The sequence below is a fragment of the Perca fluviatilis genome, chromosome 7 (assembly GCF_010015445.1).
Source record: "Perca fluviatilis chromosome 7, GENO_Pfluv_1.0, whole genome shotgun sequence".
Lineage (NCBI taxonomy): Eukaryota > Metazoa > Chordata > Actinopteri > Perciformes > Percidae > Perca > Perca fluviatilis.
Window position 1 is genome coordinate 8,047,995 of NC_053118.1, and position 138,245 is coordinate 8,186,239.

Here is a 138,245-nt window from a genome sequence, read left to right on the forward strand (position 1 = left end):
CACAGGTTCAAACTACCATTGAGGACTACACACACACACACAACAGCTGGAGGAATGCTGGGACTGCAGTTACACAGGAAGACATCTGTACAGAAACAGGAACATGTAGGTCTAGGAGAGCTGAGGGAAGAGATCACCTCATACAGGATTAAACCAATCTCTCCAAACTGGACAGTGAACACACCATAATGAACCAGACTAAGCCAGATAACTGCCAAGCATGTATCGATGGATGCATGATGAGGAAAGAAGGGAATTATTATTAATAATTGATGAAGGACACGGTGTTAAACACTGGGAGTGGCTTCGTGCAAAGTGCACAAGCTTCCAAAGAATTACTTTACAGTAACAGGAATAATAGAGAAAACTAGTTCTTTTGTCTTGCTGCTGTCCAGCAGGTGGCGCCAATGCAGCTGTGCTACCGCAACACAGCCATTAAAACCCAAAGAAGAAGAAGGAGGAGGAAGAGGAGGAGGAGGAGGAGGAGGAGGAAAACAACAGCAGCTGACAGTGACAGTGAAATAAAGCTGGCGGGGCATCGGTGAGGGCAGACAGGCTCCGTTACCGGGCTGTTTGTTGGCAGGGGCCAGGTTGACTAACACACAGCTAACACACACACACACGCACACACAGCTAACCCTTTCTATATGTGGAGCAGCTAGCAGGAGCCATGTTGTGTGTCTGTCATTGAGAAGCTGTAAGCTGATCAGTAACACTGATGAGTGTCTAACGGTTCCTGCTGGTTGGCTGGGTGGAACTGCTGGGTGCTGTGACGACACTGTGTGAGGACACTGTGTGAGGACACTGTGTGAGGACACTTTGTGAGGACACTTTGTGAGGACACTTCGGGGACTTGCTGCTTTGCTCTGACAGCCAGTCTGCTGCTGCTGCTGGCCCGGCTGCAGAGACCAGGATGTGACGCTCCTCTGCTGACCAACAATCAGCAGCACAATGTCTGTCAGCTGCCTGCTGAGAAACACCTTCAGGTACCATCAGGCTGTGGGACAGGGGTGGGGGGGGGTGTGTGTGTGTGTGTGGGGGGGGGGGGGGGGGGGGGGGGGGGGTGGGTGGGGCGGGGGGGGGGGGGGGTGTGTGTGTGTGTGTGTGTGTGTGTGGGGGGGGGGGCTGTGGCAGTTTTTGTGTAGTTCAGGTACCAGCAGGCTGTGGGACAGGGCTGTGTGTGTGTGTGTGTGTGTTGTTTAGGTACCAGCAGGCTGTGGGACAGGGCTGTGCATGTGTAGTTCAGGTACCAGCAGGCTGTGGGACAGGGCTGTGTGTGTGTGTGTGTGTTGTTTAGGTACCAGCAGGCTGTGGGACAGGGCTGTGCATGTGTAGTTCAGGTACCAGCAGGCTGTGCGACAGGGCTGTGCGAAAGGGCTGTGCATGTGTAGTTCAGGTACCAGCAGGCTGTGCGACAGGGCTGTGCGTGTGTAGTTCAGGTACCAGCAGGCTGTGGGACAGGGCTGTGCGTGTGTGGTAGTGTAGATCAAAGTTGAAGGTCTAACACCAGAACGTTGGCAGCCATTAAAATGATCTTTGCCAGGTAGACAGTGTGCAAGAGTTTGTTTTGCAGATTCAGGGAGCAGTACAGTGCTTTTTTATTTTAAAGCTTTTTATTGCATATAGAAGATCATAACGTCATTGTATTCTGGATTTTAAGGTTACTCATCTTATATTGTTGCTTATATTTATTAGTGTTAAACATGTTAATATCTGTCAAATATACATCCGCTGTATATGCTGCCATATCCACCTGCCTCAGATATATAAGCAACCTGTTATATTTGTAACTATTATACTATGATAACTATATAACTATAATAATCTGCATGTTGTTCAGGTAAAAACCCAGTTAGGTGATCGCTGTGGGGCGTTAAGAGGTTTAATAGAGCAAAGAATTGTCTGAAAACCAAGTGATTTGATCGATTAATCAACAATCGAAATATTGAACATGAGTTGAGAACTACTCAGACACTCAGTGTCCACCCCTGACTGTAGTTTGTATGCTTCATCCCTGTCTTCTCTCCCTGGAGCAGGCTGGAGAGGAAACACGTGGCCGCACATTTGGTCCAGCAGAGAGCGCTGTCCGGGGCCGACGCCGTCAACGCACTCAGACCCTTCTACTTTGCAGTCCATCCTGACTTCTTCGGTCAATACCCCAGGGAACGGGTACGTCTCATACATACCCGGCGACTGTTTGGAGTCCAAAGAAATATTGTGTTGTAGAAACAACTCTGAAGTGATCTATTAAAGGAATACGCCACCGTTTGTTGAAATAGGGCTTATCGCGGTCTACCCTGGCTGTAGATAGGTGGGCCAACGCATTTTTGTGTCTCAGTGCAAGTAATTAGGTTGTTTTTTTTGTCTTTTGTTGGCTCACTTTTACTCACAACATGCTAACCGGCAACATAGGATTCCATTCACTACGCTAAGCTAACTAGCGGCGGCGCTGCCGGGAAGCTACGATACCCATTAGCAGCATTAGCAGCACCTGTGAGTTTATCATGTGACAGCGAAAACGCCAAAGGCGGAGCAGTACGTCCTGTATGTCCCTTACCGGCTAACGTATTTCAAGATGGCGCATGAATATGGAGCTTCTACCCCAGTTCATGCAAATGTAACATTTCAAGCCAAAAGGAATACTTGGAATTGATGGTGGTGGTAAATATTCATGAAAAAGGACACGTTTGTGAACGGGCAATACAGATTTTGATAATGAACAACTAAACACGTTACACACTGGACCTTTAACACCCACTGTTGTGTTTTACAGGAAGTGAATGAGAATTCATTAAAGAGGCTGAATGGATATCTGGACAACCTGCAGAAGCCCGGCTCGCGCTCGGTGCAGCCAGTGAAGCTCACCTTTTACGTCAGGGACACAAAGGACGGCAGCGATGTGCAGCCAGAGCTCCTCGCCTCGGGTACAGCTTTTCATCAGTATGGCTCATAATATTTGTGAGATCTGTCTTTACAAATCTAAAAGCTCCCGGCTGGTTCTCAGGGTTCCGGCCAGTGAGTTTCACTCTGCAGACAAACGACGTCCTGAGCACGGTGAAGAATGTCCTCAAGTCCTGCAGCCTGCCCACGGGGCACATGGAGGGACTGGCAGCAAGTGCAGAGCCATCCAAAAGTCCAGCGGAGGCGGGGCTGCCCTTCTACAGACCTATCAGATGGGACAAGAGCTACTACACCTTCACTGGGTTCCGAGACCCTGAGCAGGAGCTGCAGCAGGCCCAGAGAATGGAGCCCACTCTGATGTTAGTAACACTGGAAGCGCAGCGCTCGGTCTGCACTCCCACTTACAACTGACCTACACACAGAGAGAATCCCACAGGCTCAAATATCTTAAACAGTTCAGACCACTGTACGTTTCTGTTGGTCCATAGGTTAGGGGAACTCCACCCATTCTTAAAGGAATACGCCACCCTTTGTTGAAATAGGGCTTATCGTGGTCTACCCTGGCTGTAGATAGGTGGGCCAACGCATTTTTTTGTCTCAGTGCAAGTAATTAGGTTGTTTTTTTTTGTCTTTTGTTGGCTCACTTTTACTCACAACATCCTAACCGGCAACACAGGATTCCATTCACTACGCTAAGCTAACTAGCGGCGGCGCTGCCGGTGTTGCACCGGACTAAAACAATTCATGCACAAAAAATGTGTTGGCCCACCAGCTAGGGAAGACCGTGATAAGCCCTATTTCAACAAATGGTGGCGTATCCCTTTAAAGTGCCAATATTGTGCAAATTTTCAGGTCCATAATTGTATTTTGAGGTTGTACCAGAATAGGTTTACATGGTTTAATTTTCAAAAAGCACCATATTTTTGTTGTACTGCACATTGCTGCAGCTCCTCTTTTCACCCTGTGTGTTCAGGTCTCTGTTTTAGCTAGTGTGGAGGCATCTCAACTTCTGTAACATCTTTGTTGTCAGTAGCTAGGTAAGGACTACATGAGCTAGCTAGCTGTTTCTCCAACTTCAGTCAGTACAAGGCAGGATTAGCCGGGAGACTTCTTCTAAACGAGGGCGCACTTCCATATCATATCCGTGGAATACCTGCAGAACAGGGACATGGAAGTAGTTCTATGCAATTTTTATTTTGTAGATTAGGGTGAATTGGTGTGTGTTGTAGCAGTTTCAGATAGATAGATAGATAGATAGATAGATAGATAGATAGATAGATAGATAGATTCAGAAAGAGCTAGCATGCTACGGTTAGCCCCCTCGTCTCGGCTACTGACGTAGAAAGCTGTGCAGATTTTGAACAGCTCACCAGGAGACTGAAGGCAGGACACGTTCAGAAACCGTATCTCACTCAGAACAGCATGGATCGTTTTTTTTTCCAAAGTTTGTATGCGTGTGGAAGCACCAGAGACACAAAATAACTCAATTTTTAAAAACAATCCCAGAAAAAGTGTTTCTTTTTTCATAATATGGGCACTTTAAAATCCATACATGTTAAAGACAGATGTTGTAGAGGACGCTGAGAGCAGCAGGGGAGTGCTGTGAGGGTTTCACACCTGAGAGCTCTTCAACAGAATCAAGACACCAGATTACAGTCCACGGAGCAGCTCCACACTTTCTAAAAAGTTTGAGACTACACTCTGGTTTCTGGCTCTTTGAGAGAGAGAGAGAGAGAGAGAGAGAGAGAGAGCAGCACTAACGCTGACTCGTCCGTGGATATAACCCATTCTTCAATTAGGTGGCGTTCCCCTCTAAGCAAACCAGAATCCAAAATGTTGATCAGCGAGCTTCGCAGGACTTTGGCCAGTTTGTGTTTTTGAGCTTTGGACGGAGCCAGGCCAACTGTTTCCCCACTGCTTCCAGCCTGTATGCTAAGCTAGGCTAACCAGCTCCTGACTCCAGCTCTGTACTGAACAACTCCGTTCCATTTTATTCACAGTGTCAAATCCTCAAACCCAATTAATCTCAGGACACTTTACAGCTAGAGCAGGTCTGGACCACACTCTAGAATTCTAATGAAGAACATATGACTGATATCCATCTGCTCATCTCACTCTCGGAAAGATGGTGAAAGATTTATAGTGAAAGAGCAAGTTTGAACTCTTAACGGGGCATTTATTAATATTGAGAAGTGGGGTTAGACCTTTGGAGAAATATGTGACATTTAGGGATCGACCAATATTTTTAGATTTTTTTTTTTTAGTGCCGATGCCAATTTTTTTTTTATTTTTTTTTCCATCAGCCTTGGCCGATGACCGATAACGGGCTGCCGATATTTGGAGCCGATACTGCTTTTGCTCCCTCAAATTACATCACAAAAATGTAAAACCCCGCCACACGGGATTTTGTTTTCGGAATCTGCTCTGCCATTTATTTCAAAATAATAAACAAAAAAAAAGATCAGTGTCACTTCTGCAATCATCTTACATTCATATTGCCCAAATTATGTCATGTTATTATGAAAAAAACTATCGGCGAACGCAGCAGCCGCGTATCGGCTGGGTCTATCACTAGTGACAGTGGGCTGGCATTCAGGTGTTTACTATTCTGTTAGCAGACTATTTGACCTGTTTCGGTGTTCTGCACACCGGGGCAGGGCTGTTCATTCTTGTGATAGTCTGAGTGGTTCCGTGTTGCCTTCTCTTTGTCAGCTCATGGCTGAGAAACAACGAGCCCGAGGCCACCAAGAAGTACAATGCTAGTCTTCCTCGGAGAGAAGAGCTGAACAGACTGAAGAAGGAACTGTGTCACAACTTCCATCTGGCTGATATCAGGTACACTCGACTCTACCCTAACACTTAGGAAGTGCTGCTGGCCGTGGCCTGTCTATTATATATATATATATATATATATATATATATATGGGGTGAAATTTTGAGCATCAACGACTTCATTCCCTGCATTCTGACACACTTTTATTGACCAATTTACGGTGGAAATACCTTCATTTAGCCTATGTGAAGAAGAAAAACATGACATTTCAAAAGCTATCAAAATGATAATGGAAAGTATGTTGTTACGTGTCATTGCACATTTTTAAGTGGGTATGTAGAAATCCTGGATCTTTCTTAGTAGGTATACTGCGTATAGCTGCATATCACATAGACTACACCACTGCCCTGAATCTTTTTAAGTCACTGCACATTATGATTTAAATGACCGAACGGTAATGTGTTTTTTTCTGGGGACAGGGACGTGAACTGTAGCTGAAGCTGTGTGCATATTCCCGTGCCGATGACGGTGTGTGTGTGTGTGTGTGTGTGTGTGTGTGTGTGTGTGTGTGTGCGTGCAGGTGGCAGCGCAGCTGGGGAGTGGCCCACCGCTGCTCTCAGCTTCAGAGTCTGAGCCGGCTGTCCCAGCAGAACCCCGAGGCCCTGATCAACCTGCAAGGTAAAGAGTCTCCCTGAGGACAGGACGTCCTGTCTGCACTCCCAGCGCACAGTCGTCACAGTCCGTCTGTCTGTCTCTTCCTATCTATATGCAGAAATATACACGTTCTGTACCATATTAAACAGACCAAAATAAAATAGAAACCACCCTGGTTTATTCTCACTTTTCTTGCAAGACGTCCAGACGCCAGGTGGCTGGGCTGTTACGTGACAAAACCAGCGCTGTGTTTCAGTCTGCGTGGACTAGGGCTGTCCCCTGACCGAAGAAGTTCTTAGTCGGACGACTTTAGTTTTAATCGACGAATTGATCTGTGCGCTTTGATCCGTCGTTAAGATAGAAAAGTGCGATACAAATGCAGTCAATTTACAGACGTAAAAGGCAGTTTCTCCACAAAGAATCACGCAAAAGCAGCGCTTTCAATCTCGTGTTTACCAGAGATGTGCTCAGAAGTTCTTATTTCCACAAGCCATCTCCACACACACACACACACACACACACACACACACACACACACACACACACACACACACACACACACACACACACACACACACACCTTCACATACGAACCATATGCAATAACTAGTACTTTTAGTGTGTATATTTCTCTTTGTGTATGTCATTCTTTCTAATTTTGTGTGTATATTTCTTTCTAATTTGTTGTTTTAATATTGATGTCTTGTCTTTTACATTTAGATTTACATTACTGGGTGAACTGCTGCTGAAAATTTCGTCGTTCATTTTGTACAACGACAAATAAATCTTCTGATTCTGAAGTTTCTTGGAAATAAACCATTCAGCATGAGAAGTATAACAAGCGACTGATCAACTAAAGAAAGTCTTAGTTGACTAAGACCCAAAACGACCGATCAGTCGACTAATGGACGAGCCCCCGTGTGAGAGAGAGGTCGTTATTAGTTAGGTAGAGATGTCACCTGGTGTAGAGCTCTAATTTCCCAGCTCTGGTTGGTTTTGCGTCCAGCTCCGCACACACGTCGGCTCTCCTCTGGGGCTGCCTGCCACTTAGAGCTGGGCAATATATCGATATTATATCGCTATCGTGATATGAGACTAGATATCGTCTTAGATTTTGGATATCGTAATACGACATAAGTGTTGTCTTTTCCTGGTTTTAAAGGCTGCATTACAGTAAAGCGATGTCATTTCTGAACTTACCAGACTGTTGTAACTGTTCTATTATTTGCCTTTACCCACTTAGTCATAATATCTACATTACTGATGATTATTCATCAAAAATCTCATTGTGTAAATATTTTGTGAAAGCACCAATAGTCAACACTACAATATCGTTGCGGTATGGAAAATATTGTGATATTTGATTTTCTCCATATCGCCCCGCCCTACTGCCACTGAAGCTGGGAAAATAGTTCTGGTTAAAAAAAAAAAAAATAGAATCTCCCAAAAGATTTTCATTTGCGTCAATCCCGCATGAGCAAACGGAGCAGTAGTTTCTATTATTTTTAGAACAATATTCTGACGAAGCCCTTTACTCTTTTACTCCCCGCAGGACACACCGTGGTGTTTGCCGACCAGTCGGGGATGAACGCCTCGGGACACATCATGCTGGGAACCATGGACGTTCATCATCAGTGGACCAAAGTAATGCAGCTCGCAGTGCTTCTGCTGTCACATCCTCTCTGTGCTCCTCTCTGTGTCCTAACCCCCCATATCACCCCCCCCCCCCGCCCCCAATCCTTACCTGTGTGTCTCCAGCTGTTTGAGCAGCTGCCCGGCTACCGCAGCCTGCAGCAGCAGACGGACTGGCTAAAGGAGAGGATCAGCCTCCTGCTGGGTGGCACTCAGGTGGTCCACGTGGAGAGGCTGGGCCCGGTCCAGCCCATCGCCGAGCACTACAGCACCCTCAGCACCTTCCACAAGACCCTGATGTCCCGCCGGCTCCGCCTGCACCCCCGCAGCCTGCAGGGCCTCACCATGCTGTTGGAGAAGTACGCCACGTCGCATTTGAACGCCTCACGTTGACGCGCTTGCTGTGCGCTTTTCATTCAGACGCCGTTTGTTTGTCTGTTTGTGTCGATCGCAGCGACCGCTCTAACCCCAGTCTACACGAGATGGGCCACTTCATCATCCCCGCCAACTGTGACCCCCCCAAGCTGCAGGTCTTCCTCCAGAGCCAGGCGCGCGAGGCCAGACAGCGCACGCAACGCAAAAACCAGTGAGTCAAACAGACCGCTTTGCTCTAAAAGTCACTGATTCCAGAAATCACGGGGTCATGGTACACGGCTGGCAGCCCCTCCGAGTCCAGGGCGCAGTCTACATGATGACGTCATTCGAAGATTACATTTCCATCGCTACGTTATGGTTTAAAAATGAATATCTTCTGCTACGTTTCCCCCTCTCTTTCCCCCTGCTCCTTCTCATTCCCCCTGCTCTGGTGTTTCCCCTCCCATTCCCCTGCTCCTGGTGTTTCCCCTCTCATTTCCCCTGCTCTGGTGTTTCCCCTCTCTCTTCCCCCTGCTCTGGTGTTTCCCCTCTCATTCCCCTGCTCTGGTGTTTCCCCTCTCATTCCCCCTGCTCTGGTGTTTCCCCTTCTCATTCCCCCTGCTCTGGTGTTTCCCTTCTCATTCCCCCTGCTCTGGTGTTTCCCCTTCTCATTCCCCCTGCTCTGGTGTTTCCCCTCTCATTCCCCCTGCTCTGGTGTTTCCCCTTCTCATTCCCCCTGCTCTGGTGTTTCCCCTCTCATTCCCCCTGCTCTGGTGTTTCCCCTCTCATTCCCCCTGCTCTGGTGTTTCCCCCTTCTCATTCCCCCTGCTCTGGTGTTTCCCCTTCTCATTCCCCTGATCTGGTGTTTCCTCCCTCATTTCCCCCTGCTCTGGTGTTTCCCCTCTTCTTCCCCCTGCTCTGGTGTTTCCCCTTCTCATTCCCCCTGATCTGGTGTTTCCCCTCTCATTCCCCCTGATCTGGTGTTTCCCTCTCATTTCCCCCTGATCTGGTGTTTCCCCCCTCATTCCCCCTGATCTGGTGTTTCCCCTTCTCTTTCCCTTGCTCTGGCGTTTTCCTCTCTCTTTCCCCTGCTCTGGTGTTTCCCCTTCTCATTCCCCCTGCTCTGGCGTTTCCCTCTCTCATTCCCCTGCTCTGGTGTTTCCCCCTCTCATTCCCCCTGCTCTGGTGTTTCCCCCCCTCATTCCCCCTGCTCTGGCGTCTGTTTGTGTCCAGTCTGCAGTGGAGTTCATACACTTCACTGATCTATCTGAGAATTATACAGAGAAACAAGCACACTATCCGATGTATACGTCTTTGAACTAAACGGACCAATCATTTAAATATCAGATGATTTTAGCCAAGAACCTCTGATTTTTCTCAAATGTTTTCAGTGTTTGTTCGCTAATAAAATATATGTGTGTGTTTGTCCAGGCTGCAGGCGGAGGAGGAGGCTGCGGTGAAGCTGTGTCTCCACAGTCTGTCTCTGAGGAGTCTGTCCAAGGAGCCCAGCGTCAGCTCCAGCCAGATGATCCGCTGCTGCAAACGGCTGGTGGAGCAGCGCTCCCCCCTCACGCAGGGCCTCCACTTCTGTGTCTCTCACTTCTACTCGGTCATGCAGGACGGGGACCTGTGTGTCCCCTGGGACTGGAAGAGCTGAGCTTGCAGTTGACACACACTCAATCCGGGCGTTGGAGAGCCACGCTTGTAGCCGTTAAATGTCGTTCAGGCAGTAAATAGAAGTCGGTTCAATTCCAATGGAATCCTTTATTTAGTTGTTAATTCAAGCGGTGGGGGCTTGTCCAATAAGAAGCACTTTATCCTCTTGCTAGAAATATGCAAAATTATTGACAAAAAAGGAAGAAGAAGAAACACATTTCTGCTGCATAAAATTCAAATGTTTTCTCCCAAAATACTTGAGACATTGACCTCTTCAAGAATCAGGAAGTCTGAGAACCAAACAGTGTTTGGTTGAACTGGGATGAGGGCTGTGGGACCAGCCCAAAAAGGTTGGGCACTAACTGGCAGTGGGACCGACCCAAAAAGGTTGGGAACTAACTGGCAGAGGTGCAATACGACTCCTGCTTTAAGACGAGGGGGGTTGAGGCCTTGACATATGCACAAAGTTGACAAAGTTTTGTTGTTGTGTGAGAAAGCATGGAATAATAAATCTGGTAATGGCACAACGTGCTCTAAACGTAGTAAAATACGGGGGGGGGGGGGTTATTACTCTGATTGACAGACTTGACACCAGACAGCCGGAACGAGTCAGAACAGCGAACCATTTGGTAGTGGAGTCTGACTACATTGAGTCCCCCCCTGTTCTTTCAGTTCTTTTATGGCATTCACATGAAAAGTGACAGAAGTAGTTGTGTGAAGAACTTTTGACTACTCCACACACCTGACCAATCGCTGCGTGAAGTGGGTGTGAGGCTCAGACACAGCTAGGAAAAGATGGCGTGGAGAAATGATCCAACAGCACCTTGTTTGAAGCACACTGGTGCCCTTTAGTGATCTGTGGCAGCATCGAAGGCTGATTTGTTCACGTTGAAGTCAAACTGTAAATAAATACATAGATCACATCACCAGACAATCCAGGAACACTAACGAGACTTTATAAAGAGAGTGTGTGTGTGTTTGCAGCTGTTTTGGATATAATGGACTTTACATAAGCTGGAGTCCAGAGTTCTCAGTTATTTGACACACACACAGCTTGTGATCTAGATTTGATACCATTTCTGTGAAAACAGGGGGCGGGCCCCGTTGGGGCCCCCCTTAGTTCCAGTCAACCCCATTTTTCCCCCACTAATCTGGCTTTTCCTAACTGATAGTTTTTTTTTTTTTTTAAGTTCTGAATTTCATTATCTGATCTCTCATCTGAAATGTTGTTTGTTGTAAAAGCACTTAAACTTTTATTTGATAAGTGCCATTACATAAATAAGTTATTCTCATCAAATATGCTTAGTACTAACCTCCTGTACATTTAGATCAAGTATTTCAAATAATTGTCAAAATGTGCTTATTACATTCACTGTGATTCTATGTCCACTGTAGTATTCAAGAGCCACACGTGTCATACAGTAAATAAAATTTATTTCATTGTTCAGACAACACCGATTCCTCAGCTGGTCTCAGTCCACAGATACTGCTGCAGTCTCCTCTCCTCATCAGTCGGCAGCCAAACCTGCATTTCATTGCCTCCTGATGCTGAGGCTTTATAAATATCAAGGCTCTTCGGGGTGTGTGGTGTGTTGAGTTGGAGTTGGGGTTGGGGGTGGGGGGGGGGGCAGGGGTGTCAGAGGTTGCTGTTGAGGCTCATTTGCGTTGAACTTGTGTGAAGGATGAGGGCAGCTGGATGGGCTGCTGGACAGACTGGAAGGGCTGGACAGACTGGACGGGTTTCTTGCGTGATTCTGGGGAAACCCTCTGGACCACCACAGGCAGCAGCTGGTTCCGTTTGATGATCTGCAGGGCCAGCTGGGTGTTTCCTGAGGACGCCCGACACACATCCAGGCCGTTAGCTCCTGGTTCTAACCCCTCACTCACATACTCAAAGGAAATAAAACTAATCGTAATAAACCCAGCCCCACAAATAATTGTACAGGCTGCCAGAAACCCCACCAGGCCAGAAAAATCAGCATTTACCAACTAACTTATTAAAAAGGTGCGCCAAGTGATGTTGGGTGACGTCACTTCTTGTTCCAAGTATTATCAAACAAAACGGAGGTTAGCTCGCCCCTCCCTCCTCCTCCTGTCCCCCTTTCCCCCAAATCCTTCTTGTCGGTTATTGGCTGGCAGGGCTTGCATGATTTCATAATCCCTGCATTGTCGTTGCAAAAAAAGTCACATATCTTAGCAGAAAGTAGAAACTTTAGTAGTAGACACAAGAGCAGCCATTTTCCCCTGTTGCCATGGGAACGTTATGGAGTGACATAATTACGTGACGTGACCGTAATTGAAAAGCAGCGTGTTGGGGGAATCACTTTTTTTCCCTCTTTTTCATCAAACCGCAGTTTTTGTAAGTTCCCTCAATTTTTGCAAGCTCCCGCAATTTCATTGCATAAAACTGCATAAATATCCCGCATATTCCATCGCATTTTTTAAGAAAACGTGCCGCATAATCAAGGATTTTTGCCCGCAACAATCACAAAAAACTTTGACGCCTTTGACTGGTTCTATGTGAATAAAAAAAGACAGCATAATGGCAGGACATTGTGGAATCTGTGTATGGATTGTTGATCAGGGAGTCGGAGGATCGTTTTCCTCCAGTGTTGTAATGTATAGTTGCTACAATATAAACAGCATGCATGCACGCGTGTGTGTGTGTGTGTGTGTGTGTGTGTGTGTGTGTGTGTGTGTGTGTGTGTGTGTGTGTGTGTGTGTGTGTGTGTGTGTTTTGGAGGTCTGACCGTTCTGTAGCTCCAAGTAGACTCCCAGCAGGATGGCTTCAGGTGGAATCTCCTTGGTGTTCACCATAGATGCAGCCTGATGAAGACAACACACACATCACAGCTGGTTGAACGCTAAATTATCACTTCACTGTGAAAAGGTTTTCAACTTTAATGCTTAAGAGAAGCTTTGTTTTCAGTGGATGGGAAAGCAGTTTTCACACAGACGGTTATATAATGTATAATACCATTAAAAACAAATATAACCACACTTTAGTTCAGTCCTTGAACATATCACAGGGCCTGGAAAGTCATCACGGCAGCAAATAATGTTCTACTGCGTCTTGAAGCTTGGAGGTAAACAGCAGTAATAAGCGCATTTAAAACAATCTAAAAATATGTCCATCATGTCTGCATGTTCTTATCTTAAGAACCATAATCTCACTGCTGACCGTGGTGATAAGCAGCCCAACCACAAAAACTAGTACTGGTGTTTCCTCGTGGACCACACGCGATTTAGAAACCATTCCCCGATGTCTGCGTTTCCTGCGGCGTAGTCACACAGGATAAGTGAAGTCTGTATTTTGCTGACATTATCCCCCGCATATGATGTCAAGGCTCCGTCAAAACTCATTTATAATCACCAACGCAGCCAAAACGACCCCGAATCAGAGATGCAGATTCACACAGGACTAATGGTACCACATGATCTCTGCGTTTGGTGAAATATAGAAGGTCATTTGCGGTGGAATTTTTACTTGACAAATTCCAGACGTGCAGATCCACGCGGGATTAAGATCACAGACGACCTCCGTAATTATTCCTACAGGTCCCCAGGTAATACTAGGCCTGTGTGAATAGGGCTTATGTCTCATTGGTGTGTGAGAGCCATCCACCGCAGGGACCATGTCTGCATTGGAAGATTCTGCAGCTTACAACTTCCATAACGTGGATCATAACAGAGTTGCCATATGGAGAGAAATCAATGTTGGCATTGGAGGTTAATAAGAGTGCTTCAGGCTTTTGCGGTGTTTAGGGCTGGGCGATATGGAGAAAATCAAATATCACGATATTTTTGACCAAATACGTCGATATCGATACAGCAACGATATTGTAGTGTTAACTAATGGGGCTTTCACAAAATATTTACACAATGAGATTTTTGATAAATAATCAACAGTAATGTAGATATAATGACTAAGTGGGTAAAGGCAAATAATAGAACAGTTACAACAGTCTGGTAAGTTCTAGTAAAACTAGTCCCGTGTGAAAAGGGCTTAACTTGCCTTTGTTTTCAGACCACCAGCACTTTACCTGAACCTTTCACCTCACGCAGAGATTGAGTCCCACCCCTTGGAAGCACTTCTCCTGTTTATGGAGTAGATATGGTGTCACCCCTGTCTATTACTGGGCACAGCCCTAACCTCTCATACCAACCTTATTGAAATGTTCTGTGTCTGTTAGGCGTTGTCTTTTGACCCTGATGAAGGCCACAAGGCTCTCACAATAAACCTGTTCTCTGTAAATGACAAGTGTTGCGTGCCCCCCCCATGCTCAGTAGGGGAAGTTGTGCCAGAAAGTGTGCTCTGCTTCTACAACACAAGGCCCTGCCAGATGCTGCTGAGGCTCTGCGGCACAGTAGGGCTTATCCCAATCTCAACTAGATAGAGATATATGTATATAGATAGATAGATAGATCTCTACACATATACATATACACATACATACATACATACATACATAGATAGATAATCTATATATATCTATAGATAGATAGATATCTATCCAAAAAGAAGATGGATATCTATCTATAGAGAGAGATATCTATAGATCTAGATCTATCTATCTATCTATCTATCTATCTAGATATAGATACACACACACACACACACACACACACACACACACACACACACACACACACACACACACACACACACACACACACACACACACACACACACACACACACACACACACACACACACACACACACACACAACTTCAGACATTTGCAGGACTTGCTGAAGTCATGTAGCTGTCGTCATGGTTACCTGATGCAGGCACTTGCGAGCCTTGTCGTACTCGCTCCTCAAACAGTAGGCGCTGCCCAGGTTGAAGAGCATCATGGCCCGAGCTGATGTCACACTGCTGGGGTAACACAGGGGAGTCTGCTTCCCTGCTACACACACAAACACACACACACACACACACACAGTTACTCTTACGGTTTTACTTTTTGTTCCGTTTTGACTCGGATGCATTTTGTCATTTTAATGTCCATTATTCCTGTCTAAATATCCTGTAGATGGGAATCAAGCATTAAGGTTTAAAGTAGGTGGACTCACGGGACTCGACAGGCTCGTCTCCTTTGTCAGACCCTGTTGACAAAAACAAGCCCCAACATTAAAGCAACATTGCCATTATAAATTGTGCGTTTTGTTCAGTAGTGCATCGTGATATCATGACTTCGCAAAAACATACACGCCACTTTCCTAAAGCCAAGTGGCGTGTTATCAGTACGCATTCTGAGCTATCTGCGTGTATGTCTACGCTCTATACAGCGGACGGCAGTCTGCAACGTCACAACGTAAACATAAACGCCACGTGGCACTTTCTAAAGCCACGTGGCGTTTAGGAACGTCACACGCGGTTTGGGTTTAGGAAAAGAAGAACGAGGTTGGGTTAAGGAAAACAACAAACGTGGAAAGGAAACATCACACGCGGGGCCCGAAGTCACACGCGGGACGCGATCCCCACTCTCCTGGGTGAAAGTCCTGTGTTTTACCCATCCTCCCCCCCGACCAACATCCCTACGTGGATTTTCGCCCTTTCATACTACTCGCTACGGCGTCCCTTCACACGCAATCGCAAGGTAATGTAAGTCAATGGAGGCCAAACGGCGTTGATAAACACGCTAAAAAAACGAGTAGTGTGTAGAAGCCACAGACCTTGGTCCTGCTCGCTGGTCAGCACTCCCATTGACACGTCGCTGACATTCTCTGGGTTGAGGTGAGCGATGGCGTCAGAGATCCTGTCCAATGAGATGAGGGCTTCAGCAGCATAGAGGTGACCCAGGAACCTGATCGGCCAGAGCAGGGAAGGATAGCTGAGTGAGTCAAAGCGTGGAAGTAGAGCTGGGCGATATGGAGAAAATCAAATATCACGATATTTTTGACCAAATACCTCGATATCGATACCGCAACGATATTGTAGTGTGTACAATTGGTGCTTTCACAAAATGTATACACAATGAGATTTTTGATAAATTATCATCAGTAATGTAGATATAATGACTAAGTGGGTAAAGGCAAATAATAGAACAGTTACATCAGTCTGGTAAGTTCAGAAAATGATATAACTTTACTGTAATGCAGCCTTTAACACCAGGAAAAGACAACACTTATGCCATATCACGATATTAAGATTTTCAAAATCTAAGACGATATCTAGTCTCATATCACGATATCGATATAATATCGATATATTGCCCAGCTCTACGTGGAAGGCCACGCGGCACAAAAACGCAGAGCTGGCGAGCCAGCAGCTGGCTGGGAGAAACCGAGCCAGCACTTACTTGAGGGATCCTGACACCTTGGTTTGATGCAGCAGTTTCTCCGCGTGGTTTAGAGCAATCAGGTTGTCTCCCAGCGCTAACGCCACATAGGCACTGCAGGCCAGGATGGAGCACCTGCACACCAAACAGTTGACATTACGGACATCTGTGCAGCTCATTCAGTGCTGCTGAATAATGGCAGGAGGAGGAGAGAAGTGGGATTATTACCTGAGATTTTCCACCTCCTGTTTCCTGAGAGGAGACGATGGAGCTGCAGACAGGAACTTATCAGCCTCCGGACCTTTCCCACTGCAACACATCATCACAACACATGTCCATCAAACCTCCAGCAGGGTGCAATAAGTCATCCAAATTATTGACAGATGATCAGACGGCACACACAGGAACTATCACAAAATAGTTATGTCGAGCCCATTAATTGAGTCTAATTGTTTAATATTTGCTCAGCAATAAAACCATGTATGCTATAGGGCTGCAACTACCGATTCTTTTCATAGGTGATTCATTGGATTATTTTCTTCTTTTTTTTTGCACATATGTGGATATATTATAAGACGAGCATGATCCGATACCTCTCCTACAGTTTAATGCTACCAGAACACATCACATACTACGTGACGTTTTAAAAACAATCCCATAAGACTTTATATTTTCTGCCTTAGTTGGAGTTCTTTAATGCTCTAAAGGGTGAAAAGGTTATCACACAGTAAAACAGTGCTGACTGCTGGTCAACTGTACGCAAACTCATTATCATACACTTTAGGAGTTATATATACTGTAATGTATTACACCCTGATGCAGAAGTGCTTTGAAACCCACATTCACTCCTACTGCATCTACAACTTTGAAGCACTGTCACCCAGGAACTGCTGACATTTCAGCGGATATCATATGCTGCCCTTTCCTCTGCAATACTACATTATCTGCTGGTTTTTTTTCGCCATTTGGTTGAGCTGTACTGAACTGTGTCTTATGGGAACGTGGATGCTGGAGGGTTAGGGTGGAGGCTGGAGGCAAAGTTAACCAGGTGCAAGATTTCATGGAGAACAGGAGTATAAACGGTTGTCTGAAAAAAAGCCTCTCCATCCCAACAGAAACTTGAAATCAGAGGGCTTTGAAAAGCTGCTTAGGGCTTTAGAAGATGCAAAGGCTCTTGTTTGTTGCTTTTCTAAAGACTTGAATGATTTCTGTTGAGAGTCTCACACAGATCAAATCACTTCAGAAGAGAAGAACAGGAGTCATGTGTGTGTCCGACTGACCTGCAGGCATCACTGTTCTCGCTGCCGCTCTCGGTGCTTCCTGACTGGCTGGAGCTCTTGGAGCCGTTCTCTGTCTTGGTGTCCTGCTGCTGATGTTCAGGCAGGAGGAGCAGAGCGTTCCTCAGGCAGATGGCTGCAAACTCCATGCTGGCTACTGGGATAGCTGCTGACTGGCCCTCACTGCGCGCACGCACACACACACACGCACACACACACACACACACACACACACAATTATCAGGTCGATATGAGCAAGAGGACTACCAATTAGTTATCGGTCAGTGGTACAGTAAATATAATCTAGTTTGACTGGAGAAATGAACTATGTACAAGAAACAAAAAAAGGTATATTTGATAAAATAGTGCAACACCAAATAGCTTCAGTGGAAAGTTGAAAACCAAGATAACAGCCCCTTTTTACAGTTGTTAGTGTCAGCACTGCTGCCCTCTGCTGGACTGCTGGACCGTAGGGGTGGGGAAATCCCAGGCACCTCATCAATATATGGCTAGACTATCCTATAATGAGCCATCACGATATCGGTCTAACTATGAAAACAAATGCCTGTGAAACGTTTAAGTGCAGGTCTTCTCTCTTTAGTCACTGCAACGGTTAGAAAACAGCACAATTCGGCAGCACAAGTTTTTCAGCCTGGAAATTCAAATTACACAGCTATGAGGAAACTCTAAGGAGGACACGGATATATTGCCGTATGGATATTCTGTCCCACCCCTACTGGACAGGACATGTAAATGTCTAAATCTGTAGTTTCACTTGAGGCGTTCAGGGCTGGAGGAGGGACAGAGACACTGACCTGTAGATAGTGTTCTGTGTAGACTGGGATGCCAGGACGATCTTGCGATGGTAGCCTTGCCCGACAATAGACTGAACTATTCCTTTTTTACAAGGTAAACCTTTGCTCTCCTGCTCCGACCCCTGGAAACAAACACAGAGACCGTGAAGTAACTGGATGCGGTTTTCTAGTCACCGTTGTACAGCTGTACTGGAAGGTACCGTGAATGAAAAGGTCAATACATGTTCACTAACTAACATCGCAGTTGCTGGAACTGGCATTAAAAAAAAAAATAAATAAAATAAAAAATAAAAAAAATCACTTGAGAGAAATAGGTTGATAGTTTCTGAATAATTACTGAAGCAAAACCATTACTGTTATTACATCATATTCAAGGGACATAACAAATATTTAACATTCAATTGAAGGAGTGCAAGGTCGTCCGCTTTAACAACACTGATAAATAAAATGTAAAAAAAATACAAGTCCTCTTTAAAATCAGCTAAAAAGGAAAATCCAAAATCAAAGCTAAACTCAATTGAGGCTCTCTATCAGTGAAGTCCTACCCCTTTGTTGGCAGAGATGCAGCACTCTGCCAGTCGCAGCCACAGTCTAGGGTTGGAGTGGTAAACCTGCACGGCCTCCATCAGACACTCAAAGGCTGCCAGAGGCCTGCCGATGTGCAGCAGCTGAATACCACAGTTATACAGCAGCTCATAACGCTTGTTGGCTAGTAGAGCACACATGGGGATACCTGTGAATTTCTTAGCTGGAGAACAAAAACACAACAGAGAGACTTGTTACCATAAGGGACCCACATATAACGGTGCAATTCTCCTAATTTGCTTAGTTCAAATTGAAGCGTACACTTTCCACAATAGGAGTTGTGAGCAAAAAAAGTATTACAAAAAAACTATAGATAGCTAGGCTGATCAAAAACCAGTCCTGTGAGTTTTAAACAAGACCCCTGTAGACTTTAAGAGTCACTTTCTCACAGTGGCATCTCTCCATGCACAGAGTTTGGATGGTTTGTGTCCAGGTTTGGAGATTTCTGCCCACTGTCGGATACAAAAAGTAAATGCTGCTCACAGCATTGGAAGATGATTTAGAACAAAAATAAACAGCAACATCTTTTCCCAGAAACGGTGATTATTTTGGATAGTCCACAGAGATCACCATCCACAGTTCTCATGGGGACGATTTATTTGGATTTCAGAGAAAATGCCGACGGTGAGTGCTGCTTAACGCCACATTCCTCTGAGACAAATAAACCAAAACTCTCAGCATGGAGAGGTACCACTAGAGAGAAGTGTGATCATGTGAAAATGTGTTTTTGTTGCTGTATAAAAGCAGCTTGTTCCTATGTGATCAGTTATAACAGTGAAAAACGCTAATCTTAGGCCGACTACACACTGGCTGCGTGGCGCGTCTGTTTTTATTTCGGCTCCCGTGTTAACAGGTCAGAGCTTGCACACTGCCTGCGTGACACGCACGTCTCAGGCGCGGCTCGAGCTGCGCCGAAAACGAGCGCCTGCTAGAAATAGAACCGACGCCTATTTTTCACGTGACGTACAAGCAGGCAAAATAGAATAGGAAAAGATGTTTATATGTCATTTTGACACGAATACATATTAATAAATTACATGTTGATGTTTGAAAGTCTCGAGGTTTTGACATAAATGCAGATATAAATGTAATTTAAAAAAATTATCGATTTTCAAATATTGCACCAGTCAATACAGAACGAAATATTCTGTAGCCTATTTTGCCGTCAATACTGCCAACGTTGTCTTTGCTGTAATCAAATCAGTATATATTTATGTTTAACATGAAGTATACTACTGCTTGAGTGCAGTAAATCAATGGGAAACATACATGTGTCCAGACAAGGCTAGCAGCAGCAGCGCCGCGTCAGACACGTTTCTGGTGTGAAAAGACAGAAAAATCCACGTAGCTGACACGCAACAGAAACGCCACGCTCACGCCACGCAGCCAGTGTGTAGCCGGCCTTATTTAGCCACATTTTGTGTGGGAATTTCCAAACATTGTGGAAAACCAGTGACTTAACGAGATATTGAGCAGAGACTTATGGGGGTTATATGCTGCAGTGGTAGATTGAGAGGTTTCTTTGGATATTTTGATGTGAAGTTAGAATCAACTGTTAACCCAGGACTAGCAGATCCTCTGTGAAGGAGCAAGCTACACACATTTTACATGCAGCCCCCCCACCCTACAGGAGGGGAGTGCTTGATAAGATGAGTGTTTGTCAGTCAGGAGACAAGTGTTAGCTTTGACCCACATTGCCCGCTGCTGCCGTCTCCCAGCTGAGCGCAGGTGTGGTCGTTCTCTTGCAGCGCCTTCTTGAAGTAGAAAATGCCGAGGTTGTGTTTCCCCATTGCAAAGTGAATGCAGCCCAGATTGTTCCAGAACATACACCGAACACATTCACCTGAATGAAACAAGGACAGGAGACATGCGCAATCCATCAACAAGCACATAGAGAAATCAAACGTGGCCGCTACAGCAGGTGACATCTCCAATGAAGACAACGGGTGGGGGCAACGTAGAGCCGATAATGACAAAAGGAACAGTCTGAACCAAAGCTAGCTGTGTGGCTTTTTAACACCAGGTTTTAATCAGAGAAAGCCATCAATCTTAAAAAAAAAAAAAATGTTCAGTAGTTGTCACCCGTCTTGATGGGTCCAGGATGCTCTGCGATGTTGGAGCTGTTCAATAGCTTCACTGCTTTCCGGTAGTTTCCTCTCAGGTACTCGAAATTACTCTTGAGGAAGAGTGAGGGTGCAGACTGATGGAGGAGACGGGGAAACACAGGTTAGAGAGAGACACCCTTCCACTATTATCATGGCCCTAACATCGGGCAGCACTGTAATGGACAAGTGATGTGGAGGTCAGCGTACACAGAGACAAAGTTTAGTTCCACTGGATAAACTTTAGCACGGCTGACGCAACCGCTTTCTCCACTGGAGATAACGGCCTCGCTCTCCGCTATGTCCGACATACGCTTTCAGTAGGAAAGCTCACGTAAAATGCTTTACAAAGTATCACTTCACTTTGCTATTCTTCTTTTCATCCTTTGCGGTTTATAAAACCTTGATCCTGAGTAGAGCTAGACAAATATACCGGCTGGCTGAGTTTTGGCCTATCACAGACATATCGGCATCTATCGGTATTGGTGTATACGTTTTCAGATATCACAGAACATATACTGCTAGATTAAAAACTGCCATTGGATTAGGAAAGCGGCCTTCTGAGTATCTTGGCATTGTCATATCGGTGCTAAGTCAGTACACAATCCACATAGAAATGGTCTATTTTCATTCCAGCTCAACTTCACTGTTAACAGTATCCATATCGGTAAATGTGAATCATTCCCCTGTAAAACTGGTATCCGTCTCAAAAAGCCCATATTGGTGGGGCCCCATTCCTTTTAGATGTCGGTGACTGTGTTGGCATGTTATTTGCCACTCAGGAGAGAGGGACCATCCAGACACAATAGCCTCTTTCCGACCAGGTAGTTACAGGAACGTAGATATAGGAAGAGTCCACTTCTAAACAGTTCTACTAACTATTTTCCCCATAGGGACTGGTAGGAGGGGTAAGGGAGTGACGCCAGCACTGCAACGGTCTGTATAGCGTCGCCACTTGACTTTAGCGCCACATACAACGCCAAACCAGCATGGAGGAGGCCATCGGAATGTTGTGCCTTGCCGGGATCCTCATAACGGAGTTCGAACGGCGACGTTTAAAGACTGGGCTGGAGTACTTCACAGAGAAACACAGAAGACCAAGGCTCCAGCGTAATATGATCCTAATTAATATGATGGAAGAAGATAGCAGAGCAGAGCGCAACAGGCAAACTGGTTGAATGCGTGATGTTTGTCTTATGAGTTAGCGTACATAGGTGAATTGCAACAGACAGTGAAGAATATGTATTGTTTGTGTTTCAGACGTTGCTAGGTCACTAAGGGTTCCTATGTGGGCAAAGGGAAAATACCTTGCCCTGAAGTAGGAGCTGGAAGAGTTACAGGAACTGCGGCCAGAGGAACTTAATAATCCCCCCCACATCCTATCCATATCCTATATATTACACCCCTCCCCCCTCACTGTTTAAACACTGTGATGATGTAGCACCAACACTTCAGCAACTGAACGTTATCTAGGCATTCCGCGGAGGAGCTGTGTGTTTGAAACGCAAATGTGTGAATCGGTTGGAGCGGACATTAACCCATCTTTACCCTGCCAGCTTCCGAGTCTGTGTAATGTCTGTTTCTATCATTAGACTCGCGCCAAACCGAAAGAAGACAAACATCCGAGGGTGAAGAAGGGTGAGCTACACGAAGACGTCAAGGAAAATGTCTTACTGGACAGACAAATTCAAGGAACGGCAACAGACTCGGTTGTTTCCGACCAAATTAGAAAGTGTAATCTGCCTCCTGCATGCCCTACCCAGGCGCCACCCCTCTCCTAGACTAGGAGGAGGATTTCCAGGACGTGAAAAAAAAAAAAAAAAAAAAGGGCCTGACACGGACAATCCGCTCTTGTGTGCTAAATGGGAGACGAGGAAACTCTGGACGATGTCAGCACCTGATTCGACGGACTTTGTCCAGAGTTCATATGAGAGAAAACAACTCACGTTCCCCGCTGTGTTCATCACTGATTTGATCTCCCTTTTACAGGCCTTGGAGGACTTCATCTGGATGTAGGCTCTCACTTTGTACTGTAAAGGAAACGACAGTCAGTCACAGTCGACTGGGTCGAGACTGAAACAGAGAAACGGGGGATGTTAAAATCTTGCCTGGTGCATCTTTGATTTGGCCGCCTCAATCATGGCTGTGAACTCTGCCTTGTGGTTTGCGGCATCTTTGATTGAACTGTTGCTCTGGAATCAAGCACAGCACTCAGACAGTAAACGGCATGCTTTTACATCTGCTTATTTAGTTACGAACCTAATTAGACAATGACACACAACTAAATACAATTCTTCCCATTTGTAGCCATTCCAAGTAGCACAGCTCAGACATTTAGTTTGTTTAGTTAGTCTGAAGACAGATCAGTTGTTTCTGTGGTAAAAAGTAGCGTGAGTGAGGTCTGTGGGTTATTATGCAGTGAAACAGGGACACGGTTTCTCAAAAGACATACTTGTTTTGTTTTTGTTTTTTTTAAATAAATTCCAAACAAAATTCCATTCACCTCCATTATACTGGGGAGGGGCAGACATTTCAAAATATCTTAATAAAGTAGCTACGATAAATGGGTCAAACTGAAGATGTGAGATCCACTGATCACTTGTGTTAACCCTTCAATTGTCCTCTGGGTCAAATTGGACCAGTTATCAAAATTAAAAAAAATTAAAATATGAGTTTCTTTTTTCAACCAAATTACCGAGAAAATACAATGGATGGTTCCAGGTTCGCAAGTACAGTTAATGATCACTACTTTCATTGAATTTTGAGTAGTTTTAAAAAAACAGTATTCTGACTCAACTTTGACATACAAGAGTCTTTGATTATCCATCAACATACATTCCTCTAATATTAGTCAAAATAATTCATAGTTTCAGCTTTGACTAAAACATTTGGTATAAATTTTAAAAACCAAAGCGGTTTATTGACCATGAATTCCAAAAAATAAGTGTAATAACACTAGTGGTAATAAGTTGTCCGTGGCGTGTATACAGTACAGGTGGTAGTGGAAAAAAAGCGGCAACAGTAACAAAAAGCGACAAAAACATTGAAGAGAGAAGAAAAAAAAATTTAAAAAAAAGGACAAAAATGTCAGAAAAAGTGTCAAAATCACAGACAAAAAAAAATAAGCGTCACAAAAGTGTTAATTTCCTATTTTGACCCGAGAGGACAACAAGCGCATGGTCGACGGGGGAAATCAACACGAGGGTTAAGCTTTCTGCTGGACCACAACCACAGATCTCAGCAACAGGGTTCTTAGTAAAACGTTATTATAAGCCATATGGAAATAAGAGCAGGTTGTGTAAAACTAAGGTGGTGCGGTGGGGTACCTCTCCTTTGCCGTTCTTGCTGCTTCCTTGTACAGAGAGCTTGTCCAGCACAGCGAGCAGATGGAGGGCCTTCTCCGGCTGGAAGGTGAGCAGGTACAGATCCACCAGCAGGAAGCACACCGCCTGAGCAAACTTCTCTTCTAGGACAAATAACACAATGACTCCATGGCAAATGGACACATGGCCACATGTAGAACATCAACGCACCACAGTCAGATTAACTGGAATACTGTGGTTAAGACAATATTTTTGGTAATACTAGCCCTTTTCTAAATCACAAATTTCCCATAAACCCCTGTTACTTTACACATTTAGACAGTTCCATGGCGGAAACCCCTGCACAGGAAATGTAGCCGTTCTTTTGGGCCAGGACCAAGGCAAGTCTCAGGACTTGAAATCTGTTCATGAGTCACGGGAACTTTGGCTGGTACATCCATGGTAATGATATCTACTATTAATACCAGTTAGGCAGAGCTTCAAAAAGGCAAAACGACACAGTCATTTTCAACAAGTCAAGTCTCCTCAGCTTGTAATCTTGAAGCATTCAAGTCTCAAGGTTGATTTATACTTCTATACTATGTAAAATCTACGCCGTTGCTACGCGCGTAGGTACGTGGAGACACAAACCAATGCCGGACCCTACGCAGTAGCCTGACGTGCACCTCTCGAAAAATTTAACTACACGTCGCGGCGACACACGTCTCTTGGCCGTGGCTTGGTAGCGTATATAACATATAAACATCAGGCCAATTACGTAGGCTACGGCGAAAGCACTGCGTGGAGCCTCCGCAGAACCATAAATCAGCCTTCAGGCAGATGAGTCAAAGCCTCAGATCTACGACTCAGTTTTTTTTTATATTCTATGTCATATATTACATTAAAACATTGTTTAACTTCATATTAATAAACATTCATTTTCAAATATGTTCTGATAACACTGGGGGTGTGACAAGAAAGGGCAGAAACTGAGCACAAAATATTTTGTATTATTTGTCCTTGATAAATGATTTAAAAAGCCAATCAAAGCAGCAATGGACCGACTGACTGCTGATCATCTTATTATCACATCAGCAGGACACTTCAGTAAACCCACGTAAGGCACCACTACATACCAAATGGTTCCAGAAACTGGTAGAGCCTCTCCCCTATGGCGATCGCTTCAGAGTACTGTCGCATGTGATAGTGGACGATGGCTTGATTATAGTACAGCAAGCTATTTTCAACATCATCCAAGCCGTCAATGTCCTCTGCGGACGTGTGAACCTGGAACATAAAAGATGGGACGTCTGATGAAATCACGGAAATCACGGAGAAGCAAAGCCCTGTTTGTTCGACATCATCCACTGAGAACAGATTCCACGTGAACGGAAAAGCATGAGAAAAATATGACCCACTTTTCAGCAGTTACCTGGTTCTTCATTGCCATTAGTGTCTGCTTCAGAGTCCCTGTGGTAGTTTGACTGCTTTTGTAAAACTCTACGACGGCTTTATTTAGGGCGATCTTGTAGTCCTCTTTGTTGAGCTCCTGCAGGGCTTCCAGGTGTTTTAGAGACTCGTCGTACTTCGCAGCCTGTGAGGAAACACGCAGACACGTTCGTTAGCAATGTCTTCCGCCATTAGTTTTGAAACTCATCACTAATTGAAGAAAGCTCCATACTTGCCGTCCATGCACGCCAAAGCCCTGTTACACTTGCAAATGTATCTAATAATGCTTTTATCTTAAGTAGACTTAACTATTGTAACTGTCTTTACAGGTCTCCCTAAAAAGATTAAAAAAAAAAAAAACACTCCGCTTGCTGGTTTCTAAATCACTACTACTAATCGCAACGGTTTAGGGCCAAAATACATTTCTGATCTGCTACTGCACTATGAACCACCCAGACCTCTCAGGTGGTCTGGGACAGGTCTGCTTTAGTCAGAACTAAACAGGGGGAAGCAGCGTTCAGTTTTTATGCTCCACATATCTGGAACAAGCTCCCAGAAAACTGCAGGTCTGCTGCAACTCTCAGTTCTTTAAAATCAAGGCTGAAGACCTTTATTTTTGATGTTGCCTTTCTTAAAATAATTGTTCATTTCTTATACTGAAGTTGCATTGTTGAAACTGTATGACAATCTATATAAGCATATAAAGAGAATTAAAAAGGTAACGGCAAGGATTGCGGCTTATACGTTGTCCCATACTAGCAGCCTAAAATCTCGTATTTTATCTGCTTTTATTTATTTTTTTAACTGCTCTTTAATGTTTAATTTATTATACTGCAATGTAACTTTTATTCTCGTTTTTTTATCGGTTTTACATTTTTGTTATTGTTTTTATGTAAAGCACTTTGAATCGCCCCGTTGCTGAAATGCGCTATACGAATAAAGCCGCCTTGCCGTAGAATAGTGTTTCCAGCTGTTACTGCAGAGAACAGCCAAAACTGGATTTCTGAGTAGTTTAGGAAAGAAGGAGATTTACCGTAAATGCTTCATATGCTCTGGCTGCCATTTCTTTCTCCTGGTCCGTCATTCCAGGGGACGTTGAGTTGTCATGCTTTGCCTCGTTTTGTTCTGATCAAAATGACAGAGAAAACAGTCAAACTCGCACAAAATTGGTTAAATGTACTAAATGTAAATGTGCTATTATTTGTACTGCATCTATGAATGTAACCACCTTTAAAACATGAACCTAAAAGTTGAAAATAAAAAAATGTTTAGTTACAAAAACTTACAAAACACTGCTCTCCAACCAAGACTAAATATGATGGGATGAGCAGGGTTGCCAGCCTGTATAGACTGAAGCTACACTAGTTGCCACTTTATTATTAGGTACACCTTTCTAATAATGGGGACCCAGAGCAGTCCAATTTCTTCGTGGCATGGATTCAACAAGTTGCTGCTAGCCTCCTTTTCCTTTTTGTATGTATAGATTTGTTTACTGCATTTATTGTTTAATTCATATTAATGCTTAATATGTTTGTACCATTCACCGAGGCAAATTCCACATGAATGCACTTATTGTGGCAATTAACCTTTTTTCAGATTCTGAAACATTCCTTAGTGATTCGGCTCCACGTTGACATGATAGCATCACACAGTTACTGCAGATTTGTCGGCTCCACGTTCATGCTGTGACTTTCCCGTTCTAGCACATTCCAAACAAAAGGTTCTCTATTGGACTGAGGTTAGGGTATGATTTCATGCGTCACGTGGTGCTAGAAGCCCTTAGAAGATGGGTAGACTGTAGCCATGAAGGGATGCACCTGGTCAGCAACAATACTTATGTAGGATTGGCGTTTAAACATTGCCATCGTGTTCCACTGACAGAGTTGGGTGGGGATTCGGCCATGCAGTTTATACTGTGGTACCTCTCGCCCGATTCAGACGGTACCATCTGCATGTGGCACTATAAAAAAAAATAGATTGGTCAGACCAGGTGGCAGTTTCTCTTCTACTGTCCAGTTTAGGCAAGCCTGCCTGCACCCACTGTCGCCCCAAGCAGTTTCCTGTTCCTAGCTGACAGGAGTGGGACCTCCTGTAGTAAGGACGGTTAAAAGAAGCTCTGTTGTCACGCCAGTTGAGGTGGTTTGGGCATCTGATAAGGATGCCCCCTGGGCGCCTCCCTAGGGAGGTGTTCCAGGCCCGTCCAGCTGGGAGGAGGCCTCGGGGAAGACCCAGGACTAGGTGGAGGGATTATATCTCCAACCTGGCCTGGGAACGCCTCGGGATCCCCCAGTCGGAGCTGGTTAATGTTGCTCGGGAAAGGGAAGTTTGGGGTCCCCTGCTCGAGCTGCTGCCCCCGCGACCCGACACCGGATAAGCGGACAAAGATGGATGGATGGATGGATGGATGGATGTTGTCACGCATGGCCTGGACGGCCAGTCTCCTCTGTTCCCTCTTATTAACAGAACTGCGGCTCACTGGAAGTTTTCTGTTTTTCACACCGTTCTCTGTGAACTCTTGAGGCTGTTGTGGTCAAGATCAGCAGATACTCAAACCACCAACAATCACTACACATTCAAAGTCACTTGGATCACATTCTGATGTTTGGTCTGAACAACGACTGCATGCAATGACTTGTTTCCGCACGACTGGCTCATTTGGTATTTGCATAAACAAGCAGATGTGCCGGTGTAAGACTCTTCTTCCTCCACAGGGCTGAGGAGGTTCAACATGGACTCCAGGATACTCTGCAGATTCTACAGGAGCACCATCGAGGGTTTCCTGACGGGCTGCATCATCACGGCTTGGTCCTGCAGCTGCAAAGCCCTCAACCGTAGGGCTCTACAGAGGGGGAAGGAAGCGGCTCAGCACATCACTGGGACCGAGCTGCCCTTCATAGAGGACTACTACACCCAGCAGTGCAAGAAGGAAGCCAACAGGATCATCAGAGAGCCAAAGCACCCCTGCCACAGTTGCCCGGCAGACACTCAAGCAGAACCAGGTCCAGGGACCGCTTCATCCCACAGACTGTAAGACTCCCAGGCTCTGGGATCATCACTATCTTTGTATCCTTTATATATTACTCCTCATTGCGCATATTCATTTACTACATTACTGTTTATAGTCAGCTTATTCATTTGCAATTACTGTCTTTTATCCCTATACATTATGTCTAAGTTTTTTTACTTTTTTTTATTATTATTATTTTTTTTTACAAACCAGTTAAGTTGGAGGGAGTCTGAGAGCCTTTAAGACCACCCTTAACTCAGAATGAAGTAATCCCTCTGAAACCAGTAGCTAGCTAGCTATGTTTTGAGCAACGTTAACACCTGATTTAACGCTTGTAACTGTTAGCATAGCTGTGGGAGTAGGCTAAATATTCGCACTACTTGGTGAATTATATATACGCCGAATGTACCAAAAGACGCTATCGACGTTAGCGCTCGGGGTCTTGAGGCTATTTAGGAAAGTTGTGTTTTACGAAACACTTGAATGCGACATTTGTGAATGAAGTGTTGCCTGAACGTGTCTTCATGTGCCTCGGCTAGGCTAACGTTACCTGCTGCTCTAAGGGCTCACGCTGGTGGCTAGGATACAGAGCATACGATATAATGACCCTTCGCAGTTTATTGCCAGTTATTAAATGTAAATAATAAATTAATATAAAACCCGAAGTCTGTTCAATGAGTTACAGCTAGCTCAAACTGACCATAAATAACTAGCTACCTAGCTAGCATTAGCTGGCACACTCACCTGCATGTTCTGCCATTTCTTGGCCTTTTCAAGGACAGTTAGAAACCCTTTATTTGTAGTTAATATTAGATACGATTAAATTCCGTTGACTGGCGGAGGAAACGTTACAATTGTACGTGAATACTTAATGTCCAGTGTTGCACACATAAGATGGCTATAACGTTAGCTGAAATCTGTCCGCTCCGCTCTAAACAGATTCTTCTTCTAGTCGTCTGTGTCAGTGTGCAACCAACGCGTTATTTCACAACGCCGCCCCCTGCTGCCATGGACACGCCAGGAAATACAAGACGGGTTTAATCAGTTACTGGAAAAGAGCTTTTTGGATCATCACATCACATCACATCACATATCATCACAACACATTAAACACGGTTCAATAACAGTTTTTCCCTGCCAGTCAGACTGATGGCAAAAACAAAATAAAACACTGAACAATTCACTGTGATTAAATGTGCAATAATCCTCACTACTAAACTCTACTGTGAAAAACCACTGTGCAATATTTGCAATATTTATTCTAATGACAAATGCAATATCCCCCATAGTTGTCACAGACCCATTACCCTTAGGACAGTGTTTATAACCTGTATTTATTATTTCTACTCTAACAGTCAGATTTTTTCTTCTTTTTGGTATGTTTACAAGCTCCTGGTTTACAGTAGTACTGACACTCCACTTAAGTATTCATAATTTATTATATTTTTTGCAGTTTTTTGTATAGTATCTAAGCTTATTTTATTTTATTTTCAATTTGTGACGGGGCGCATGGCTGCCGTCACGGTAGCGATGCGCTACCTGTTTTAATCTCAAAGACTGAGTGAAGAATGTTGCTTGTACATGTTTGTTTGACGGTCTATGTCCGGTTATTTATACTGGTTTTATATTGTCTGTCATTTATCGAATTCCCTGTATTAATCCCGTAGTCAGCTATTGCTGCGGTGATTTACTATTTGATAGGCCTAGCTAAATGTATTTATCATAGTTTATTGTTTAAAAGCTATAGATTGTCACAAACATGACTTGTGGTGTATTATATTTTACAGCCAACAAGATACCTTGTGGCTGTGGTTAATGGTAATACTTATTGTATAAATTATATGTTGTATCTATTTAGATTGTTGTATATTTATGTGTGCTGTATGAAGCCATTACGGCCTAATCACCTGAGCCACCCCTGAGTTTTACAAGTTGGTATGTTCCAATTTGAGGGGTGGCGTCAGGCTATATAGGGTGGCCATGTGTTTGCTCAGGGGGACAGAGCTGGAGTATACGTGAAGGTAGTAGGCCATAAGTCTGCTGGAGGATCTCCACGTTAAACCTGATTTAAGGTCTACTAGCGAATAGTGGTGTATTTATACTTTTGATTGTTTTGACTTAAGTCAATTTGAATTTTATCTTTTTTTGAAAGTGCTTTTTAGTTACTTTCCTTAATTTTGTTAATTCTTTCTATTGTCATTTTTTCTTATGGGCCTTAATTGGGTCATTGATAATAAAACCCATAATTTTTTCACATCACCTTTGCCTCACCCTGAGTGTTAATACCTGCTCAAGGCTACTCTCCGCATCTACCCTCAACACAATTCAATTCAATTTTATTTATAGTATCAAATCATAACAAGAGTTATCTCAGGCAGTGTCTGCCTCCAGAACCCAGACCGGGAGCTGGTTCCACAGGAGAGGAGGAGAGCCTGATAGCTAAAGGCTCCCATTCTACTTTTAGAGACTCTAGGAACCACAAGTAACTCTGCATTCTGGGAGCGCAGTGCTCTAATGGGACAATAAGGTACTAGGAGCTCTTAAAAATATGATGGTGCTACCATTTAGAGCTTTGTAGGTCAGGAGAAGGATTTTAAATTCAATCCTGGATTTTACAGGAAGCCAATGCCGAGAAGCTAATACAGGAGAAATATGATCTCTTTTCTTAGTTCTTGATCAGATCAGATCTGATCTTGGATCAGCTGGAGAGTCTTAAGGGACTTCTTTGAGCAACCTGATAGTAAGGAATTACAATAGTCCAGCCTGAAAGTAACAAAGGCATGGTCTAGCTTTTCAGCATTATTTTGAGACAGGATGTGCCTAATTTTGCCTAAAAAAGGTTGTTCTTGAGGTTTGTTTTAAGTGGGCGTTAAAGGATATATCCTAATCAACAAAATTACTCCTAGATTTCTGACAATAGTGCTGGAGGCTAGGGCAATGCCATCCAGAGTAGCTATATCTTGAGATGTATGAGGTTCGGAGGTGTTTAGGGCCCAGCACAATAACCTTGGTTTTGTCTGAGTTTAACATCAGAAAATTAAAGGTCATCCATGATTTTATATCTTTAATGTATGCTTGAAGTTTGGCTAACTGACTGGTTTCGTCTGTCTTGATTGATAGGTATAATTGGGTGTCATCCGCGTAACAGTGAAAGTTAATTGAGTGTTTCCTAATGATATTGCCTAGAGGAAGCATACAGTACAGGCCAAAAGTTTGGACACACCTTCTCATTCAATGTGTTTTCTTCATAGTTTTGATGCCTTCAGTGAGAATCTACAATGTAAATAGTCATGAAAATAAAAAGGAAACGCATTGAATGAGAAGGTATGTCCAAACTTTTGGCCTGTACTGTATATAAGGTGAATTGAATTGGTCCAAGCACTGAGCCTTGTGGAATGCTATGGCTAACTTTAGTGTGCCTGGAGGATTCATCGTTAACCTTAACAAATTGAGATTGATCAGATAAATAGGATTTAAACCAGCTTAGTGCGATTCCTTTAATGCCAACTAAATGTTCCAGTCTCTGTAACAGGATGGTATGGTCAATTAGTGTCGAATAAGCACTAAGATTTAGTAAGACACGTACGGAGACAAGTCCTTTGTCTGAAGCAGTTAGAAGGTCGTTAGTCATTTTCACCAGTGCCGTCTCTGCGCTATGATACATTCTAAATCCTGACTGAAAGTCCTCAAATAAACTATTGCTATGTAGAAACTCACATAACCGATTAGCGACTACCTTCTCAAGGATCTTGGAGAGAAAGGTTAGATATAGGTCTACAGTTGGCTAAGACCTCAGGATCGAGGGTGGGTTTTCTTAGAAGAGTTTTATCACAGCTACTTTAAGACTGCATTACACAACCTGTTAATAGACATATTGATCATATCTAGTGTTAACCACAGGTAACACTTCTTTATGTAGCCTCATTGGGATGGGGTCTAAGAGACAGGTAGATGGCTTAGCTGAAGAGACCTTTAACATTAATTGTTGAAGGTCTATAGGATAAAAGCAGTCTAAGTATATGTCAGGTCTTGTCGTTCTTTCTAGTGGTCCTGCGTTTAAAGGTAAACCGTTAGAAGTTGAGGGCATGAGGTGATGCATTTTATCTCTAATGGTTATAATTTTATCATTAAAAAAGCTCATGAAGTCGTCACTAGTCAGAGCCATAGGAATACGTGGCTCAATAGAGCTGTGACTCTCTGTCAGCCTGGATACAGTGCTGAAAAGAAACCTTGGGTTTCTCTTATTTTCTTCTATTAGTGATGAGTAATACAGTCTGATCTGGCATTTCTTAGGGCCTTCCTATAGGTTTTCAGACTGTCTTGCCAATCTAAACGAGATTCTTCCAGATTGGTGGAACGCCATTTACTTTCAAGTTTTCGCAAGGTTTGTTTTAATTTGCGAGTTTGGGAGTTATACCAAGGTGCTAGTTTCCTTTGCTTCATCATCTTCTTTTTGAGAGGAGCAACAGAGTCTAAAGTCGTCCGTAGTGAGGCCGTAGCACCGTCTACAAAATTATCAATTTGGGAGGGACTAAAGTTAACATAAGAATCTTCTGTTATATTAAGGCACGGCATTGAGTTAAATGCTGTTGGAATATCTTCCTTAAATTTAGCTATAGCACTGTCAGATAGGCATCTAGTGTAGAAGCTTTTATCTAATTTCATATAATCGGGTAGGAATTCGGAAGTTATTAAAGAATGGTCTGATAATAAAAGATTCTGTGGAAATACTATTAGATCTTCAATTTCGATGCTATATGCCAGCACAAGGTCGAGGGTGTGGACTTATGCACACTCTGACTGAAACCAATTGAATCTAGTAGTGAGTTGAAAGCAATACTAAGGCTATTGCTGTCAACGTCCACATGGGCATTAAAATCACCTACAACAAGTACTTTGTCTGATTTAAGGACTACGCATGATAAAAACTCAGAGAATTCAGATAAAAATTCAGAATACGGACCTGGAGCTCGGTAAACAACAGCAAATATAATTGGCTGTAATGTTTTCCATGTTGGATGTTGAAGATTAAGAGCAAGACTTTTAAACAACGTATAATTTAGTTTAGATTTAGGATTAATTAACAGGCATGAATCAAAGGTGGCTGCAACTCCCCCTCCTTGGCCTGAGCCTCTAGGAATTTGAGTATTAATATGACTGGGAGGAGTGGCTTTATTTAGACTAACATTCTTCATGGCCCAGCCAGGTTTCAGTAAGACAGAATAGATCAATTTGATTATCTGATATCAAATAGTTTACTAGTACTGCTTTAGAAGACAGAGATCTAATATTTAATAGTCCACATCTAATTTTCCTATTATGTTCTATCATTGCAGTGGTAGTTTTAATTCCAATTAGGTTGTTAAGTATAGCTCTTCTTTTGTTTACCTTTGATTTAACTGATTTGAGTCGGGGGACAGACACCGTGGTTATGGGACTATGAGTGGGCGACTGCTCCAACGGAAGCACAGAAGCGCGTAGCACTGCACCTCTGATTAGGCTACTGATTTCAACCTTGTGTTAGTTTATGACCGATAATAGACTCGGTCACATTTCTTGATATGAGAGCGGCTCCGTTTAAATTGTGTAAATACATCTTTTTCTATTTTTGTTTGTGTGCTTTTCTTTGCCCTTAACTATTTTTTACTTGACTCAAAGAGCCTGCACAATAGGCTAATTCCTATGTTTGGTTTATGCACAAATGGCAAATACAAATCTTGAATAGGACTATGCATTTTTTCAATTGACAATTTAATATGCAAAGTGACAATGCAATCTTCAATTCAATTTAAATAAAAAAAATAAAAACACCTTTGATGGTAAACCCATCAATCAAGCACTGTAAAAGGCAACAGGTGAACAAAAATGGAAGTCAATGGCCCTCATTTATCAACCTAACGTAGAAACCAGCGCAGATATGAGCGCAGAAATCATCTGACGACAGGCTTCACGTGTGATTCATGAAACGCTCGTATCACACCAATCAGGCTGTAGAAAGAATGCGGAATGAAAAGAGATCACTGATGCGGTCAACAGTGTTGCCGTAGTAAATCGGACTCCAGCTGAAGTTTATTTAATTTATACCCCCTTGACATATGTATGCTATAGTCCTAATAGTAATATACAGGCTTATATTGTAATCTCTTAGGCCTACATGGTGTACCTATATTTAAATAAACACACAGTAGCGGAGTTTATGCAGTGTCTTTTATTTTAGCCTACTCGTGTTTTTTTTCATGAGTCAGAACGAGGCAACGGCTGAGGGACAGTGCGTGTTTTTCTGGCATGTATAGTAGGGTCCCCCCCCCCCCCGCTGATGCAAGACAGAGCCATCTGCCCTTAATCAATCCGCTGGAGCGCTCCACCGTGGCCCGTGCGCGTACGTGTGCACTGTTGTACCGGCTCATAGAGGTCTTCTAAAAGAGCCAGATCTACCATTGCTGATAAGTGATCAACAGATGACTTCTCCTTCTCCTGTTAAACTGAGTATATGCTGCACCGCAAGGCCACGCTGACTCGGAAACTTACGTACACGAGTTCAGACCAGACGTGAGATTTTATCGCAGCCTACGCTCACGTTCAAATTGATAAATGCCGAGCTTTGCGGAGGAATCTGCGCACGCCCGTCCTACGCCTGTTTTAGGTCGTAGGCCTACGCACGTTTCATAAATGAGAGCGTGTCTTCACAAGTGTTTTTGCTGTGCTTATGTAGGTTACTATAGGCCTATATTTACAGAGAAGGGAATTACATTTTATAAATTAGATTAAATGCATAGCGCCAGCATTGTCCTGTCTTATCCTGTAGCTAGACTAGGTTAGTGACGGTTTATAACTGGACCATACTCATCATTTACATTTAGAGGTCCTGATCTCATAATTAACATAATACATAATTATGAGATAATGTGTCTCATTTATTGTGTAGGAATGCAATGCGCTTCCATACACTTACAGGTGTGTCCTCTATCTATTGAGCGTAACTAGGCTACAGCCTGCATAAATACATCTTGGTGAGCAGGTTAGGTTTTGGGTTACACCTGTGGGGGCTGGTTTGGGGTTTCGAGGGGGCAGGCTCGTGACGACAGACAGACACAAAAAGGTGGAAGTGAAAGTGTAAGTGTCAGTCGCTCTCTCACACAGTAGTTAGAGAAGATGGAGAAGTTTAAGATGGTTCTGGACATCGCTACCAAGCAGAACAGCCTCGGGTTCGGGGCGGTCGCCCTGGTGACAGCGGGCGGGGAGCAGTTCTTCTCCGTGGCGATGTTCTCTTGTCCCTGCAATGACCTGAACTTCGTCTACGGCATGGTGTTCCTGCTGGTGCCCGCCCTGGCTCTCCTGCTGCTGGGTTACATCCTGAGTAAGAAGACGTGGAAGACGCTGACGGGTGTGTGCCAGCGCCGGGCCGCGCTGTGCCGCTGGAGGAGACTGACCGTCATCTGCACGGCCCTCTTCCAGGTGAGCAGCACCGCGCTGGTGGCGCCTGCCAGCTGGATCGCTGTGGCTCTGATCAACGGGAAATTCTATGAGTGTGCGATGACCGGGACCAATGTGACCGCTTACAACAAGTACCTGTGTGGAGAGAAGGGCTCCCGGCTCCAGTGTCAGCAGGAGCTGTACAGGCTGCCCTGCGGGACAGGCATCAGTGTCCCGCAGCTGGACAGGCAGGATGTCCTGCTCACCCTGAAAGCTCAGTCTCAGGTCAGTGCTGCTTAACCCGTTTAACTAACAAAGTAGTTCAAACCATTGGACCGTTCTCACCTGGATCAATAGAAACACAACCTAGTCTTCCTTGGCTGAAGAGGTGCCAGTGGGCAAATGACAATAACGAAAAGAATAGCCTACAGTAGCATAAATATAATCCGTCAGAATTTATTATCAAAACTCCGTCCATGCCACGGTCTGTTATAATAATTCTGTTGTAGAGCAGACCGCAGGTGATTGACCAATCAGAATCAAGTATTCAACAAGGCCGTGTAATAACTTGCTGTTGTAGTAGACTATTTCATTTTGGTTAAATGTTGTGTTCTGTTAAGAAAGAGTGGTCCCCTTAGGATGCAAGACACATTTCAGAAAAATAATTTTCATAAAGTCAAATCAATACCAAATCAAGTTGTGTTAAAGATGCAGTAGGTAAGACTTCTAAAACTAACTTTCTGTCACATTTGCTGAAACTGACCCTATGTTCCAGTAGAACTACATGAAGCAGGTCATTTGAAAAAAAAACTGGCAAAAATCCACAGCTCCCTGTTCAGATGCACCAATAACTGCGTGTCAGTCACTGCTCATGCACACACATTCATTCTCCCTTGTGGGGGGAGGGGCTTAGGAGACAGTTTTGGGCTTTAGCGGAAAGGGGGGAGGGACTGAGAAGTTGGCGATGTAAATTTTTTTTGGCTAAGTCCTGGATCTTTGCAGCAGCTTTAAGAGTGTGACAGCATCACATGCATCATCCTTTTACAGTCTGGTATCATGCATAAAAAAGTCTGTTTGATCCGGAAATAGCATGAGAAAAAAACAGATGGGTTCATTTTTTTATTTAACTCAGAGGAAGTTGCTGGCCCCAGATCACATATTTGAAGAAAAAAACTAATAGTACAGGAACTGATTCAAAGACTAATTCAGAGCCATCTTTTATAATAACCACCCATTGTTTATTTAAACTTGAAGATCTCTTTATGCAATTTCTGTCAAATGAATATCTTTAATGTTATCAAATCACTGAGTGAGGTGGCTTTTGTGTGCAAAAGTCATGTTTCAGATTCAGATCTGAGAGAAAAAAAAAACACTTGCTGTAGTCAGGGACATTGACCACAGGACAGAGACCTGGGGCCTCATTTATAAAACCTGTTACGCAAGACAAAGTTGCGTGAAGCAGGGTGAAATTTGTCGTTGCAATATTCCTCGCAATAGTCGGGATTTATAAAAAATTTCCATGCGTAAAAATGTTCCCTGTTTTCCGCAACCTTTTGACCACACGTGTGATCATGCGTAATGCTCCCAAGGTTTTGTAGACTGCGTTTTAGTGAACTCCGATGGTATTCCCGTTTTCCGAACCTAGAACCTAAGAAATAAGCACCAATAATGATCCAAAATCTTGTTTCTATTTTTTACCTTTTTAATAATTGAATTTCCTTGTTTTCTCACAAAAAAACCAAAATGATCATATGATAAATGTGATCTCTAAATGGCAAATATGAACCATAAATGATGTATGTATCATTGGTAATTGAGCGAAATCTGTTACTTTACATTATTAAGTTTGTGTAAAAAAAATATGAACACCACACAAGGGTTAAGGCTTCCAAACAGGATTTTGTTTCGACGTTCTATAGGAGCACATCGATCTCACAATCACTGAATCGGGTTTTTTTCCCCATTTTTACGTTTCGTGACTGGTGATCAAGGGCTCCTTTCAAGGCTGGAATATTCATTGATTGATCAACATGGACCTTATTAGGACAAATATGGGACAACCTTGGGAGGAGCGTGAGGCTCGTGCAGGACCGCATAAGGTAACGCACGTCCGTATTTATAACGAGAAGAGTGCGTACCGTTGTGCGCTGCAAGGTGTTATAAATCAGAATATTGTTTTTGCGTACGGAATTCTGACTTTTTTGCACACGAAATCTTTCAGAATAGAATCTACGCTAGTTTTATAAATGAGGCCCCTGGGGTCTCATTTATAAACGTGGCGTACGCACAAAACGGGGCTGAAAATGTGCGTACGCCACTTCCCATGCAAAGGTTGTGATTTACTGTATAAAAAACAAACTTGACGGGAGAATGTGCGGTCCTCCACGCAAATTCTGACCCATGCGTACGCACATTTTGGAGACAAAATAGGAATTGGCGATGCAGATGTTGAGGTGGTGAACTGAAGTCAGACTGCAGAAAGTAAATTATTTTTAAGATTACTCGTAACATTTTCTAGTATTGATGCCTCACGCACATTCTTTCACTCCATATCATCCACGTTACCATGAAGATGAAATCCAGCAGTGTTATTTGCGCTTGTACGGAGTGATACTTGTTCCATAAACACCTCCAACTCAAATCTTAAATAAAAATGTGTTCTTAATATTTAGTCGGCGCTGTCTCGCCGTCACATTGTCCGCTACGGAGCGCAGGAGGAGGAGATGGCCCGACTGCATGGAATACAGGATAGCATCACATACCCTAGCATCAGATAGCTGCAGAACACAGTGTAAATAACTAAATACCTGTCTTTAAAACTGTGCATATATCATCAAATGTCAAAGTCTGAAAATACAGCCGTTAAGCTCTCGCGCAATCTTAATATCCTCGTTATCGGTCCAAACTTTAATAGTGTTTGTGACAAAACCTGCATGAAGAAAAGTGTGTTTGCCTATTACACTTTATTTCATCTTCAAATTGTATCTCAGGGTGGGGGATACCACTAGTTGATGCTGTGATGGCAAGGTGTTAACAATCACAAATTGTTGTAAACATATAAATACCCGTGCGTAATGCTGTATGATGGCACTGCTGGCCCTGCAGGAGGACTACGCTAATGGAAGAATCAGGAGAAAAAGAGACTTCGGGGACCATGACGATGACTGGCTAATATGCCGATTTAGATTTTCTAAAGCTGAGCTCTTGGATCTATGTACTGAATTGGGTCCAGTAGAGAGGGAAACGCGCCGGAACCGTCCCGGTCCAAATACAGGTCCTCGCCACTTCTGCCGGAAACTGGCTCTATCCAGAGGGAAATGTCAGACAGATAAGCGTTTAAAAAAAAAAAATATTATATATAATCTTCAACTTTATCACTAAGGCTTGTTTGGATATAATATATAGTTCTGTTAAATCTTATCATATAGGTCTGGTATATTGAAGCTGTCCCCAAGTGCCGTAATACCTGCCGTTTTGGACGTATTATTAATACATGTAGTTATAGATCATGTTTCCCTACACTGTGCAAGAACAGGCCAAAATTATAATTCAATTTGCAGCAATTCCTGAACGTCTGAGAAATTTTTTGCTTTTTCTCCGCCAGTCATCATGATTCGTTGTAACAACTGCCAGTGTCATTCATATACTGATCAGCATTCACGAGGTGCTTTGCATGGACTATTTATGATTAAAAATGGGCGTGCACAGGGCGAGATAAGAGGCTGATCCACGTACGCATGCTTGTAGGTGATCCCTGATTTATAAAGGGAACATTGCTTACAGGTGTGCGTACACACGGTTTTATAAATCTGACTTTTTTTCAGCAAACGCCATTTTGGGCTTTTGGGCGTACGTACACTTTTAGTAGGATCCTACGCACAGTTTTATAAATGAAACCCCTGTTGTACATTTAGACCATTTCTTGTTACTTTTTGTTGTCAGTTGGAGCCATTGGCTGCATAAAACATTGCTCTCGTTTTTTTATCCTTTCGTTTCACCTATTAATGTGTGACAAATGTCTATGTGGCTTTCTCTATCCCTGATTCTAAATCCATACTGTGTGACCACAGGTTCTGGGTTGGCTGCTCGTCGCCTCTATCATGTTGTCCAGTCTGCTGCTGACCTGTGTGGCTCGGTGCACCTCCCCCATCAGTTACCTGCAGATCCGCTTTTGGAGAGACTATGTCCATGAAGAGAGCAGCCTGATGGATTCATATACCACCAAACACGCCAAACAGCTCGCTGAGAGGAACGTGAAGAGCTTCTTCAACAAGACACCGTCCGAAGAAATCATCACCCCTTCCAACAAGGACTGGGAGAAGATCTCCTCCCTCTACACGTTCAGCACCAAAGACAACTACTACAGCACCTTGCACCGGGCGGTGGAGGACTGTCAGGAGGTCGACAACGGGATGATAAGGTTGACTTCGGTCAAGTCAAATGAGCCTGTTGACCCCAACCCTTTGGTTCTTGGTTTTGTTATGATGGCTCGGTGTGACAAGATTTTTCAGCATCAAAGGATGTCTGAGTTAGGGTTAGAGCAGTTTGCTGATACATGAATTATAGAGTGAAGTGTTCATAGTGCAGGTCTGGCTCTGAGGAGTTCATCCAGAGAGCCTAGGGGGGGCAGCAGGCTACTTGGTCAAAATCCAAAGCATACCGACACATTATAACGCAACGCCGCCCCCTGCTGTCATGGACACAAATACAAGACAGGGTTTAATCAGTAACTGGAAAAGAGCTTTTTGGATCATGTGAATTATGGAAGTTTTTAGACCTCTTTATTCAAATGGCAAAGCATTTAGCATTTGACAACGTCTCCAATTTTCAAATGCAATTTGAATATCACAACACATTAAACACGGTTCAATAACAGTTTTTCCCTGCCACAGTCAGACTGATGGCAAAAACAAAATAAAACACTGAACAATTCACTGTGATTAAATGTGCAATACTCCTCACTACTACACTCTACTGTGAAATACCACTGTGCAGTATTTGCAATATTTATTTCATGACAAATGCGATACCCCCCATAGTTGTCACAGACCCATTACCCTTAGGACAGTGTTTATAACCTGTATATATGTATTATTGCTACTCTAACAGTCCTTCTTTTTGGTATGTTTACAAGCTCCTGGTTTACAGTAGTACTGACACTCCACTTACAGTATTCATAATTTATCATATTTTTGTGCAGTCTTTTGTATCATATTTAAGTTTTTTTTATCTTATTTTATTTACATTGTGTAATCTTTGTGTTTTAATTTGTGTGCTTTTCTTTGCCCTTAACTCTTTTTTTACTTTACTTTTTACTTTTTACTCAAAGAGCCTGCACAAGAATCCCTATGTGCCTGGACTGTTTGGTGTATGCACAAATGGCAAATACAAATCTTGAATATGCATTTTTCATTTGACAATTTAACATGCAAACATTTTAAATAAAAAAATAAAAACACCTTTGATGGTCAACTCATCAATCAAGCACTGTAAAAGGCAACAGGTGAGTGTACCTGTCTCCCGCAAAAAAGGTAAGAGGAAGAGTGAGGATGAAGAGAGCAGATTCAGCTGAGATGAGGCTTAGGGTTGTTGTACCAGTAATTCATGCTTTATTTGATGTCTTCACAAGTGTTTTTGCTGTGCTTATGTAGGCTACTATATTAGGCCTATAGTTACAGAGAAGGGAATTACATTTTATAAATTAGATGAAATGCATAGCGCCAGCATTGCCCTGTCTTATTGCTGAAGCTTGGACCCAAATGCAATTAAATTCGGGTAATAGAATTTAATGACAAAAAGTGTCCAGAGGTTGGCAGGCAAGCAAACACAAAAGTAACCTAGTCCCAAAAAGCAGGCAGAACACAAACGACATCAAAACCACAAGAAACACAGCAACAGATGCAGCACACAGACAAGACACAAAGGAAACACAGCCTAAATACACAGGGTAACAAACACCAACAAGGGACAGGTGATACAACAGGTGGAACACACCAGGGCGGGGCAGAACAATCCAACAGGCTGGAAAACACAAGACAGGAAGTAAGACATAGGCTATATACAGAACACTCACAAACGTGACAAGACTAGGTTAGTGACGGTTTATAACTGAACTTTTCTCATCATTTAGAGATCCTGATCTCATAATTAACATAATACATAATTATGAGATAGTGTGTCTCATTTATTGTGTAGGAATGCAATGCGCCATACACTCATTTTTTATTTAAAATGTGTACAGACATTAATTATTTTGCCAATAATGTTCATTAATTATAGTGTGGCCTAGTCAAACAATAGCCTATAGAGGAACCTAACATCAGTGTGACAACATACACATCAAAAACTCTACCCAAACATCTCTTTCATCCACAAGATTACCATTAAAATGTATTTCATAAACTCTTTTGTGTATAGGGGAGCGCGGGGCACAAAGTAACACTTTTTGGTTTTGGCTAAATATTTCTCAAACCATTTGAGTTTTACTGCTCATATTTTTATACAAGCAACATACATATCTCTGCTACAAAGGTGCACTGAAAGTTTGTTTGTAGGACCTACCGTTCTTGAACAATTCCCCCGAGAGTGGCGATAGGTGAAATGTTACAACCTGCCCCATATGTGGTTATTTAACACAAATAATTCAATAGCATTGTGCTATACACCTAATAAAACTGTATAAAACACGTATTTACTAAACTCTGCATAATATAATAGTTTAATTTATGGATCTATTAAAAAAAAATAATAATAAAGTAAAAAATAATAAAAAATAAGATTCTCATTCTGTGGACAAAAGAAATGCAATACATAGTTGTTCACACTGTACTTAAATACTTCCAAAATATTTATTTTGAAACATTAATGCAAATTAAAGACTTTGTGAATTAGAAATGGCATATAATTATAGGTGCGGCTTAGTTGTAACACCGCGTTACAACTAGCCCCGCTGTGACGCGTTTACTTCAGGACTGGCTAGCACTCGCTAAGCGATGGTCACATCTTTTATAGTGGTACGATGTTTTAGCCAAGAGGACGGTGCTCAAGGCAATATAAGATTAGATACACTGACTTCCACACACTCTTTAGAAATCGAAAAATACTTCTGACCAAAAAAAATACTTTTTTGACGCCAAAACACAATTTCTTCTCTCTCTCGGAGACAGCAGAAGTAAACAGAATTCCAAATTGGCTGGAACACATCTAATGGCAATGTCATTACATGCCCTGAAGCACATCCACTTCTACCTTGTGCAACCATCTGAAAAACCCCATGTTACATTTAACTCCGCGTTACTTTGTGCCCCGCGCTCCCCTACTATAAGTGGTCATCGTGTCTATCCACGAAATACCGTTTCAGTCTGTAAGTGGAAACACACTCTCTTACACACAGAGGTTACAAGTGTGTCCTCTATCTATTGAGCGTAACTACAGCCTGCATAAATAAATCTTGGCGAGCAGGTTAGGTTTTGGGTTACACCTGTGGGGGCTGGTTTGGGGTTTCGAGGGGGCTGGCTCGTGACGAGAGACAAACAGACAGACATAGACACAAAAAGGTGGAAGTGAAAGTGTAAGTGTCAGTCGCTCTCTCACACAGTAGTTAGAGAAGATGGAGAAGTTTAAGATGGTTCTGGACATCGCTACCAAGCAGAACAGCCTCGGGTTCGGGGCGGTCGCCCTGGTGACAGCGGGCGGGGAGCAGTTCTTCTCCGTGGCGATGTTCTCTTGTCCCTGCAATGACCTGAACTTCGTCTACGGCATGGTGTTCCTGCTGGTGCCCGCCCTGGCTCTCCTGCTGCTGGGTTACATCCTGAGTAAGAAGACGTGGAAGACGCTGACGGGTGTGTGCCAGCGCCGGGCCGCGCTGTGCCGCTGGAGGAGACTGACCGTCATCTGCACGGCCCTCTTCCAGGTGAGCAGCACCGCGCTGGTGGCGCCTGCCAGCTGGATCGCTGTGGCTCTGATCAACGGGAAATTCTATGAGTGTGCGATGACCGGGACCAATGTGACCGCTTACAACAAGTACCTGTGTGGAGAGAAGGGCTCCCGGCTCCAGTGTCAGCAGGAGCTGTACAGGCTGCCCTGCGGGACAGGCAACAGTGTCCCGCAGCTGGACAGGCAGGATGTCCTGCTCACCCTGAAAGCTCAGTCTCAGGTCAGTGCTGCTTAACCCGTTTAACTAACAAAGTAGTTCAAACCATTGGACCGTTCTCACCTGGATCAATAGAAACACAACCTAGTCTTCCTTGGCTGAAGAGGTGCCAGTGGGCAAATGACAAGAAAAAAAAGAATAGCCTACAGTAGCACAAATATAAAATCAAGGAAGTTGCAACAAGTAGCCTAACCACGGAGCTTTGTTTGCGCTGTTGCTACGCTGGAACTCCCCGTTTACCTCCCCCTCTCTCCCTCTGGGATCAGCGCTATATGAGCTCCGTATGAGCACAAATATGGATTTAAAAACGACTTTATTGATTTAAAATAGTCCGTCAGAGTAGGCCTAGCCTATATGCTTACTAGGACTAGCAAGATGTTAGAATCCCTTGATATTCAGCACTTAAGCGCTGTTGTTGGAGATGTACCCTTGGGTGGGGTTGGATTGGGGGACGACCGTCTGGTGCCTCCAATACGACACATCATCAGTTGGGTGTTTCGGCCTTTTATCACAATACACCCTCACCCGAGGCTGGCCCACCGCAGGCTGATCAGACCTGTGTGTGTGTGTGTGTGTGTGTGTGTGTGTGTGTCGCACTGGCGGCTCCATGAGGTCAGAGTTTATTATCAAAACTGTGTAATAAGTTGCTGTTGTAGTAGAGTATTTCATTTTGGTTAAATGCTGTGTTCTGTTAAGAAAGAGTGGTCCCCATAGGATGCAAGACACATTTCAGAAAAAAAATGAAAATCAAATCAAATCCAAATCAAGTTGTGTTAGTGCGACAGCATCACGTGCATCATCCTTTTACAGTCTGGTATCATCCATTAAAAAAAGTCTGTTTGATCCGGAAATAGCATGAGAAAAAAACCCAGATGGGTTCATTTTTTGGTTTAACTCAGAGGAAACTAAAAGTACAGAAATTGATTCAAAGACTAATTCAGAGCCATCTTTTATAATAACCACCCATTGTTTATTTAAACGTGAAGATCTCTTTATGCAATTTCTGTCAAATGAATATCTTTAATGCTATCAAATCACTGAGTGAGGTATCCAAAGTGTGTGCGCTTCCTTTTTTTTGCGTGCAAAAGTCATGTTTCATATTCGTATCTGAGAATAAAAAACAAAAAACACTTGCTGTAGTTAGGGACATTGACCACAGGACAGAGACCTGTTTTCAGTTTCTTGTTAGGCTACTTCTTGTTGTCAGTCGGAGCCATTAGCTATAGGGTGCCGTTTGTAAAGCGGCTCACGCTGAAAATAACAGCAACATTTTGTCACATTTAGCTTCAAACAATGTTTAAAAAACAGAGATATTTTAAATAGTTGAATCCAAATATTAAATGTTACACCTAAATGTTAAATGCTAAATCTAAATGTTAAAATTAAATCTAAATTTAAATGTTAAATCTAAATATTAAATCTAAATCTAAATGTTAAATCTAAATCTAAATGTTAAATCTAAATGCTAAATCTAAATGTTAAATCTAAATCTAAATGTTAAATCTAAATCTAAATGTTAAATCTAAATGTAAATGTTGAATCTAAATATTAAATGTTAAATCTAAATGTTTCGAGATGCATTTTGAATTTGCATATAAGTTAAATATTTAGATTTAACATTTAGATTTAACATTTAGATTTAGATTTAGATTTAGCATTTAGATTTAGATTTAAATTTAACATTTAGATTTAACATTTAATATTTGGATTTAACTATTTAAAATATCTCTAAGTTGACAAATATTGTTGTAAATGTGCAAAAAAGTGACCCTCAAAAATTCATATCAGATTTTTAAACACTGTTTGAAGCTAAATGTGACAAAATGTTATTTTCAGCGTGAGCAGCTTTACAAACGGCACCCCATAATTAGCTGCATAAAACATTGCTCTCGTTTTTTTATCCTTTCATTTCACCTATTAATGTGTGACAAATGTCTATGTGGCTTTCTCTATCCCTGATTCTAAATCCATACTGTGTGACCACAGATTCTGGGTTGGCTGCTGGTCGCCTCTATCATGTTGTCCAGTCTGCTGCTGACCTGTGTGGCTCGGTGCACCTCCCCCATCAGTTACCTGCAGATCCGCTTTTGGAGAGACTATGTCCATGAAGAGAGCAGCCTGATGGATTCATATACCACCAAACACGCCAAACAGCTCGCTGAGAGGAACGTGAAGAGCTTTTTCAACAAGATATCGCCTGAAGAAATTGTCACCCCTTCCAACAAGGACTGGGAGAAGATCTCCTCCCTCTACACGTTCAGCACCAAAGACAACTACTACAGCACCTTGCACCGTGCGGTGGAGGACAGTCAGGAGGCCGACAACGGGATGATAAGGTTGACTTCGGTCAAGTCAAATGATTCTGCTGGCCACACCCCTGCTGTTCTTAGTTTTGTAGATGATGGCTCGGTGTGACAAGATTTCAGCATCAAAGGATGTCTGAGTTAGGGTTAGAACAGTTTGCTGATACATGAATTAGGCTATAGTCTACTGTGAAGTGCTCATAGTGCAGGTCTGGCTCTGAGGAGTTCATCCAGAGAGCAAGGGGCAGTAGGTCAAAATCCAAAGTATAGGACAAACTGAAATTCTGACCTAATGATGGCACTAGATGAAAAGGGTCAGATTATTATTCTAAGTGTCTGACACTGCAGAGCCGATGATCTGGACCAGAGAGTTGGCTGTAGCACAACCAGCTCTCAACTTCAGCCTGTCTGTATCCAAAGGTAACGTCTGTAAAAGCTGCGCCAAGTGCAGCTCGACATTTAGTTGGCACAATTCGGGAAATTTGCAAGTGAAAATCTTTTTAAACAAAATGAAGCTAAGCTGTCTGTACTCCAAAACAAAAACTCTCTGGATCTGCTGTCTCCACACTCCTGTTCATGTTCCACGCTCTAACATCCTTGGATCCACACACCGCTGTCTTCTGGCAAGTCACCTCGCGAGATTTCAGAACAAGACTTTTCCATCTTCCGATAATGTTGTCAGACACTTAGAACAATAATCTGAGCCTGTCAGCTGCAAAAACAGAACTTTTAGTGGATGCTGACTGACGCTGAACATTTGTCCTGTAGGATTACACTGCAGCTCGGTTCACGGCTGCCGGTTACAGCGTTCTCGCTCGACGCTGGACCAATTTCAAAGATTTACACACTTACTCACAAGTGTGTGGGAAAATAGGGTTGAAAATAGGTTGAAAAATATTGAAATTCTCATTTAAATAGAGATACAAAGGATGACACGACTGAAAGCAGAACAGTGTGAAATCACGATTCACGTGAGCCTTGATGCCCCCAAATGACTGGGCTGAAACAGGAAATGGACCACTTCCTGTGCACTGCTGGTAGACTGCATACAAACAGTATACATGTACACATTCAGAACGTGAGCTTCAGTGATGAAATGAATGTATTCATATGTGACGGCCTGTGCAGTCATTGTAAAACTCAAAGTGATGGCTTTAATGATGGTGTGGCTGTAACAGCAGCATAATAATAATAATAATAATAATAATGATGTGCTTCATATGTTCACTGCTTCCTGTATAATGCACTGTGCGTGATTCAGTCTGAGTACTTCACTCTTGTGGTAATGGAACAGAGAAACCACCAAGAGGATGTGCTCACTTCCTCACTCTGCTGCTGATGCTGACTGCCTCTCTCTGTCTCTGCAACAACTGGCACTGTATGTTCTCTACCGAGACATTTCAACAGAAGGAATGAATGCTGTCCTTCTGTACGATTTTCTGCACATTTGTTGTCCCCCTTTGCACATTTTTTAAATTCCAGAACAAAAATTGCTGATTTCATCCTTGTTGAATGATAATGAGACGTGTTTGTTGTGTCTGGTGAGCGTGTGTGCATGAAGAGAAACAAATCCAGTTGTCAAACTTCTCATTGCATATAAATGGATGACTGCTTCATATAAAAGTGATTAGAAACAGATGCATGACGCCGTTTCCGTTTCTTTGGTGTGTGTTTTTTTTTCCAGCGTGAAAGGGTTTCATGTTGCATTCCTTGCAAGGACACAGACTCACAGTCATTAAAAAACTAGACCAGCAGGTTTTTTGTAATTGGACAGGAAGCATGTAAAGAGGGATGTACATGAAAACAGAGAAAGGGAAGTAAAGTGCAACTGTGCCTATCTCTTTAGTGGCAGCGCAGTGGGGACTTCCCTTTGCAGGAGATCAAGAGGCTCTGGGCGGGCCGGAAGGAGCGCCGGACCAACTGAAGGAGGAGTCTGAAGAGAACCAGTGCCAGCCGAAGGGAGTGGCTCAAACAGGCTTGGCAGATTTGTTTTGTCTTCAGCTGTGAAAGAACACAGGAGAACAGGGATCTGTCTTTCACTTTGGTCAATTTCTTGTGGAGTGTGTCTGAAACCTCCCCGCTGATGCCATGGATAACATCCAGACTGTCCTGCGTTTCTTCATGAACCAGAAATCCACCATTGGCTACAGCTTCATGGCTCTCATGACTGTAGGTGGGGAGCGAGTCTTCACCCTGGTTTCCTTTCAGTGCCCGTGCAACCACGACCAGAACTTTGCCTACGGGCTGACCTTCCTGCTGGGCCCGGCTGCAGTGCTGCTGGTTTTGGGTCTCTTGTTCACCAGCAGGCTGTGGAGGCTCTACACTGGTTGCTGCCTCAACCCCATGAAGCTGTGCCCCCGTGGGAACTGCTTGGGCCACCTCCGGGTGTTGATGAGCATTTTCTGTGGAGCTTGCGTGGCTCCTGTAATGTGGCTCTCCGTGGCCCTGCTCAATGGGACCTTCTATGAGTGTGCGGTCAGTGGTCTGGATGATAACCTGGTGGTGGACCTGTTCTGTAAAAACAAGACATTGGCGTGTCGGGAGGAGCTGGCCCGAGTGCCCTGTGATCGCTCCAAACTGTCCACCGATGAGCGCATGGAGCTGCTGCTCATGTTCAGGGCCCAGTCCCAGGTAAGAGGCACGCAGAGAGAGACCCACCTGTTGATGGGAGTTGATGATGTCATAGTGATGTCATAGGGGTTATCTCAGCTTGGGTTTAGAGACACAAATGGAAGGAAACTTGAACTTTGAAAATCTTTACACTTGACTTAATATAGCTATAATATAAGTTATTCTACATGCAAACAGTTTTTTTATGTAGTTATCAGTTAGTACAGATATAATATAAGACAGGTCTGAATAAAACTGGGTGATAAGAAGAAGAAGAAGAAGAAGATTTATTTATTTATATTAGGACAATGCACATTAATGAACATTTCTGTAAATGCGCCAGTGTTAGCCAGTTGGCTAATTTTCAACTGTAGTCCTAGTTACCTAGTATGGCCAAAATCTTTTATCTCGATATAAATCATTTCATATCTTGATAAAGTTATGTATCACGATATAGTTTTTCTATAGGTTTCCTGGTAATTCAATAAATAAATAATCTATATGGGCGCCTGGGTAGCTCACCTGGTAGTGGGGGCGCCCATATATAGAGGTTTAGTCCTCGACGCAGCGGCCAGAGGGTTCGACTCCGACCTGCAGCCCTTTGCTGCATGTCATTCCCCCTCTCTCTCCCCTTTCATGTCTAAGCTGTCATATAGAAATAAAGGCCTAAGATGCCCAAAAATAATCTTAAAAAAAAGAAATAGTATATATGAAATCACCACATGGTAAATCCTATTTCTGTAAACTTCTGTGTAAATTTAATATTTGACAAATGAAAAGTAGTGCAAAATGATATTGCTGTAACGCAGTTGGCTGCTGGTTACTATTTAGATTTAGAAAAACATATAGATGTAGAAATTTGTATATCGTTTTGACAATGCATATCATTTTGCCCAGCCTTATGTCTGAAGGTGTTTTTTTTTCAACTGCAACCAAGGAAAGTTGTGTTTTTCACTCTCTGTTGATCACCAGAAAAAGTCAGTTGATGAATACAGAGAGTTGATTTCTCTCCTATATTGCAATCTCGTGAAAAAGCTACAGAGAAAAAGGTAGTAAGTGGACCTTGAGTTAAGGTTATTTTCAAATTATCATCAGTGTTACGCCCTAACAAGTAAACATTTATGGAAAAACACTTCAGATAACTGGCTGGTCCAATCTTAATATCATTAAAGGGGTGATAGAATGATTATATAGGGTATTTTACACTGTTCCTTAAGGTCTCCTAATAGGATATGTAACATTGGTTGGGCTGAAAATTGCCCGAATGCTATTTTATTAGACCCTTAACTACCCTGTGAATATGGCTCTATTTGGAACAAGAGCTTTTCTCCAAATATGGTATGCTCATGAATATTTAGAATGAGCTGCGCGCTGATTGGTTTGAGCAAACTACATAGAAACACATTGGAGACACGACAGCAGGTCTCACTGCAAAGTTATACATTGTTTGTTGGGCTATTCCGTAAATTCACTTCTGAGACTTTTTTAAGTGAGAAATCAACTATATAAAGCTTAAATATGGGCAGTTTTACGAAAATTGATGGCTAATTGCAAATTTGGTAAGACTGTGTGTTGGAGTTCAGTGGCCGGTGCTGCCTGTGTTGCTGCCTCACCGCCTGGCCTGCCTTCCTTCACAGACCCCGGCCTCAGTCACGGCTGGTAGGTCTTATAAACCTAACAACGGTGTCCGATTTCAAATTAATGAATATTTGTGAAGATTAGGGGTTTAGTTAGCTGCGACTGTCCCTTCAATCCTAGCTGTGTAGCTACAAATCACGGATAGTTAGCTTCATTTTTGGTCGTAATTCGAGTATATTTACAGTTTGAATTTCATCACGCCACTTATACAACATCTACCTAAAGGTCTTATAAAGCTAACAACGGTGTCCGATTTCAAGTGAATGAATATTTGTGAAGATTAGGGGTTTCGTTAGCTGCGACTGTCCTTTCAATTCTAGCTATATGTAGCTACAAATCACGGATAGTTAGCTTAATTTTTGGTCATAATTCGAGTATATTTAGGGCCCGAGCGCCGACAGCGGCGAAGGCCCTATTGAAACTGAAGGAATTATTATTCTTTCTTCTATTATTATTTTCCCTTCAAATGAATTGGCTTTTTGAGGGCCTTAACATATTCAAAAACTCACCAAATTTGGCGGTCGCATCAAGTCTGTTGAACATTTACGTATTTTAAGGGTTTCGGGAATAGGCGCACAAAATTGGCTCGCTAGCGCCCCCTAGAAAGTTAAGAAAATTGAGCCCCTGCTGTGCGTTTAACGGAGACTCACAAAACTTGGTACACATATGTAACATGTCACGATGTACAAAAAACTTCATTAGAGCCATACCCTAAACCCAACAGGAAGTCCGCCATTTTGATGTCAAAGTTCGAAATTAGTGCGATTTTGGACATTTCCACATGTCGTACTTTAACGAACTCCTCCTAGAGATTTCATCCGATCAACTTCAAACTGGGTCTGTGTCATCTTAAGACGTTAAAGATGAAAAGTTATTAAAAGAAAAACTTTTCGTCAGACGCTGTGGGCGTGGCGGCCATTTTGAGTGTTTAGCGATGAACAAATAAGTTGTTGTAACTTGAGTGTACGTTGTCGTATCTGCCCGAAATTTCTCACGATGGACAAGGGTCCAGGCCATTTTGTGCGTTTCGCCGCCGAAACAGGAAGTGGGTGTAACTCGAGTGTACGTTGTCCGATTACCTCGAAACTTTTCAGGATTCATAAGAGTCCGACCCTGAGGACAAATAAAGGTCGATATTTACTTAAAGTCATAGCGCCCCCTAGTGGCAACAGGAAGTAGGCCTAAAAGTCAAGGTGCTATACTTTAACGAACTCCTCCTAGAGATTTCATCCGATGGACTTCAAACTTGGTCTGGACCATCCCAACACCTTAACGATGAAAAGTTATTAAAAGAAAAACTTTTCGTCAGACGCTGTGGGCGTGGCGTGGCGGCCATTTTGAGTGTTTAGCGATGAACAAATAAGTTGTTGTAACTTGAGTGTACGTTGTCGTATCTGCCCGAAAGGGTCCAGGCCTGAGGACACCTACAGGCCAAAATTGACTTTTGGTCATAGCGCCCCCCCCTGGCCACAGGAAATCTGCCTTATATGACAAACATCATCCGATTTACATGAAACTTAGAATGTGTGGTCTACATGTGATACCGAGCCGCCTCCTATAATATGACCATGCCCACGTACTCAGGCCACGCCCCCTTTCATAACATTTGAACCGTTTAAGGTAGAGTCTTGTGTGAGGTGTCATTGAACTCAGCAGAGACTTCTTTCTTCATTGGTGATGGTTTGACCCGCCCCTTATGCTTAAGCCCCGCACCCTTTCTTAAAATTTGAACCATTTAAGATAGACCCTTGTGTGAGGTATCAATGAACTCAGCAGAGACTTCCTCATTCAATGGTGATGATTTGGCCCGCCCCCTATGTTGAAGCCACGCCCTTTTTAATAAATGCTGACCCATCTAAGGTAGAGTCTTGTGTGAGGTATCATTGAACTCAGCAGAGACTTCCTTCTTCTTTGGTGATGGTTTGATCCGCCCCCTATGCATTAGCCACGCCCCTTTTCACAGCTAATGAACCATATGACGTAGAGCCTTGTGTGAGGTATCATTGAACTCGGCGGGGAGTTCCCTTTTCATTGGTGACGATTTGCTGCGTCTGAGTGCCGCGCGAATGCATGGTCGCAAGGAGCGGAGTCCGCCAGTAACCCCGACGCGCGCCGAGGTAGATGCGCACCGCGAGGGCCCGGTAGATGTTGCCACTTATACAACATCTACCTAAAGGTCTTATAAAGCTAACAATGGTGTCCGATTTCAAGTTAATGAATATTTGTGAATTTCAGAGGAATTCTAAGAGGAGTCTAGCTAGCTCTCATTGATAGAGCTACATCCAGCCGCAGGCTCTATCAATGAGACTCGCGGACAAGCGGTGTTTATTTCCCCAATCGTTTGTTTAAATAACTCAACACATTATAATTACACACATTAAAAGATTAACTGGAACCTGTGGTCAGAGAATGCTGGCGTAACAAGCTCGCTGACTGCGTTCTCACTCACATACACCGGGCATTTAGCTAGCAGGAAGAGGGGAGTTGCAGGCCCTGGAGCTCTGTCAGAGCAGCGGCGTTTGGTAGTCCATTAGCCCAAAAAACGGTGACTTTGCGCGGGTATGGAGTGCTGTGGGCTGCCAGCCGTGACTGAGCTCCATCTACCTCACAGCAGGTCGGGGTCTGTGAAGGAAGGCAGGCCAGGGTCTGTGAAGGAAGGCAGGCCGGGCGGCGAGGCAGCAACACAGCAGCACCGGCTGCTGAACTCCGACACACAGTGGGACAAAATTTGCAATTAGCCATCCATTTTCGTAAAGCGGCCCATATTTGAGCTTTACATAGTTGATTTCTCGCATAAAAAAGTTTCAGAAGTGAATTTTGCAATGGAATAGCAGAGATCCGCGCGACCTAGATTCAGAAGACTACCTGATCTCAGGTCAGTTGTGTAGCCTATGTAAATGTTGGGGCGTGACCGTTCTCTTAATACACCCATAGGCGTGACAAAGGTACAGGTCTTGAGATGCTTACGTAAGCTTTCAGCTTTGTTGAGATTCACCTGTTTTCAGCGGCAGTTTCAAAATATGAGATTTTCATAGTAAAGGGGTGTCAATGGGATTTTGAGCTTCTATGTATGTCCTACTTACCCACCGAACTGTCGTTATTCAACTATGACAGGGTAAAATCGGTTTTGCATTCTATCACCCCTTTAACACTTGGACAACAACATCTGTTACAGCTTGAGTGTGAAAGTACCCTCAATAGTCTTCAAGCACCCTCATGAGTGTAGGGCATGTTAAAGTTAAAGTGTATGTATTTAAATATGTGTATGTATGTATTCCCTTGTGGATTCCATAACGCTGAGTGAGCATCAGTCCATCTCATCCCCGTGTGTCTGCAGATCCTGGGCTGGTGTGTGATCATCACCGCTGTCGTCGGGGGCCTCCTGGGTACCTGCTACAAAAACTGCCGCTCCAAAGTCAGCTTCCTGCAGCTCACCTTCTGGAAACGCTACATGGAAAAAGAGAAGGAGCGCTTTGATACTCTCGCTGTGGAATACGCCACCAAACTGGCCGACAGAAACCTGCAGAGCTTCTTTGAGAACAAGGAGCCTGCTCCGTTCCCTTTCCCCAACCACAGCGCATGGGAGGAGATCTCTGCATACTACACCTTCACCCAGAGCGAGCAGTGCTACAGCACCCTGCAGCGCTATGTGGAGAGGACAGACAGGGACTTCCCAGAGAACAAATCTGTGTTGGACGTAGAGTATGGTGAAAGAGATGCTCTGAGAAACAACTGACTGTGGTGAGACTGTTATTAAAGGACAAATCTGGCGGAAAATGAACTTAGGGGTTAATAACACATGTGTAGCGAGTTCGACCGTTCTCTGGGATATGTTTTCTTGCTAATCGAATGTGACCAGTTTTAGCGCACACCGCTAATTAGCTTATAACGCTAGTCGTCGGGGCACGGGTAAAGTAAAAAGAAATCTCCATTTCTATACCACTAACAAGACTCAAAATAGCACCACACTTCCATGGTAGCAGAATGAGGGTCCCTACAACTTTGTAAGTCAAATGACGAACGCTGTGCAACGTGAGCTGAACTGAATGCACGTTGCACAGCGTTCGACTGGTCGTGACTGTTTTCCCAAGATGGCGCCCAATTTTATACGTGAACGGTACTGTCTTTCTAAACTATCTTTTTAATAAACTGTCTGTACACTTACAATGTTGTCAATGTTTTTGTTTACATGTAGGGACCCTCATTATGCTACCATGGAAATGTGGTGATATTTTGAGCCTTGTTAGTGGTATAGAAATAGAGATTTCTTTTTACTTTACCCTCTTCCCCGACAACTAGCGTTATAAGCTAATTAGCGGTTTGCAATAAAACTGGTCACATTCGATTAGCATGAAAACAAATCCCAGAGAAGGTCGAACTTGGTACACGTGTTATTAACCCCTAGGTTCATTTTGCGCCTGATTTGTCCTTTAAGTATTCATCATTGTTGTTATTTAACACTAAGTCTATTTTATGTACAAGATTGACTCCGGATAAGCTGTTGCTGCCCTCTCTGTCCATGCCACGGTCTGTTATAATAATTCTGTTATAGAACAGACCGCAGGTGATTGACCAATCAGAATCAAGTATTCAACAAGGCCGTGTAATAACTTGCTGTTGTAGTAGACTATTTCATTTTGGTTAAATGTTGTGTTCTGTTAAGAAAGAGTGGTCCCCTTAGGATGCAAGACACATTTTAGAAAAATATTCTTATAAAGTGAAATCAAATCCAAATCAAGTTGTGTTAAGAGTGCCACGTGCATCATCCTTTTACCGTCTGGTATCATCCATTAAAAAAAAGTACGTTTGATCTGGAAATAGCTTGAGAAAAAAAACAGATGGGTTCATTTTTTTATTTAACTCAGAAGGAAGGAAGTTGCTGGCCCCAAATCACATATTTGAAGAAAAAAACTAAAAGTACAGGCACTGATTCAAAGACTAATTCAGAGCCATCTTTTATAATAACCACCCATTGTTTATTTAAACATGAAGATCTCTTTATGCTTGCATACATATGCAATTTCTGTCAAATGAATATCTTTAATGTTATCAAATCACTGAGTGTGGTGGCCAAAGTCTGTGCGCTTCCTTTTTGTGTGCAAAAGTCATATTTCATATTCAGATCTGAGAAAAAAAAAAAACACTTGCTGTAGTCAGGGACATTGACCACAGGACAGAGACCTGTTGTACATTTAGACAGTTTCTTGTTACTTCTTGTTGTCAGTTGGAGCCATTAGCTGCATAAAACATTGCTCTCGTTTTTTTATCCTTTCGTTTCACCTATTAATGTGTGACAAATGTCTATGTGGCTTTCTCTATCCCTGATTCTAAATCCATACTGTGTGACCACAGGTTCTGGGTTGGCTGCTGGTCGACTCTATCATGTTGTCCAGTCTGCTGCTGACCTGTGTGGCTCGGTGCACCTCCCCCATCAGTTACCTGCAGATCCGCTTTTGGAGAGACTATGTTCACGAAGAGAGCAGCCTGATGGATTCATACACCACCAAACACGCCAAACAGCTCGCTGAGAGGAACGTGAAGAGCTTCTTCAACAAGACACCGCCCGAAGAAATCATCACCCCTTCCAACAAGGACTGGGAGAAGATCTCCTCCCTCTACACGTTCAGCACCAAAGACAACTACTACAGCACCTTGCACCGTGCGGTGGAGGACTGTCAGGAGGTCGACAACGGGATGATAAGGTTGACTACGGTCAAGTTAAATGATTCTGCTGGCCACACCCCTGCTGTTCTTAGTTTTGTAAATGATGGCTCGGTGTGACAAGATTTCAGCATCAAAGGATGTCTGAGTTAGGGTTAGAACAGTTTGCTGATACATGAATTAGGCTATAGTCTACTGTGAAGTGCTCATAGTGCAGGTCTGGCTCTGAGGAGTTCATCCAGAGAGCAAGGGGCAGTAGGTCAAAATCCAAAGTATAGGACAAACTGAAATTGGCCTAATGATGGCACTAGATGAAAAGGGTCAGATTATTATTCTAAGTGTCTGACACTGCAGAGCCGATGATCTGGACCAGAGAGTTGGCTGTAGCACAACCAGCTCTCAACTTCAGCCTGTCTGTATCCAAAGGTAACGTCTGTAAAAGCTGCGCCAAGTGCAGCTCGACATTTAGTTGGCACAATTCGGAAATTTGCAAGTGAAAATCTTTTTAAACAAAACGAAGCTAACCTGTCTGTACTCCAAAACAAAAACTCTCTGGATCTGCTGTCTCCACACTCCTGTTCACGTTCCATGCTATAACCTCCATGGATCCACACCGCTGTCTTCTGGCAAGTCACCTCGCGAGATTTCAGAATGAGACTTTTCCATCTTCCGATAATGTTGTCAGACACTTAGAACAATAATCTGAGCCTGTCAGCGGCAAAAACAGAACTTTTAGTGGACGCTGACTGACGCTGAACATTTGTCCTGTAGGGTTAGATTGCAGCTCGGTTCACGGCTGCCGGTTACAGCGTTCTCGCTCAACGCTGGACCAATTTCCAACATAGTCACTTACACACAAGTGTGTGGGAAAATAGGGTTGAAAATAGGTTGAAAAATACTGAAATTCTCATTTAAATAGAGATACAAAGGATGACACAACTGAAAGCAGAACAGTGTGAAATCACGATTCACGTGAGCCTTGATGCCCCCAAATGACTGGGCTGAAACAGGAAATGGACCACTTCCTGTGCACTGCTGGTAGACTGCATACAAACAGTATACATGTACACATTCAGAACGTGAGCTTCAGTGATGAAATGAATGTATTCATATGTGACGGCCTGTGCAGTCATTGTAAAACTCAAAGTGATGGCTTTAATGATGGCGTGGCTGTAACAGCAGCATAATAATAATAATAATAATAATGATGTGCTTCATATGTTCACTGCTTCCTGTATAATGCACTGTGAGTGATTCAGTCTGAGTACTTCACTCTTGTGGTAATGGAACAGAGAAACCACCAAGAGGATGTGCTCACTTCCTCACTCTGCTGCTGATGCTGACTGCCTCTCTCTGTCTCTGCAACAACTGGCACTGTATGTTCTCTACCGAGACATTTCAACAGAAGGAATGAATGCTGTCCTTCTGTACGATTTTCCCCCTTTGCACGTTTTTTAAATTCCAGAACAAAAATTGCTGATTTCATCCTTGTTGAATGATAATGAGACGTGTTTGTTGTGTCTGGTGAGCGTGTGTGTGCATGAAGAGAAACAAATCCAGTTGTCAAACTTCTCATTGCATATAAATGGATGACTGCTTCATATAAAAGTGATTAGAAACAGATGCATGACGCCGTTTCCGTTTCTTTGGTGTGTGTTTTTTTTTTCCAGCATGAAAGGGTTTCATGTTGCATTCCTTGCAAGGACACAGACTCACAGTCATTAAAAAACTAGACCAGCAGGTTTTTTTGTAATTGGACAGGAAGCATGTAAAGAGGGATGTACATGAAAACAGAGAAAGGGAAGTAAAGTGCAGCTGTGCCTATCTCTTTAGTGGCAGCGCAGTGGGGACTTCCCTTTGCAGGAGATCAAGAGGCTGTGGGCGGGCCGGAAGGAGCGCCGGACCGACTGAAGGAGGAGTCTGAAGAGAACCAGTGCCAGCCGAAGGGAGTGGCTCAAACAGGCTTGGCAGATTTGTTTTGTCTTCAGCTGTGAAAGAACACAGGAGAACAGGGATTGACTGCAAACACTCAACATTTTTCTCTTTTCACTCTCTGTCTTTCACTTGGGTTCATTTCTCGTGGAGTGTGTCTGAAACCTCCCCGCTGACGCCATGGATAACTTCCAGACTGTCCTGCGTTTCTTCATGAACCAGAAATCCACCATTGGCTACAGCTTCATGGCTCTCATGACTGTAGGTGGGGAGCGAATCTTCTCCGTGGTTTCCTTTCAGTGCCCGTGCAACCACGACCAGAACTTTGCCTACGGGCTGACCTTCCTGCTGGGCCCGGCTGCAGTGCTGCTGGTTTTGGGTCTCTTGTTCACCGGCAGGCTGTGGAGGCTCTACACTGGTTGCTGCCTCAACCCCATGAAGCTGTGCCCCCGTGGGAACTGCTTGGGCCACCTCCGGGTGTTGATGAGCATTTTCTGTGGCGCTTGCGTGGCTCCTGTAATGTGGCTCGCCGTGGCCCTGCTCAATGGGACCTTCTATGAGTGTGCGGTCAGTGGTCTGGATGATAACCTGGTGGTGGACCTGTTCTGTAAAAACAAGACGTTGGCGTGTCGGGAGGAGCTGGCCCGAGTGCCCTGTGATCGCTCCAAACTGTCCAGCGATGAGCGCATGGAGCTGCTGCTCATGTTCAGGGCCCAGTCCCAGGTAAGAGGCACGCAGAGAGAGACCCACCTGTTGATAGCAGTTGATGATGTCATAGTGATGTCATAGGGGTTATCTCAGCTTGGGTTTAGAGACACAGATGGAGGTACGGAGTTCAAAAGATGAGGGTGTTTACTACGCAGGGAGGGTGTAATAAAAGTTGCTATCCAGTTGAATTATGGGAAATGTAGGACCCAGTGGGGTTTGATCCATACTAGGGACTAAAAGCCAGGATATGTCGGGTTCTGACGCTTCAATTTTGACCATTCTTTTTTATCTTCTGAATTGTGTCTGTCTCTAGAGATCCCTAACTTTATGGAATTACAATACTAAGGTAAAGGTATGCAGTAAAGGCCAATTTTATATGATTCTATTGTAATTTTATATATATGTTCTGTGTGTGGCGTGAAGAGGCCACAACTTACATTTCACTGTGCAACTCTGTGTTATAAAATGACAAATAAATGAAACTTGAACTTTGAAAATCTTTACACTTGACTTAATATAGCTATAATATAAGTTCTTCTACATGCAAACAGTTTTTTTGTAGTTATCAGTTAGTACAGATATAATATAAGACAGGTCTGAATAAAACTGGGCGATATGGCCAAAATCTTTTATCTCGATATAAATTATTTCATATCTTGATAAAGTTATGAATCACAATATAGATTTTCTATAGGTTTCCTGTTAATTCAATAAATAAATAGTCTATATGGGCGCCTGGGTAGCTCTCCTGGTAGAGCGGGTACCCATATTTAGAGGTTTACTCTTCGATGCAGCGCCCATGGGTTTGACTCCACCCTGCGGCCCTTTGCTGCATGTCCTTCCCCCTCTCTCTCCCCTTTTATGTCTAAGCTGTCCTATAGAAATAAAGGCCTAAAATGCCCCAAAAATAATCTTTAAAAAAAATAAAGAGTCTATATGAAATAACCACATGGTAAATCCTATTTCTGTAAACTTCTGTCTAAATGTAATATTTGCAGATGAAAAGTAGTGCAAAATGAGGATAACGTGAAGGATCACAACGTTTCGTCCATCTGAGCTACATATTGCTGTAACGCAGTTGGCTGCTAGTTACTTCGACATCCCTATAAGAAACTATTTAGAAAAACATATAGATATAGAAATTTGTATATCGTTTTGACAATGCATATCATCATTTTGCCTAGCCTTATGTCTGAAGGTGTTTTTTTCTCTAAGCTGCTCTATTCAACTGCAACCATCTTCACCAAGGAAAATTGTGTTTTTCACTCCCTGTTGATCGCCAGATAAAGTCAGTTGATGAATACAGAGAGTTGATTTCTCTTCTATATTGCAATCTCACGGAAAAGCTCCAGAGAAAAAGGTAGTAAGTGGACCTTGAGTTAAGTTTTTTTTTTCAAATTATCATCAGTGTTACGCCCTAACAAGTAAACATTCATGGAAAAACACTTCAGATAACTGGCTGGTCAAATCTTAATATCATTAACACTTGGACAACAACATCTGTTACAGCTTGAGTGTGAAAGTACCCTCAATAGTCTTCAAGCACCCTCATGAGTGTAAGGCATGTTAAAGTTAAAGTGTATGTATTTAAATATGTGTATGTATGTATTCCCTTGTGGATTCCATAACGCTGACAGAGCATCAGTCCATCTCATCCCCGTGTGTCTGCAGATCCTGGGCTGGTGTGTGATCATCACCGCTGTCGTCGGGGGCCTCGTGGGTACCTGCTACAAAAACTGCCGCTCCAAAGTCAGCTTCCTGCAGCTCACCTTCTGGAAACGCTACATGGAACAAGAGAAGGAGCGCTTTGATACTCTCGCTGTGGAATACGCCAGCAAACTGGCCGACAGAAACCTGCAGAGCTTCTTTGAGAACAAGGAGCCTGCTCCGTTCCCTTTCCCCAACCACAGGGCATGGGAGGAGATCTCTGCATACTACACCTTCACCCAGAGCGAGCAGTGCTACAGCACCCTGCAGCGCTATGTGGAGAGGACAGACAGGGACTTCCCAGAGAACAAACCTGTGTTGGACGTAGAGCATGGTGGAAGAGATATGCTCTGAGAAACAACTGACTGTGGTGAGACTGTTATTAAAGGACAAATCTGGCGCAAAATGAACCTAGGGGTTAATAACACATGTGTACCGAGTTCGACCGTTCTCTGGGATTTGTTTTCATGCTAATCGAATGTGACCAGTTTTAGCGCACATCGCTAATTAGCTTATAACGCTAGTCGTCGGGGCAGAGGGTAAAGTAAAAAGAAATCTCAATTTCTATACCACTAACAAGGCTCAAAATAGCACCACACTTCCACGGTAGCAGAATGAGGGTCCCTACAACTTTGTAAGTCAAATGACGAACGCTGTGCAACGTGAGCTGAACTGAATGCGCGTTGCACGGCGTTCGGCATTTGACAGGTCGTGACTATTTTCCCAAGATGGCGCCCGATTGTATACGTGAACGGTACTGTCTTTCTAAACTATCTTTTTAATAAACTGTCTGTACACTTACAAAGTTCTCAATGCTTCGGTTTACATGTAGGGACCCTCGTTCTGCTACCGTGGAAGTGTGGCGCTATTTTGAGCCTTGTTAGTGGTATAGAAATAGAGATTTCTTTTTACTTTACCCGTGCCCCAACGACTAGCGTTATAAGCTAATTAGCGGTTTGCGATAAAACTGGTCACATTCGATTAGCATGAAAACAAATCTCAGAGAACGGTCAAAGTCGGTACACGTGTTATTAACCCCTAGTTTCATTTTGCGCCGGATTTGTCCTTTAAGTATTCATCATTGTTGTTATTTAACACTAAGTCTATTTTATGTACAAGATTGACTCAGGATAAGCTGTGGCTGCCTCTTCACTGACAAAGCTGCCCTTTCACTATGTTACTTCAAAGAATGATATTATTGCCACGCTGCAATTGTACAACCACTATTTTATACACACTAATTTTCACTACCGCTGCAACACTGCATGCATCTATTAATAACACTACATGTTTTAAAATCATGTCACGACCTGGTTATTATTTCTGAGAATAATTTACATTTTATAGATGACTCTATTTCCTTAGCATACAGCAGAAATATATTCACAGTACTACATAGTTACTACTTTTATACAGACCAGTACTGAATACTATAAAATCATTCACAGTTGTATGATGTAGTTCTTCCTATTGCTAGCTAGTTATTCATTTAAATTCAATTCAATTTTGTTCATAGTGTCAAATCACAACAAGAGTTATCTCAGGACACTGTACAGAAAGAGTAGGTCTAGACCACACTCTATCATTTACGGAGACCCAATAGTTTCCCACGAGCATGCATTTGGTGTGACAGTGGTGAGGAAAAACTTCCTTTCTACAGGCAGAAACCTCAGACAGAACCAGGCTCTTGGTGGGCGGATATCTGCCGCCGCTGGTTGGGACCATATACTGTTAATATTAATGGATTAATGGACTTCGGCGAAGTGCTGCAAATGCGCAAGTGCCTTAAACCTGCATTCTATCTGAATCCCAGCAGGGGACTATGATATGATTGCCAGTGAAAGTGTGTAATGTAACGTTGAGTGTAAGGGCTCCTCCCTCACTCCTGCCTCTCGTCTTAAATCGTCACATCCGCAACCAGGATGGCTGCGACCGTAACGGAAAACTCGACGACTCATAGCAGATCTCCACAAACCAATCGGTGACGTCACACATGCTCTGTCCATTAATATTAACAGTCCATGGTTGGGACACAGAGACACTGATACAGATATCTGAAACTCTAATCTTCTATCATCAAATAATGCCAATCTTCCTTCCTTCCTTCCTTCCTTCCTTCCTTCCTTCCTTCCTTCCTTCCCTTCCTTCCTTCCTTCCTTCCTTCCTTCCTTCCTTCCTTCCTTCCTTCCTTCCTTCCGTCCTTCCTTCCTTCCTTCCTTCCTTCCTTCCTTCCTTCCTTCCTTCCTTCCTTCCTTCCTTCCTTCCTTCCATTCAGTAGATGTGGGTCAGGATGCAATATGGCTTTTGGCCACACACACTGGCTGACATTTAGCAGGGGATAGAAGCCAGAGGGGGAACAGGTACTTTTACAGCAGCATTTTAGGGGTTGCTACAAGCCTGTGGACTTTTTTTTGTGTTTTTAGGGAACTTGGACTCATTACCTGAGTATGTTTTTTTTTTAATCTGGCGCTGGTGGCATTTTCTTTATATATAATGAATCTAAAAACTGACAAAGTGTACGAAATGTATGAAGTAAACTGTAATACTGCATCAAGCGTCTCTTGTGTTTTTGTGTAATATGTGAGAATTAAGACAGCTAAAGCTAGCCACTGTAAACATGATGCCTCTGGATGGTGTGCTGTATCACCTGAGTTGTCATGTTTTGACAGTGAAGGACGGGTTTATCGTGATGATGCTCTGTGTAATTACCCCTCCTGACTGATGTGCAGTCTTTCAGCAAAGTGAGCCTGATGCCCAGCCGTGTCATTACAGAATCACTGTGCAGCTTTCATGACCAGCTTTTACTTGCATCCTTGTGTGTCCTTATAGATTAGGGTGAGAACCACAGGTACAGAACTACAATAACATAAGGAATATAGGAAAGGAGCGCCGTGGAGGAAGGTCTGGCAATGCGAGACTAAGTACCTTTCCAAAGGTTGATGACTAATGAACAGCCAGCTGTTAACATCGACAGTACAAGTAGATCCACAAAAACACAATTAGATCATTATTTACTTTTTTTATTTTACTATAATCGAGAAACACCAGCAGAGAGTGGTACACTAACCGTACCTAAAGTTCCCTACCATGAAACAATCATATAAAGCTTTTTTATGTTTTAAAACCAGCATTGTTTACATTACTCAGCAGATCTCCCACTTTCTTGCCTGGTAAAAATCACTGGCATGCATGTGAAGTCTCCCACTGAACCTGTTGCTGTGATGTCTCTGCCTTTGTTTCTGCATTCCTTTGCCATAAAACATCTAAACCTGCTACGTGAACACATTTCCTGTTCTCGACTTGTGTTGATCATAATGAATGCAACACGAGGAGTTATTAACCTGTGAGCTAAAGCCTGATCACACTCTCTGGAAAGGACACTTGGTCCTGAATTCTAGTCTGATGTCACCTTTAGGTATGAATGCTCTGTAATATATAATCTGTATTTCCAAGTGAACTGGGGGAGACCGAGCTAATACCTGCTACAAGCCTGTGGTCTGTTCAACTATGTTGACTCACAGACGAGTTGAAACTTGAATAATGCCTGGAGCTCAACTGTTCTATGACTTTGTTTTGGCTACATGGCCCTTTTGGGTGCCAAATGTTACACCCAAATTATGAGCACCGTGCTTTTCGCTAAACAGTTGTGTGCCATCCAGCACTTTCCCCCCTGGACCAGCTGAAGATGCACACACACACACACACACACACACACACACACACACACACACAACAAACACAACACACAAACAACACACACAACACACACACACACACACACACACACACACACACACACACGTTTGTGGCTCTATCTTTGTGGGGACCCGTCATTGACATAATGCATTGCCTAGCCCCTTACCCTAACCTTAACCATCACAACTAAATGCCTAACCTTAACCCTTACCCTCACCCTAACCATAACCTAATTCTATCCCTAATCCTACAACCAAGTCTTAACCCTCAAACAGCCCTTTAAACTTGTGGGGTCCAGCATTTTGGCCCCACAAAGCTGTCGGGATCCCACAAGTACTGGACTCCCGGTTCCCCCCCCCACACACACACACACACACCTGCAGATATCTAAAGCTTTTCCCTGACTCTGGTTTACATATGGACCGTGTTATGGAAAAACTCATTCGATTGTCCTTATGATTTACACTCAGGCCTCTGTATTGACTCAACTACATCTTTCATTTGACCACATGCACAGTATTTTCATGAAAAGACACAAGAGGGAGCCTTATATTTAACACTGCATTACTACGGTTGTTTAACAGAGTAAAATACAGAATATCAAAGTATCAATATTATCTTCAGTTTACTAATTTTATTCAAATGCTGTACATCTCCACTGTGTAAATGAAGTAAAAAAAATATGTATTTAATTCACTGTTCATTCATTCATCAAAATATAAAGTGTTTGATAATTCAACTTAAAAAGCTTCCATTCAATTGTATTTATAATTAGTCGTCATTATTTTACACTACTTTCAGTACTTGTTACAGTATACAAGAAAAAAAAAAACCTGATTGAGCATCAGTATGTATATCCATAAAACAAAAACTATGAAACTGTGGCAGCTGTTTTGAATATTGTACACATGAGATATTGTGATCCACACTCCACACCAGCAGTTGGCGGTAATGCACCAAATCACTGTTTGTCAACCGCCAATAAACCTCAAGAAGAAGCATCATCAGCATCAGCAGCAGCAGCAGCAGAAGAAGAAGAACTGTCCAATTAAGAAATTTAGAACCAACTATATCAAGTATCCTGTAAGCCCCAAGACAAAAGAAGTCCATTTTAAAATGATGAGTAATATTTATCCATCCAACGAGCTGCTAAGAAAGAGATTGGGCGTGGATCATAATAACTGTAACTTTTGTGAAACTGAAATTTAAACTACTGATCACCTGTTTTTCCATTGTATTAGACGGTGGGCCGAGGTTCCGTATCTGCTTTACTTTTCGAAATGGATGATCCCCATGGAGGGAGAACCTGGATTTGTAAAGTTGGGACGATTATTTTATTCTCAACGATATGACAACTGTTGCCACTCCTATATGTACTGCGAAGCCTTTTTGGAGGATTTACAGGACTGGCTCTCAACGAAAGGGAAACATGCAAGATCTCTCCTCCATGCTTCTAAGGAGATGAAGGTGATTGAGGACCCCTAGCAACCACAAAAGAAGTCAGATTCACTATGATTATTAGCCTATTTAATTATTTATTTTCAGAATTTTTTATTTGTTTTTTCTATTCGCTTTCATTTTTTTTACATATTATTATTTTTTTTATACAATTTAAGTTATCCTTTCTGTCCTGTGTGCCTTGTATGTAAGTTGAGATGTCATTTTTTCTCTTTATATTGTAAATAAAGTTTCTCAATAAAAAAAAAGAAAAAGAACCGTCCATGATGCAGACCAAAGCAGTGGCTGAGAGAACTAACGCTGTCATCATCATGTCTCAGTAAAGTTGGTAAATAATTGGTGAATAAAGCAGAAACCCCTGCAGTTGCAGCGCCACATGTTCAAAAATCTCCGCCGAACAAGAATTACAGCTCCATATACCAAATGAAATGCTACACACACACAGCTAGCTAGACAACTGTTAGCCGTGCCAGGCCAGAGAGGCAGAATCCCGACATCATCGATCACCATTGGGCAGGTGGAGCAGTGCACGCAGCAGCCGTGTGTTAGCTTAGCTTATCTTAGCATAGCGGGATGATTGGTCTAATTTACAGATAACCTGCAGCCACACCAACATGACGGACTACTCGGAGGAGCAGAGGAATGAACTGGAGGCGATAGAGTCCATCTACCCGGACTCTTTCACAGGTTTGTAACGTCACACAGACCGCTAACCAGCGTTAGCTCGCAGGCTAACGCTGGTTAGCTGCTGCTAAAGGATAAACCAGCACTCGAAAATGAGTGTTTCCCGTGGCACCCAGTGGTTTCAGTGTGTGGTCGCTGTAGTGTAGAGTTACTGGAGCTGAATGTCAGACACGCAGCGGGGATTTAAGAAGTTGTTACAGCGGGCCTTCGCTGTCTGGGACTGGCATGTAGGCTACGTTACCGTTGTACCAAACTCCATTCACATTCTGAGCAGCGGTGGAAGAAGTATTCAGATCCTTTACTTGAGTAAAAGTACTAATACCACACTGTAAAAACACTCTGTTGCAAGTGAAAGTCCTGCATTGAAAATGTTACTTCAGTAAAAGTCTGTAAGTATCATCAGGAAAACGTAGTTAAAGTATTAAAAGTATTTTTGGAAAGTGTAAAGAATCCAAACAGTTGTGTGTTTAATGGTCTAATCATTTCAGCTGGACTTGGAGGCTGTTATATTGATGGCTAGTGTACTTTAGAATAAAACTAACTAAAGCTGTAACAGATGAATGTAGTGGAGTAAAAAGTACAATATTTATCTCTGAAATGTAGTAGAGTAGAAGTAGAAAGTGGCATGAAAAGAAAAGACTCAAGTAAAGTACAAGTACCTCAACATTTGTACTTGAGTACAGTACTGGAGTAAATGTACTTAGTTACATTCCAGCGCTGATTCTGAGCAGCTGCTCTTCACACACAGAAGAACACCATATAACATGGATAGGAGAAGTTCTGGAGCTGCTTCTACATGATGTAAGATAAGATCAACTTTATCGTTCCGTGTGGAATTAGTCTTGGGCAAGAAGTTCCGACAACAGCTGTGTACAAACGCATGCATTAGTTATCAATCACACAGTTTGTCACAGACAGTACAATACATGGCAATATATAACAAGACTACAATGTACTTTAGGACAAGAAAAATAAATAGAGATCCTCCACTAGTGAGAGGATAGTGCACAGGCCCTGATATAGTAGAGTATTGCACGTGACCCCATTATAAAATAAATTGCGCATAGTAAGGGAATTGCACGAATGAAAGACTGCAAATTGCTTATATAAGAAATTGAACAAGGTGAGTAGACCTACACAGGTTAAAGCCAGCCCAGTGTTACTGTGATGAGGACTAGACTGGTTGTTTGTTGAGTAGTGCTATAGATGTGGGGACAACTGAAAGCTTACAGGCTCCGCAACACCAACCCGACGGTCGACAGAAAAGGCAGTCGGACTGATCAGTCAGCTCCTGTCTCTCAAAAAAGTGCCTCGGAACTAGAGCTGGGCAATATATCGATATTATATCGATAGTGATATGAGACAAGATATCGTCTTAGATTTTGGATTTCGTAATAACGTAATATGACATTAGTGTTGTCTTTTCCTGGTTTTAAAGGCTGCATTACAGTAAAGTGATGTCATTTTCTGAACTTACCAGACTGTTGTAATTATTCTGTTATTTGCCTTTACCCACTTAGTCATTATATCCACATTATTGATTCTTTATCAAAAATCTCATTGTGTAAATATTTAGTGAAAGCGCCAATAGTCAACACTACAATATCGTTGCGGTATCGATATCGAGGTATTTGGTCAAAAATATCGTGATATTTGATTTTCTCCATATCACCCCGCCCTATTCAGAACACACCGAAGCGACGCCGTCTTGAGCGTACATTCTGCGTGTGCGCGAGACGTAATACTCCTCCATAACAGCAGGCGGCGCTAATCTGTATTGTCGGAAATGACGGAACGTCTCTCTGGACTTCGTAAACACAGAGCACGCTGTCGTCAGTCATTGTTTTTTCGCCGATTCATTCATCGGCGAGTGTTGATAGTAGTCAAGAAGGATCGTTGTTGTCATTACTCGCTGAACGGAAGAAAAATACGTTGACTAGTAATAAGAACATACTGGCGTTGCCAGCTCTGGGCTTCTTCTTATGAAAGAAGCACTGATTTGCTAGTCAAGGGCTAGCGCTCCACCAATCAGATTGGCCATTGAGTCCGACTGCCCACCGGCCGATTCAACAAGTCAAATCGGCCCAAACGAACGCCGACGGCTCCTCCGACTGACGGCGGAACGGAACACACCGAAACCGACTCGGGTCACCGACCTCGCCAGACTGTCCTGCCGGCCGATAATCGGGTTGGTGTGTCAGCGCCTTAAGGCGGTTGCTGTTACACCTACTGGCTCTATAGCGTCTGCCAGATGGGAGGAGTTGTGTGATGGAGCTTTCAGGGTCCTTCGTGCATATCTTGATTACGATGGACTCAAAGGTGATGTGAGGAGAGGGGATGGGTGTGATTTTTATTTTTCTATTACTTTCATTCTATTACTTTGATCATGTAAAACACAGCAGGACACGAAGATGCATTAACAGCATGTGTCTCCCATGGTGACGTAATGAAGGTGTGACGACGATGTTTTTGTGTCTGTAGTTCTTTCAGATGAGCCCACCAGCTTCACCATCACCGTGACATCGGACGCAGCGGAAAACGGGGAAAGTGAGTTTACGGATGGGTGAGGCTGCAAAATGCCATCCATATCACACGTGACGGTTATGAAGTCTGACATTTGTTCAAAATGAGATTATATAAGCGGCGATAACTCAAAATATGTGTGTGAGTGAAACAGCGTAAAAACCTGAGCTTGAAAGTTGAAATGTAGCAAGTGTGTGATAATATGAGCGTTGCGTTTTCTTCCCACAGCCGTGGAAGCGACCTTAAAGTTCACATATGTGGAGAAATACCCAGACGAGGCTCCGCTGTGGGAGATCCACTCGCAGGAGAACCTGGAGGACAGCGACGCCGAGGACATCCTCACCTTACTGCAGCAGCAGGTCCGTCCATCTCGACTCAGCACGGCGGCCTCTACTGGGCCCCGGTCCTGATCCTCTATCCACTGCTTGGCTGTCAACCTGAGATTTTTAGGGCTGCACCATATGAGGAAAATATGCGAAATGCGATAATTTTGTTGAATATCGCGAGAACGATATTACTCGCGATACATAAACGGGATATTAAAATGTACTCTGTTCTGCATTACGCTGCTTTCAGTATTCTTACACAATGCAACAAATTGCTTGTTGAATTTAAAACAAAAGAAAGGAAATCATTTCCAACTTTCTTTTTATGGACAAATTATTATATTGAATATAAAAGGCACCACTAAAAAAAGGGACCGTTACATTTTAAAGCGCAACTAACACTAAAAAAAAATCTGTTTTGTGTCTATCGCGATGTTGCAGCGTTTCATTTATTGTGCCAGTTGATATTGCGATGATGATTTAAAAAAAAAAAAAAAAATATATATATATATATATATATATATATATATATTGTGCAGCCCTACTGTGATTAGTCTCTCATTGCCAGACCTTACTCGACAGCGCTGCGGAGGACGGTCTGGCTAGTCCACACGGCATTCCTGGATGGGAGAAAAACGTGCTCTGGTTTATTGGCATTTCTTTAAACCAATCACAATCGTCATGGGCGGTGCTAAGCGCCGGACGGAGCCGCGGTGCCGCTGCTAAATAGCCTCAGGAAGGAACTTGTTTTGGTGGAACATGTGTACGTTCAAAAGTAGTTTTAGTCGTGCGAGAGAGACCGATAGTCTAGCTAGCTGTCTGGATTTACCCTGCAGAAGTCTGAGGAGCAGTTACCCATAGTCCTCAGAAATCCACCGGAGGTTAGAACGCCAACACAAAGACCGAGGAAGGGGACGGACATCCGGTACCTGGAATTCAGTACTGCTACCTTTTTTGGTATTTTTGTGTCCGTACAAATTAAAAACAACCCGTAGTCTCGCTCAGCTCTGCGCTCACGGGAGTCTGAGCTCTCTGTCAAACATGCAGAGAGGACAGGAAAGCTCTCGGGTACCGAAATTTGGCACCCATTTAATTTAACGTGAATCCCTAAAAGTACCTTGTTTGGTATCAGACCCTAATCTGGAGTTGTTGAGCGTTTTGGAATCGAACTGCCAAATCGGTATCCCCTGATCTCTCCGTCCGGTGGGATGAACAGAACGTGTGGTTGCTCTGCAGGCAGACGAAAACCTGGGCATGGTGATGATCTTCACCCTGGTGACGGCCGTCCAGGAGAAACTCAACGAAATGGTGGACGTGAAGAAAAACCGACGGGAGGAGGAGGCGCGGCGGAAAGAGGCCGAGGCCGAGGAAGCAGAGAAGGTAGGAGCAGGAGTACCGAGATTAATCTACAGTATATATGCTGTATATGTGCCATTCATTTCAGTCGTGTTTATCACGGGCAAGGAATGGGGTCACTGGTAGTGCTGTTTTCGGCAATGAGAATTATGACTAAAACGTTTTCATCACGTGACGAAGACGAGACACAACGTAAATGCCGGTCACGTGACGATGACCGCAATTGAATGTGTAATGCAATATTGTTGATGAACAAAGACGAGACTAAATGTGGTTTACAAAATAAAAACTACGCTAAAATGTCTCGTCATTTTTCGTTTGGCCGAGACAAAATGTTATAACGTCATTTCGCCTCGTTTAGTCGCGCTGTTATTATTCGGGTCGCATTGCGCAGACGCAGGCGGCGTTGCTTCCTCAAGCCCCGTCGCGGCATCATTTCATTTGAACGGCATCGGTTTTCGTTGACGAAAACTAGACGAAAATAGTCATGGATAATTCGGACTAAAATGCTCAGACTTTTAGTCGACTGAAACTTGACTAGACCAAAAAGAGTACGAACATGACTAAAACTAACAAAAACTGAAATGACAGCTTGACACAAAGACTAGACTAAAACTAAAATTTAAAACAGGCTGCCAAAAGTGTGTGTGTGTGTGTGTGTGTGTGTGTGTGTGTGTGTGTGTGTGTGTGTGTGTGTGTGTGTGTGTGTGTGTGTGTGTGTGTGTGTGTGTGTGTGTGTGTGTGTGTGTGTGTGTGTGTGTGTGTGTGTGTGTGTGTGTGTGTGTGTGACAGGTGTTGTTTCAAGGCACAGTGGTAACCATTGAAAACTTCCTGGCGTGGAAAGCCAAGTTTGAACTGGAGATGGCCGAGCTGAGGAGGAAACGACAGAAAGAAGAGGAGCAGGCAGGGAAACCCAAACTCACCGGTAAACTCAAAGACACACCTCTGTCCCGGGAGGGGGGTCCCAGCTGATCACTTGCCCAATCCCCACGTGGATTACATGAATGTATGAACTAACGGCAGTGTAACGCGTGTCCCTCACCAGGTAAACAGCTGTTTGAGACCGACCACAACCTGGACACCTCTGACATCCAGTTCCTTGAAGACAGTGAGTGTTTTTAATACGTCATGTTATTATTAATCAAAGTTTTTTTTTTTTACCTTTTTAAAGGTCCAGTGTGTAACATGTTTAGTTGTTAATTATCAAAATCTGTGTTGCCCGTTCACAAACTGGTCCTTTTTTATGAATATTTACCACCACCATCAATTCAAAGTATTCCTATTGGCTTGAAATTTTACATTTGCATTCGCATGAACTGGGGTAGACGCTCCATATTCATGCGCCATCTTGAAATACGTTAGCCGGTAAGGGACATACAGGACATACTGCTCCGCCTTTGGCGTTTTCGCTGTCACATGATAAACTCCCAGGTGCTGCTAATGCTGCTAACGGGTATCGTAGCTTCCTGGCCCTCGGCAAGTTTTGAAGAGGGAAACATGGAGGACCACACGTATTCAAAATCCAAATTTCAGGAACAGGAGTCTTCTTCTTCTTCGCCCAGAAAAAAAAAAAAATATATATATATATATATATATATATATATATATATATATATATATATATATATATATAAAAAAGAGACTTCAGATACAGTATTAGGGGACCACTGAGGTCTATATAAAAAGAGACTTCAGATACAGTATTAGGGGACCACTAAGGTCTATATAAAAGAGACTTCAGATACAGTATTAGGGGACCACTAAGGTCTATATAAGAGACTTCAGATACAGTATTAGGGGACCACTAAGGTCTATATAAAAGCATCCAAAGAGCACCATGTCATGGGACCTTTTAAGAATACCAAGCTCCTAACTTGAGTTCAGAGTGGAGATTGGTTTGTTTTTATTCTAACACACGGCTGCTTTCTTCCTCTGCAGCTGGAAACAACGTTGAAGTGGACGAGTCCCTGTTCCAGGACATTGAGGACTTGGACTTGGATGAGGACGACCCTGACTTTGACCCTTTAGAGATGGGGAGCGATGAGGACTAAAGCAGGACTGCTGGGGGACGGACAGCACCGTCTCTGGAGTCCGATCGAGCAGACCCAGTTCCTTTTCAAAGACTCTGACAGCAGTTGGAGAGGGAAACTTCATAAAAAAAAAAAAACAACCCATACATAATCACCCACCAGTGTTCTTTTCTCTGCCTGAACTATTAAATTGACAAACCAAAAGTGTGACTGGCTCCGGTGCTGTTTGACATGCAGGACATCCAGTGACAGGCCAGAAGAGGGCAGCAACGTCTCAAATATTCAGAGAGTTTACTGACATTAAAGTAGCAACGTCCCAATATAAAAGTATACTTCAGTACGAGTACTGCATTCACATTCTTCTTTAGGCCAAAGTAAGCAAAATATACAAAACATACTATTCATGACTATGAACATGAAAAGCACTCATTATGGAGTTTTAGTTGTGGCTTTATTACTGTTATTAGTGTTTATGTTGTCCTTATGAACACTTTATATACTGTTCAAATGTCACGTTCTATAATCTATTAAATGATCGTGAATGGACAGCATTAATATTCAATTCAAATACATTTTATTTATCCCCTGGGGGCAATTTAAAAGCACGAGGAGTAGTTTCGAAAAATAAGTAAGTAAATAAATATAAGAATTACTCCGGCGAGCCGTGACTCTGATATTTCTACGGTGCCTTTCTACCTCACCGGACAAAGAGCTTCACAGTCACTATTTACCTCTAACGTGTGAGGAAGTAAACGCAGCAAAACGATTGAAGTAACTGACCCATTGTAGATAAAAACCATCGTTTAGTGCAGTTTAAAGAACTTTAGTCCAAACACTGATGCTCTGATTTGATTTCTAAAATACCTAGTCTATATCCACGATGATGTTCCACTTCGGGGATTGCTCCGTTGCTGCCGGAAATTCCGCCGCATGTCCTTCCTCTTCCTCTGTCTTTTGCTACGTTTACACGTGGCCGGCTATTTTCATAAACCGACATTTCAACCTCTCCGTTTTCAAAAATAACATCGTGCACAGCTGTCAGTTTTCAGAGAAGTGTTTGTTTACATGTACCCGTGTATATATGCCGTCAATGCAGTCAAGAGTACGCCAAACCTGTAGGTGGCGGTGTAACGAGAAGCTGAAGCCCACGTTAGCCAATCAGGATCCCGAAAATGGCAACAACAGCAACCAATCATTTCCTCTTTCTCTCTCTTGGCTGCCTAAACCTCCGTTTGTCTCAGTTTACATGCAAACGTGCAAACAAATATTTCAAAAATCTCCACTCTGGCCGGAGTTTTTAGAAAGACTCGGTTTTAGAGGCGAATTCTGTGTAAACGAAGGGTACAAACGAAGGGAAATGTCTCCGTTTGTAAAAAGAACCATGTACGTGTAAACAGTATCTTTGTGTTGGCGTTCTAAACTCCGGTGGATTTCTGAGGACTATGGTTAACTGCTCCTCAGATCTCTAAATCTGGTAAATCCAGACAGCTAGCTAGACTATCTGTCCAATCGGAACAAGAAGTTCCTTCCCGAGGCTTTTTTGCGGCGGCACCGTCGCTTACCTCCCCCCAAGACGATTGTGATTGGTTTAAAGAAATGCCAATAAACCAGAGCATGTTTTTCTCCCATCCAGGAATGCTGTGGGGACTAGCCAGACCTTCCTCCGCGGCCCTGTGGAGGAAGGTCTGGACATGGGAGACTACTAAATACCGAAACAAGTCAAAGCTTTATCATCTTTAGAGCAATGTAACATTCAGTGTATCCACAGGCCGTCTCTACTCAACATTAGAGTGCGGATCGGGCCTCATTTTTCTGTCCGCGTCCGACCGAGCAGTAACCGAACCGGGCCCAAGCCCGACAGGCATTAAGATATTTATGTCAGAGCCCAACCCGAGCCCGACACCGATAAAATCTTGATTTTTTTTCTCATACTAATGACACATGTACGTTTGTTTGTGTGGAAAGCTTTTATTAAGCAACTGTAGGAAGGCATTTGGAAATGTCAACAGATGAGCGCATCAGTGCACACGGGGCAACAATAAGCTTTTTAAAGATAATTTTTGGGGCATTTTAGGTATTTAATTGACAGGACAGCTGAAGACATGAAAGGGGAGAGAAAGGGGGAAATGACATGCAGCAGGGGAGTCGAACCCGGGCCCGCTGCGTCGAGGAGTAATCCTCTATGTATGGGCACCCGCTCTACCAACTGATCTATCCGGGAGCCCAATAATAAGCTTTTTTAAATTTTAAATGTTCAGTGCCTTATTGCGCTGATGTGACCGAGCCCGACCCGAACCCGAACATCATTTCTAAATTGGGGGGGGGGGGGAGGACAAAGTCAATAAGTGTGAAAGAACTCATAATTGATGATGATGATCACTTTTAATTGAATAGTGTTGATTTAAACAGGATTTAAACAGGTAAATGCAGTCCGATCTGTATTTCTTTCATGTGATTATACAACAAAACATGTCCTTTTCTGCAGCTCGGGGTTCTCGATGGAAACACGGACATGTTGATGATGTTGTGAAGTTGTTAAACAACCAACTTCGCCGATGAGAATGGAATTCAGAAATATGACGTAGCTTTAAAATCAATGGTATGTAACTCCAGCTACAATCGTCACATCTGAAAGTGACAATATGAGGAATCATCTGTTGTCTGCCTGTTGACAGCGAGACAACACACTTTCACTGCTATTCTCATATTTTTATGACCATCAATGTCACCGACAATATTTTACTACAAATCAGATACAATCCTTCCCTTTCACTACAGTGTGAAAGTTAAAGGTGCAGTAGGTACGACTTATAAAACTAACTTTCATATTTGCTGAAACTGACCCCATGTTCCAGTAGAACTACAAGAAGCAGGTCATTTAAAAGAATCCACAGCTCCTTGTTCAGATGCACCAATCAGGGCCGGGGGGGTGTGTGTCTAACTGCGTGTCAATCACTGCTCATGCATTCATTCTCCCTTGTGGGGGGAGGGGCTTAGGAGACCGTTTTGGGCTTTAGTAGAAAGGGGGGTAGGGACTGAGAAGTAATCGATGTTCACATTTTTTGTCTAAGACCTACACATCTTCACAATCCTACCTGCAGCACCTTTAAAACTGCTTGATGTATGAACAGAAAGCTCACTTCAGTAATTGTTCTATGGTGTAAGTAAAGATTGATTTAACCCTTTTTGGTTTTCTGGGTCAAAACTTTAAATAAAAACTTTTTTTTCCAACATTTTGGCCGTCTTTTTTTCGACAATTTTGTCGCTTTTCCCCAAGTTGTTTTTTCAAATGCTATAAAATTGAAGAAAACACCCAAATTTAATGAAAGTAGTGACCTGATCAATTATTTTATATTTGAAAAACGTATGGAACTATCCACGTTAATTATTTTGTGACAATTTAGTTGAAAGAAACCCAAATTTCGGATTGAAAATGGGTCAAATTGACCCGAGGACAACAGGAGGGTTAAAGGGCGTGCGCTGCGTTACCAGGCGCCACTCTAAAAACAGAACGATCCCTGAGGGATTACCTGAAGCTGGACATTCTCTGCAGACTGATGTTGGCACTGAGGTATAGGCTGGAGTAAGAGACAACAGGGCTCGCTGCACTGACACCACAACAGATCTATTGGATGATTCTAAGAAAATACTTTGTCCTACTATGTCACGTGCTGTCCTCAATGAGGCTTTGCATAGCTTTTCAAAGTGTGCTGAAATGACTGCAAAGCAGTGGCTGAAGCCTTCGGGGCTAGATGTACAGAGACCCTGCTGTGGCAGAAGGAGAGAGAAGCTGACAGGAGTAATGTTTTTTTTCTTTCGTGTTCATGAAGCCGCGTCGGCGACTGTCTTCGTCTTTGTGTTGCCACGAGACCAAAAGCTGATCACCAGTGTTGCCACAGTTACTTTGAAAAAGTAACTTAGTTACTTTACAGATTACTTGATTTTAAAAGTAATTTAGTTACTTTACAGATTACTACAACATAGGCCTACTGCCCGACAAACTTCTTCAACTCTCCCCCACTTACTGGTTTTGCACCGAAGTCCAGCTTTTGTTGTTTGGGTGGTGGTGGGCCTCCTGCTCTCTGCTTCGCACCGCCTGCTGGGACTTGCTCTGTAAGTTTGACTGCAGTGCTGCGACTCCAAATGTTTCTTCAAATTTGACGTAGTGTTTTTGTAGCTAGATAGCACTTTGTCGCCACCAGCACAGAGTGTACAACCAACCTTAATATTGCCGTCTTTAGCTGACACAAACTCAAAATAGTGACTGTATTTCCAGCTAGAAAGCGCGCATCTCTCTCCTCCCTCCATTGTTGTTTACGTTTGTGTCGCTGCGTGGTACATGTGAACTGTCCTCATGCTGAAAACGTGACCTGTCGCATATGTGACTACACTGCCCTTCACTGCAAGAAGAAAGCAAAAATATATATGTTTACTAAGGAAAATGACAAAAATAGTAACGCACAGTGACTTGGATAAGTAACTTTAATCTGATTACTGGTTTGGAAATAGTAACGCGTTAGATTACTCGTTACTGATTACGCGTTACGTGGCATCACTGCTGATCACTCAATGTCCCTGATGTCCCAGATGAAATGCAGAGGAGTGTCCGCCATCTCTCTGTGGAAGAGCTCGTCAAACCTCTCGTTCTGGGCCACGGTGAAGTGATTCTTCCAGTCCCCGATGGTGCCTAGAGTTCAACAGTGAGCATCACAGGAGAAGGTCATGTGTCATTTTACTTCAGCCCGTCTCGTCTCCATCTGCTCGGGTCACTGAATCCCTGCTGGTCGGTATAACTAGACATATATATATATATATATATATATATATATATATATATATACAATCATTCAATGTATTTCTTTATTTTCATGACTATTTACATTGTAGATTCTCACTGAAGGCACCAAAACTATGAATGAACACGGTTGGAGTTTGTTATACTTAAACAAAAATTTGAAATAACTGAAAACATGTCTTATATTTTAGATTCCTTCAACGTAGCCACCCTTTGCTTTTTATTAATAAGGGAAAAAAAATCCACTAATTAACCCTGACAAAGCACACCTGTGAAGGTAAAACCATTTCAGGTGACTACCTCATGAAGCTCATTGAGAGAACACCAAGGGTTTGCAGAGTTATCAAAAAAGCAAAGGGTGGCTACTTTGAAGAATCTAAAATATAAGAAATGCTTTCAGTTATTTCACACTTTTTTGTTAAGTACATAATTCCATATGTGTTCATTCATAGTTTTGATGCCTTCAGTGAGAATCTACAATGTAAATAGTCATGAAAATAAAGAAACACATTGAATGAGAAGGTGTGTCCAAACCTTTGGCCTGTACTGTATGTATGTATATATATATATATATATATATATATATATATATATATATATATATATATATATATATATATATATATACTGTATACCAGTGTTTCTCAAACTTTCATCAATATCAATAATATTGTACCCCCTTTGAATTGCTTTTTTAAGCCAAGTACCCCCTGACCAGCGCAAAAACATTTTTGGTAGAAAACAGATGAGATGAAAACAGAGCTACACTGACGTCCATCCACCTCTGTGTGCGCTGGATGTGTTGATAAGCACAAGTCTGCTGTATACTGTCAGTGTTGTGTTTACGGCTGCTCTGTGCTGCCTCCAAGTGGGCAAAAAAATAAATAAAGGGGTTGTGTTTGTAGGATTTTGAGATGTTCAGATATTGGTGATTCCCAGTGGTGGTATTAAAAAGTAGATCGGGTAGGTAAAACAATCATAAATCTACTAATCTTATCATCTACGTCTCCCAAATCGTTAAGCCCTAAGTCTATAGCCAGGTGTCCATTCTGGGAGATGGGTCAATCCTAAGTGGGATGGATAAGAACATAAGAAGCTGGGTCCAGACTAGTGTAATGATAGCCAGACAGATTCTTTTAAGAGGATGGAAGAATGAAGGGCTGCCGTCTATCCAGGAGTGGGCTTGTGAGATGGCTAGGGTGGCGGCGTTTGAAACGATGTCTGCCAGATTGGATGTCTATAGTAGAAAACGGAGAAAGTAGCTGAACTTTCTGGAGGGATCCTAAGAAGCTTTGTGCTGAGGAGAGACGTGTTTGATGGAGTTACGGCGGGGGGGGGGGGGGGGGGTGGGGGTTAAACTCATTGAGTTCATGGACCACATCCCCCTAATCTGATCTCAAGTGGGCCAGACCAGTAAACCTCTCCAGAATGATCCGAAACTTTATCTGCCACAGAGTTTCTTGTCAGCTTGATGTTGGCAAACAAAAAATGTTGTGGACCCGGGAGAGAGGGGTCATATTCAGACAAAAAAAATCTGAATTTCTGAGATTAAAGTGGTACGTTTGGAATTGAATTAACTTCTCTGCAATTTTCACACTTTGCAGAGTCATCCGGTGGGCCTGATTGGACCCTTTGGCGGGCCAGTTCTGGCCCAGGGGCCGTATGTTTGACACCCCTGGCTTATGGTGCCGTCACTTATTTATCCATTGGTTTATTGTCTATTTTGTTACTATCCTGTTGAATGAATATTCAAATAAAAAAATGAAATGACTATTCTGTTGAATGGTTTTGATTGTTGTATTGTAGTTACTGTGTCATCTTTTCTTGACTTTTGTCTGAGTGGGTGGTGACGATGGGGGGAGGGGGAGGGTTCATGTTGTGAGTTGTATGTTTTGTGGGATAATAAATAAAAAAATAAATTGCCTCTCACCTTTCCTCATGAAGGCCCCCTGCTGGTGGCTGAGCAGCTCCCCTGACACCTGCTCGTAGTTGGCCTGAGGGATCTTCTTCATGTTGCTGAAGGTGCTGTGTTTCACCACGCTGGCCAGCTGCTCAGCACTCAGCTCTTCGCCAAGGAACGCCGAGATCCTCTCCACTGCCGACCGCAGGTTCTGGACAGAGACGCAGCAGCACAAACGCACCACAGATCAAATATACACTCAACGTACGGCACGACAGCTTATGGACATGTAGAGATGGAAATGATTTCAGCTCCTACTTGAATCATTTCTTCATAGGTGATGAACAGCATGCTCATATCATCCTTGTGTGAGTACCAAGTCTTAATGTGCTCAAACCAGCTGCACCCAACCACTGTAATGGATAATGCACAAAGTTACCACCACACTGCAGACACATTGATCACGAGCTGCTCTGCTGACAAAACGCAACAAGCAACATCCTCTGTGCGCGCGGAAACACAACTCACCGTCTCCTCTGATGAATTTCTCAAAGAAGTCATTGAAATCCTTCGGCGTTTCCAATATTTTTGCGAGCTTGTGGAAGTGGAAGAAAGACACAAGGACATCTTTGGGATTTCTTGCCACGTAGATCACCTAAAAGAGGCACAGTCTGGGTATCAACAGTTTATCACTCTGTCTGCCTGGGGACTGATGGACTGACAGCTGCCGGAACCTGCCAGAGACAGTCCAAGCAGCAGAGGTTCCCATCATTCTGCTGTGGATCCCTTACCTTCATATCACGGGTTTTTTGGGGGGGGTCATGCTTTTCCTTAAAGGACATTTCCAGCGCAAAATGAACCTAGGGGTTAATAACACATGGGTACCGTGTTCGACCGTTCTCTGGGAAATGTTTTCATGCTAATTTAGTGTGACCAGTTTTAGCGCAAACCTCTAATTAGCTTATAACGCTAGTCGTCGGGGCACGGAGTAAAGTAAAAAGAAATCTCCATTTCTATACCACTAACAAGGCTCAAAATAGCACCACACTTCCACTGTAGCATAACGAGGGCCCCTTCATGTAAACCGAAGCATTGAGAACTTTGTAAGTGTACAGACAGTTTATTCAAAAGATAGTTTATGAAGACAGTAGTGTTCATGTATACAAGCAGGCGCCATCTTGGGAAAACAGTCATGACCAGTCGAACGACGTGCTTGAGCTATGTTACCGGTTACTGGTTACACGGCATTCGTCGTTCGACTGGTCGTGACTGTTTTCCCAAGATGGGCGCCCGCCTGTATATTTTTACTTTCGCATGCCCCGACGACTAGCTTTATAAGCTAATTAGCGGTTTGCGATAAAACTGGTCACATTGGATTAGCATGAAAACATATCCCAGAGAGCGGTCGAACTCGGTACCCCTATTATGTTATTAACCCTTCGGTTCATTTTGGGCCGGAATTGTCCTTTAACAATATTCTAGCTAAGAATGTAAGGAGCATAAACACATTATCAAAACTTTATTGAAAGAGTAGTTTTTCTAATTAGTGCAAACCAAAATGCAGCTTTGTTAGTTTATATAAAAACGGCCACATTATAGACTGAAGCCATCAACATTAAGTGAAGCAGTACACTCGACTGTTCTTTTATGTAAGGCTTAATGCCCGACGAGGTGTCCATTATCACCCTGCAGCCAATCAGAATTGAGTGTCCACCCATAGCCATGCAAACAACAGTATATCATGTCTCAATTCCCTGATTGTCAGTTCTCAATGGAAATATTAGTTTTTCTTCTTGAAATGAATGTGCAATATTTAAATTACAATGAAAGGAATATGACAGGATTTCTTATCAAAATTAAAATTGCCACTGTGCCATTAAATGGACCCCATAGGATGAATCAGCCCCGCCATCAGGCCATCATTTCCACGTGTAGGTGGAGACTTGTTGTCTCAGCCTGAGGCTGACTGACTGAGAGTTTCCTCTTTCCTTTAGTCTCTGGTTCGGGTATGTTGTGACATGTGCATATATATTTCAGGAAACATCAATGCCTTAAAGGTTCATATTTTCCAGTTTCAGTGTTGATGGAGTTCGAGTGATAAAACTGATTCAGTTAACACTTTCAGAAGCTATTACGGGTCTAACAGTTGAATAGCTTAGACTGCTGACCCTTTTGTAATGTTACCTTCTTAATAAAAACGATTCTACAGTAGTAAAAAAAGTTATTTAATAAAAAACGATTGATTGGAAAGTTTGTAAGTACACCAGAAGTTTATGTAAATAAAACTTGCCTGCTGGCTTCTGCTCTCTGCTGTTGTTGTTGCTGCTGTAACGCGTTTAGGGCCGTTTTCAAATTACAAACAACCAAAGAGATGCAACAAAAATATTTTTAATTTAACTTTTTTTTAAAGTAAGTGCTGTAGTATAACTAGCAGGAGACAAGTAATAATTGAGGTAAGTTTGGAGACATTACCTTATTTAATCATTAAATTAATAAACATTTTTGTTGTATCTCTTTCGGTGTAGTAATTTGTCACGGCCCTAAGCTACTGCTTAACGCAGGTAGCAGCAGCAGCAGCAGCAGCAACAGAGAGCTGAAGAGAGCAGGCAAGTGTTCATAAACTTCTGGTGTACTTACACACTTTCCAATCCATCGTTTTATGAGTACATAACCTATTTTTACTACTGTAGACGTTTGGTATCATTTCGGGCATTATTAGTGGGGTAACTTACAAGATACAAACGTGGGTCCATTAGCCCCTGCGCTAAGCTATTCAGCTGATAACGCTACTCTAGCTAACTCTCCCAATGTTCGACCCAGGTGAAAAAAGTTTCTGGGGGGGTGTTTGGCTCGAGGTCATGGTGCAAAGGACCCTAGGGTGAATTACTCCGAACCATCACTTTAACCCTTGTGTTGTCTTGCATGCAACTTTTTGTTTTTCTGGCTCAAAATTTAAAATTAAAACTTTTTTCAACATTTTGGTCGTCTATTTCGACACTTTTGTCGCTTTCTCTGATTTCTTTGTAACTTCTTTCACATTTGTCACTTTTCCCAATGTTTTTTTTGAAGCCTTTACTACGTTTTTGTCACTTACTTTCAAGTTTTTTGTTTCTTTGCTTTTGTTGATTTTTTTTCTGCGCTTTATTTAAAAAAATATATTTTTTATTGTTTTTAAGCTTTTTCCGACATGTTTGTCACTTTTTCCAGTTGTTCTTTCATCGATTTTTTTTTCAAATGCTATAAAATTGAATGAAACTTGCAATCAAAGAAGTGAATAATCAGTTATTTTACGTGAAGAGCGTTGCATCCATTATTCTTTTTGACAATTTGGTTGTAAGAAACCAAAATTTCTGGTATAGAAACTTTTTGAAAATGGGTCAAATTTGACCCGAGGGACGACAGGAGGATTAAAACAGCACTCCCATTGAAAGCACCGTTGGTTGCGTTAATGATTCATCTGGCCCACACTGGCTGGAAATGAACGTGCGGGTTACAAATTCCACAATCATGGTTCTGTGCAAGTTCAGCTGAAATGAATACGAGTTACACAAATCATCTTTTTCACTGTCCCTCCGCTGCAGCTCAGCAGGGAACCAGTCAGTGATAACACAAAGAGGCCGGACGGCATCAAACAGAGAGACACTTCAGACTGCTGAAGCCTCCATTAGAACCCATTCACACACAGAACAAGGACCGTGGGTTCTGGCCTCCATCACTTTCATTGGGTCGCTTTAGAAAGGGAACTCTGTGGCCAGTATTGAGAGGATGAACCACTAATGCTCTCAATGTGCAAGGCAGACGTGTAAAAAAATAGGGGAATGTATCCTTTAATATGCCACTAATATTGACCAGGCCCCCAGGAACAGCACTCAGCCTGGAAGCCTGGCATTTTGTTTGAAAAATTCCCCCGTGGAGGATTTTCCCCGTAGGCCACCACTGTAAAAAGAGACTTCTGTAAAACTGCTGCCAGAACACCTCCAAGTGCAAACAAGGACGGTTATTTCTCTTTCTATTATTGATTTTTAATCCATGGACTTTTTTATATTTGGGGGACTTCGGGGGCTCCAGCCCCAAATATTTTCTTTAAAGCCCCAAATCTTTTAGGTCAACTGGAGTGCTATTCCCTAAATAGATCTAACATAATTGAGTAAATGTTCTTTGGGTTTATAATTTCCGTAGTATTCACATGTGGCACATTTGTCAGATAAACATGTATTGTCAGATAAGCATGCATCGTGTGAACTCTCCTCCAGCAGAGAGAGTGTAACAACAACAGATTTCAAGACCAGTCAAGCCGTTTACACCAGATTCCTACGCTACCTGTTTTGTAACTTCAAAATAGTAACATCAGACAAGTTGTGGCTCTCTTAAGGCATCGTTAGGGCTGAAAATGAGTCGTGACATGAAAGACTGTATTAAATATAACTGGTCCTGTGGACACCCACAGCTGGAGCTGCTGTATAAACAGAGGATGGATGATCATAGAGTAAATAATTAACAGTAATGTTTAGTCTCGCAGACTAGGTTAGGGTTCAGTGTGTAGGTGCAAAAGAGGGGGGGAAGCACTGACCTTGCCCTTCTTCTGGCTCAGAGCTGCAGGCATTAGGTGGACCAGCAGATGGGTGACCCTGAGCCGGGGGGACGGCGCCGTGATGAACGCCTGCCTGCTGCCAATCATCTCGATCCAGGGCACCAGCTCAGCGTTGCTGCGGCTATCGAGCTGGCGGATGGCGGCCAGATCTCCCTTCGCCTGGATGAGCAGCAGGATCTGCTGCATCCAGATGGTGCCTGTCGGACAGAGAGCACACGGCCCGCGCTCGGGTAGGTCAGCCTCGGCCTGCTCTGTGTGCTCTCATTCCTCTCTCACCGTAATGAGCTAATGCTCCTTTTCCCAGAAATCCCCCCCCCCCCTACCCGCCCCCACCTTCAGTTCCCTCTCACCTGATTTTGGGTACGTGACGACAAACACGTCCGAGTCTCTGATCTCCAGGTTGTAAATCTGGTCCACGTCGTCCGGATCGTGAGTCCCGCTGATCAGCGTGAAGCCTCGGTGGGGCACCAGTTCGTGCTCACGCGTCTTGACCTTGACGTCGTTTACGTCCATGATGGCTAAAGCAGAAGCAAATCCAAAAACAGCAGTAGTTTTCATTCAAGGCTCCATAGATATATTTTACATACATTACACATTCACAGTGTTCTCACTTCATCTGTCATCATTCACCAGCAGATCTTCAAAACTAGTTGGCTGCTACTCCCAGATGTGGAGGAAGTACTCACATGTGTTAATGCACTAAAAGTTAAAGTAGCAATACCACAGTGTAAAAATACTTGGTTACAAGGGAAAGTCCTGCATTCAAAAACCCCACTGAAAAGTACAAAAGTATCAGCATCAAAACAAGTATGAGGTACGTAAGTACCAACAGTAAAAGAAATCCTCATTCAGCAGAATAATCTATACAACTGGTATGATGTTTAAATGTTGTAGCCGGTAAAGGTGCAGCTCATTTGACCGACTTTATATTCTGCTGGGTACTTTAATCTAGAATCATCATTTATTAGCTGATTATATTTGGTTTTAATAACCTGAAAAGGCACTAAATCTGTCAGATTAATGTGGTGCAGCAAAAAGTACAATATCTCCCTCTGAGATGTAGAGGAGTGCAAGTAGAAAGGAGCAGAACACGGGACCTGGAACGTGCACTCAGGTAGGCCACAGTAGTCTACATCCCAGCTCGTCCAGGTCCACTCAGTGGAAAAAAGGTGCCCGTAGTCACCAACATGCTGCATACAGCCGTACCTGCTGCGCGCTCTTCTGTCCGCTGGGTTCTCTCTCTCCGTCCACCACGCGCACCTTGATCAGCCCACTTCACTCTTAGAAATCTGCTGCTCTTTTTATTTTTCTAATTCTTTTCACCCACTCTGCTATAAACCGTGGTCCCTCCCCCGGCGGTCCCTCCCCCGGCAGTCCCACCTCTTCGGCCCGGCTGCGCGCTGCTGAACGCCCCGCTGACAGAAAGCAGCTCCGAGAACTGACACAGAGGTTCCCTCCCTCCCTCCCTTCCTCGCTCCCTTCCTTCCCGCTATAAGATCACCTCAGCTCACCTCCTCACACATCACCCAGCGATGACAGGCTGAGGGAGAGGGGATGGGGTGGGGGGTTGGTAAAGAGAAGCGCAGCGCCGGCCGAGCCTTTTGGGGGCCCTAAGCAGAATTTGATTTGGGGGGCCCCCACCACATGGAGTCACCTATGCTTGACAATTATTGACACAAATGTCACACTATAATGTTACTTTTCTAAATGAATACAGTGAGGTTATGTATTAATACAGTGACTGATTATGAACTACTGTCCCCCTGGGCACAGATGCATAAGGACCCTCCCCCCCTACTCTATTTGTGCAAAAGTGGGTGCAAACGGCAAGGGGGGGGTCCCCCAGAAAATTTTGAATTTGGTAGATGTGATTTCCTGTATTCTGGTGCATTTTGGGGATGGTCAGCTGGAGAAGGACAATACCTAAATTTAGATTCATAGCCTTTTGCTTTTTGACTTATTAAGGTAGTGACTTCACGCAACTACTTGGGCTTCAGGGCCAAACAACACGTTCAATCCCATAGGACTTTATGTTCGATTAAAATATGACATCTATTTATCCTAATAGGGATGCATATTTAGATTTATTTTCCTGCCCGATAGCCCGCCCGTGTTAACCGCTTATTAACAGTTAATAATCAGCTGACTAAGTCCAAGTGCACCCTTCTGGGAGAGTTAGCAGCCACAATGTTGCGTACATTGTTGTTGACACATGCAGAACATTCCCAGTCCCCAAGTCTCCACCACATCAATTAGTTTAGCTGCATGGTTGTGAGCTGTGGGTCTGCCTGACATACTCTGTGTTAGTAGGAAGTAGGGCTGGGCGATATGGCCTCAAAGAAATCAGATTTTTTCACAAAGAAATCTGATTCATGATTTAAATCGATTCCCCCACCCCCCCTACTTAAAATCAATCTACAGACGACAAATAAATGACAAGATCACACACACACACACACACACACATGGGGCATGTATATGCCAATTTTATGTAAATATATATTGGTTTGAGTGTTTTCCCTACCATTGTATTGGAGGGGGGGGGGGCGCCCTCCGTGAAAGAATGACAAAATGATATTATGCTATATATTCAACAAATTATATAATTATGCTATATATTCAGGGTTCATTCGCATTTTAACCAATACTTTTCCATGACTTTTTGGCAAATTTCCATGACTATGCGTTCCTGAAAATGTCATTTGACATTATCCAATAAGAATAAAAATCTGTGTTAAAGTTTACCCTCAGAGGTTTAACTATAAAATAAATGACAATTTATGTGGTTCATAGTGGGATTCATAATATCGCTCCTCAAATAGAATGTTGAGGTTACGACGACGTGAAAATACATTTATTAATCACATATTATTATGCTGTGTTAAAAAAAAAAAAAATTCCATGACTTTTCCAAAACCTTTCCAGGCCTGGAATTTGCATTTTTCAAATTCCATAACTTTTCCATGTTTTTTCAAAGCGTATGAACCCTGTATATTCAACAACAACTAAACAGATGCGTGAGATAAAGCTGTTTTCACACATACAGGTTCACTTCTCGTTCCTCAGTAAACGTTCAATTCATTTTGACTTTAGTCGCGCAACCTTGCCCCTATTTTCACCTGTTGCTGAGTAACGTACATTAGCATGCCATGGTCTCATGAGTGTAGTGTTAGAAATAAAAATAATCAGTCAAGCTGGCTGTGCTTTATGAGGATACAAATTATAGTTGAATAGTATAGTGTGTTTAGTGGAAAAGCACTGTGACAGCTTAGTCATGCAAAAAAGAGAAAAGGATACTGTTGTACGTGCAGAAAGCAGAACTGTATGACGGTGGTCAGAAAGCAACAAGAGTGCAGCCACAAACGATAATATCAGTTTGATATCAGTTTGACCATGAAAGTAAGTCACTCCTCAACCTGTGACGGACAACAGTGGCGCATTGTTCTTTCTGACCATCAGCATAGTTAAAGTCTGTCTAACAACTGATGAAGAGGGCGTGTGCCAAAAGACTGGGACCAGTCTGTGCACCAACCAGGGGGGGCTAAGTCTAAACCACGGTACTCCTCCAACTTTTAATAAACAAATCAAAATGCTCTTAGAGACTGATATATGAATTCATGTATAAGCCAGAAAATTCAGTCTGATGAGAGAAGCCTGTGTGCCTGCTCAACTCGGACCCGTGTACACGTTTATGCTCTTATGATTTTACTTAAATAAATACTTTAAATCCTCTCCTTGCCTACTTAGTGGATTTTGAAACGCACAGTAGCATACCTGTAGCAAGGTCCTTCGTAGTAACTAGCGGTAAAAACAAACAAAGAGGAGCTCTGTGCTATGGAGGAAATATTTATTCATAATTCAAAGTCCAAAGAGAAAACAAAGCGAGATGAAATTAAAAAAATATTATTATTTTTTTTTAATTTTCCATTTGGCATTGGCTTTTGAATTTAATATTTGGCTTTTGAATTTCAATTTATCATTGGCTTTTAATTTTCATTTAATATTTGGCTTTTGAATTTCAATTTAACATTGGCTTTTAATTTTCATTTAATATTTGGCTTTTGAATTTCAATTTATCATTGGCTTTTAATTTTCATTTAATATTTGGCTTTTGAATTTCAATTTAACATTGGATTTTCATTTGGATTTAATATTTGGCTTTTGAATTTCCATTTAACATTGCCTTTTCGTTTGGACTTGACACATGTCAATGTAAATGAGGAGCAGTGGCCCAAAGGCTGGTGGGAGGGTCTGAAACGAAAGGGGTGCAGAGGCACCTTATGAACAGCAGGGGGAGCTGACTGCTGAGGAGCATCTGTCTGCAGCTTCAGGCTGCCTTGGCCTCTTATTTCACATGATAGAAAATGATGATGTAGGCTAAACATAAATGACATTTCATGCAACAACAGTGAAGTTTTCATGTAGTTACTATAATTGGGCCCGTGTTAGTGAGGACTACATTAGGACTGTATTTTAACGTACAATATGTAACTTTCTGCCGCTAGGGGTCTCTAAACCAAAACAATGGACGGTAAAACTGGACTTTTGATGACGTTGGGAAGTTGCGTGGAATTATGGGAGTTTTTGGTGTTAAACACCTTCGCTGCCGGTTAGAATGCATCAGTTAACAGACGAGTTTACCCATTCAAGTTTATTCAAGTTACATTTATTCATGTTATTGTAATAAAATAGCTGCAGGTTCCCCAACATAATTACGTTTTTCTTGATTAGATTTGTATTTGTAGCTGACCAGTTAGCTAGTGAGCCAGCAAGCTAACAGTAGCCAGCAGCTAAAACACAAAATATTTCACACATCAATGTCACCTTTTGGATGGTTTCAACACCGGGGCGGACGCGGTGTCACTACCCAAAGTTTGTCGAGTGCAGATGTGAGTTGCGCATGCTCAGATTTAAACGGCTTACGGCATGACGTGTCATACCTAGACGTGTGTGCTAGCTAGCTTGCTAAATTAGCATTAGATTAATCGTCTATCTATACAGTTAACGTTACTAGTGAAGTTATTCGTGGGTTAGCTCAGTCCTGTTAACTGTGGTCGAAACAGTCATACTAAAAATAACTTTATTAGCGTGTTGAAAGATGTTGTAACCTCATAATGTTACCCACAAAGCATTGGAAAAGTACACGGGCTGTTCAAAAGGCCGTCAATCAGGAGTGATTGTTGTGAGTAGCCTACAAGTATGGAAAGCTAGCGCGGACACGCACCTCACACCGCGCGCACCACCCGGAGAAAAAAGTGAGAGAAAGAAAAAGGAGAGGTCGCAGTTCAGACGATGACTATCCAGTTGAGATTGTGTGTATGTGCGTCCTCGAGAACTGACCACACACAAACACACGTAGCAGCCATGTTTCTATTGTTGCTTAATTAAATAAAACATCAAAAGAGAGAAGTTGTCTGAGTCCGTGTTTTAAACAGACACACCTGGGGCGAAGTTGGGAACCAGAATCAGCTTTAAATACAGTCCTAATGTAGTCCTCACTAACACGGGCCCAATTATAGTAACTACATGAAAACTTCACTGTTGTTGCATGAAATGTCGTTTGTGTTTAACCTCATTTTCTATCATGTGAAATAAGAGGCCAAGGCAGCCTGAAGCTGTAGACAGATGCTCCCCAGCTGTCAGCTCCCCCTGCTGTTCATAAGGTGCCCCTGCACCCCTTTCGTTTCAGACCCTCCCACCAGCCTTTGGGCCACTGCTCCTCATTTACATTGACATGTGGTCCGTGTACTTTTTCGTTCATTCGATTTTCATTTCATAAACAGGTATTAAAAAACAAAAAACGAATGGTTATTTGATTTTCGTTTTAAAATACAACATTTGAATTTGAAATACAAGGCGTTTTTTCCTTTTCATGGTCAAAAGGGAATGGGAGAAATTTAAAATATGCTGTGATTTTCATTTTCTATTTCATATAACAAAAATAAAATCACTCGGAAATAGAAATGAAAAAAGGCTTGTTTTTTTATATTCATAGACCGGATGTTGTCATTTCCATGGCAACAGCCCCAGCGTAGCCTACCAGTGTTGCTTTCAGCCCAGGCTAAAATTACTGCTTGGGGGGAGTTTTATTTCATAATGTAACATTTATTTATTCCCCTCTCTCCCTGCCTCCCTCTGACTCTCTGTCTCTACCTGCCGCAGACAACTTCGTCCGAAGAGAGTCGAACCAGCTGAGGAAACAGACTTTCAGTTCAGGGCTGTAACGTTACCGTTATATTACCGTTACCAATCCCAGCAAACTTTCTGTTGCTGCCGTTAAGCTTGCTGATCTGGCAGAGAGTCACCGGGGGTTCGGGATCAGATCATAGGGATCAGACCTCCGGTGCTGGGTCTATTATTCTAATATTAGCTGCTGCAGCTAGCTAGCAGCTAGCCTCCAGCCCTGTGACCTTGGTCCCCGCGGTTCGCTCCCCGGTGTTGACTGACTCTGGTCCGTCTGCAGAGCTGGCGTTACCCGCTCTAGCTGAGCTGGGAATCTGCCGCGCTCGTGATTTATTCATATTTTCTTTTCTTTGCAGTGATATGCTATGATGAACTGATGTCAGGCAGGCTGGCTAGTTGCTTTTAGTCGGAGTCTGTGAGATAACCAAACTTCCTTTGAATATAATGTGCATATGAATAGACGGGATAAATACAAGTCCCCGGAAATAAATAAAAGTATTATATTTTTTCATTGGTGACGATTTGCGGTATCTGAGTGCCGCGCAAATGCACGGTCGCAAGGAGCGGCGTCCGCCAGTAACCCCTACGCGTGCCGAGGCGCGAGGGCCCGTCCATCGCTGCTTGCAGCTTTAATTTTGTTTTATTTTTTTCTATTACTTTCATTCTATTACTTTGATCATGTAAAACACAGCAGGACATGAAGATGCACTACAGTTTTTTTCAATTGCTTAAGCACAATTTTGAAAACAGGGACAGTCTTTTTCAAAACACTACACACAATTAACACAACCACGCACCCAATTAGCATAACACCTTTGCACAATGAAACACGCTTGCAAAAACTATACACTAATTTATAAAAAACATATTTTTTTAGCATATGAAACACACACGTTTCATTTGATTTAAGTTTTAAACAGATACACACTGCTGTTGCTAACCTAAAACACTTTTAGCAATTCTACTTCTCAGTGATTAGAGTACTGTAAATGAATTACAATTAAATTTACAATAAGTTCACCAAACACTACACAAGACCAATGCTGCAGACTGAGGAAAATATCATCCATTTCTCTCCATATACCCAAATCAGTCAACATGGAGAATCACAAGTTTTCATGCTACTACAGTAGTGTGCATAACATTGTTAGCTCAGCAAACAGACAAACATAAAATACGGTATCCTGTACTGGATACCGTATTTTATGTTTGTCTGTTTGCTGAGCTAACAATGTTATGCACACTACTGTAGTAGCATGAAAACTTGTGATCACAAAAAAAAAAAAAAAAATCTGACAAAGTACTGAAAATACTAGACATTATCTCTTCACCTAGCTGGATCTGGCCAACAGAATTTCATCAACATCACAGCCGATATATATCCTCATTGGCAAGACAACCGTCTTGAATGTCGAATCCATCCTTGCAAAGCTGCGGCGTCGACTTGGTCAAAGGCGTCCTCCATGGCCTCAATGAGGGGTACCTGAGCCTGGGGCCAGAGATTGTAAACCCTTGCGTGAATATGGGCCCCCTTCCTCCTTGTCGTTCTCAACCCTCAATCCTCAAATATCACAGTGAGGGGTATCAAAAGTGCTGATATGGTGCATACAATGAGCAGCTGATTACTGTAACTGTACACAGGTATCTTTTACCAGTTTCCTTGCCGAAATGTCCTTATGACAGAGGTCACTGTAGGGTTATATCAGCTAAATTGGGCCACTTTTTGGGAAAACGTTTGGGACAATTATACAATACCATATATGCCTTTTCCATGTGTTTTTATGATTAATAATGACTGTTTTTGATAATTTTGTGTTGAAATTATGTAATAAAATATAATTATTTAGGCCCTACAGTTCTTGAAACATCAGCTCTGCCAACATTTTTTGCATGAGCAGTTTCAGGTAAAATGGACCAGTCAAGCTGCAAAGGGAAATAGTCATTTATCATTAAAGCGCCCATATTATACTCATTTTCAGGTTCATAATTGTATTTTAAGGTTGTACCAGAATAGGTTTACATGGTTTAATTTTCAAAAAACACCATATTTTAGTTGTACTGCACAGCTCTCTCACTGCTGCAGATCCTCTTTTCACCTGGTTTCTGTTTTAGCTACAGAGTGAGACCTCTTTTCTTCTACTTCTTCTGTACTATCTTTGATTGCACTTGCACATGCTCAGTAGCTCAGATGTAGATCATGTCAGCTAGCTAGCTCCATAGAAGTAAAAGACAGGCTGTTTCTCCAACTTCAGTCAGTTACAAGGCAGGATTAGCTGGGAGACTTCTAAATGAGGGCGCACATGTAAGTAGTTCTTTTGTAGATTATGGTGAACTTGTGTGTGTTGTAGCAGTGCTTTGCTATTGAGAACGACGTAGCATGCTAGTTATTAGTATTATTATTTAAAAAAAACAAACCAAACTAACGGTTGCGGTTAGCCACCTCGTTTCGGATTGTGACGTCACAGTCCGAGCCGATTTTGAACAGCTCACTAGGAGACTGAAGGCAGGACACATTCAGAAACCTGTATCTCACTCAAAACAGCATGGATGGATTTTTTTCAAAGTTTGTATGTGTGTGGAAGCACCAGAGACACAAAAGAACACCCCAAATCCCAGAAAAAGTGTTTTTTTCATAATATGGGCACTTTAAAACACAGTTGCTTATACAACCACATAACATTTAAACTACATTAAACAAACATTCATATGTGCCATTCAAAAAACATTTTGGGTGCAAACCCACATATTCAAATGTGCAATTAAAAAAAATCCATTTTGGAACAGCATAGATCAGTGAACCAAGCTCTGGGTTGCGCTTTAGAAAAGTTCTGAAACCAGTAATATCCGGCCCTCCCTGCTGTCTTGGAGAAACCAGATATGTTGTTCTTGGCTGCAAAATCAAAGGCCACTTGCTGGACATCACGTTTTGTGAAGGGAAACCCCCTCTGCGCCAATGTCTTGAGGGTGGCAGCAAGCTCCCTTTCCACCTCCTCTGGAAGGTAGGGCTTCCGCCCTGACACATGTTCACTGCCAGTCACCTTTCCACTGATGCGTCTTTGCAGTGTGGATCGCGGCACACCCCATGCTCGTGATAAGAAGTGCACACTCACTGTAATTCCTTTCTTCACTCCCTCCCTGTATTCATCTAAGGCCCCCTTCATCCTCTGCTCTTTCCACAGATTGCAGTTGTTTGGCCTTCCTTTCCCTCCCTGTTTTATCTTTGTATCCTTTCCTCTCTGGTCCTTGCTCCTCCTCTCTTTTCTCTCGTTTTGTCTCCTCTCATTTCCTCTGCATTCCTTTCTCCTCACCTGTTCTCTCACTTCCTGTCTCCTCTGCTTGTCTCCTCTCTCATCCTTCCTTCTCCTCTCAAATCCTTTGCAGTCATTGGCTCTAAATTCCAGAGGGGCTGGGACCCCCAAACCTTAAATGGCCCATTTTACCTGATGGCCCATTTTACCTGATATCACCCTATATCTACCAAGTGTGGCAATGCAAGTGGCCTATGACACTCGAGGAGCTAAAAATGTCTGACAATGCCACTTGGGATAGGCCCAAGACCTTTAAAGCACATGGATTCGTTCATCAAAATCAGGGGTCAGAGACAATAAAGTAATTATAAAAATATACAATTTTATTTAGTTAAACATTTTAAAATAGCAATCTTTCTGTTAAAGTGTAAGTGATGATTAGGAAAATAAAGAAACAAACACAATTCAAATCAACAATCAAACATGCATAATAATAAAACAGCAAATCAACCAAAATAAGAAAAAAAAAGAAACCCACATGCAATATATACACACACACACACACACAACAGTTAATAGCCTACAATATATTCAGACCGCTTTTGTACATGTATTCAGACAGTCTTTGTACTAGTGTCCAGGAAACTTTTACCGGACTCAAGAACAGTTTTACCGGAATCCAGAACACTTTTACCAGTATCCAGAACACTTTTCCCCCAGTATCCAGAACACTTTTTCCCCAGTATCCAGAACACTTTTCCCCCAGTATCCAGAACACTTTTACCAGTATCCAGAACACTTTTTCCCCAGTATCCAGAACACTTTTTCCCCAGTATCCAGAACACTTTTTCCCCAGTATCCAGAACAGCACCAGTGGGTTGAAGAACACGCCAGGAGTACTGGCCCTTTAATCAGTTGTGGCACCACGATAGCCCCACAGCAGCATGTATGAGGCTGCAGCCTGGTCCAGCGATATACAGGGACCCACTCCGCGCACGCACACAGCGGCCCACACGAGACACCCAATGCCAGCAGCACAGGTAGGCTATGCATCTACCCACACGGGGACAAACCCCAGCCAAGACAGGGTCAGCTCACACCACAGCAAACTGATGACCTAGGGCAGCGGCAAAAAGTGTGCACGCCAGCCCCGACACACCTCCACACCCAACAGGAGAAGACGGAAAAATAACGAGTCTACACACAAGCTTAAATAGAGCCCCCACCTGCTCTCAATCAAAAGGGATGAGCCACAGGTGTGCTGGTGCGCACTCCCTTGCACAGGTAGGAGGGAGGGGCAAACCTCATCCTGTCACATAAGATTTGGCTGAACTCTTAGTCCAGCCTCCCTCAGCGTCAATCCGTGGTTCACAACATGGTCCACTAGTGTTGCGCGACTTTCATTTGATGAATTTGGTCGTCTTCTTCTTTGAGAATATTCTCCGGCTTCAGGTCTCTCTCCCTCTCCCTCTCCCTCTCCCTCTCCCTCTCCCTCTCTTTCTCTCCTCTTCCTCTTCCTCTACGTCCACCTCAGCCTCTGGCTGGGCCTCTTCCTCTACCTCCTTCTCCTCCTCTCCCTCTCAGTCTCACTCTTCTTCTTCTGACTCCTTCCATTTTGGTTGAAGGCAGGTGAACTTACCTGCTGCATTTTATATAGTGCTTAAACCTGTTTGGTGTGTCTACAATTAAGCAATTATGTGTTTGCATACCTGGTGGCTGCGTTTAACCAATCGGTTCATGTGTGTGTTCATTTGAAAGCCTTTGCTTTGAAATTGCAAGGGAATTACATCATGATCAATTTCTGTGTCAAATGCATACAAGTGTGTTTAGTGTTTTGCAAATCACTGTGTGTGATGTTTTGCAAAAAGTGTGAAGCTGACAATGTGCTTACAGTTAGTCTAGGCCAGTGTTATGCTCCTTGAGTGTAAGGTTTTGCTAATTGTGGGAAAGTTTTAATTTTAGTGTGTAAGCAATTGTAAAAAAAACTGTAACAGCGTGTGTCTCCCGTGGTGACGTAATGAAGGTGTGACGACGATGTTTTTGTGTCTGTAGTTCTTTCAGATGAGCCCACCAGCTTCACCATCACCGTGACATCGGACGCAGCGGAAAACGGGGAAAGTGAGTTTATGGATGGGCGTGGGCTGCAAAATGCCATCCATATCACACGTGACGGTTATGAAGTCTGACATTTGTTCAAAATGAGATTATATAAGAGGCGATAACTCAAAATATGTGTGAGAGTGAAACAGCGTGACTGAGTTGTGTACGCTGGGTAGGAAAACGCGCTGCAAAACCTGAGCTTGAAAGTTGAAATGTAGCAAGTGTGTGATAATATGAGCGTTGCGTTTTCTTGATCCTCTATCCACTGCTTGGCTGTCAACCTGTGATTTTTAGGGCTGCACCATATGAGGAAAATATGCGAAATGCGATCATTTTGTTGAATATCGCGATAACGCTAGTACTCGCGATACATAAACGGGATATTAAAATGTAATATGTTCTGCATTACGCTGCTTTCAGTATTCTTACACAATGCAACAAACTGCTTGTTAAATTTAAAACAAATGAAAGGAAATCATTTCCAACTTTCTTTTTATGGACAAATTAGTATATTGAATATAAAAGGCACCACTAAAACAAAGTTATATTTTAAAGCGCAACTAACACTAAAAAAAAAAAAATCTGTTTTTTATCTATCGCGATGTGTCGCAGCGTTTCACGATGTGTTTATTGTGCCAGTTGATATTGCGATGACGATTTAAAAAAAACAAAACGATATATTGTGCCTTTTTTTTTTTTTTTTTATTTTCAGCTACTACTACTACTTACACACACACACACACACACACACACACACACACACACACACACACACACACACACACACACACACACACACACACACACACACTAAGGGCTATAAAAAAGAGACTTCAGATACAGTATTAGGGGACCACTAAGGTCTATATAAAAGAGACTTCAGATACAGTATTAGGGGACCACTAAGGTCTATATAAAAGAGACTTCAGATACAGTATTAGGGGACCACTAAGGCCTATATAAAAGAGACTTCAGATACAGTATTAGGGGACCACTAAGGTCTATATAAAAGAGACTTCAGATACAGTATTAGGGGACCACTAAGGTCTATATAAAAGAGACTTCAGATACAGTATTAGGGGACCACTAAGGTCTATATAAAAGAGACTTCAGATACAGTATTAGGGGACCACTAAGGTCTATATAAAAGAGACTTCAGATACAGTATTAGGGGACCCCTAAGGCCTATATAATAGAGACTTCAGATACAGTATTAGGGGACCACTAAGGTCTATATAAAAGAGACTTCAGATACAGTATTAGGGGACCACTAAGGTCTATATAAAAGAGACTTCAGATACAGTATTAGGGGACCACTAAGGTCTATATAAAAGAGACTTCAGATACAGTATTAGGGGACCACTAAGGCCTATATAATAGAGACTTCAGATACAGTATTAGGGGACCACTAAGGTCTATATAAAAGAGACTTCAGATACAGTATTAGGGGACCACTAAGGTCTATATAAAAGCATCCAAAGAGCACCATGTCATGGGACCTTTTAAGAATACCAAGCTCCTAACTTGAGTTCAGAGTGGAGATTGGTTTGTTTTTATTCTAACACACGGCTGCTTTCTTCCTCTGCAGCTGGAAACAACGTTGAAGTGGACGAGTCCCTGTTCCAGGACATTGAGGACTTGGACTTGGATGAGGACGACCCTGACTTTGACCCTTTAGAGATGGGGAGCGATGAGGACTAAAGCAGGACTGCTGGGGGACGGACAGCACCGTCTCTGGAGTCGGATCGAGCAGACCCAGTTCCTTTTCAAAGACTCTGACAGCAGTTGGAGAGGGAATCTTCATAAAAAAATACATAATCACCCACCAGTGTTCTTTTCTCTGCCTGAACTATTAAATTTGTGCAAAACAAAGTGTGATTGATTTGTAATGCTGAAATAGTCATTAGATAGTTGCATGCAGTATGGACGCCACTGTAAAGCTACTCAAGATGGGCTTCTCTCCCTGATCTCATCAGAGATGGCTCTCCTTCTTACTCTTCTTCCCTCCTCCTCCTCCTCGTTGTTATCCCCTGTCTCTTCCTCCTACTCCCCATGCTCTCTGTCTATTGTTGGCATCCATTGTTCAAAACAGACCTTTGACCTATGTATAGGCCTATACTAAAGCAATGATTGGTTAGTGTTCAGTTATGACATAATGTGTTTGCAAATGTGAGGAGTGTGTGTGCCCTGGTAAATAAGTGTAGCATTTTGATTGGTTGTGTTTAGAAATGGATAGCAAGTCACTTCTTGTTAGATTTTTGTGTCTTAGGTAGAGAATTGTGTGTAATGTTTTGAAAAATGTGTTTTATGCAATTGAAAGCTGAGTGAAAGGCTGAGAAATAGCTTATGGTTTTGGAGATTTGCTGTGTAGTTTTGCACTTTGAGTGAGAGGTTTCAAAAATCGTGTGACATGAAAAGATTTTGTGTGTAATCAGTTGAAAAAAACTGTAAAGTAGCAACGCCCCAATATAGAAGTATACTCCAGTACGAGTACTGCATTCAAATTCTTCTTTAGGTCAAAGAAAGCAAAATATACAAAACATACTATTCATGACTATGAACATGAAAAGCACTCATTATGGAGTTTTAGTTGTGGCTTTATTACTGTTATTAGTGTTTATGTTGTCCTTATGAACACTTTATATACTGTTCAAATGTCACGTTCTATAATCTATTAAATGATCGTGAATGGACAGCATTAATATTCAATTCAAATACATTTTATTTATCCCCTGGGGGCAATTTAAAAGCACGAGGAGTAGTTTCGAAAAATAAGTAAGTAAATAAATATAAGAATTACTCCGGCGAGCCGTGACTCTGATATTTCTACGGTGCCTTTCTACCTCACCGGACAAAGAGCTTCACAGTCACTATTTACCTCTAACGTGTGAGGAAGTAAACGCAGCAAAACGATTGAAATAACTGACCCATTGTAGATAAAAACCATCGTTTAGTGCAGTTTAAAGAACTTTAGTCCAAACACTGATGCTCTGATTTGATTTCTAAAATACCTAGTCTATCCACGATGATGTTCCACTTCGGGGATTGCTCCGTTGCTGCCGGAAATAGCGCCGCATGTCCTTCCTCTTCCTCGCTTTTGCTACGTTTACACGTGGCCGGCTATTTTCATAAACCGACATTTCAACCTCTCCGTTTTCAAAAATAACATTGTGCACAGCTGTCAGTTTTCAGAGAAGTGTTTGTTTACATGTACCCGTGTATATATGCCGTCAATGCAGTCAAGAGCACGCCAAACCTGTAGGTGGCGGTGTAACGAGAAGCTGAAGCCCACGTTAGCCAATCAGCATCCCGAAAATGGCAACAACAGCAACCAATCATTTCCTCTTTCTCTCTCTTGGCTGCCTAAACCTCCGTTTGTCTCAGTTTACATGCAAACGTGCAAATGAATATTTCAAAAATCTCCACTCTGGCCGGAGTTTTTAGAAAGACTCGGTTTCAGAGGCGAATTCTGTGTAAACGAAGGGCACAAACGAAGGGAAATGTCTCCGTTTGTAAAAAGAACCATGTACGTGTAAACAGTATCTTTGTGTTGGCGTTCTAAACTCTGGTGGATTTCTGAGGACTATGGTTAACTGCTCCTCAGATCTCTAAATCTGGTAAATCCAGACAGCTAGCTAGACTATCTGTCCAATCGGAGTTTTCTCTCGCACGACTAAAACTAGTTTTGAACGTACACGTTCCACCAAAACTAGTTCCTTCCCGAGGCTATTTTGCGGCGGCACCGTCACTTACCTCCCCCCAAGACGATTGTGATTGGTTTAAAGAAATGCCAATAAACCAGAGCACGTTTTTCTCCCATCCAGGAATGCTGTGGGGACTAGCCAGACCTTCCTCCGCGGCCCTGTGGAGGAAGGTCTGGACATGGGAGACTACTAAATACCGAAACAAGTCAAAGCTTTATCATCTTTAGAGCAATGTAACATTCAGTGTATCCACAGGCCGTCACTACTCCACATTAGAGTGCGGATCGGGCCTCATAATAAGATAATAAGCTTTGTTAAATTTAAAATGTTCAATGCCTTATCGCACTGATGTGACCGAGCCCGACCCAAACCTCATTTCTAAATATCTGTCCGGTATCCATCCTCTACATACACACATTTATGCCCTTAAAATGAGCTCTCCATAGCAGGTACGCTATATTTACCTACAAATCCCACAATGCAATGTTTCACTTTTGAAGAACTGTAAAATAAGATAGTTACATGTCACTACAGCAGTCCTCACACTCGACGATGAAAGACAGCACAGGCTAATGAAATGAAGACTTTAAACTTCTCAATGAAGTTTTATGTTTCAACACAAACACAGAGAAGAGAATCCTGAATAAAATACAGTCGGATTCAAAAATATACATAACCTACATCTGGCAACATGTGATCATAAAACAGAAGAGAAGAATCTGAGGGAGCGAGGAAGTCTGTGTGAGAGACCAGTTCCCATATCAAACAACATATCACAGATAGAGGAGGGGGGACAAAGTCAATAAGTGTGAAAGAACTCATGATTGATGATGATGATCACTTTTAATTGAATAGTGATGATTTAAACAGGATTTAAACAGGTAAATGCAGTCCGATCTGTATTTCTTTCATGTGATTATATAACAAAACATGTCCTTTTCTGCAGCTCGGGGTCTCTCAATGGAAACACGGACATGATGATGATGTTGTGAAGTTGTTAAACAACCAACATCGCCGATGAGAATGGAATTCAGAAATATGACATATAAAGATATGTCATATTTCTGAATTCCATTCTCACATACGTATGTAACTCCAGCTACAAGCGTCACATCTGAAAGTGACAATCTGAGGAATCATCTGTTGTCTGCCTGTTCACGCCGAGACAACACGCTTTCACCGCTATTCTCATATTTTTATGACCATCAATGTCAAAGACTCTTACTATAGCAGCCAAAGAACACAATATTTTACTACAAGATACAATCCTTCCCTTTCACTACAGTGTGAAAGTTACAGGTGCAGTAGGTACGACTTATAAAACTAACTTTCTGTCATATTTGCTGAACCTGACCCCATGTTCCAGTAGAACTACAAGAAGCAGGTCATTTAAAAAAATAAATCCGGCTCCTCTGGCACCACCTACATACAGCCTGTAGTGTGATTTGCAAAAACCCACCGCTCCCTATTCAAATTCACCAATCAGGGCGAGGCGGGGTGTCTAACTGCTCATGCACACGCATTCATTCTCCCTTGTGGGGGGAGGGGCTAGGAGACCGTTTTGGGCTTTAGCAGAAAGGGGGGGAGGGACTGAGAAGTTGTTGATGTACAAATTTTCTGGCTAAGACCTGGATCTTCACAATCCTACCTATAGCACCTTTAAAACTGCTTGATGTATGAACAGAAAGCTCACTTCAGTAATTGTTCTATGGTGTAAGTGAAGATTGATTTAACCCTTTTTGGTTTTCTGGGTCAAAATTTTAAATAAAAACTTTTTTTTTTTCAACGTTTTGGTCGTCTTTTCGACACTTTTGTCGCTTTTCCCCCAAGTTTTTTTCTCAAATGCTATAAAATTGAAGAAAACACCCAAATTTAATGAAAGTAGTGATCTGATCAATTATTTTATTTGTGAAAAACGTTGTATGGAACTATCCACGTTAATTATTTTGTGACAATTTAGTTGAACGAAACCCAAATTTCGGATTGAAAATGGGTCAAATTGACCCGAGGACAACAGGAGGGTTAAAGGGCGTGCGCTGCGTTACCAGGCGCCACTCTAAAAACAGAACGATCCCTGAGGGATTACCTGAAGCTGGACATTCTCTGCAGACTGATGTTGGCACTGAGGTATAGGCTGGAGTAAGAGACAACAGGACTCGCTGCACTGACACCACAACAGATCTATTGGATGATTCTAAGAAAATACTTTGTCCTACTATGTCAAAATGACTGCACGCGCTGTCCTCAAAGAGGCTTTGCATAGCTTTTCAAAGTGTGCTGAAATGACTGCAAAGCAGTGGCTGAAGCCTTCGGGGCTAGATGTACAGAGACCCTGCTGTGGCAGAAGGAGAGAGAAGCTGACAGGAGTAATGTTTTTTTTTCTTTCTGTATAGCACAATGTTCATGAAGCATCGGCGGCGACTGTCTTCGTCTTTGTGTTGCCACGAGACCAACAGCTGATCACTCAATGTCCCTGATGTCCCAGATGAAATGCAGAGGAGTGTCCGCCATCTCTCTGTGGAAGAGCTCGTCAAACCTCTCGTTCTGGGCCACGGTGAAGTGATTCTTCCAGTCCCCGATGGTGCCTAGAGTTCAACAGTGAGCATCACAGGAGAAGGTCATGTGTCATTTTACTTCAGCCCGTCTCGTCTCCATCTGCTCGGGTCACTGACTCCCTGCTGGTCGGTATAACTAGACATATATATATATATATATATATACAGTACAGGCCAAAAGTTTGGACACACCTTCTCATTCAATGCGTTTCCTTTTTATTTTCATGACTATTTACATTGTAGATTCTCACTGAAGGCATCAAAACTATGAATGAACACATATGGAATTATGTACTTAACAAAAAAGTGTGAAATAACTGAAAACATGTCTTATATTTTAGATTCTTCAAAGTAGCCACCCTTTGCTTTTTTATTAATAAGGGGAAAAAATTCCACTAATTAACCCTGACAAGGCACACCTGTGAAGTGAAAACCATTTCAGGTGACTACCTCATGAAGCTCATTGAGAAAACAACAAGGGTTTGCAGAGTTATCAAAAAAAGCAAAGGGTGGCTACTTTGAAGAATCTAAAATATAAGACATGTTTTCAGTTATTTCACACTTTTTTGTTAAGTACATAATTCCATATGTGTTCATTCATAGTTTTGATGCCTTCAGTGAGAATCTACAATGTAAATAGTCATGAAAATAAAGAAACACATTGAATGAGAAGGTGTGTCCAAACTTTTGGCCTGTACTGTATATATATATATACTGTGTTTCTCAAATTTTCTTCAATATTGTACCCCCTTTGAATTGCTTTTTTAAGCCAAGTACCCCCTGACCAGCGCAAAAACATTTTTGGTAGAAAACAGATGAGATGAAAACAGAGCTACATATTGGACTGACATCCATCCACGAGTCTGCTGTATATATATATGTCAGTGTTGTGTTTACGGCTGCTCTGTGCTGCCTCCAAGTGGCCAAAAAAATAAATAAAGGGGTTGTGTTTGTAGGATTTTGAAATGTTCAGATATTGGTGATTCCCAGTGGTGGTATTAAAAAGTAGATCGGGTAGGTAAAAACAATCATAAATCTACTAATCTTATCATCTACGTCTCCCAAATCGTTAAGCCCTAAGTCTATAGCCAGGTGTCCATTCATCGCCAGTCCTACGTGTCTGTTGTCACCACGGTGTGATTTATGGTTGTGACGGTTCTGTAATTGAGTTGAGTTGACGCTGAAATACTTGTAATACTTGTAATGATTATCGATCAGAGGTGGTGACACCAAATTGGGGGAAATGTTAGACAGAGGATGGCCAATTACTTATATTACTAGTAGAAAACGGAGAAAGTAGCTGAACTTTCTAGAGGGATCCTAAGAAGCTTTGTGCTGGGGAGAGATGTGTTTGTTGGATTTACGGCAGGGGGGGAGGGTCAAAGTCATTGAGTTCATGGACCACATCCCCCTAATCTGATCTCAAGTGGGCCAGACCAGTAAACCTCTCCAGAAAGATCAGAAACTTTATCTGCCACAGAGTTTCTTGTCAGCTTGATGTTGTCAAACGCAAAAAAAAGAAAATGTTGTGGACCCAGGAGAGAGGGGTAATATTCAGAGAATAAAAACTCTAAATTATCTGAGATTGAAGTGGTAAATTTACAGAAAAAGAACTTGGATATTCTCTAAGATTAAAGTGGTATGTTTGGAATTGAATTAACTTCTCTGCAATTTTCACACTTTGCAGAGTCATCCGGTGGGCCTGATTGGACCCTTTGGCGGGCCAGTTCTGGCCCACGGGCCGTATGTTTGACACCCCTGGCTTATGGTGCCGTCACTTATTTATCCATTGGTTTATTGTCTATTTTGTTACTATCCTGTTGAATGAATATTCAAATAAAAAAATGAAATGACTATTCTGTTGAATGGTTTTGATTGTTGTATTGTAGTTACTGTGTCATCTTTTCTTGACTTTTGTCTGAGTGGGTGGTGACGATGGGGGGAGGGGGAGGGTTCATGTTGTGAGTTGTATGTTTTGTGGGATAATAAATAAAAAAATAAATTGCCTCTCACCTTTCCTCATGAAGGCCCCCTGCTGGTGGCTGAGCAGCTCCCCTGACACCTGCTCGTAGTTGGCCTGAGGGATCTTCTTCATGTTGCTGAAGGTGCTGTGTTTACCACCGCGCGGCCCGCTGCTCAGCACTCACTCGCTCGCCCAAGGACGCGAGATCCTCTCCACTGCCGACCGCAGGTCCTGGACAGAGACGCAGCAGCACAAACGCACCACAGATCAAATATACACTCAACGTACGGCACGACAGCTTATGGACATGTAGAGATGGAAATGATTTCAGCTCCTACTTGAATCATTTCTTCATAAGTGATGAACAGCATGCTCATATCATCCTTGTGTGAGTACCAAGTCTTAATGTGCTCAAACCAGCTGCACCCAAACACTGCAATGGATAATGCACAAAGTTACCACCACACTGCAGACACATTGATCACGAGCTGCTCTGCTGACGAAACGCCACGAGCAACATCCTCTGTGCGCGCGGAAACACAACTCACCGTCTCCTCTCATGAATTTCTCAAAGAAGTCATCGAAATCCTTCGGCGTCTCCAACATGTTTGCGAGCTTGTGGAAGTAGAAGTAAGACACAAGGACATCTTTGGGATTTCTTGCCACGTAGATCACCTAAAAGAGGCACAGTCTAGGTATCAACAGTTTATCACTCTGTCTGCCTGGGGACTGACTGACTGACTGACTCTTAAATGCCTTGTCGGATTTTAAAGCTGTAGGCAAATGACAAGATACAATTCTACAGTATGGGTCTGTAACTGTACCGTATGTTCATGCCAAAACCCTTCCGGGGCCTGAAATCGGCTTCTCAGTGTCAGTGGGAGGATTTGGGCGTGTGCCATTTTCGTGCAGCTACAGGGTAGAAAGTCACAGGACCAACTAGAGCAAACAACAGAGCGCCGCAGGACGAGGACAGGGAGCTCCAGGACCAGGGTCAGTGTTAGCTGCCGGACCCTGCCAGAGACAGTCCAAGCAGCAGAGGTTTCCATCATTCTGCTGTGGCTATTTAACAGCACGGTGGAACGCTTCGCTTCATATCACGGGTATTGGGGGGTCGGGAGGGGGGGTCACACTTTGCCTTAAAGGACTATTCCGGCGCAAAATGAACCTAGGGGTTACTAACACATGGGTACCGAGTTCGACCGTTCTCTGGGAAATGTTTTCATGCTAATTGATTGTGACCAGTTTTAGCGCAAACCGCTAATTAGCTTATAACGCTAGTCGTCGGGGCAGAGGGTAAAGTAAAAAGAAATCTCTATTTCTACACCACTAACAAGGCTCAACATAGCCCCACACTTCCACGCTATCATAACGAGTGTCCCTTCATGTAAACCGAAGCATTGAGAACTTTGTAAGTGTACAGACAGTTTATTAAAAAGATAGTTTAGAAAGACAGTACCGTTCACGTATACAGGCGGGCGCCATCTTGGGTGTGCTTCAGCTATGTTACTAGTTACTGGTTGCACAGCGTTCGTCGTTCGACTGGTCGTGACTGTTTTCCCAAGATGGGCGCCCGCCTGTATATTTTTACTTTCGCATACCCCGTCGACTAGCTTTATAAGCTAATTAGCGGTTTGCGATAAAACTGGTCACATTGGATTAGCATGAAAACATATCCCAGAGAACGGTCGAACTCGGTACCCCTATTATGTTGTTAACCCCTAGGTTCATTTTGGGCCGGAATTGTCCTTTAACAATATTCTAGCTAAGAACATAAGGAGCATAAACACATTGTCAAATCTTTATTGAAAGAGTAGTTTTTCTAATTAGTGCGAACCAAAATGCAGCTTTGTTCGTTTATATAAAAACGGCCACATTATAGACTAAAGCCATCAACATTAAGTGAAGCAGTACACTCGACTGTTCTTTTATGTAAGGCTTAATGCCCGACGAGGTGTCCATTATCACCCTGCAGCCAATCAGAATTGAGTGTCCACCCATAGCCATGCAAACAACAGTATATCATGTCTCAATTCCCTGATTGTAAGTTCTCAATGGAAATATTAGTTTTTCTTCTTGAAATTAATGTGCAATATTTAAATTACAATGAAAGGAATATGACAGGATTTCTTGTCAAAATGAAAATTGCCACTGTGCCATTAAATGGACCCCATAGGATGAATCAGCCTCGCCATCAGGCCATCATTTCCACGTGTGCGTGGAGACTTGTTGTCTCAGCCTGAGGCTGACTGACTGAGAGATTCCTCTTTCTTTTAGTCTCTGGTTCGGGTATGTTGTGACATGTGCATATATATTTCAGGAAACATCAATGCCTTGAAGGATAAGTTCATATTTCCCAGTCTGTCTTAACCCTTGTGTTGTCTTCCTGGCGACTATGCAACTTTTAGTTTTTCTGGCTCAAGGTTTAAAATTAAAACCTTTTTTTCAACGTTTTGGTCGTCTATTTTGACACTTTTGTCGCTTTCCCTTATTTCTTTGTAACTTCTTTCGACATTTGTCACTTTTTCCCAATGTTTTTCAAGCCTTTACGACGTTTTTGTCACTTACTTTCAAGTTTTTTGCCACTTTGCTTTTGTCGATTTTTTTCGAAGTTTTTATTGATTTTAAGCTTTTTCCGACGTGTTTGTCACTTTTTGCGGTTGTTCTTTCATCGATTTTTTTCTCCAAATGCTATAAAATTGAATGAAACACGCAAATTCAATCAAAGAAGTGAATGATCAGTTATTTTACTTGTGAAGAGCGTTGCATGGAACCATCCACATTATTTTTTTTGACAATTTGGTTGCAAGAAACCAAAATTTCTGGTATAGAAACTTTTTGAAAATGGGTCAAATTTGACCCGAGGACGACAGGAGGATTAAAACAGCACTCCCATTGAAAGCACCGTTGGTTGCGTTAATGATTCATCTGGCCCACACTGGCTGGAAATGAACGTGCGGGTTACAAATTCCACAATCATGGTTCTGTGCAAGTTCAGCTGAAATGAATACGAGTTACACAAATCATCTTTTTCACTGTCCCTCCGCTGCAGCTCAGCTGGGAACCAGTCAGTGGAAACACAAAGAGGCCGGACGGCATCAAACAGAGAGACACTTCAGACTGCTGAAGCCTCCATTAGAACCCATTCACACACAGAACAAGGACCGTGGGTTCTGGCCTCCATCACTTTCATTGGGTCGCTTTAGAAAGGGAACTCTGTATCCTCTCAGTATGGAGAGGATGAACAACTGCAAGGACCACTAATGCTCTCAATGTGCAAGGCAGACGAAAAAAAAATAGGGGAATGTATCCTTTAATATGCCACTAATATTGACCAGGCCCCCAGGAACAGCACTCAGCCTGGAAGCCTGGCATTTTGTTTGAAAAATTCCCCCGTAGAGGATTTTCCCCGTAGGCCACCACTGTAAAAAGAGACTTCTGTAAAACTGCTGCCAGAACACCTCCAAGTGCAAACAAGGACGGTTATTTCTCTTTCTATTATTGATTTTTAATCCATGGACTTTTTTATATTTGGGGGACTTCGGGGGCTCCAGCCCCAAATGTTTTCTTTAAAGCCAATTGCAGTTCTATTCCCTAAATAGATCTAACATAATTGAGTAAATGTTCTTTGGGTTTATAATTTCTGTAGTATTCACATGTGGCACATTTGTCAGATAAACATGCATTGTCAGATAAGCATGCATTGTCAGATAAACATGCATTGTCAGATAAACATGCATTTGTCAGATAAGCATGCATTGTCAGATAAGCATGCATTAGTCAGATAAACATGTATTGTCAGATAAGCATGCATCGTGTGAACTCTCCTCCAGCAGAGAGAGTGTAACAACAACAGATTTCAAGACCAGTCAAGCCGTTTACACCAGATTCCTACGCTACCTGTTTCGTAACTTCAAAATAGTAACATCAGACAAGTTGTGGCTCTCTTAAGGCATCGTTAGGGCTGAAAATGAGTCGTGACATGAGAGACTATACTAAATATAACTGGTCCTGTGGACACCCACAGCTGGAGCTGCTGTATTTAGAGGATGGATGATCATAGAGTAAATAAGAAGCAAGAGAACAGCCGCGCCTGGAAGTAATGTTTAGTCTCGCAGATTGGGTTAGTTAGGGTTCAGTGTGTAGGTGCAAAAGAAGCAAGGAGGGGGAGCGCTGACCTTGCCCTTCTTCTGTCTCAGAGCTGCAGGCATTAGGTGGACCAGCAGATGGGTGACCCTGAGCCGGGGGGACGGCGCCGTGATGAACGCCTGCCTGCTGCCTATCAGCTCGATCCAGGGCACCAGGTCAGCGTTGCTGTAGCTGTCGAGCTGGCGGATGGCGGCCAGATCTCCCTTCGCCTGGACGAGCAGCAGGATCTGCTGCATCCAGATGGTGCCTGTCGGACAGAGAGCACACGGCCCGCGCTCGGGTAGGTCAGCCCCGGCCTCATTCCTCTCTCACCGTTTTCACAATACACCCTTGTCATCCGATACCCCGGCTCTCTGCTCAAAACCATTTGCAACACACAAAAGAGCAGGGCATTCATGTGCACATACTAATGAGCTAATGCTCCTTCTCCCAGAACCCCCACCCCCACCCCACCCAACGACCTGAGGCGGCCTCCCCCTTGCAGCACAACAGCCATCCATCTTCATTTCCCTCTCACCTGATTTTGGGTACGTGACGACAAACACGTCCGAGTCTCTGATCTCCAGGTTGTAAATCTGGTCCACGTCGTCCGGATCGTGAGTCCCGCTGATCAGCGTGAAGCCTCGGTGGGGCACCAGTTCGTGCTCACGCGTCTTGACGTCGTTTAAGTCCATGATGGCTAAAGCAGAAGCAAATCCAAAAACAGCAGTAGTTTTCATTCAAGGCTCCATGGATATATTAATAACACATTCACAGTGTTCTCACTTCATCTGTCATCATTCACCAGCAGACCTTCAAAAACCAGTTGGCTGCTGCTCCCAGATGTGGAGGAAGTACTCACATGTGTTAATGCACTAAAAGTTAAAGTAGCAATACCACAGTGTAAAAAAATACTTGGTTCCAAGGGAAAGTCCGGGATTCAAAAACCCCACTGAAAAGTACAAAAGTATCAGCATCAAAACAAACTTCAAGTACCAACATTAAAAAAGTCCTCATTCAGCAGAATAATCTTTACAACTGGTATGATTTGTTTGGTTTAAATGTTGCAGCCGGTAAAGGTGCAGCTCATTTGACCGACTTTATATTCTGCTGGGTACTTTAATCTAGAATCATCATTTATTAGCTGATTATATTTGGTTTTAATAACCTGAAAAGGCACTAAATCTGTCAGATTAACGTGCAATATCTCCCTCTGAGATGTAGTAGAAAGGAGCAGAACACGGGACCTGGGACGTGCACTCAGGTAGGCCACAGTAGTCTACATCCCAGCTCGTCCAGGTCCACTCAGTGGAAAAAAGGTGCCCGTCGTCACCAACATGCTGCATACAGCCGTACCTGCTGCGCGCTCTTCTGTCCGCTGGGTTCTCTCTCTCCGTCCACCACGCGCACCTTGATCAGCCCACTTCACTCTTAGAAATCTGCTGCTCTTTTTCTTTACCTTTTCTTTTCACACACTCTGCTATATAAACCGTGGCGGCCCGGCGGTCCCACCTCTTCGGCCCGGCTGCGCGCCGCTGAACGCCCCCGCTGACAGAAAGCAGCTCCGAGAACTGACACAGAGGTTCCCTTTTTTTCCCTCCCTCCCTCCCTTCCTCGCTCCCTTCCTTCCCGCTCTCAGACCACCTCAGCTCACCTCCTACTTACACATCACCCAGCGATGACAGGCTGAGGGAGGGGGGATGGGGGAGGGGAGATGTGGGGAGAGAGAAGAGGATCCTGTCCCCCAGTACTGATCGAGCTCAAACTGAACTCAGCCAGAGCCTGAAATGGGCCAGTACTCTGCAGTACTCAATGGTTTTTGTCCACATGAGTATCCTTACTTCTAATTCTAATTCACAGAATTGTTTACAGGCAGCGATGGAAGAAGGATTCAGATCCTTTACTTTAGTAAAAGTACTAACACCACACTAAAAGTTCTGCAGTGAAAATGTTACCCCCATTTATAATAAAACAGGAAAACTAAGCCATTCCATGTGAAGCATGCCACCCAGACTGGCATGCTGCTGACAGACTGACTAACTGTATAAGTCTTATATGATTCATACACTGTTTAAAAAAACATTCCTATTGTGTTTTATAATTGTTTCCGTGCGAACAGGTTTTAGATTGTGGGTTATTTATAATGTGATAGTTACTGAGTGTGACTGTTAGTTTGATCTCATTTATGGGAAATGTACCTGTGTGTGTGTGTGTGAGTGGATCAGTGTATTGCATATTGATGTGATTTTACATATATTCTAGTAATGGCATGTCTCTGACGTAATGGGTATGTGTCCTCTGTCCCGTGTGGACCCCCAGGAAGAGGAGCTGACTGCTACGGCATCAGCTGATGGGGATCCTTTTAATTCAATTCAAATCACTTTGTTAATCCCCAGGGGGCAATTCAATGAGCCAAGGAGCAGCACACTGCACCACATACAGTACATCATCAATACAAACTGTCCTCAGGGTTATTCTCTCAGATATGACGTGAAGATAACGCTGTGTTCTGAACACGTCCAGGGAACAGGCGTCCATCCTCCATCCTTGTGGAACAACTGAGCAAGGTTCAAACACATCTGGACAGGCCTCGGCACCCCCTCTGCAGCTAGATGGGGACTGCGAGGAAACAACTATTCATGACATGTCCAAGTACAGATTCTGGACTGCAGCTGGGAGCGTTGGCCCAGTCTTCAGGACTAACATCACTCTTCCTCGTGTCGCACCAGGATTTCTCCGTTTTAGATCACGGTCAGCTGATTATTTCGGGGGTTTGGACCGTTTTGTCCGACGCCTCGGTGCTGCGACGGCCTTTTCTTTAAAACGGACTACAAGATTAACCGACTAGTCGTCCTCCAGTCCACCTGCTTAATCACAACTAACGGTCTCAATGAGCCAATGATAACGAAGACAAAGATACAAGATTTTTTTCTTTTCTTTTTCAAATGAGTGAACATCCATGCTTACATTTAAATCATTATTAAAGCACCCATTATGCTCATTTTCAGGTTCATAATTCTATTTTGAGATTGTATCAGAATAGGTTTACATGGTTTCATTTTCAATAAACACCATATTTTTGTTGTACTGCACATTGCTGCAGCTCCTCTTTTCACCCTGTGTGTTGAGCTCTCTGTTTTAGCTACAGAGTGAGACATCTCACTTCTGTTCCATCTTTGTTGGGAGTCGCACATGCTCAGTAGCTAGGTAAGGATCATATATCAGCTAGCTAGCGGTTTCCATAGACAGTAAAAGAAAGGCTGTTTCTCCAACTTCGGCCTGTACGAGGCAGGATTAGCCGGGAGACTTCTTCTAAACGAGGGCGCGCTTTCAACTTTGCGTAGAACACCTGCAGACGAGGGACAGGTCAGTATTTCTTTTGTAGATTATGGTGAACTAGTGTGTGTTGTAGCAGCGTTTTGCCATTGAGAATGAGCTAGCATGCTACGGTTAGCCACCTCGTTTCGGCTAGTGACGTAGATCAGTGGTTTTCAACCTTTTTTGAGCCACGGCACAGTTTTTACATAAAAAAAATCCCACGGCACACCACCAACCAAAAATGACACATTGTAGCCTAATAATCAGAATCTGCATTTTTCCTTTTTTAAAATGTATCCATCGCTTTTGCAAGCTTAGGCTACATCGATGATCTCGGCCCTACTGCTTACATCCTGTCACTGCGGGATGCGTGCGAAAGGTGGCAGCAGGGCTCCAGACTAACTTTTTTCATTAGGAGCATAGTGGCCCCCAACTGAAAATTTTAGGGGCACAACCAAAAGGTGCTGTAGAAATAAAGTTGCCTTGCCTTACAACCTCAGCCTGTCAGTCAGTCACCAGGGCACAGAAACCACTGCTGTGCCTGCTCGGCTCCGAGGAAGTGTAACGTCAACAGCACCGCGACTGCTTTCGGGTCGCCATTAATATCATATCACAGCAGACGCTGTCTGCGTGAAGTTATGAAAAACTGTAACCACACTTGAAACATGAGGCATTTCCGTGACTCACTGGGACTTCCACAAAACTGCCGAGCCGACGTAGTTTGCATCGTCTGCAGCTCTGCGTGTGTGTGCGTGTGTGTCAGAGCTCTGCTCTGTCAATTCTCAAAGAGGACAGATAAGCTTGCGCTTACGCGCTCTCAGGTACCGAAATTTCAACGTTTAAAAAAGGGGGCAAATTTACTGGTTGCACATGTGACACAAATTTTGGTCGCAAAATTACTTAGAATTACTGCCCTGCTGGCAGTAATTCTATTGTCTTAAATCAACAAGGTCATTATTGCGCTATACTGCCACCTACTGACACAGAATATTATTTAATTTCTCTGCCAGTCATCATATTGAGGCACAGATGTGCATCAATGGAAAATTATTTGCAGTAACTCAATAAAAAAAATGTGTTGGACCAATTAAGTAAAATCGGATAATTTCCCACGGCACACAGGACAAGCTCTCACGGCACACTAGTGTGCCGCGGCACAGTGGTTGAAAATCACTGACGTAGATAGCTCACCTGGAGACTGAAGACATTCAGGAACCGTATCTCACTCAAAACAGCATGGATGTTTTTTTTTTCAAAGTTTGTATGCGTGTGGAAGCACCAGAGACACAAAATAACACCCCAAATCTGATTTGTTTTTCATAATATGGGCACTTTAAAGGTGCTCAAAGCGATGTTGGTGATGTCACTTCTTGTTGACGTTTGAAGTATTGTCAAACAAAACGGAGTCTAGCCTGCCCCTCCCTCCTCCTCATCCCCCCCCCCGTGCTTCCGTGCACAAGCCCCCCCCACCCCCAAATCCTTCTTGTCGGTTATTGGCTGGACCACTGTTTGTTATGTTTGGTGGTGCAGGTTGGCGCAGCTTGTTTTTGTTGCCGTTTGTGGAGCCTGGGCTGTCTACAGAGACTGCGTTTTTTTTTTTTTTTTTACAGTGTGTTCAGGGGACAGGCAGCTAGCGGATAGTGAGGAGATGTTCGCTGTATGTGACAAAAAAAAAAAAAGTAGCCTAAGAAACACGTGACATCGCTTAGAGCACCTTTAAAAAACGGTCCTAATTGTATTTGTGATGGTTTTGCTAGAAACGTACCTTGCTGGTAAAATGAAATCCGTTCACGGGAGCAGACTATTTCTCCATCTTTGACCAACCAGCGAGTCCTCACATTCTGACCACCGCATGCTCATTTTAGAATATTAAAAAAACAAAAATCACATGACATTTGGTCCTCTGCACCTTGCCCCCCCGGATGTTAATGTTTGACACTGTTTATGAGGGGAATGCAGGTGACTGGCCGTCCTCTATGAAACACATCAGAAAAACAGTTGGAGCCTAAACTCCCTCACCACGCACCACGCCGTTGTAAAGGTGTGTCACAGTAAGGAGAGTAAACCACCTACGCAATCAAATATCTGAGTTTTGACATTTGCACTTATTGTAACGGTGGGATTCTCTGGGAGCCGGGGCGGACGAGGCCGCTGCATGTCTGTGGTCAGACACGGTTGTTCTGCTCCATTTCCTCTCTCACACACACACATTAACTGGGAATACGTGAACAGCATGGAGGGAACACAGTTTATTAAAAACATAAATAAGGCTACATTACAACATTTATTAGCAAATGAATACATTAAATACTTCCTGAAATCAAAAGTATGTTGACAGTAAAAGCGGATAGAAGAGATAAAGAAGTTCCTGTTCAGGGGATCCTTTCAGCGCGTAATGTCCTCGAGTTTAAGATGCTGATCTGGACACACAAAACAAAGAGTGCTGCTGTTATATACACACACACACACACACACACACACACACACACGCACACGCACACGCACACGCACAGCTGACCTGTTTCTCCTCAGCAGACAGCGTGCCCTGCACCGCCACCACCTGGTACTGTTTGTGCTTCAGGCTGCCGGGGAACTTGCGGACGTGGCGGACGGCGTGGGAGACGCTGTCCCTGCTCAGCAGCTTCCTGGTGTCTGACGCCGAGGTGCCGGGGTCCAGAAGCAGAAGGCACAGGCTCCCGTTCTTCTTCTGCTCCAGGCCCACGATGGAGCGGCTGTGACCTGCAGGGAGGACACACAAGCCCCCGCCCCAACCCGAAAGCTTAAAAATGCCGTCACGAGTGGACAGCTCTAGGTACACGTGTTCCCACTAGGATTGGGCGTCGAGAAAAAAAATGATCGGTTCTTTAATGGAATCGTTTGGAGGATCATGGGCTCCAAATTTATTATGTGCAAGTTTTTTATTTTTTTTTTCCCTCTCTCTCGATTAATCGTTTGGTCTATCAAGATGTCAGAAAATGGTGAAAAACGTCGATCCCACTTTCTCAAAGGCCAAGGTGAGGTCTTTAAATGTCTCGTTTTCTCAATCCAAAACTCAGACATTCAGTTTAATATATTTAAAAACATCAACAACAAAAAAATAAAATAAAAAATGACTTCACAGCGGTTAATCGATTATCGAAATAGTTGGAGGTTATTTATCTTCCGATCGACTAACCGATTAGTCGACAAACAGCTGCAGCTCTACAGTAGTAAACAATATCAGCAGTGGATCGCTGCTGCTGTGTACCTTGGTGCTGCAGGTACAGCGGGGGCATGGAGGTGTGCACGAGTCGGGGGGGCAGTCTGCTGCTCCTGCTGGACTGCTGGAAGTACTGCTTGACCCAGTCAAAGAGCCGCGGGTGGGTGCCGCCTGGGCCGCTCGGCTGATGGAAGTCCATGATGCGAGCACTGGGAACACACACAGGACACGGCGCACTGAGTCTTACTTCAGCCAGAAGACTTGGGGCTCGAATTTAACGATCTCAGCGCACGGCGCAAGTGCGTTTAGGGCGTGTCCAAATCCACTTTTGACGGCGGAAAAAAAAGGGTCTGTGCGCCCAGCGCATGGTTCAACCAATCAGAGAGTCATCTCCCATTCCCTTTAAAAGCCAGGCACGTTTGCGGTTACGATGGAGGATTTGCACCGTAACATTTTTATTTGTAATCTTTTGCATGCGTGTGTGCTGCTGCGCTTCCCTGTGTGTGTGTGTGTGTGTGTGTGTGTGTGTGTGTGTGTGTGTGTGTGTAACAAGCATAGTATGCGTGAGCTGTGCACGAGCCTAGGCCTAATTCGCTGTTAAAATAACAATGAAATGCTGCGCTATTGACTTCAAACCAGGTTTTTGTTGGTCAATGGTGCGATCACTTCCCGCTTGCCTCAAGATAGCAATACGTCCAGAATGCACCTGAACACACCTCCCTGTAAGACCAGCACGCCCATGGGCGCACAGATGGGCGCAGGTGCATTTGCTATTTAAGCGACGCGGGCGCTGGACGGGAAGTTGACAACTGCGTCGGTCTTAAACTAGCAAAGGCGCTTTGCGTCAGGCTAAGACCGGGCCCTTGCACACGCATCGAAGCGCAGCCAAGCAACGCAGACCCGAGCCATCTTCTCGCGCCGTTCAACCGCGCAAAGCAGTAACAAGCAGTAAGAAAAAGATGAAATGGGCTACGTCGCTGATGAGGGAGGCGTTAATACGGCACAGGTTAATAAATGATGGTTATTAGAGCGTAGCGCTTGCCTGATTCCCAGAGAGGTGAGGAGGGCGTAGATCTCTGTGGCGCCGATCCAGGCTCGTGTTCCCTGCAGCCGCTGGTTGAAGTGGGACGCGCCGTTGGGATCCAACCCTTCTTTCCAAGCGTCCTCGATCATACGCTGCAGCCGGGGGATGCTGGGCACGGCCTTCTCTGGAGCAGAAAGGAGAACCTTCGAGTCAACGGGGAAAGGACGGACGCGTTGGACGGCTGCACGCCTGGAGGGCTGAATTTCAGATGTTGCCATCCGAATCACACTTTATACTTCCAAAACTCTGAACAAATAGATATAAACACTCCTTTGTACCTGCAGCCATTCTAATTTTTAATTCTATAAAGAACCATAGATAACTTGATTTATTGTTTATGTTTTTAAATTTGCCTGCAAGGTAGGCATTCTCTGTATTGTGTGTACGATTGTGTGTGATTTTATTATACTACCTGCTGCACAACAAATTGCCCCACTGGGGGACAAATAAAGTAACTTGACTTGACTTGTAACGCTGGGCACTTTTGTTATTAAATCGGCCATCGCAGCTCACTTTCTTCTCAGTGGATCGTGTCATCAGACGTGAAATGTTTTGACGTGGTCTTGGACCTTGGCGTACCCATTCTGTTCTGGTGGAGAATTGCTAGTACGTCAACTATACCTTTCTGTTATTATACAGCGCATGGCTCATCGGCCAACAGTTTGGCTACAGCTCAGCAGAGAGTCAGTCGTCAGCAGCTGTCAACAAGCCTACAGAAGGACAGATACTAATCCGTACAACAATAGTGCAGAACGAGGGACAAGACAGGATGTGCTTTGAGTCAGCAGCGCGGTGGAAGGCACTCCCTGCGCTTCAGAGTCATCATGCTTACACTGCGGGCCGCTTACCCAAAAAAGGGAGGGCGTGTTCAGATCATCATCATCATCAGAATGGAGAAAATGACACTCAAAACTGATGAACAATCTGCAGATTCAAATGAACCGATGACTCTTTTGGATGAACTCTGCGACCACGGCAACACATCTGACTTCGTTCTCTATAGCAACAGTGACCGAGGCTCATGGGTAATATAGCATTTAGAGCCATCTGCCAAACTAATGGAAAATACATGTTTTGGGTTTTTGGGCCGGACATTAAGGAGATCACTGAATACATTTACGGGGGCTTAAAAACTCTGCACATATGATGTACAACGCTGGTTTCAAACATACATATTCAAATATTGTGGCAGAACTACCATCAACTCTAGCGCTGCAACTAATGGTTATTTCATAGTTTGGTCATCTGTGGATTATTATCTGGATGAATGGATCGGTCGTTTGGTGTCTACAATGTCAGAAAACGGTGAAAAATGTGGATCAGTTCTTCCAAAAAGCCCAGGACGTCCTCAAATGTCTGGTTTTGTCCACAACTCAAAGATATTCAGTTTAGTGTCACAGAGGAGACAAGAAACTAGAACATATTCACATTTAACAAGCTGATAGCACACAAGTTTGACTGTTTTTTTTAAATAAAAAAGTGACTTAAGCAGAGTAATCAATTGTCAAAACAGTTGGAGATTAATTTAATAAAGAACTAATCAATGTATCTATTAATTCGTTGCTGTTCTAATAAATTCCTAGCCTGGTCCTACCAGACTCTGGTCCATTTCATTTGTCCAGAGAGTCTGGCCACTCTCCGTTGACAAGTGTTAACTTCCTAGAAGGCGGGTACTCTGTTGAAGTTTAAAACTATTGGATCTGCCCAGAGCCTCTCTGGTAGCCTGGCTCCGCCCTCCTATGTCCTGCCTGGTAGCGAAATTACGAATCCCACTATGGCCACGCCAAGACCCGCCCTACGAAGCAGCTCGATTGGTTGGGGTTAGGAATTTGACCTCGAGTGCTTAAGGTTAGGATAGCCGATTGGTCAAGGGATAGCACCTGAACTAATGGGGTTACGTTACCTGGCGTAAGCATTGACGCCTCGCCAATAAATGCTGTTGAAGGGCGGGTCTTGGCGTGGCCATAGTGGGATTCGTAATATCTCTGTCTGGTAGGACCAGGCTAACAGGAGGGGAGACGACAACAACTATCAGCTCAGCATCGCTAGCGTTAGCCTTAGCCAACTCCTTCACCACTGACGGAGAAAGATTGTTCTCGCTCGGGCTTTAACGTCTGGATATGCGGCAGCGTTGCCACAACGGACCGAACGGCTTCGCTCGCATCCGTCTTTCTCCGCCGCTATTACGGAACTCACCGAAGGTTACCGAACCTCAACGTCCCCGTTCTCCGCCCCACCCTCTGTTCGTGGATTGAACCGCCAAATATTTGGCCGGAGAAAACCCAAGAACATACGGACGGAGTAGTGAAGGGAAATGAAAATTGAGCGGAAGTACGTAGGAGGGCGGAGCCAGGCTAATAAATTCCCAGATATGCATCTCTTACCTTTTGAAGCTTATATTAGAAACCTTTATTTCTCATATATTTCAGCAAGACGCCTCTGTGTTTTCTGACCTGCTCCTGTTTTCAACCCTTAAATACATAATATATAATCACGCCATGTCAGACTCACCGAGAACTCTGAGAATACACATGCTACGGGCCTTTATCAGCTCGTGCTGGACCAGTTTTTCTTTCAATTTCCACAAAAACCAAAAAGACAGAACCGTGCGGGACTGGTATATACGCCGAGTGATTGTGCACCTTGTAGGAGGGCGGCGAATGCATCGATTGTGTGCAGCGAGGAGAGCAGCATCTGGAGGTTTCTGTAGCCGCAGCCCCAGCCTTTGTCCCCCGCCGAGGAGCAGTAGTGGTCCGTGTCCGCGCTCAGCCACACGTGGACACTGTCTCCGCACTCGGTCTGGTAGTACTCGTACAGCGCTCGGAGCACACCTAGACACAGAGGAAAGCAGGTCGGCTCGGGCACATTCCTGCAGCGTTGGTGACACACAGAGCTCACTCTGACTCACACACACACACACACACACAGATCACAGCTGGATGGTGAAATATCAAGAAATCATTGTGGAATTATTCCTTAGACCGTCCTTTACCACAATGGACCTTTTTCACAGCAGACATTTTGACGTGTCATAGTAGGAAAAGCACAGCTGAAATTGATAACCTCAATAATGGCTCAATTCCATCAAATGTCTAGGGTTGGGTACCGTTTGGATTTTTACGATTCCAACGCCGAATCGGTACTTTTAAAACGATTCCGATTCCTAAACCGATTCTTCAAAAACATAAAAGAAAGGCTCTTTCATGAAGTTTTTTTAAAATTGAAAATTATTAAAATGTAACTATATTCACGTTTTAAAGTACTTAAATATATATAATAAGTAAACCTAAGTCACCTAACACATAACTACAATAATTTAACAAATAACAGTTACACTATTAACAAGTAACAACAAAATAAATGTTGAGTTGGTATGCCAACCAGCTTCAAACTTTAGCAGTTCTTTTGAAGAAGAATGACCATATTATCCTTCTCTGGCAAGATAGGACACCCCTCCTGACTTATGGCATGTCCTGCTAGAGCTGGGCAATATATCGATATTATATCGATATCGTGATATGAAACTAGATATCGTCTTAGATTTTGGATATAGTAATATGTCATAAGTGTTGTCTTTTCCTGGTTTTAAAGGCTGCATTACAGTAAAGGGATGTCATGTCCTGAACTTACCAGACTGTTGTAACTGTTCTATTATTTGCCTTTACTCACTTAGTCATTATATCCACATTACTGATGATTATTCATCAAAAATCTCATTGTGTAAATATTTTGTGAAAGCACCAGTAGTCAACACTACAATATTGTTGCGGTATCGATATCGAGGTATTTGGTCAAAAATATCGTGATATTTGATTTTCTCCATATCGCCCCGCCCAGTCTGCCGCTGTCTGGAGCGACAGGGGGAAAATATTTCAGCTGGAACCGAAATTTGCGTTCTAATCCCGTCTGAATACTACCGGTTGTGTAGGAAACTGGTTCCATAGTGGAACTGGGTTTCGGTACCCAACCCTACAAGTGTCCCAGTAAACTATTTCAGTGAGTCAGAATGCACAATACCAGGGCCTCTCCTAAGTGGAATGCAGCCAGCATTAATGGTTTTGAATACACCTGTGCTTTTCCTACATGTCAAAACGTCTGCCGGGAAAAAGGTCCACAGATCTTTGAATATCTGATTGATTTTATGAGATCTTATATGTCATAATTATGAGAGGCTAAGCCATAATTACAAGAAGACATAATCAGCAGGTAGCGGTATGTGTTTCAGCACATGCACAGTGGACAGACACATGGAGTGTACTGTGCACGAGCCACTGACTGATGTGTTGGCGACAAAACGAGAGCTCATGACTTTCACACTTGAAGTCATTTTAAATGAGTTACTTATAAAAGTGATAAAACTAAAGTTCCCTGCCAGGTAGTACGCACTACAGTTAAAGCAGCGTTTTAAAAAAAGTTCATAAAAACTTAAGATTCTCAAGATTACCTAAAGTACCAAAGAACTGAACACTGACAGCATTCCGTTAATGAGCCATGACGTTGGGAGAAGGAAATATGGATATAAAAAGTTTTTTTTTTTTCTCATATAGACAGTGTGTCGCTTGCCTTTTTGGCACAGTGCAGTGCAACACAGGGAGCTGCCGTTTGTCCCAACACAGTCTCATGCCTCCTGATTTTAGGAGACGTTTTTAGTGTTAACCGCCAATCCAACGGCACACTTGGTTGACAAATGAAGTCGAAACTTGGACCTCTAAAGAAGACAGCAGGAACGATGTAGCGAGGCCGAGACAAGTACAGGGGCAGTACAAAGGTCTCGTTTTTACACTGGGGAGGCACTGGCCATGCATTCCCTTTGTCAGTCCCTCCAGAAAAATGCGATTATGTGATCGCATAATTCAATGCATAATCAGCCAAAGTCTGCATATTTATGCAGGGACCGCATTTTTTTCAAATATGCCGCACATTCGCCGCATAAATTGCCGATTTCCTGCGCAAAATATGCGGGGCTTGCATGATTTCATAATCCCCGCATTGTCGTTATAAAAAAGTCACATATATCTTAACGGAAAGTTGAAAAATGTCGCGTTTACTTCACACAAGAGCAGCCATTTCCAACGTGAACATCATCGAAAAGCAGAGTGTTGGGGGAAAAAATTTGTGGCAGGATAACAAGTTTAAGTGCTGAGGTCACAAATGGGGCTCCATACTAGAGTTTAGATTCTCTGCCCGAGCCGGACCCGACCCAACCCAACCCACGGGTCGGGCCGATTTTTAACGCCGTTATGATTGGGCCAGGCCGGGCCCTTGATCAAGCATTTGTGTTTTTTTTAATCATTACTTTATTAGCCTTATTCGGTGGGGAGCAAGCTATGCCTCTCCAGCTTCTCCCGTAGCTCTATGTCCTGCACTGACTTGAGTGGGAGGTAAACTGGGCTACATCGTGCCTCCCCCCTCTGCAGCACTGTTGTCGGCCAGCGCGTCGGCATGCAGACCGTGGCGAAGGACGGTATTAATTAGGTGATGGAGACAAGAAAGTCTCCTGTATGGTTCCAGGGCTTTGATTATGCTGCTGCCTTGATCGGTTACCCACACTATTCGTCTGAGGGAGATTGGGGGGGGGGCTTACGTATTTTTTCATTCGGATCCATTTGCGACCCATTCCATTCTGAATAAACAAACGGCGCAGTTTACTTGCTTCGTCCTTGTTGCATTAACCGGTATTCATTAAGATAATTCTAAACAGATTTCTGTAGTTCAAACAACTCGGAATTGTAGTTGAGAACGTCAGTTATAACGGCCCACGCATTAAAACAATGTCAGGTTTAAATCGGGCTCGGGCTCATAAAAAGGGTAGGGCCTTTTTTTGGACCCGATCTAAGCTCTACTCCATACACATCATGGGACATCTATCCTGCCTGCTGATGACAGTCCAATAGAAACGGACACTGTGACAGTGTCTCATCTTCCCTAGTTCCTCTGCATGCCTCACTCATTGAGTTGCAGAGCTGACAGTAGTTTGTATAAGCAGCTGAATATGATATCGCATGATGATGAGATTAGACGCGCACACACACACACACACACACACACACACACACACACACACACACACACACACACACACACACACACACACACACACACACACACACACACACACACACACAATGACGGAGATTAACTAAAAGAACAGTTTGTGAAAGCTGCTGAGGAATGCTGAAGAACAGGATCAGGATAAAGAAAGATGAGTGGGTGAATACTGACGCGTGACAATACAAGCCACAAGCCACTCAGCGCGTTTCTGTGCACAGCAGTAACCCGGTCTTACCCCGGTTAAGTGAATAACCGGGTTCTGCCAGTTCTCCCTGTATACATGAGCGGGGAAGAATGGGATGAATGACGGGAGCAACTCCACCTCCGGGACGATATGTGGCGCTCTGCAACGCACAACTGGTCAGAAGACAACTCGGAAAGCGTGCTAAACTAAGAACTGAGCCCTCCAGCTTGTTAACTGGCCGGCAGGCCGGCCACTAAAATTGAACTAGTAAAATTGAACAACTTAATGTTTCATTCACACACTCTGGTCACAGCGTAGGAAAGCAGATGAGAGACAGCTCTGTTTGGCTCGTTATCTGTGACCATTGCTGCACGAAGTGCATGCTGGGTGGAATTAGCAGGCTGACGTAAGCCAACTAACGTTAAAAGTTCACCAGCGATATTAGACTTTTTCCAAACTATCGGTATTTATAATGGCAGATACGTTTTGTTTGTTGTTTTTAAATATTCGTTTATCGGAATCATTTATAATGACAAAGAAATTATTCCGATAAATACATATTTAAAAAAAGAAATCGAATAAAACGGACGAAACCCCCTTCAACCATGTTCTGAGTGTTGGCGTTGCGTAGTCTGTCCACCAGAGGGCGCTCTACAACCTCCCTGTTGGTAACACTTTGTTTTGTTCAAAGGACTTTAAGTTTCATATCTTAAGTTTGTATTTTTATACATTTTATTCATCCGAACTTTAATATATTTTGATGTTCCTCTGTTCTGCTGTGACAAAAGTTTATTTTTGAATTGCATTATCATATTATTTTAGTGAGGACTCATAAATTACTAATGTTTGGGAACTCCGTTTATGTTTTGTTACGCATTCCTGGATCTCCCTCTCTCAGCTGCGTGGCGTGTCCGTTTTTATTTCGGCTCCCGTGTTAACAGGTCAGAGCTTGCACACTGCCTGCGTGACGCGCACGTCTCAGGCGCGGCTCGAGCCACGCCAAAAACGGCTTGCATGCTAGAAATAGAACCGACGCCTATTTTGCAAGCGTGTTGGAAGCGTTTCCAGGCAAAATAGAATAGGAAAAGATGTTTATATGTCATTTTGACACAATTACATATTAATAAATGACATGTTGATGTTTGAAAGTCTCTAGGTTTTGATATAAATGTAATAAAAAAATAAAAAGAGTCTAATATTGCACCTGTCAATCTGCGAAATATTCTGTTGCCTATTTATGCCTATATTTATGTTTAACATGGTATTTCATTTTATCAATGGGAAACATACATGTGTCCAGACAAGGCTAGCAGCAGCAGCGCCGCGTCAGACACCTTTCTGGTGTGCAAAGAGAGAAAAATCCACGCAGCCGCCACGTACTTGAAACGCAACAGAAACGCCGCGCTCACGCCACGCAGCCAGTGTGTAACCGGCCTTATTTCTGCCCCGAGGAACGAGCATCGAGGAGGGATCACGGACGAGGGATCATGGAGGAGCGAGCATCGAGGAGGATTTATCGAGGCGCTACAGGCGAGGCAGCCTGAGCGCCTTCCTGGAAGCCGTGCAGCTGAAGGAGTTGCTAACTCCGCCCAAACAGCTGAAGAATGAATGGGACGCTTCAGAGGAAAGGACGTCTCCGCTCTCTAAAACACATTTCCTCGGTTCCTCTCTCCTCCCCCATGATTTCCTCGCATGTCTCCTTGACTTAAAGTGTCTGTCTCAGCTACATATATGTATAATAAAACATATGTCTCATTATTGTACTGTTAGAGAGTGAACTGAACATTGTGTTGGAATGAAAAGGCAGAGTCAGTGATGGGCACACAGGGCTGCCCGCTGCCCTGCAGAGCAGCAGTGGGTCTTGTGTAACAGGACATAAACCCGACATACCCCGAGTTCTGGTTCTGCCATCGTCAACCCCTGAGGCCAGAGACTCCATCATCTCAGCCCTCTGACAGTGGAACTCTGCGGGGGCCATGAGGCCCCGGGCCACTGCTCTCTCCATGGTCCTCTCCATCTGTCTGCTGTAGCCCCCCCCGCCGTCCAGACCAAACTGCCTCTGCACAAACACAGCACACAGGACGGCTTCAGGACACCCAAGCATGTGTTACATGAACACAGAGAGAAACCAGCAGCACACACACACACACACACACACACACACACACACACCCACACACACACACACACACACACACGACAATGTTTAAACACATGAAGAACACAGGGTTTCCTTTAGGATTATTTTTTTTTAGCAGTGGGGGCCGGTCCAAACACCTCCCCCGCCCCCTTGAAATGGAACGGACACTTTGCTGCAACACAAACACATATTTATTCACACACATAATGAGGCATATTTTCAGTTGGGATTGAACTGTATTTTTTGAGTTACTATATAGGCCAACTTTGATCTTGACATATAGGCCAAGCATTCTGTAGCAAATAACAATAAACCCACTATTAATGACATTATCTTAATGCAGTGTAACTACTTCAGCATGTAAATAATGCACCTCAAATACAAACGTGAGCAATCGCTATTATATCGAATCCACAGCCACGTGCAATTTAGCTCGCAGGTGAAGAACACACACACACACAAGTTAACCTAATTTAAATTTGCTAGACCAGGCTTAAATGTACTGACAACATAAGTTATACGACTTAGTTTTCAAGGACGTACCGGCGTACGGTCAAATCAACATAGAGGAAACTCTGGAACACCCATGGAACTGGGGGTGGTGGTCGATTAGTTAGTTTAAGCTACACTGTAAGAATTTCTCCCATCTAGCGGTAAAATTGTATATGACAACCAACTGAATATTACTTTCTAGCCCCTCCCATTCCGAGTGAGTTATGACTCCTACGGTGGCCATATTACTCCAAGAACACTCTCTCTCTCTCTCTCTCTCTCTCTCTCTCTCTCTCTCTCTCTCTCTCTCTCTCTCTCACAAACTCTCTCTCTCTCTCTCTCTCTCTCTCTCTCTCTCTCTCTCTCTCTCTCTCTCTCTCTCTCTCTCTCTCTCTCTCTCTCTCTCTCTCTTTCACACACTATTCTTTTTCTTCTCAACACTGGTTTAACACTTGTCATTCCATCTCACTATGACATTAATCCACAACCTGCCTGCATTCTTGAACTCCATCTCTTCCTGCGCCTCCAGCTGCTTCTTTCAGCTCCATTTCTGTCCTTCCATCTTCATCAGATCAGATACCTCATACATTCACTTACATAACCCACCTACTGCGCATTTGCGTGGTCTAAATGCAGCTCCACATGCTCCTGCAGAGAGAAGCTGTCACTGCAGACCACAGAGCACATGGGGCACTCAAATCTCCGCTCTCCTACAGAACAGATGAGAAACTCCACGTCAGTCCAGTTATGACAAACCGAATTCGAACGGAGACAGAGGAGACGGGCTGACGGGCCGGCTGCATTGCAGGTGTAACGTCTGCGGAGCGGACGCTTGAACCCTTCATCACTGGAACTGGCGACAACCGGGCACGAGAGCGGCGCGCAAGTGGCGCGGCGCGCAAACGGAAAATAGGGCTTTCATTTCTATTTCTTTTGAGGTGAGGTTTCTCTTTAACACAGAAATGAATCACGAAGTGGCTATTTTTCTTTTAAACTAAACTACGATGTACAGGAAATGTCTTAATGAGTTAATATAACGATGTTAATGAGTGCGATCTTATTTCCCGTCACCTGCGTCCTCTGGAAACAGCGGACAGTAGATTGATGTCTCCCAGCGCTGTGCTGGCTCCAAAAAATGGAAGAAACAACAACAACAACAACGATGCCAGAGGGAAAGCTCACTGTCTCGCCGTGAATCCTACGCCGCGGGGCACTGCAGGCGTAGCCGGTTAAAAAGACACATTCAGCGGCACAACCGCAAACGCTCCGTATACGCTATGTGTGCAGTGTAGCCAAAACGCCACGGTCTGTGCTAGGGCTGCGACTAACCATTATTTTCATAGTCGATTAATCGGTCGATTATTTTCTCGATTATTCGATTGGTTGTTTGGTCTATAAAGAATAATGGTGAAAAATGGGGATCAGTGTTTCCCAAAAGTGCAAGGTGACATCCTCAAATGTCTTGTTTTGTCCACAACTCAAAAGGTATTCAGTTTCCTGTCCCAGAGGAGAGAAGAAACTAGAACATATTCACATTTAAGAAGCTGGAATCAAAGAATTTTTGCTTTTGTCTTAAAAAAAAAAAAAAATGTACTGAAACCGACTAATCGATTATCAAAATAGTTGCCGATTAATTTAAGAGTTGACAACTAATTGATTAATCGATTAAAAGGTGCAGTAGGTAAGTCTTATAAAACTAACTTTCTGTCATATTTGCTGAAACTGACACTATGTTCCAGTAGAACTACATGAATTATGTAATATAAAAAAAAATCCAGCTGCATCATCAGCATCAGGCTGATTAACAGCCAACCAATTTCATGCTGTCACGTTGCGTTTTTCTTTTACAAATGAAGAGACATCATCCACCTCGGCTGGATGGAGAGAAGATCATTTTGTTGTTCGACATACCGGCCAGCGGCCGATACAAAAGACGCCGACTGTGCCGTGTTCTGTCGGAGGAGACACACCTGAGCGACTGCTGGCTGCCGGCGATGTCCTGGCTGGTGAACACGCCTCCGGTGCTGACCCTGAACACACAAACAGTCAGGAAGAATGTACACATACATGGCTCCTTCTGCTCTGATCCCTGCCGACTGGGTTTGTTTTTGTGGGGAGCATATTCCCCGGAGTCCTTATGCTTTTATTTTATTTTTTTTCGCTCAGCATGTTTCTTTGGATTAGGATGGCACCTAAATCATGGTTGCAGTTGTCGCCGTGGTCCTGCTCCACGCCCTGCTGTGCCCTGTTACACCCTGCTATGCTCTGCAATGCCCTGCTACGCCCTGCTGTGCTCTGCTACGCCCTGCTACGCCCTGTAGCGCACTGCAGTGCCCTGCAACACCATGAACTACTACAACTACTATTTCTAGTCACTGATCCATTATCTTTATTGTGACTATCATTGCCACTGTTCATCACACCCCCAACCGGCACTGTCAGACACTACCTACAAAGAGCCTGGTTTTTCCTTGCCACTGTCGCATTTATGCATGCTCTTGGGGGGAATCACTGGAATTGTTGGGTCTTTGTAAATTATAGAGTGGGGTCTAGACCTACTCTATCTGTAAAGTGTCCTGAGATAACTCCTGTTATGATTTGATACTATAAATAAAATTGAAATTGAACTGAATTTGTGCCCCCTGAGGAAAAGGGCCCGGATCCTTGGCAGGATGGCTGTGTGCTGGTAACAACAGGTAACTGAACATAGTTGTGTACATGGCAGAGGGAGTTACCTTCATGGGAGCGCTGTTCCTGCAGATGCAACTCCACATGCTCCTGCAGGAGGAAACAGCTGCTGCACACGAGAGCACACATGGGGCAGGAGAACAGCTTCTCTGGAACAAATACAGCACCGTTTCAAGCCTATGGGACTTTAAAAAGGTCCCATGGCGTGACAATTTCACTTTATGATGTTTTTTTAATATTAATAGGAGTTCCCCCACCCTGCCTATGGTCCCCCAGTGGCTAGAAATGGTGTAAACGGAGCCCTGGGTATCCTGCTCTGCCTTTGAGAAAATGAAAGCTCAGATGGGCCGATCTGGAATCTTCTCCTTATGAGGTCATAAGGAGCAAGGTTACCTCCCCTTTCTCTGCTTTGCCCTCCCAGAGAATTTGGCCCACCCATGAGAGAGAGAGAGAGACATCATGGCTTTCAAACAAGCAAAGTGGCAGTTGGTCAAGGCCACACCCCCACCCTCCACCTTGCCCGCCCCCCCCTCATTAGCTACAGACACAGAAATGGCACATCCTAAGGAAATCTCATTGTGGGACTGGCTCTAGTGGCTGTAATTCTGCACCAAGGCTGAATTTCGGGAAAGAGACTTTAGATACAGTATTAGGGGACCATTAAGGCCTATATAAAAGACTTCAGATACGGTATTAGGGGACCACTAAGGTCTATATAAAAGAGACTTCAGATACAGTATTAGGGGACCACTAAGGTCTATATAAAAGAGACTTCAGATACAGTATTAGGGGACCACTAAGGTCTATATAAAAGAGACTTCAGATACAGTATTAGGGGACCACTAAGGCCTATATAAAAGAGACTTCAGATACAGTATTAGGGGACCACTAAGGTCTATATAAAAGAGACTTCAGATACAGTATTAGGGGACCACTAAGGCCTATATAAAAGAGACTTCAGATACAGTATTAGGGGACCACTAAGGCCTATATAAAAGAGACTTCAGATACAGTATTAGGGGACCACTAAGGTCTATATAAAAGAGACTTCAGATACAGTATTAGGGGACCACTAAGGTCTATATAAAAGAGACTTCAGATACAGTATTAGGGGACCACTAAGGCCTATATAAAAGAGACTTCAGATAAAGTATTAGGGGACCACTAAGGTCTATATAAAAGAGACTTCAGATACAGTATTAGGGGACCACTAAGGTCTATATAAAAGAGACTTCAGATACAGTATTAGGGGACCACTAAGGCCTATATAAAAGCATCCAAAAAGCAGCAGGTCATAGGACCTTTAAAGTTTGAAATGAAAGTTTGACAAAGTTGAATCACCTTTTCTTGGTACAGACAGCCGGTATTGTTTGGCTTTAACTCCATCATTGTCCTCATTACAGGGCGCAACACACTCTGGACTTGTTTTAGCGGTCCGTGCTGTTGCAGTCTCCCCAGGTGGCGAACCCCCGGCATCTAGTGCCTTGTTGTGTTGAGCTAGCACCGAGTCTGTGGGGACGCTAGAGGCAGCGGGGGGTGTAACCCGGCTGCCCTCAGCCGAGCAGGATTGGGGTGTCTCAGTTCCAGCAGAGCAGCCGGACGGGGGCACAAAGCCAGCGGGACCTTGTGCTCCGGGCTGCTCCTCCGGATGTGCACAGCTGATGTGGAAGCAGAGCTCATCATAGGACACCCCCGACAGGGAACACAGGGGGCAGCGCAGCTCCTGCTCCAGGTGGCTGAGGACCAGGTGGGTTCTCATGTCCTCTTCCAACAGGAGTTCCTCGCCACATATTTCACAGGTCAGCATGGTGCAGCCTAAATGCAAACACACACACACTTTAACCATTTATTTATGTCCACATGAAGAAAATGGTACAGTGACACAAATATTACAGATGCAGTACAATAAATACGCAAACCCATGGACCAGTGGCATGCAGCAGGTCTTCTAAGTGCTTATATCACTTAATAAGCACAATACTCACTTCTTCAGGGTATAAGTAGCAACGTCTTCGCCATATGTGGCGGCTGCCAATAATAGCAGATATGGCACAGTACTTTGCAAGCTGTTTAGCGTACGCACGCACGCACGCACACACACACACACACACACACACACACACACACACACAGTAAAGGTGTCAGGTACTGAACGCTGGCACCAAAAGCATCTTCAGTAGCTCTCAGAGTGCCCTTCTAGTTCCTGATGAATTTGTTGCATAAATAAAAGTTGGCCAGTCTTTTTAAGTGAAATTCTCACTTTACAATTGTTCTCCATTGTACACACGTACACAAAATGGAACTCCAAACACAGGCTAACAGGGCCGCAGTGTTAACAACCATCAGTTGACAGTGGGACTCTGAAGCTGGGCTGCGACGGGAGAACAACTGAAGCTCACTGGAGAGTAGGGCTGTGCAATTAATCGAAATTTAATCGCGATTATGATTTCGGCTCCCAACGATCACAAAAACAGAATAATCGAGAAAAACAATTATTAGTTATAAGTGAACTCTTATTTTCTCTTGTGTTCTGAATGAAAAAATTAAGTTTAAATAGGAAACATATCAAGGCAAATTCAGTTGTTTTTTTTTACTGTTGATTTATGTAACTTTTTCAACGTTTTTTTTAAGTTCAATAACTGCAACATCTTTCCAGAAGTCAACGAGTAACCGTGTTAAATTATCGTGATTTCAATATTGACCAAAATAATCGTGATTATATTTTTTTCCATAATCGAGCAGCCCTACTGGAGAGATAGACTGGATCTCCTCTGCTGGCACAATGATTAATGAGTCTTTATTCTGCACATAACATTGTTATGCTATTGTGGGACCGGACAAAACAACATAAAACTACCCCTTTGTCTATACATTTGAATATGAAACGTGACCTCATGAAGCTGATGCTCTGCAAATTCATATTTGGAAGCTGTGGGTCTGGTTTTCAGAAGAAGAGGACACGCTTTTGAGAGTAGCATTTCATTTTTGATGGTATTCTCCGTTCAGTTCGGTTTCAGAGCTTTGAGAAAGAGGTTTAAACGGCTAACTGCGATGGGTCTCTGCTGAACGGAACCTTCACGTAGCCCAACGTTACCGTTAGCTTTCTAAAACGCTTAGCGCTCCGCTCCTGTTTGCTGCTCTGTGTCACGTTATATGGAGTACTGCCGACATTAAGACAGGTTAGTATTAGTCGGTAAATCGTGTTTATGACGCGCCGTGGTCCTGAGCCAAACTACCGTAAAAGAGAAGATGTTCTGAGTGGAACCTGGCATCAGTGTTGTTAACGTTAGACACCAGAACACATGTAGCTATGTAACGTTACCGTGAGTGCACACACCGATAGATTACGTTAGCGTTATATTTATATCTGTAGCTATACGTTTGACACATTCGACACTTTGAAATATTTTCAGTCGGAAGCTACTCACGGTCAATGAGATGCGTTTCACTTTCTTTTCTGCAGCTCCGAAACCATCGTGTATTGATAAATCCGGGGTTTATGGCGCCACCATGCAACTCTGACTTCCGACTTCCGGCTCAAACCTTCACAATAAAATAATATGATTAGGTTTTTTTTTGCACAATAGAAGATATATACATAATACATAATAGAAAAAGGGAGGAAGAAAGCCTGAAAGGCTTATTCAGAGCCCTCTTGTTATACAAAAAAAAACAACAACTAAAAGTTATATAATTACTAAACAGTAATTTCCCTTACTTTATCCTCCGCATCTCTGCATCTTAAAGTTCTCTTATGGTCTTATCAGCTCTTAATTTTGCTTGAAATAGTGAATTCCAGATTTGTAGGCCTACCATTCACCTGACTGGAAATAGGGGATGTTGTTCTTTGCAGCTACAAAAACAGTTCATATAGGTGTTCAACTGGGTCAAAAATCACGTATAAAGGAATTAGGCTTGGCATTTTGGTGCATACAAGAAACTTAAGAGGAAATAAAGATGAAGCCAAAACACTGCAGAGGTCAGAATATAAATATAGAATGAAGAAAAACTACAATAAACATAAGGAGTAAAACTACAACAAATATGTAGCCTACAATAATCGTGAGGTTTTAGTCCTTATGGACCGCAGCCTGCGGGGGGTGCATGACCTGTAAGATCCTCTGCTTTTCCATTTTTTTCTGTCAACTGTCTGTAAAACTATATTTTAGGAAAAAAGCATTGGATATCTAAAAGAAACACAGGGTCTTAGTGACTTTTATGTAATCCTTCAGTTTGGCCGCTACAGTATGTTGACCAAAGAGAGAAGAGATGTTTCAGCTCGAACATGATGGCTCCATCTCGGCACTATTCAAACAGCACCTGACCTGTTAGGCCTACTGTACAGTGTCTGCACACACAGGACAGCCAGCAACAGTGTGCAGAAAGCATCAGCACTGCTGTCCAGTGCTGCCACCAGGTGGACACATACAGACTGCCAAGTACAGTTATCTGTCCTGGAACTGTGCTCCAAGAATGAATGGGCCATTTCACTGAACACATCAGGGCACGGGGAGGGCTCTAAAGCACAGCCGGCGAACAGGAGCATAAAGGAAAGTGACATTAAAGGAAGTAAACATGAGGACTATAATGACACGAAGCTTGTTTTATCTCTTCAGTAAGTCATGGCTCCAAAGAGTTTACAGATGAGTGGAGCAGTTTGAACAGATCTGAGGGTAAATACACCTTTTAGTCAGTAACTCTACTACATGACCAATACATTTCTACTGCTGTCCTCAGGTAACTCTTCCAAAGGAATTCTGAAATCTGAATGAGACCATCTGATCCAATACACATCTCTGTCCCTCTGTCCAGTGCCACCATGTGGACACACAGAACATTTTGCCAACTAGAAACCAGTGAAAGCAACGTCCCATACCATATTTATGTGATACCATGAAGGAAGCGTGAGAGCCTGAACTGCATACTATAATACTATACTTCTACTTAACCTTTTTATTTCTTGCACTGTTCCTTTTATACACTTATTGACTAGCTTTTTTCATACTCTTATTTTTTACCTTGAATTTGACTGTGAGCAACTGCAACTGAACAATTTCCCCGAGGGGATCAATGAAGTCTTCTGATTCTGAATACTACAGTTTAGATGTGATACGGGACTGGCAGGAAACAAAACTCACATTTTCAGGGATTTACAGTAAATATAGATATGACAGGAGAATTCAATCAGAATAGAGTGATAGGTGCTGCTGTGTGTGTGTGTGTGTGTGTGTGTGTGTGTGTGTGTGTGTGTGTGTGTGTGTGTGTGTGTGTGTGTGTGTGTGTGTGTGTGTGTGTGTGTGTGTGTGTGTGTGTGTGTCAGCCTGTGATGACAGTTGCAGCACAGTTAGAGCTGACGTTGTTTTTGGTGTCATGGGTTTTCCAAATGTAAAAATAAGACGGTTCTGTAGCTTGGCTACCTTACTGTGTGTTCTGCACACTGACTGGATACATTAATATATATATATATATATATATATATATATATATATATATATATATATATATATATATATATATATATATATATATATAGGCTACAGTATCTCACAAAAGTGAGTACACCCCTCACATTTTAGTAAATATTTTCATTATATCTTTTAACACTGAAGAAATTACACTTTGCTACAATGTAAAGTATTAAGTGTACAGCTTTATAACAGTGTAAATGTGCTGTCCCCTCAAAATAACTCAACACACAGCCATTAATGTCTAAACCGCTGGCAACTAAAGTCAGTACACCCCTATGTTAAATTCTCATAGAGGCAGGCAGATTTTTATATTTTATAACATAGGCTAGTATATCATGTATGACTGTTATAAGATGATGAATGTGATGACAACGGAAATGAGAGTTTGTTTTGTAACTGTAATCCCTTTAAGCTATATATATGTGCTCTTCTGTGTGTCATTTGTTATGATTTTATAAATGATAACTTCTAGCCTTGGACGATATTTGACTCCTATCACAGCTGCATAACATCTGTTCTGCCAGATATTGCATCTGCGGTCAAGACACAAGAATCACACACTGGGACAGGTTATGTCTTAGAATCTTACACGCGTCGTTCTTTTTTACGCATTTAAAAAAAAAAACTGCATTTTTAATAGTTCAGTGTAACGCGCATAAATAAAGATTCGGCCCCCCAGAGATATTTAGAGATTAAAAAAAGGAAACTTTCCGACCAATCATCAAGGAAATACTTCCACTGATTGTAATAAAACATTGATTTCTCTCAACTTTCATAAACTAGACTTCATCATTTAAGAACGCCACAAAGAATGTGGCCACTATGTTTTCTCAACGCTACTGTGCCGTAGTAATACTTACATTAGTTTCCACTTGAGATGTGCGCGCTCCCGCGAGGTGCGTGAAATTGTCGGCGGAACACGTCACAGCGCCCGAAATATCCTTTCCACGATATGATTTTGGATTCTAAATTCTCTCTTAGAACTTCCAGTTCTTAAAATCCACTTTGCGCCCGCAGTTTGAACGAAAGCACCTCTCTCTGCTGCTGATTGGCTATACCAGACACTCGTGACGTTTTGTTTTGGTCAGAGATCAAAGACAAACAGAGACATTCTGAATGTGACGTCAGCATTCCATAATTCCTTTGACAGAATCAGTCAGCAGGCTTCCAGGTGAGAGGTATACACAACAATCACACTAGATCCACAGAGACATCTTTTAGAAATGGCTCCAACAATACCACTTTACAACAAAACCAATTTTCAGATAGAAGAGCAGGAAGTTCTGCCCACCACGTCAGGTGGCTACCTGGTAGAGACCTTTCTCGGGGAGGGGAGGTTTGGGAAAGTGGCCAGCTGCCTAAAACTAAAAACCAATGAGAAGATGGCGCTGAAGATTGTGCGGACTGACGCAGGCATCGCTGGAAAAAGAGAGGTGGCCATGCTCAGAAGACTCAGGAAGCTTGACAAGGACAAGAACAACTTGGTCAGGATGACCGAATATTTTAGGCACAAAGGACACTATTGTCTGGTGTTTGAAATGCTGGACACGAGTCTGCACGATCTGATGAAGGAGAGGAGCTTCAAGCCGCTGTGTTTGTCCGAGATCAGAGTGATCTCCCAGCAGATGCTGGTGGCTCTCGGCGCCCTCGGGAGCATCGGCCTGGTGCACGCAGACATCAAGCCGGACAATGTGATGCTGGTTAACCACGAGCTGCAGCCCTTCAGGGTCAAACTGATTGACTTCGGTTTGGCCGCTAAGGCTTCCACAATGCTGCTCGGCACCATCCAGGCCCTCGGCTACAGGGCCCCCGAGGTCATCCTGGGCCTCCCGTTGGACGAGGCTGTAGACATGTGGTCTCTGGCCTGCGTTTTGGCCTTCCTGTACCTGGGCAAGCACCTGTATCCAACACACTGTGAATATGAGGTGATGAGAGTGATCGTGCAGATGCAGGGTCAGCCCGGCGATCGCCTGCTGAATAACGGGATCCACACCGGGAACTTTTTCAGCAAGAACAAAGAGTTCTCCGTTCCAAAATGGAGGCTGAACACTCAAAGGGAATACAAGGTCAAAACAGGCTCCACGACCAAATGCCGCAACGGCTTTTACAACAAATTGAACAGTCTGCAGGACATGGCAAGGTTCCACCCAGTGGCGACGCAGGCCACCGAGTACGATGACACGCTGGCCTTTTTAAGCCTCCTCAAACGGATGCTGCACGTGGATCGTAAAAAGAGAGTCTCCCCCGGGGAAGCTCTGGGGCACCGTTTCATCACACTGAGACACTTACCTCGTGACGCTAGCAACCGCTCTTATGTGACTGCAGCACGTTCGACCCTCAGAGAATGCGGACTGCCGAAGCAGTCGTCAGTCCAGTTCAAGCGCTTCGTAACGTCCAGCGAGGCGGTACATTGGAACGAAGCGCCCACTACAAGCTCGGATGACTCACTATCAGCTGACGAAGAAACTGCCGCTGGCCCTAATAAGGCGGCGTCACCCGCCTCCGTTACTCATCATTCAGACTGGGTCAATGGCAGCAGCGATAACGAGACCTACGGAAGCTTCATTGAAGTTAAGACCCGGAAGAAGTTTTTCAAGATGGCCTGCCGGTTCTTCACCAGGATTTTTAAGTGTGTACGCTGCTGCAGAGTTGTTGTTACAAATTAGTCTGAATGAAGACATATCAGTCCCGGATACGTCCTCCCCGTGCCTACATGGGTTTACTCCGGTCCGCGCCCCCCACCCCACCCCCCCCAGTCCAGGCACAAGCAGAATAGGTTCGCTAGCGCCTATAGAAGTGACCCTGCAAACTGTATGTGGGTAGAGATAATGAATGAAATAAAATACAAATTCAAAAAAAAGTATTCAATTTTGTCATCAATATTGTCATCAGGAATTAGTTCATATCATTAAAGGAATTTTTTTAAAGATTATTTTTTGGGCTTTTCTGCCTTTAATCCTGTAAAGCCTGACACATGAAAAAATAACCAGAAAATTCAATTCTTTGGGAATTTAGATGTTTATTAAACCTTTTTACAAAATCCCCAATTTTTTTTTTTGCCATATGATTTTGTTTATGATATATTTTTTGTATCATGTTTGATACATTGGGCGTTTTGGGCAACGTTTTGCTCACAACAATGTTCATTTTAGGTACAAAAATTTGTTGTTTTTGGGACCTCAACTTCCATGCTTGTATGAGCTACACTTTCATCTTGACACTTTCGTCTTCCTCATCACTGCTAGGTGAACTTCCATTATCATGCATAGACTTCGGAGTCCATTCCTCCTCCTCATCATCATCTTCCCCTAACTGCTCCATGTCACTTGAATTGCCATCTAATATCATGCTGATGACATTTTCAATATATTTCTTCTTCCTCTAGTCTTTTTGACATCTAGGAGAGAGGGGGAAGACATAGGAAATCGTCACAGGTCAGATTTGAACCCTGGACCTCTGCGTCGAGGCATAAACCTCTCAGTCTATGTGGGCCTGCTCTGCTCACTGAGCCAACCCGGCCACATTGTTAAAGGAATTTTAATCCAGCTCTGTTTCATCTTAGTGTGGGTATTGTGTTAAGATGATGAAGTGTTTGGCTTCCCTCCGAGGTGCCAGTGCACGGAGGAGCGGACGTCGGCCTTGATCTGGCGGACTTCGGCGGACCTGCATGACACGTTTAGCGTCATCCTCCGCTGCTCTGCTGGGCGGGGAGCTCTGTGCACTGGCACTGGAAGCCAAAGACCGCTACTGCCGTGACACAGAGCTGGGTTTAAATCAGCAAAATATCATTTGAAGTCTTATTTTGTCTACTGATATATACAGGTTTGGCTCTGTTTAAACTTATATTTTCCGAATGGTCGGCTGCACGGTGTGCACACTTTGCGTCCCTTCTCTCTCACAGTCAACAATGGTTTTCATGACCCTTAGACCCTTAGTGGCAGAATGTGACATAATGTATGCTTGAGGTGTGACTTCTGTGGAAGAAAAAGTTCTTTCAGGTCCAATGAAGTGGCTGGTTCAGATGGTTGTTAATCATCAGAAGTTCCCCAAAAGCTGTAGAGAGCAGATTGAGTCCGACCAGACTTTTATACAAGGTTACAGGAAGCAACTCAATTTAAACAAAAGCTGAGAAGAAATTCATTCCCAAGACTGTCTGAGTAGATTTGCATAGACATTGGGTCTGCTTAAACTAATAAAAAAAAAGTTCTTTGATTAGGTTAAGGTGTGAGGAGCTGATTTGGGCTCCGAACAAAAGGTCTCACTCAGTGGTCATGGTGAATGCATTCCTCTTGACACTAGGCTAAGACAAAAGGCAGAACGCTTAATGACATCAGGATACACTAACAGGTGATTAGTTTCAGCACAGCAGAAATGTCGATAACAACAATTGACAACTCTGCGGTAGTCCCCACCCAGACTGCTACAAACCTGGGTGTGACACTTGACGACCTACTCTCCTTCACTGCCAACATCACTGCAACTACCCGATCTGTGGCTATTTTCTGCACAACATCAGAAGGATACGTCCCCTTCTAACCCAGAAGGCGGCTCAGGTTCTGGTTCAGGCCCTTGTTATCTCACGTTCGACTTGTCTTCAGTCTCCCCAAGTTCTCTCACACTACACCGCTCCTCCGCTCTCTTCACTGGTTACCAGTTGCTGCCCGCATCCGCTTCAAGACACTAGTACTTGCATACAGGGGCCACGAATGGATCAGCCCCAGCTCACATCTAGGACCCGGTCAAACCCTACACCCCAACCCGCCCACTCCGCTCTGCATCAGCCAAACTGCGTGCTGTCCCCCTCACAGCGAGGGACAACTAATCACTCAACCGAAATGCCGACTGTTCGCTGTCCTGGCTCCCAAATGGTGGAATGAGCTCCCTATTGACATCAGGATGGCCGAAAGCCTACGCATCTTCCGCCGAAGGCTAAAAACACATCACTTCCGACTACACCTTGGATAAACATGGAAGAAAAAAAAAATATAAAATATATATTTCTTGAAGCTGCACTTTCTTATGGCTCTTTGTAGTTCTGCTTATTTAAAGCTAATGTACTTGCGCTTACTACTTGTTGTCTGGAGAAGTTTGCACCTTCAGGGTTGAAAGCACTTAATTGGAAGTCGCTTTGGATAAAAGCGTGAGCTAAATGACATGTAATGTAATGTAATGTAATGTAATAAGAACAGCAAGGACTTGAATAGGTTTATTACAGCTTCTCTACCATTTCATTTCCAAAAAAACAGTGTCCCAGCTGTTTTTTCAATTGTCAGTTTAGGGAAAATGTCATCAGGTCACTTTTCTGTTTGAATGTTTGAAGGAGTAAAGTTTTGAAAGTTTAGTAAAGGGAAACAAATAAGACAGCCGAAGACTAAACCAAGTTAGGTTTTTGTATTTTATTGAGATATATTTGCAAATATAGGAAGAACATACATTTCACAAAAGACAGCAGCCCAATGTGGAAA

The 138,245-nt window shown here is 43.3% G+C and overlaps 10 protein-coding genes and 1 pseudogene across 10 annotated transcripts; 7 read left to right on the forward strand and 4 right to left on the reverse strand.

Annotated features, from left to right (window-relative positions):
* Nucleotides 1–465: 465 nt before the first annotated feature.
* tcaim (T cell activation inhibitor, mitochondrial) lies at nt 466–11,422 on the forward strand. Its single transcript, XM_039804937.1, has 10 exons — nt 466–986; nt 2,037–2,169; nt 2,774–2,924; nt 3,005–3,260; nt 5,614–5,736; nt 6,255–6,352; nt 7,881–7,972; nt 8,087–8,319; nt 8,415–8,546; nt 9,746–11,422. The coding sequence occupies exons 1-10, from the start codon at nt 952–954 to the stop codon at nt 9,969–9,971; spliced, it is 1,479 nt and encodes a 492-aa protein (XP_039660871.1). The 5' UTR covers nt 466–951; the 3' UTR covers nt 9,972–11,422.
* On the reverse strand, nt 11,388–29,762 carry cnot10 (CCR4-NOT transcription complex, subunit 10). Its single transcript, XM_039804936.1, has 19 exons — nt 29,537–29,762; nt 26,819–26,910; nt 25,769–25,930; nt 25,473–25,623; nt 24,361–24,500; nt 23,143–23,226; nt 22,981–23,064; nt 21,015–21,132; nt 20,626–20,775; nt 18,893–19,095; nt 18,348–18,469; nt 17,536–17,715; nt 16,484–16,564; nt 16,277–16,390; nt 15,651–15,781; nt 15,048–15,080; nt 14,754–14,881; nt 12,721–12,796; nt 11,388–11,799 (listed from the first exon to the last, which is right to left on the reverse strand). Exons 1-19 carry the CDS (start codon nt 29,550–29,552, stop codon nt 11,627–11,629), a joined length of 2,238 nt encoding a protein of 745 aa, XP_039660870.1. The 5' UTR covers nt 29,553–29,762; the 3' UTR covers nt 11,388–11,626.
* Nucleotides 29,763–35,905: 6,143 nt separating this feature from the next.
* LOC120561723 (calcium homeostasis modulator protein 6-like) lies at nt 35,906–41,665 on the forward strand. The gene is given in 3 exon segments (XM_039804939.1): nt 35,906–36,490; nt 40,276–40,683; nt 40,686–41,665. Coding segments are annotated over 3 exon segments (972 nt in total). The 5' UTR covers nt 35,906–35,944; the 3' UTR covers nt 40,704–41,665.
* A 1,992-nt stretch (nt 41,666–43,657) lies between these two features.
* LOC120561722 (calcium homeostasis modulator protein 6-like) lies at nt 43,658–48,298 on the forward strand. Its single transcript, XM_039804938.1, has 2 exons — nt 43,658–44,360; nt 46,344–48,298. The coding sequence occupies exons 1-2, from the start codon at nt 43,815–43,817 to the stop codon at nt 46,770–46,772; spliced, it is 975 nt and encodes a 324-aa protein (XP_039660872.1). The 5' UTR covers nt 43,658–43,814; the 3' UTR covers nt 46,773–48,298.
* Nucleotides 48,299–48,366: 68 nt separating this feature from the next.
* LOC120561724 (calcium homeostasis modulator protein 5-like) lies at nt 48,367–56,398 on the forward strand. The gene is made up of 3 exons (XM_039804940.1): nt 48,367–49,291; nt 54,246–54,649; nt 56,261–56,398. The coding sequence occupies exons 1-2, from the start codon at nt 48,749–48,751 to the stop codon at nt 54,642–54,644; spliced, it is 942 nt and encodes a 313-aa protein (XP_039660874.1). The 5' UTR covers nt 48,367–48,748; the 3' UTR covers nt 54,645–54,649; nt 56,261–56,398.
* Nucleotides 56,255–56,855, forward strand: LOC120561897 (calcium homeostasis modulator protein 6-like; the record flags this gene model as incomplete). Its single annotated transcript, XM_039805231.1, has 1 exon — nt 56,255–56,855. A coding segment is annotated over one exon (435 nt), but the record flags the coding sequence as incomplete, so codon positions are not given.
* A 14-nt stretch (nt 56,856–56,869) lies between these two features.
* LOC120561725 (calcium homeostasis modulator protein 5-like) lies at nt 56,870–61,371 on the forward strand. Its single transcript, XM_039804941.1, has 2 exons — nt 56,870–59,224; nt 60,881–61,371. The coding sequence occupies exons 1-2, from the start codon at nt 58,682–58,684 to the stop codon at nt 61,268–61,270; spliced, it is 933 nt and encodes a 310-aa protein (XP_039660875.1). The 5' UTR covers nt 56,870–58,681; the 3' UTR covers nt 61,271–61,371.
* A 5,155-nt stretch (nt 61,372–66,526) lies between these two features.
* On the forward strand, nt 66,527–73,332 carry rwdd1 (RWD domain containing 1). The gene is made up of 7 exons (XM_039805973.1): nt 66,527–66,757; nt 69,236–69,301; nt 69,506–69,636; nt 70,840–70,983; nt 71,752–71,884; nt 72,005–72,067; nt 72,898–73,332. The coding sequence occupies exons 1-7, from the start codon at nt 66,685–66,687 to the stop codon at nt 73,008–73,010; spliced, it is 723 nt and encodes a 240-aa protein (XP_039661907.1). The 5' UTR covers nt 66,527–66,684; the 3' UTR covers nt 73,011–73,332.
* Nucleotides 73,333–77,453: 4,121 nt separating this feature from the next.
* Nucleotides 77,454–85,641, reverse strand: LOC120562309 (amine sulfotransferase-like). The gene is made up of 7 exons (XM_039805974.1): nt 85,482–85,641; nt 84,626–84,793; nt 84,255–84,472; nt 80,213–80,339; nt 80,003–80,097; nt 79,715–79,895; nt 77,454–77,676 (listed from the first exon to the last, which is right to left on the reverse strand). Exons 2-7 carry the CDS (start codon nt 84,786–84,788, stop codon nt 77,552–77,554), a joined length of 909 nt encoding a protein of 302 aa, XP_039661908.1. The 5' UTR covers nt 84,789–84,793; nt 85,482–85,641; the 3' UTR covers nt 77,454–77,551.
* Nucleotides 85,642–101,970: 16,329 nt separating this feature from the next.
* On the reverse strand, nt 101,971–109,685 carry LOC120562310 (annotated as a pseudogene).
* Nucleotides 109,686–113,703: 4,018 nt separating this feature from the next.
* LOC120561898 (zinc finger containing ubiquitin peptidase 1) lies at nt 113,704–130,855 on the reverse strand. Its single transcript, XM_039805232.1, has 11 exons — nt 130,741–130,855; nt 128,654–129,127; nt 127,360–127,461; nt 126,595–126,654; nt 125,235–125,334; nt 123,883–124,100; nt 118,400–118,588; nt 115,716–115,881; nt 114,722–114,882; nt 113,993–114,213; nt 113,704–113,894 (listed from the first exon to the last, which is right to left on the reverse strand). The coding sequence occupies exons 2-11, from the start codon at nt 129,117–129,119 to the stop codon at nt 113,847–113,849; spliced, it is 1,731 nt and encodes a 576-aa protein (XP_039661166.1). The 5' UTR covers nt 129,120–129,127; nt 130,741–130,855; the 3' UTR covers nt 113,704–113,846.
* Between the last annotated feature and the right edge of the window lie 7,390 nt (nt 130,856–138,245).

What these genes read in the sequence shown, in the direction of transcription:
- rwdd1 (XM_039805973.1), top strand. Translation starts at nt 66,685, where the DNA reads ATGACGGACTACTCGGAGGAGCAGAGGAATGAACTGGAGGCGATAGAG. An exon ending in CTACCCGGACTCTTTCACAG is followed by an intron (nt 66,758 to 69,235) that starts GTTTGTAACGTC and finishes TTGTGTCTGTAG; the next exon opens with TTCTTTCAGATGAGCCCACC. An exon ending in AGGGAAACCCAAACTCACCG is followed by an intron (nt 71,885 to 72,004) that starts GTAAACTCAAAG and finishes GTCCCTCACCAG; the next exon opens with GTAAACAGCTGTTTGAGACC.
- LOC120561722 (XM_039804938.1), top strand. Translation starts at nt 43,815, where the DNA reads ATGGAGAAGTTTAAGATGGTTCTGGACATCGCTACCAAGCAGAACAGC. An exon ending in CCCTGAAAGCTCAGTCTCAG is followed by an intron (nt 44,361 to 46,343) that starts GTCAGTGCTGCT and finishes GTGTGACCACAG; the next exon opens with ATTCTGGGTTGGCTGCTGGT.
- LOC120562309 (XM_039805974.1), bottom strand. Translation starts at nt 84,788, where the DNA reads ATGGACGTAAACGACGTCAAGGTCAAGACGCGTGAGCACGAACTGGTG. An exon ending in CCTATGAAGAAATGATTCAA is followed by an intron (nt 79,896 to 80,002) that starts GTAGGAGCTGAA and finishes GTCTCTGTCCAG; the next exon opens with AACCTGCGGTCGGCAGTGGA. An exon ending in GGGGGCCTTCATGAGGAAAG is followed by an intron (nt 77,677 to 79,714) that starts GTGAGAGGCAAT and finishes GTTGAACTCTAG; the next exon opens with GCACCATCGGGGACTGGAAG.
- cnot10 (XM_039804936.1), bottom strand. An exon ending in GCAAGAACGGCAAAGGAGAG is followed by an intron (nt 23,227 to 24,360) that starts GTACCCCACCGC and finishes GCTTGATTCCAG; the next exon opens with AGCAACAGTTCAATCAAAGA. An exon ending in CTACTTGGAGCTACAGAACG is followed by an intron (nt 11,800 to 12,720) that starts GTCAGACCTCCA and finishes GGGCGTCCTCAG; the next exon opens with GAAACACCCAGCTGGCCCTG.
- LOC120561898 (XM_039805232.1), bottom strand. Translation starts at nt 129,119, where the DNA reads ATGCTGACCTGTGAAATATGTGGCGAGGAACTCCTGTTGGAAGAGGAC. An exon ending in TTAGACCACGCAAATGCGCA is followed by an intron (nt 124,101 to 125,234) that starts GTAGGTGGGTTA and finishes TGTGTTCATGTA; the next exon opens with ACACATGCTTGGGTGTCCTG. An exon ending in CTCACCTCTCTGGGAATCAG is followed by an intron (nt 114,883 to 115,715) that starts GCAAGCGCTACG and finishes GTGTGTTCCCAG; the next exon opens with TGCTCGCATCATGGACTTCC.
- LOC120561725 (XM_039804941.1), top strand. Translation starts at nt 58,682, where the DNA reads ATGGATAACTTCCAGACTGTCCTGCGTTTCTTCATGAACCAGAAATCC. An exon ending in TGTTCAGGGCCCAGTCCCAG is followed by an intron (nt 59,225 to 60,880) that starts GTAAGAGGCACG and finishes GTGTGTCTGCAG; the next exon opens with ATCCTGGGCTGGTGTGTGAT.
- LOC120561724 (XM_039804940.1), top strand. Translation starts at nt 48,749, where the DNA reads ATGGATAACATCCAGACTGTCCTGCGTTTCTTCATGAACCAGAAATCC. An exon ending in TGTTCAGGGCCCAGTCCCAG is followed by an intron (nt 49,292 to 54,245) that starts GTAAGAGGCACG and finishes GTGTGTCTGCAG; the next exon opens with ATCCTGGGCTGGTGTGTGAT.
- tcaim (XM_039804937.1), top strand. Translation starts at nt 952, where the DNA reads ATGTCTGTCAGCTGCCTGCTGAGAAACACCTTCAG. An exon ending in GTCAATACCCCAGGGAACGG is followed by an intron (nt 2,170 to 2,773) that starts GTACGTCTCATA and finishes TGTGTTTTACAG; the next exon opens with GAAGTGAATGAGAATTCATT. An exon ending in TTCATCATCAGTGGACCAAA is followed by an intron (nt 7,973 to 8,086) that starts GTAATGCAGCTC and finishes GTGTGTCTCCAG; the next exon opens with CTGTTTGAGCAGCTGCCCGG.